The sequence below is a fragment of the Limanda limanda genome, chromosome 2, assembly GCF_963576545.1.
Source record: "Limanda limanda chromosome 2, fLimLim1.1, whole genome shotgun sequence".
NCBI lineage: Eukaryota > Metazoa > Chordata > Actinopteri > Pleuronectiformes > Pleuronectidae > Limanda > Limanda limanda.
The window spans coordinates 16241852-16375452 of NC_083637.1; the positions used below are offsets into that span (position 1 = coordinate 16241852).

General features: G+C 43.0%; 1 protein-coding gene across 1 annotated transcript; it reads right to left on the reverse strand.

Moving 5' to 3' along the window:
• Positions 1-7493: 7493 nt before the first annotated feature.
• adgrl3.1 (adhesion G protein-coupled receptor L3.1) lies at positions 7494-105960 on the reverse strand. Its single transcript, XM_061084795.1, has 25 exons — positions 105894-105960; positions 96918-97131; positions 79087-79196; positions 69695-69709; positions 67383-68171; positions 56906-56987; positions 52210-52538; positions 50434-50537; positions 48447-48632; positions 46274-46312; positions 39607-39790; positions 34934-35056; positions 34554-34759; positions 33035-33211; positions 30566-30775; positions 25273-25493; positions 21217-21283; positions 19779-19870; positions 16844-17012; positions 14842-14970; positions 14197-14290; positions 11087-11215; positions 10353-10370; positions 9425-9727; positions 7494-8524 (listed from the first exon to the last, which is right to left on the reverse strand). Exons 1-25 carry the CDS (start codon positions 105946-105948, stop codon positions 7923-7925), a joined length of 4647 nt encoding a protein of 1548 aa, XP_060940778.1. The 5' UTR covers positions 105949-105960; the 3' UTR covers positions 7494-7922.
• Positions 105961-133601: the final 27641 nt, after the last annotated feature.

Below are 133601 nucleotides of genomic sequence, written 5' to 3' on the forward strand. Positions count from 1 at the left end.
CCAGCTCTCCACAAAGCACACCGGGCATATCTGTCACACAATCTAATGACTAGCCCTCTCCCTCTCCATCCCAGCAATAATCTAAATGTCAGTGTTTTCTGGGCTCCCAATACGTTCCCAAAATAGTATCTCCATCGCTGAGCCTCCGCGCTCTGAAAAGACGCAGTGAGCGTGACTCAGAGCAGAGGCAGCAGAGACGCCATGCCACCCCAAAGCAAATAAAAAAAAACAGGCCAGTGGATCGACAGCCAGCCCCTCCCCTGTCACTCTTTTTGCCAACTACGTCTTTTCAGAGTGAATTATTCAGGGCGGTGTGTACCTGTTAAGTGTTTTTCTTCCAATGAGTGCGCTCAAAGAAAATTAAGGTGAGGAATCAATGAGCAAGTGTGCATATGCTGCAGCACACGGGCTGCCCAAGAGAATGAGCTGGCATCGAAATGCCTGCTCACACACACACACACACATGAGCTTACATCCACACATAGGTCAGCGGAGGAACCCCTGTGCATTTTGATGTGTTTCCAGAGGTCAGGGCGAGAAGAGCCATTCAGCTAATATGATGTGGCTCGGAGAAAGACTATTCAGCTCTCACTCACAGCGGGCTGCTAATCAACGAAGGAATGGTCACATTATGATGGATGAAATTCCCGGACAACACAATTAAAATGGTGTAAATTAATATAATAAATTCCAACGACTGGCCAGGAAACCTAGAATGCAAGGTCATGTGTTTCACTCCATTCAAATCCGTCAGCAGCTAGATTCCAGAATGGCTGGTAAATGTCCCTCATGTGTGTGGTAGTGCCCAACGGTGCAGAAGAAGGAAATGGGATGGAAATCTTCAAATGTCACACCGTGTATGGATAGGCTGATTTTTCATATTTAATCAAATTCAAACTCCGCTTTAAATGCCAGTGTTGCCTTAATTAACAGAGACCACAATGTAATATCAGTTTCACAATGGGGGCTGCTTGTTACCGAGCCGTTCATCCACACTCATCGCTGACACAGGATTCCACTGGCGAGTCAGGTCACATTCATCACATAATTTATAGGAAAAAACATACTGATTAGCTTTAGAGCCAAGTTAATAAATCTGTTAGGTACCTCTGAACGCTCAGGGTCAACATTAACTGGACATTAAAGGTAGGGTTGGTAAGTGGTTTCTGTAATAGTTTAGATTTTATTTGTTGAATCCACTTGACTGTGGTCATCAAACATAAAGAAAAAAGCCAGTGTCTGTGGCCTTTACAGAACTGTAATAAACACGACCATTCAACCAATTCAGACTGTTTGAAATGATTGGTCCATGGACCCGTGTTTCCTCACTGTGCACAGTCACAAGCTGGAGCGACAAACACAGATGAAGCAGAGTCGAAAGCTAAAAGTTAGCGAGCTGGTCGTGGAAAAGTCGGCTTGCAGCAGTTGTCAGGCAGTCCATGTGTTTTGAAGGCGTAGCTTTGATGAGAGGTTCGATCGGAGGGGGTTGGATGTATCGGTTGCATATTTTCAAAGTGTAGTCTCTTCTTGTTAGAGTTTCCAGGATTACCAACCCTAGCTTTAAGGGGACATATTATGAAAATTCTACTTTTCTAGTGTTTCTACACGTTAGCATGTCTAACGTCCCATAAACTCTGGAAAAAAACAACTCTCGCGATTTGTTGTGGTTCCTCTATGTCAGAAACGATACGCTAGATGGCGTGGAATGGGGTTACGAGCAGAAAATACGTCATAGTCTTGTTTCACAGCCCGGCTCCACCGGCTCGGTTAGCTCACAAGCTAACACTAGCCGGGGAGCCAGGCTCCCCCGGCACTCAAAACAGGTCAATCTGAGGAGGGCTGCTTTAGACAGGGTAAAAAGGCTGCTGTTTTAAATGATCCTTGTGGTATTTTGACCAAAATATGTTTCAGACATTTCATTAAGATCCCAATGAACCATATCAACTGCAGTAAAATGGGCATAATATTTCTCCTTTAAGGGATTACATGGCAGACAAGACCACACTGATCAGATTTAGAACAAATCGACCAATCAAACCAAATTTACAACAAGATGGGCAAACGTCATCCACCGATGAAAACTGAGATGCCTTTAAAAGCCTAAGAATAGAGCCATCAACTGGAGATTATCTGGAATTGTCAGTATCTCTCAGTCACTGACATGACATAACTGAATGTTTTATGCCGTCTGTAGGTGTGTCAATTTATGTTCAGTGACATCCAACATTTCTTGATTTTAATTTCTGTGCTGTTTCTCAGCACATTCCCTCAAATTGCAAAAATAATATTTCTGTGCATGAACCTTTTCTAAAACCTTTGAAGTATTTAAAGCCCAGAGTCCCTTTCCAGGAAGGATTTGTTACTTTACCCTCCCTGCTCTGTTTTGCTTTTTGTACCCCTTGTTTTAGAGTTTCCACATTTAGATTCCCCTCAGCTTGCCACCATCATTAATTAATCATGTACAATAAACAGATGTATTCCCTTTAATTTACACCCCTGCGCATCCTTGCAGTCTTCTGCCTTTGGTCTGCGAGCTGAGTCTGAGAGACGTGTCACCTTGTAAGACATACTGAATGCCTTCCCTTGAAGGAGGGAAACAGAGAGCGCGGGAAGATAACACAGCCAGGCAGCACTAACCGATCAGAGCACTCCAGCAGAGATATGACCCACATAGACCAGCGCTCGTTTAATCAGCCTGCTACTGGCAGTGGTGGAGGGAAGAGGGGAACAGGAGGGAAGGGGGGAGTAGAGGTGGCTCCAGTTACTTTTGGAGAAAACTAAAATACATTTATTTAAAAAGCTCCTTTTTTTTCCAACGCTTGCTTTTACTTAGCAATTCACTCCTTTTTGCTTTCCCACCTTTTAACCAGTCTCCCTGCCTTTTCTCATTATATTCTAACTCCACTTTCTCTATCATTTTATCTCCTTGGCTTTCCATGAACCAAATCTTCCATCAAAGCAGATAAGAAATATTGAAAGTCCTCAATATAACATAGATACTGTGCAGAGATTACATCCAACCGAGTCAAAAGAAGCGTTTGTGGGGGGCACTGCTGCAAATAAAATGGCATATTGCGATTTTCTCGAAGCTTTTGAAATTTATCCGAGACCAGATATATTTAATATTCGTTTGGAAAGTATATTGGAAATTCATTGTAGGTCAACACCTGATACCAACCGTCTGGGAAGTGTTAGCCAAACATTATTGTCCCCTTCAGTTTCACTTCCAGTGTCTAAATCTGCTAGAACAAATACATCCCAAGCCGCCATCAGAGAGAATATTTATATGCATGGGAGCAGGTTGCACTGCAATTAGGGCTAGTTGCTCTTTTACAGATATCTTTGTCATGTGCCAGCCTTGTCAGTTTCACAGACAGGATTTAGAAACATGAGCCCTGAACACCGAGCATTAAATGTGCAGTCTGGACACACATACCTCAAATTATCTCATACTCTATTTGTAAAAATTTACATTTTTAAATTGGATATTAAATTGATACTTTAGAGGGAACACTCTCTCCATTAAGTTGTACTGTGTGTTTGGGCGAGTGGGACAAACCAACAGCGAGGTCTTGGTGCATCCATGAAACTCCCAAAGTCTCAGAGCAGCCTTGAGCTAAACTAACAGTGGTGGAGGAAGAACACATTTTAAGTAAAACAATGTACTCAGTAAAAGTAAAAGTGAAATATTAACTTTTCAGATAACATGTCAAGTAATACCAATATGTAACGTAACTTTCATGTTACATTACACATCTACAGTGTATCTGAACATAGGAAGGGAATGTTTCCTTCCAACAAATTATGCTGTAAGGCCTTTCTTCGAAATAGGTAGTGATTCACACATGTGTTTGATGGTGGGTGTGTCCAATGGTGCAGTTGAGATCGTCACAACAATCATAATTTCATGCTTGGGAGACACTACAGTACTTCAAGCTAACGTGCCATGTTAGCTGTCAAAGCAATGTAGTAATGCACACACCAGGAATCATCTGCTGCCTCTACCTCCAATTTCGTGATTTGATGGCCCTCGATTAAAGTCACGCAAAATAACTCTCTAGAGCGGAGGTCTTCAACAGGGGGTCTGCGGAGGTACTGCAGGGGGGTTGCAAAATTTTTGGTTGATGAGACAATTTTATATTTTTAAAATGTAAAAAACTTTTTCGACAAATTTAAATTGTTTTAAATACACATTAACGTGAATCCAGCATATTGTAGCGAATGGATTAATGGAGGCAGAAGATGTCATCTTTCATTCAGCGACACACAATAATAAAAACATGGATATATGAACCTGTATATTATTTGAATAGCTTAGTATTGAATGCACAATAACAGGGTAGCTATGTTTATACATGGCACTAGGCCCAGTTTAATATAAAACACAATTTTTTACAATATATTTAGTAGGGGGTCCCTGCTCCATCTCTCCATCAGTTTGGGGTCCTTGAACTGAAAAACGTTGAAGACCCCTGCTCTAGAGGTAGCCTCTGTACTCGTAATTTCCGAAATAATTGTGGCTAGAATTCTTACTAGGAACCATTGAAAAAAGCCGGGTCATTTGGACTGTATATTAAAAAGATGTTAACAGTTCATTGCAACATCTCTTGTTGATGGTGTTCAAGGATCCTGCAACCTGTCCACCACTTACAGCTGCTATCTGCGTTGTAAGATAGCCAACAAGGTCACCCGTTTGCCTTTGTACTGACCATGTTGGCAGAGGCTGTGGAGGTTGAAGAATCAAAGCCATTTAAACTGTTATGTGCTGGAGAACAAACTGAGACCTGGAATGTGACGCTCTTTGTCATTGTCTCCTTTTCTAATATCTCTGTAAGTGTTGTTGCATCAAGCTCAGTAAACGTAGGAAACTGTTTCAGATGAAAGTCTGTAAAGCCTGGAATAAGACCTTAGTGACAAAGGCTCTCTTCTTACACAAATATGTCTATTACACACACCTCTCAACCCACACAGCTGATTTAATGGTGCACATAACCACTTCACAGGTGGTCTGTCGGGAAGTAATCTTCTCACCACCTCACTCTTGTAGGTCAGGTCCATACATATGGTATGTGTTAATGGGTGAACAGATAGTCTCTATATTGGATATCTGGTGCATGCATATATAGTGTGTGTACCGGGGAAACTGTGAAAAATCTTTCAAAATAAATTGCTTAATATCTATCCATCCATGTTTCATAATGCTTAATGTTTAAGGGTTGCAGGCTGGAGCCAATCCCAGATGACATTGGTCAAGGGGCAGTACACAGGTTACCAGCATATTCCAGGGCTGACATGTGGAGAAAAACAACCATTAACACTCACATTCACCAGCGGCAGCAACGGGCAATTTTATATTCTCCAATTAACCTAAGCTGCATGTCTTTTGGATTCAAAATGAAAGTGCCACAGACGTGCGACCCCCCACTATCTCTGGAGTTGGCTACAGACAAAGGATCTTTTTTTCAGCTGGTCTGCAAAAAATCCCTTACATGTCTAAGTGTTACGTATGGTGCTGTAAATTATCTTGCTGCAAGTGATGCTGGTCTGTTGTAATGACTTAAAATTGCTATTTCTAATAGTCAAAAGTAATATGTTCAGAGCCCCTCCTATACACCCAGCCAGGACACTGAGTTTTTACAGTTTTTATGGCAGGATTTCATCAGAGAGTGAAACACTAGTACAGAAATGCATGTAGCACATTGTCCATTGCTATATGCACACAGTATGTAATTCCTCTAATGAGCCAGAAATGCATATTTGAAGTGAAAACGCTGCGGCTCTTCAAACTTTTGTGTTTGCATTTAATTTGGCTGTAATGACTGATGGAGGCGGAAAACCACAAAGCTATGTCAGTAATTTATTTGTTGGCAAACAACTTTCACTGTTACAACAAATATTAGTTATGAGATCATTCAACTTGGAACCCATACAAAAAGAATAAATAACTAGCAATAATATTGTAATAATAATAATGATCATAATAATTTAAAAAAAGAAACAAAATTTAACCCAGTGCCACTTTATTTTCTCCTGTCTAAAGCCAGCTTCCTTTCGTCCAAGCTTGTTTTGCTAACTTTAAACCAATAAACAGATAAATAAATAATTTCTCTCTCGGGGACATGGCGCGGGGGCTTGTGGGATATATGTGCAAGCTAAACTTCATACACTTTTTAAAAAATGTTCTCCTAAATAAGTAAACATTGGCTCTCCACATTGGACAGTGCTGCTGTGTGCAGCTTTCACATCTTCAGTACACATATGGGGAGTCACTCATGGCATTTCACAGGTGAGAACCGCCTCAATTTCTCAATTTGTGGAAGCAGTGGAAATGTTCTCTCTTATTTCATTTTTGAGAAGGCCGCTTGTTATCTCAGCATCCTTTCACCTGCACAGTAAGAGCTCACCCAGCACAGCGAGTTAATGTCGATTTGTAGAACATTTGGCAAATAGATAGGATATGCTTCATAAACCGTTGTGTTCCTCCAAGTATCTGATATCTTATTTCCCCCAGACTCCTTCTTGTGCCTAAAGGGAGGAAACGCTTTCCTCGAGAACAAATCAGAAGACACTCACTTCCAGCAATTACTAAAACGTAGCATTTCCAAAGTAACTGTCTCCTCCATAAGCTATAAGCACTTCTTTTTCCCTTTACTTTCAAAACTACCCAGTGGTAAAGTATATAGTAACAGTTGATTTGCAGAATGTGAGTGACAGTGTTGCTATAAAAGGACCAGAATGAGGTGTGCGTGGGGTATATGCGTATTAATTAAGGAGTGCGTAACTGACTCTGTATTTATGAAAGAGTGACATGAGAGATAGTCCCTTGCTCGTTCTGTATAGTCTACACGTGAGAACATATCATGACTTCTCCGTTCCACAGACAAAAGGTTTGCAACCTAAAAATTGAAAAATAAAAGACTTGGTCATATGCAACATTTGTATCTGTATCTGTATTCTGTACAATACATAGAAACAGTTTGTGATTTCCTCGTAATCCATCTATAACTGAAAACTTTCACAGAAGAGAGGAGAAGAAATGGAACCCATACTTTCATTTTTTTTTCTTTTTAAATTCAGTCTGTTGTAATAGGATCTTCCTTCTTTGTTTTCAGTGGAATACACGGAACAGCCGCAGTCACTACAGCTCGAAGGAATGTTACACCAGCCCGGACAAAACTCCAGCTTAGCAGATACGCAGGAAGAAGAATTCAGTACATCAGCGTGATATGGTTACAGTTTCGGTTGTCCATTAAAATTGTTTTTGGGATGGTCACGAGTGAGAGCATATTATCGTACATCCTCCACTTGATTGGCAAGGAGTGGGGCAGTGCCTCTTTGGGGACCAGTTTGTCTATGCACACCGGAGCTGAATATCCTCCTCTGCCCTTTGGAGGGTTGGAAACGTCATCCCAGGACGTGTCTTTAAAAGTGAGACAGAGAGACAGACATACAGACAAAACAGACAAGCAGCTCCTTTGACCAGGGCTGGGGGGGGGGTCATGCCCCTGTAGTGGTGGTAGTGGAGACTATACGCTATGATCTGCTAGAGTTCCATATTGAGGAACTTGTAGGGCTACGGTCAATCCAAGATCCCAAATTAAAGTCACAGGTGGGGTAAAATTACAGAGCCCCCCCCACTTCCTTTCCAATTCTCGTCGATGTTCACAAAGTCTCTCAGAACCGCCCAGGCTCTCAGTGTGCTCCATTGATGACAATACATTCAGTCCCTGCTTTTGATATGACCAGCGATATCTCAACCGTATTGTCATGAACCATAGTTTTATGTCACACAAACACACAGTACGTCAATCCAGGGGCGGGCCAGCTCAGTCTGTCAGTCAACAACACAGAATGTTTTCATTGGGAGGTTGGAAATGTGAGTGGACTGGGGAGGGGGAAAAAAACAAGTCTCTTTATTGGCTCTATAGACTGGTTACCAGGTGGGAGGGGTCTACGGGCGGCTCCTCGGGTGATGAATCAGACTCCTCTTTGTTCCCGGACACCATGTATCCATCACTGCCACCGCGGCCCATGTGGTAGTAGGTCTGCAGCTCGTGAAGGTGATTCCTGGAGCCCAGGTTTGGCATGCTCTTATAGTAGACGTCATCCAGCTCGGGCGCCGTAGCACTCTTACAGGGCTGCAGCTCCCCCGAGCTCTCTTCCTCTCCGTCTGTAAGGCCGTTCATCTGCCCATCCGGGAGGTCCGTTAGCACCGGCATGCTGGTGTAGAGCGAGTCTCTGTGGTTGGGCGAGTGCGTCTGCTCATCGGTGTGCTCGTTGGTCAGTAGGGGGAAGAAGCTTTCGCTGGTTTCCTGGGGAATGCGCCGGGGCCTTGAGAAGCTGTGGGGGGGAGGCGGCGGTGGCGGGTGGCTGTCGGGCGGCGGGGGCCGTGGCGGCAGGAGAGGAGCGTTGAACTCCTCTCTGATAATCTCCAATCCCAGGTTCTCCTCGTGGGGGAAGGCTGCAGGGTTGTCCAGCACCATGGGCCCATTGTCCTCTTTACCGCTGCCCAAACAGCCACTGACTCCACTGCTGCTGCTGCTGCTGCTGCCGCCTGCCAGGCTCCCTGAGAGAAGAGAGCAGGACTAATGGTTATAGCATATCGCCGACAGTTAATGTTGAACACCGAGTAGCACCGCTTCCACATCGGTGATTTCAACTCATCAAGAACGTCATTTGAAGTGCAATCGATATTTTCATACACGGTGGATCAAATTACAATAGGAAAGGCGTTGCTCATGTTATCATCTGACTCGTTCACCTGCATTTCCCCAACACTTATACAAAGGGATATAATCTCACAGCTCTGGTTTTTAAGCTCGGCACTCGTCAGAGTCGATTGAAGTCACAGCAGGCCGCTCATTGAAACAGCTCTAAGAAGCCGGTGAACACCACCTGCCCAGCACAAAATGGCACTGAGCATTTAGCAGCTTTACAGCCACTTAAAGTATTTCTCTCAGGAGCAGCTAGAGATGAAAAACTGCCAACAGTAGAGTGATTACTGGACATGCCTTCAACAGGTGGCCTGACACATGAACGCAGATGAAGGCTGATCAGTCTTTGAGTCCATTGGTTATCGTCTGACGACAAATTAACATCTGAGGGCAATGTCCCACATTTAAGGTAAGGTAATCCTTTATTTGTCCCTATTGGGTGACACTTAAAGTAGCTGTCCAGATGCCATTTTGGATAATCTCTTTCCAGAGCTATTTTGCATAGGAATGCAGGTACATGAAAAAGCTGCTCCGATGTATTTCAGTCAATTTGGTTGGTCACCTCAAGGACTGTTGACCTGATGGCCACCAAAACCTGCTCAAATGTAATTGGTCTAACTAGAAACAGACACAAGACGGTTTATAAGATAGTTGTAGCAGTAGACAGGTGAGTGAGCACTAGCAAGTTTGAGGTGAAGCAAAACAGTCACCTCCGTTCGCCATGCTGCTGTTGACCAGCTTGTTCATCAGGTTGTGGTTGCGCTCGGTGGTGGACCTCTCGTGGTTATTGAGGTAGGACGGGATGTAGTTGGAGGTCAGCTCCTTGAGGATCTTCTTCTCCAGGGTCGTCTCCTTGTGGTTGCTGTGGGTGCCGTATCCACCGCTTCGGTCTAGAATCTGGACGCAGTCACTCAAGTATTCGCTGCTGGCCATGGTGTAGTTGTTGGCATGGTTACCGTTGAGAGGAAGTGTATCCATCACGCTGGAGTCTCTTGCGTTGTTCAGGATGCCCTCTGAGGAGCAAACAATGAAAAAAAATGTTTTGGTAATTATTAGGATCCTTAAAATAAACAAAGTGGATTTCTCAGAAGAAAGATTTTAATTATTGTTTGATATCGTAGCGTGTGCTGTGAATTGAGGATTTAAAAAGGTAGCAATGATCATTTCCTTGGAAGGAAAAATGCTTCAAGCGTCAATGATTCATTTAAGAGAAACCTCAGAAGTGCTTTCTTTTTCTTAATTACTGCCAGCACCACAGCAAAACTGAAGCAGTAGTTACACTCCAAATGCAAAATAAATGTTTTGAAATAACGCTTTAAGTTATTAGATTACAAATAATTTCCAAGAGCAAATATAACTCGAATTTCAATTTGCGCAATTTGCATCCACAATATTTCAATTCAATTAGTCAGTGCAAAAGCTTTATTTTTACTATAAATATAGTTCTCAAGAAATAGCATTTTTTTTAAACAGGAATCCAAAACTGTGTAACAAACCAAATAAGACAAGTGTATTACTGTGTGCACTGACTCATGATGTCTGAAAATAGACTGAAAATGTGCTTTGAGAGTGCTTTGGAGGCAGAGGGAGAGAGAAGTCAATGTTATTGAAGTAGGTGAGTATTAATTTAGTCCATACTTGTGTCCCGGTAAGGTGCTGATGGATAGCATGAGGGAGAAGAGAGAAAAGAGACACAGACGTGAGTTCTCACATAGAGAGACACAAATTTCAACAACAGTTGCACAGTAATTGGAGGCGTGAATGAAAAAAAAGAAAACCCTGTCAGATGCTTAAAATCCAGGTCTAGTTTTTCAGGGTCTCCTTTTTTACTATCTGATTTATTTATTTAACACAGAGAAAAAACATCGACACACACAAAAAACAAATTACATTTAAAACACAGCATATATATATATATATATATATAAATATTGTCCACATGCAGTATAAAGCAATACACAAATCCCAATTGATATGTGCAATGTGGCATTCAAAATGAAGCACGGTATAAAAGGTGAGCATTCACACAAAATAATACAAATATTTCATGGCTCCCGAGTAGCTTATAGATAATAGAGTGCATCTATTGCATAAAATAAGTAATGTTGTGGAGGTTTTTTACTGTTTGATACATTTATGTGCTGTGAGAACTGCCCAGTGGGTGTCCTTTGTGAGAGATCATTGCCGTGTGATTGATCGCCGTACTTGGGAGCCATAATCAGCCGAGATCGGATACGCAGCCAAAAATTGATCATGGTGGCAAACATTTCAAAATGAAATAACCATGCAAACGGAAATGCAATGTGGCGAACCAAAAACTCAAAGCGAACATTCCAAATATTAAATGTTGGTAATAGGAACATGATGCACACCTTGGGTGTTGTACATGCCCACGGCTGGGTTATTATAGACTGCCGAGTCCCCCAGGAGAGTGTTATAAGGATTGTTAGTACCATGGGGACGAAGGAGAGCATTAGTTATAAGATGATTAGCCATGGCTCCTGGTACAGGCAGATAGAAAGAGAGAGGGAGAGAGGGAGAGCGACAGCCAAGACAAGAGAGGAAGAGGAGAGGGAAAGCAACAGCCAAGTCAAGAGAGAAGCAGAGAGAGGCAATCGAGAGAAAAAAACAAAAGGCAGAGCAGAGATAGAGGTTAAAGGAGAAAGCGTGTAGACGTTGCAGAGTGGAAGTAAGTAAGAAGGGAAAAAAGGGAAGGGAGAGTGAGATGGAAAGGGAGTGTGTGGAAGAAAGAGGGAGAGAAGAGGACAAGTAAATCAAACAAGCAAACATAGTTTGAGGTGAAAGCCAAGAAAAAGCTTGACGAGTCATTCTTGCAGCCACTGCATACAGGCTGAGGGATGGGATGAGAGAGAGAGAGAGAGAGAGAGAGAGAGAGAGAGAGAGAGAGAGAGAGAGAGAGAGAGAGAGAGAGAGACACAGAGAGACAGACAGACAGAGAGACAGACAGACAGACAGAGGGAGAGACAAGGAGAACGTAGTAATGCTTGGAGAAGATTGTGCTGCAGTTCAATACGCTTGAGCAGAGAAGCATGACAGAAGACTACATGATAGTTAATGGACAAAGGGGCCACAAAAAAAGTGTTCCCAGAGCAGTTCTTCCCCAGGTGGGAGACGGATCATGTACACATTAAGACACTGCAGGAAAACAGAAGAGAAACGACCGTGACAGCTCCTGTACATTCTTCTTCCTCCTATCATCCTCACGCTACCGCTACCCCTATAAACACGGATGAATGTCATATAGCTTCAAAACACGAGCTAGAGGAGGGAAGAAAAGAAAGACACAAAACCCTCTCTGTGGTGTCGCTTTCTTTTTCTTCAGCTAAAAGAAAATACCACAATCCTTTAGAGCGTCTGTGTTTTCAGTTTGGAACGTCCAATCCCAAAACAACAAAAACTATGACAGAGTATTTGGGCCACATAATGTCACATAATGTCATATTAAGAGAATAGAGTCATAATTGATAAGAAAGTCGTTGTGTATGAGTAGAAAAAGTTGACAATTAACATAAATTTTGTTATTTTCAAGAAAAAAAATCATAATTCAATTAGAAAAAATTTGTTCATAACATTACAAGAATAAAGTTGTATCTAAATATCATGAGTTTAAAGTCGCAATTAATTGAGAAAAAAGTCATAATAGTATGAGAATAAAAACTTAACTTAGTGACAGAAAAAGAATAAAGTTGTATTTCATTAAATTTGAAAAATTAGAATAAGGAAAAATAAATTAAAAAAAAATAAGAAGAAAGGAGAATTACTTTATTCTTTGAAATCTTAAATTATATTTATTGTCTAAGTGGCCTTCATATTCAATCAAAAAAGACAAAGCCATAATCCTGAAGGTGAACACACACCTCCATTTTACTCTCTCCTAATTTCAACAAGTCAGTCCCCCATCACACTATCCAGTTTATTCCACTCCATCCTTAAGCCACAGTGTGTAGTCGTATGAGATCTACTGGCCAAGCACCTCTCGGGCTCCACACTTTAAAGTGTGAGGAGGAGGAGGAGGAGGAGGAGGAAGGGGTGTCTTAAGCCCTGCCTCACTAAGTGTGTGATAATTCAGGCGCTGACACACACCGTGTCTGCTTTAGCATCAATCTGTCATGCTAACAGCTTATTAGTGGCCTGAAGGAAGCGAGGGCCACACCTCGGCTTTGACGCTAACAAATGGTACTGTATGTGTGCAAGTTCCACTTTGTGTGTGTGTGTTTGTCTGAATGTGTGTGTCAAAATGTCTAGCCTTTTGGGTGTCTGTGTCCTCATTACCCCGGCCCTCAGACAGCCATACTCATGGGTTCCTTTTTCACAGACCATTACTGTGGCTTTACTCTGGAGGGACAGCAACAGACAGCTACGAATGTAGCGAGCTCAGCCTAATACTGATTTAAAATCTCAGTAATTACTGCAGCCTTCAGATAAGCTCGACTGAACACACAGGTGCTTAGGTGAAGAACCCTCTGCAAAACTTTGCTCTGCTGCAGCACTACCAAACATTACTTGTAATTTAGCTGGAAACTAACACACAGTCGGTCTGAAAGTGTTAATTCACCCAGAAAGTAAAGTTTTCGAGTGGAATTTGAATACCTGGGCTTCCAGACACTTGGATGACACCACCGGGGAGATATGGAAGCATTGGTTTTTTGGGCAGTTGCAATGTTCAACTCACTGTTATTCTGTCTTATTATTCTGGGGCTTACATGAGAAGTCCTTGTGTAAATTTTTTTAGTTTTTGTTCTCGTTTGTGTTACTGTTCTGTAGCAGATGTAGCGCTTTGGCCCAACACAAATATCCCCTTTTAACAATAAAGTATATTTGATTTGATATTATTTGTGTTTAAAGAGGTGGTCCCCAAGTTACTTCAATTGTTTTGGACTTGGCTGCAACGCTGTTTACTCTGGAAGTGTTTTCTGGACTCAAACATTTCACCCACACATCCATCCGCATAGTGGTGAGTAGATAATAGAGTTTTTTTTAGTGAAGCATCCCGTTATGCTCGTATCTTCGTCTGAAGAGACACGCTACTACATTCAGTTAATAACAAAGCTTTTATTAACTCTACATAATTTATAGTATAATAATAAAGGCTATAGACGTGTTCAACTAAATTATTTCTCACCCACTATGCATCAAAACAACACCATCCCAGGAAAAAGATGTACAGGAGCCATCAACACTGTGTTTCTATAGAACTCTGTAGATTTTTAATTAAACCAAAAACCGGTTTCAGTTTTGACTACAAACTTTTTTCCTGTAAAATCATCCTTTTGAAACATGATGATATTGGGATATTTACAACCTATTCAGCTTATCTGACTCTCTACAAGAACCATTATCAGAAGTTTGGACTCCCACCACTTTACTAAATGACAGCGTATGCTGTCTGGGCCTCCCGCTATTAATAAAGTAGATATGGTGACAGTGATGAGGATGCAAATGGTAGGTATCCCGTGGTTACCTCTGTTGAGCGTGGCAGAGCTGTTGATGTCTCCAGTGATGAAGGAGGACTCCTGTTTCCTCACAGTGTCATTCCACATCCGCCTGATACGACTCTATACATAGCAGAAAAAAAAGAAAGAGGCGAGAGAAATAGGTGGAGTGGGAGACGGAGGTAGAGAAGGTGTGGGTAAAGATGAAGCAGCAATGAAAAGGGCAGGAGGGAAGGAAGGGTGGGGGAAGTCAAGGTAGTGGAAGGCATGATGAGAAAAGAGGGAGAGAAATGCAGTAAGAAATATAAAAGGGGATGGTGTGCAAACGAAGGGCAAATTAGTTGCGGGAGGGAAAGTAAAGGAAAAAGTAAAGCAACGGCCAGCAAGAGAGAAACAGGTGGGGAGAAATAATTACCCATTAATGCCATTTATGCTTCATCTGCCTGTGTGTCGGCATCAAGGTGCAAGAGACGGTTTGGGCTATCTCACTTTCAACTCAGAATCCATTGATTTAAAGTCTGCCACGTCCACGTCAGACAGAGTTTCTTTTATGGCTACGATAAAAGTAGTTGAAAGCGAAAACAGCGATAACCCAAAACCCTCATGGCGTGCTCCGGCCTCACCTGAGAGTCTGCTGTGCTGTAGCGTCCGGGTGTGCAGGCAGGTAAGCTCACCTGTGAGCCTGTGGAGTAGCGGCCGGGGGTCCGCGAGGTGGTGGTCTTACTGGACGAGGAGATGGACGTCTCCACGCTCTTGCCGCTGCAGCAGTGAGTGCGCAGACATTTGCCGTACTCTTTACGCACCTGGTTAGGGGGGGGGGGGGTGAAAAGCAGGCATGAAGGACTGATGTTCCACTTTAAGCTTAGACTTTGAGGCATATTTTTTGAGATGACATACCAGAGAAAGAACAGCCTGCAGGGGCTTAACTTGATAAAGTATCTCTGTAAACTTTATTTTCTTGCTCAAAGTCTTTGTGCAAATACACACACACACACACACACACACACACACACACACACACACAAGCCTCCATACAAATGCAGACATTAAAGGATTAACTTCGCAAACTTAAACGTCAACAGGCAACCCAAATGTTGTTTCTGCCTCATAGCTCTCTGAAATGGACATGCTCCTTAGGGAGACACACAACGCACTTGCACACGCAAAACATCTGCATTTAGATCCCAATCAAGTTAGAGCAAATAGGGCCGTAATTGCTTTTTAACAAGCTCATTGGACTGGCAGACGTGTGTTGCCACGTGCTCTGTTTGAACAGCTGTGTGGCGAGTTGCTCCGTGCATCTTGGGAGAAACCATGTCGGGCCACATGCCAAAGACAACCTCAGCACTGTTCTGAGGACGTCTCTCAGGAAACGTGATCTTGTGGCCAAACACATACCTAAGTACAGTACATGATGACATCTGCACACGCACACACACACACACGCAGCACTTGTTTACCGCATACACACTTAGAACTAAAAACTCTCTGTGGGACGGCAGCCAGACGAGGGTATTAAGCATTTGATGAATTCTCTCTCTCCATATCCTACTCCTCCTCGGTACTCCCAGGCACTGACAGTGTGTGGGAGACTCTGTAAAAATATCGTAGAATGTGAAGGGTTTGCCTGGAAGCCACATATAATTCAAATTTAAAAAGTGGTACATATGTACTCGCAAGTGCCTCTAATCCTTAAGGCCAAACAAACCCAGAAACATATAAACATATAAATAGGTTGTCTTTTCAAAATGAAAGGGGCGTTAGAGGGGGAAGCTGCGTGTCAATGTGAAGGAGGTCAATGTATTAAATCACTGAAATCGCTGCCACTTAAGCCGTTTTTAGACATGAACTCAACATGGGAACAGAAATTTCCCAGAGGTTGCCTTTCACATTTTAAGAGCGCAGCAGGAGATTGACCAATTCTGACTCTCTCGCAACAACAGGAAAATGTCAGGGACATTCAGGCAAGGGGTGGTGCCCGGGGGGGGCAAGAAGGAGGCATTTTGTATCGTCAAAATCTCTTGAACTTTCCAAGCCTCTTCTACGTGAACGCCAAATCCAAAGATAATTTTTTTTTCAGTTTTTATTCAGTTTTGAGTCCGTTGTGTTGGAAATATCATCAACGCACAGAGTCACTCGCTGGTTTCAGCTATTTCCCGAAATTTTACCTGGGGCTTGCAGCAAAAGTTTGAAAAAAATAGCAACTGACTTGGAAATAGTTTTTTCTCTTAAAGCGCCCCTCCAAAAGCAGCAGTCCAAAAGCAGCTTTAGACACAAAAAACTGATACATTTCTTCTGTATGTGTACAAAAGTTTGGACAACTGGTGTTATCGAAAGTTCTGAAAAAATGCTATTTCCGGATTGATGACCCTGCCTGATGATGAAAAAACTGCCTTTTGCGTCGGGGGATGACAGAAACACTGTAAGACCGGCAGCTCCGTTTATTACCTGCTGTCAGACAGTGAAAAGTGAGCGAGAGAGTGAAAACACGAGAATCAAGCAGCCGGTGGTGTTACAGAATGACCAATCAAACCCCTGACAGCTCTGCAGATATTCTTGGTGTCCCCTGCTGATCGCTGCTCGCCATGTGTGTGTCTCTGTTTGTTTTGTATTTGTCTGCCTGTCAAGCTAACTCGTCTATTTCAGTCTATCTTGGTCTCTGTGTGTGTGCCTCACCTTCTTCTGCAGTATGCAGTGGAAGATGAAGATGAACATCCCCTGCAGCGAGTTGAAGATGGTGAAAAGGTAGGCCATGATCACGGTGCTCTCGTTGATGTACATTAGGCCGAACGCCCAGGTCAGGCCCAGCAGGCACAGCAGAGCTATGGCACCGATCACCCAGGACCTGTAAAAGATAGGCGGGAGAAATCACCCACTGGATATCCATGTCAATTTAAATTTGATTTAACATCTCATATTCTCAACAAGAGCTCTTTTAGCAATGTAACTTATATAATAAGTTTATTTTGCGGATGGCATTATAGGCAGCATAAAAAGCCTCCCTGGAAAGCTAAAGCTTTTCATCCAAGTTTGATGCATGTGGGATTTAAGGCAGGAGAAAGGGGTGAAGGAGGGTTCACTCAGCCCTGACACTGTGGGACTGGGATGGGGGGAACAGTGGGGGGGCTTTTGCCTAAAATAATTACACTCTTGCACAAATGGTAGAGACAAGAGAGAAAGGGGATTTGCTCATTTAGAAACCATCTCCAGAGACAGGCAGGGGAGGTTAGAAGCTGGCTGACGTCAGCCACTAGTAACGAGAAAGTCAAGCTCATAAGACCTTTTCCGAGAGAGATCCAAAATCTGTCATTCCTCAAAGTGCACGTCCGAGGGTAAAGAGTGTTTTCACAGGCAGAAGTGGGTCCTGAAGTCTGTTAGTGCAAAAGTGACGATAACCATTTAATGGAACCAAATTTCATAAAAGTTTTCCGAGGCTCCATTTCAAACAGAGCCTATGTAGAAATGAGTCATAAAGGTAAAATGTCAGAGAAATGGTCATGTCGAGGCATGTGTATGCATCGTAAGTCCTCGTCTGAGTGTGTGCACGTGAGAGTGAGTGTGTGTGTGGCCGTGGGAGTGGAATCGCTGGGCGTTAATAGACGGACACTACGGCCATTATAAAATGACATTTCCCAGTAAAGGTCATGGTGTCGGAGTCTGCCACAGCCACGATGACGGCTGTTAATTTGATTGGCTGACTGGGCAGTGATCACCTCTCATGTGAGACTTGAAGACAAAGAAAGGGGGTAAATAAAGAAAGGGGGAGGGCGGAGAGAGACAAAGACATAGGGCCTGATATTAGAAGAGTCAGGAGGAAGGAAGAGAGGAAGAAGAGAGTAAGTGAGTGAGACTGAGGTGATTGATTCGATGTTGCCCTCTGTGGCACCATTCAGGCGAGACAGAACCTCCAATAAAGCTCGTCTGACGACCCCCTTCAATAAAGGGTATACTCATTCCTCTCTTTTCCATCCCTCCATTCCACCTCTCCCTCCAGTGCTCCCCGAGTCATGGTTTCTCTCTCGGCTCGGCGTCCCCTTATTCACATCGCACCATTATAATATTTCAATAGCACTTTGGGTCTATAGGTCATAGGAGCTCAGAAATCACACCGAAACAAGTGATCCGTTTTACAAAGCAGGTTAATGGTTCATTAAGGGATAAGCACCGACTGTAGGAGGTTTCACAGACAAACAAGATGACAAACAGACCAATCACAATACAGCTAGGGAGGATGACAGGCATCTGATTGGAGGGAGGCCTTACCAGAGCCAGTCCTCAACAGAGACAACACATGATGGCTTGAAGTTAAAGAGACAAAGAAAAATGAAAAGATAAAAAATAATGAGATGATGATGATTAACATGTAAATGAAACACTAATGACGTAAAATGATCAAAATCAATTCAGCCTTTAGTGCGCTCAGAGAGGAAAAAGGGAAAAAAGGGTTGTATTTTAAATAATTATTTCATTTTATCTTTCATCTGCCTTTTTTGATCTCAATCCCCTGAACTGCGGCGGGGAAACGATTGGCTGCTTTCGTCTTTATGTCTGCAACGCTTCCCACTTGAAGTCCTACTTAAAACTGCTGTCATGAGAGATAAATTGGCAGTAATATTTAAACGATATATCAAATGAGTGAGCCATTTTGTCATTTATATTCTGAGCAGCCGGCGCATATTGTTTGAATTAGACTGAGCCTTTTGTCTCAGACGAAAAGACGAAGTCCTGATGAGTTAGCTCAGAGACCACGGCTTCATTGTTCTGTGAGAATTAAGTCTTATTCAGTGATATTCTCTGAAGGCGACGCAGGTAACGTGACAAGATGAATTCAGTGGGTGGTGTCTTGAAATAATGTCGAAAATAATGCTTGATGTGACATGCTTAGGTACAAAAAAAACTGATGGACAAAGATTTAAAAAAATATTTTTTGTCTAATGAGATGTTTAATCCCGCCTTTAGCTAAGCTAACCTGGCTCTGTTTAAAGGTAACTCAGTCACTATCCACACGTCATACTTCCAGGCTCAGACTTTAACTTGAACATTTTACACTCAGATGTGCTAGTATGCAGGTTTGTCTTTTTTCCCTCTGCTTCAATTATGCTAATAAACTGTATATAAAGATAGATGACATGTCCTTAAAAGTGAAGCCAAAACCCCCTGGTGGCTGGCCACAGTATTGGTCATAAATCCAGCCTTTTCCAAGTTAGCAAATGGGACATAGGCAAACTAAAAGTAAAATGTCATATTAATTACAACACATTTAAATGTGGTTTCAGTCATTTTAAGTAGTTATTATGAAACAGATATATGCAAGTGTTCATTTTGATTATGATTGACAGCTGAGACTCCTGATTGGTCAAGCGCATTTGTAATGGCGGGATCTTAGCCCCAGTTTTGTAAACAACTAAACAACTGCGTCTCATCCAGCTACATACTGTATTGTGGAGTGGAATCAGTCTATTTACCTTGACAAAAAATAGATAATAAGTATATTTTCCAAAATGTCAAACTATTCCTTGAACTTAACCTACACACACATGCATATTCCCACCCACTTTCACACCCATGAGCACTGGTGAGGCAGCAGACTGGTAAGCACACATGTACTTACTTGATGTTGTCCAGACATCCAGAGTCTGGTTTGAGAATGGCCGTATGGTGGAACATCTTATAAAGAGCGATACCGAGGAAGATTACGTTCAGCTGAAACACACAAACACACACACACACAAGTAAATATTCTGCAGTGATGAGCTTAATTAAAGACACATTGTCACCACCACAGTTCACTCACGTACAGTGCATATCATTTCATTTTCCCTTGCAGCAGTAATTGGCTTGGGGACAGTATCGGCCTATCAACAAACCTTTATGTTCTAAAAATACAGCAGCTGGAGCATCAGAGAAAACACAGCAGTCATTGTGACCATCAATGATCATTGCTGTAATAAAAAATCCAATTCTCACAGTTGCTGTCCAGTCTGCTGTCCTTACCCATTGCTTTGATAGGGTGGTTTAATAATAACTCAACTGGGCTGTTGTGTTAGGTCTCCAAGGCTGTGTATGTTAGCGATGGGTGTAGAGTCATAACAGAGCAGTCCCACCTGCACTGCTCCCACTTACAGCCCCAGTTAGATCAGTGATAGTCTGCCTGACATTTCTAAAATGAGCACAGAGCATCAGTGTACATGCTGACATTCACCTAATTGGGAACATCTCCCATTGCTTTAGTTGTACCTTTTTCACTATATATATAAATATAGTACATGCTTTTTCAAAGTAGGTAGGATGCTTGTGTCTGTGCCTCAAAAGAGTTAACCAACTCATCATAACTTATCATTTATTCAGTGAAAAAGAATAAATTAAAACAAACACACAAATGAATTATGTATTTTTTCCAAATAAAGTTAGCAATCATGTTCATTTACGTTACGAAGTTTTTTTAGCGGTGACTTTTCTCAATGCATCGATTATAAAAACGTTGCTTTCCTACAGTGCTATTCCTTTAAGAATCTTATATGGTTTACTTAGTAAATGTGTTTATACCAGATTTCTACCCTTCCTATGTTATGAAACTAAGAAAATAGTAAGATCAGACAATTTAGCATCTTTTCAGTGGGCAGGAGTGAAAATGAGTCATCCTCTACATTTGTGTTGTTATTATTCCAGGAGGATAAAGACAGTTTGAGAACACTTCAGAGACACTGGATGTTGGCTCTTCTGGCTCTATTATGTTTTTTTTCAAATATTTTTTCCGATTGACACACACATTTCTGCACTATTTTCTAATCGGAAAATGCTTTCAAAATCTCCCTTGGGTGGCATGGCCCAAACCCACTCAGGTTTGGACTAAGCCCCAAATCTATACAACTGTTGAATGATCAAACTGACACATGACGTTTCTCCAGCTTCCACTTACAAAACAAAGAGCTCAGCTAAACCTTAACGCAGCGAGTCGCTTCTGCACGAACATGTATCACCCGCTGCTCTCTGTAACCTACATGCAGCACTATGCCAAGTGGGTGAGCATGTGTGTGCGTGTCTCTCACCATGATGATGAGAGTAGCAGGGCCAATGAAACTCCAGATAAAGTATGTATCCAATCGCAGCCAGCACCTAGAGATGGGGAGAGAGAAGAGATAAACAGTGAGTACAAGGGAGAGAGAATAAGATATAGAGAGAGAGTGAGAGAGAGAGAGACAGAGAGAGACAGAGAGACAGAGAGAGAGAAAGAGAGAGACATCATGCATGAGAAACAGAGTGAAGAAGAACAGGAGAAAGGAAAGACGCAGAGGGATTAAAAACATGCCCCAGTCTCAGATGGATGTAGGGTAGCAAGGATTTACCATCAGAGGACAGGACATGCATCACAGTTACACACACACACACACACACACACACACACACACACACACACACACACACATACACACGCAAGGAGAAAAAGCCATACATTACATGCCACACAGTATATCAAACGCATCAGGTTAGAGGGAGGACAAAAAGAATTGGTGCAGATGAAAAAGTGAAAGAGACGGAGAGCAGTGGGAGAGGCGTCGCAGGACGGAGAAAAATACACCGCGGTCTATGCACCCCTCAAATATACATCACACACGGAGGGCGAGACAGCGAGGGATGAGCACCTGTGATAAATAAACCCTCAGTCCCCCCTTAGGGCACAGATATATGACACAGCCACATCCTGCAGTCGCAAAAATATGACATGACTGTGTTCATTTTAATCCTGAGTTATGGATGCAGCCCTCACGCCCGGCTATTTATGGAGTCTGGGAGTGGCGGCGGTGAGGTTAAAGGAGAGGGGGTACACACACACACACACACACACACACACACACACACACACACACACACACACACACACACACACACACACACACACACACACATACACACACACACCGATTTCTGACCACAAGGTTAGCGTTGATGGTAAAAGATAAACTGCTGTATGCTAAATTATACTAGCCCCAAACATTTTCACTCATCAATTGCAGTAAGCAGGAGAAGGGGAAAAAAAAAAAAAAAAGAAAGTGGCCCGCCTGCCCTCAGTTGAGGTCGGACCCAAAGGGCTGCAGGAAAAAAAAAAAAGGTACCTGAGTAAAAACCGCTGGAGCAAAATGGCCGACTGATTCACGACCAGCTGCTTCTGAATTATTAATCTTTCAATTTCCACCACATTAGAGAGCCCTCCATTACAGGTCCCTGACTGTGTCACTGTATCCTCCATTAGGGCTCCTCTGCTAAGTCATAGCCAGCTTCATTATGGGACGGGAGATAGACTCAGTGCCACTGGCTAATACAAGGGGGGGGGGAGAGAATGGCGGTGTGATGCGTGTCAAGGTGACACAGGGGGGGGTGCAGATGATATTTGCCGAGGTTTTTGTTTCAATGCGTTATGTCAAACACGAGGAGCAGCGCCATTTTCAAGGGCTGACTGATGAATGAGTCACTAGAGAGAGAGTTTTATGCTTTAAATGAAAATAGCTTTCCGTTTCTTCTCAAAGTCCACGAGGCACAGGGCCATTACAAGCATGAAAAGTGGTTGTTTGGGTGAAGGACAAGAATTCATTTTTGGGTGAAGTTAGTCTTCTACATCTTCACTGATTTCAATATCCCTCTTTATTAACAATATGCTCCCTCAACGTATTACTTGTTTTTTGGGGGTTTGCTGCCTTTAAACCGCAGCTATTGTGGACACCAGTCTGTTGGCTAATGGCATGCAGTCTGATTATTCATCCACAGCTTGGCATTCAGACACTCATGTTTTAACGATGGTCCCACGATGAAATATTGATCTAAGTGGTATACGGACTGGTGTGGCCCGACGCTTAAACACTGCTAAATTCAACCCTTTCCTCATCTTCCAGCCTCCGAGGTGACGTGAAGCTGCGAGGTCTGATCTACAGAAGACCCCCCCCGCCAGCAGCACAGGACGTGGGCATTTGAGCATGTGAATCATTTAACAGCCCTATAGTGTCCCGTCGTATTTCACTTTCTATATGGAGACGCTCATTTATTAGCAATTGAGGGAAGAGATTTTTTTACCAGATACAAGTTTTTTCAATGCACAGTTCCGCGTTGATAATGCCCTTTCTTACAGTTGGAGAGTGGAGGACAGGTCACGGACTTCCTAAGTGCACCGTGTACATTTATGCACATCCTGCACTTAATATGCATACGCACACGCATGAATAAAATGTGGGACTCTCGAAGTGTCTTCTCAGAGTCACAGCATGAATGGAGTGGACAGGTCAAGCGTGTGAGACTGTTGTTATTTTCACTCTGGTGTATTTGTGTGTGGCCTATTGTGCATAAACTTCATATGAATGAGATGCTGCCTGTCTTGGATTCACTCTGTGTTTCCAGTTGGACGAGTCCAGCGTGCGTGAATATGTTTCCATGGGCTCTTAATGTATGTCCTCATCCCACTCACTGTCCTTCCTCTGGGGAATCTTCCCTTTTGTTTGTTTACACACACCAGTGCAGAACAGTGTTGATGGGTGCACACTCTGACACACTGGCCCATCACTTCACTTTCTGTCTTTCCATCCTCACACTCAAATATTCAAATCCCTTCTTTTCTCCCTCAGGCTACATCCATACCACTACGTTTACGTGGGAGAGCAGCAAACTGAAATGATCTCTGTCCATACTAACTCACCTCAGAAAGCATATCACATGACCACTCACATACACTGGGCATGCTTGTGCTAGTTCAAACACGAGGGGTCAGATCTCACTGGACAAGGGAATAGTTGTAGATTGCCCCAAAAGGAGCTTGTCTCCTGATCATGTTAACAGTTGTTTCATTGTAAAATGCAGAATCTAACTGCATAACAGCTGTTAACAAAGACAACAGAGTCAGCAAGGCTTATAATTCCCCATGTTGTGAACTAAACTGGTAGCCGAGTAGCCTGGGTGCCAGACGAACCTAGCCCCGCCCACAACATTTTCGGTCGGGAAGTTCGATCTGGAGTCGCTCAGTTGGGGAGAAATTATCTCCGAACAGAAGCTGTTCGGACCAATCAAATTGTCAGGGCGGGCTTTATACAATGATGGACAGATGATCAACAGTAACGTAATCAACCACGTCATCAAAGAGCGCTTGGGTTGAATTAGTTTTTCAACAAACATGCCTGCCGCTGGAGAGCTGAGATGTGTCGATGCTGCCATTGAGTCTGTTTTAGGAGACATCGACAGCGCATTCATTTTGAAAGAGGAGCAGAGAAACGCGATCAAGGCATTTGTAGATCGAAAAGATGTTTTTGCCGTCCTCCTACGGGATTCATACGTCACATACTAGGTTGCTCTGATTGGTTGTAGGTCTATCCAACTGAGCGAAGAGGCATTTTTTTTCCTGGTTCGGTTGAAACACGCCCCATAATCACAGCCCAATGGAGCCGTCTCAGACTCATATTCTGACTAGAATCATGGGTATGACAACGTCAGGCTAGTAGCCGAGGCTAATGCCGGTTGTTTTCATCAGGAAGGGATGGATGTGATCGGGAGCCCGACGAATCAGAGAAGGTTACATCGTGACCGAAGCACCCAATCTACGACGTCATCAGTGGACATTTTTCAGGAGTTTTCCAACTAATAAGGGACCAGCAGTGATAAGAAAGGTCTGTGCTTTAGTGGCTCTAAACTCTGGAGTAGTGTGGACGCCAGGTGCATCTGTATCGGGTTGATATGGATGCTACCATGGATGAAGCCTCAGACTGCTCCACCATACTCCCCCCCCATCTTCCCACGAGTTAAATCCTTCCATATTCACACATTGTTGCTGCTGTGCTCATTCAGCCACTCTAACGTGCATCCTCCCCCCCCCCTGCTTGTACCCACACTTCCCCTCCCGTCTTGCATCCTTCTCTCCCTCTCTCCGCTCTCAACCTCGCTGAATTGACTCTTCAGAGGTGCCACAGCTTGGAGACTCCACTGTGGCAGACACAGCCAAAACGACATCAGGCACTTCAGACCCCCCTCCCCCCCTTTCCCTCTCTGCCCCCATCATCCATCCATCCATCCATCCTTCCTTCACGCTGAACGCTCCCTCTCACCCCCCCTCCCACCCCTTCTATCCTTACACTCGGTCAGTGCCGTAGCTCCTGTAGTCCACCGCGGCGGAGACAGCCACGATGATGGCAGGTACTCCGTATCCTGCCAGGTAGAAGTACTTAGTCCTGGAGTGTTCGCTCTCAAACACCTCCACCAGCATGATGTAGAGCTGCACCCCTTCCAGGAACATCCAAGTGAAGGCTGCCAAGAAGAAGAAATGGAGCAGGGCCGCGAAGACTGCACAGGCAATCTGGAGAGGGAAGGAAAAGACGGAGAGGATTTAGAAATACAGTAAAAACCACATGGAGCGGTGCTCGAGAAATATGTAACCCCGGGGGACAGTTGCGCTGATGAGATGGCGGGAGAGAGACACAAACACTTCAGGCGATAAGAGCGTGAGTAAGACTTTATTGTCGTCACACATAGGGCCGACAATTCTGGAATAGACAGGAGAGGGCGAGCACGAGGCAGGAAGCAACAGAGGGAGCTTCACAATCATAGTGTAGTATAACAGCAATTACAGGCGACAGAATGACTCTAAATCACTTCAAGATAGCAACATTAGTAGAGCCTCCTTCGCACTTTACTCCACGTCTACATCGACGAGTTATTTAAGAAGATAGATGGGAGAAGACGAGTGACAAGTCGGTGCTGCAGCCTGTGCTGATTGACCACATTTCAAACAGAAGCACTTTCAAAAGGGGGCTGAGAGAGAAGAGGAGGGAGGGGGTTATGGAGGAGGGCAAATTACTTGGCAGCACTGTAGAGAATACAATGTGATTTTTTTTTGTCAATGCCAAGGATGAACAGAAATAAGGAAAGAAAATGACTCAGCAACTTGGTGTGAAAGAGACAAAGCACCTATAAAAATTGACACATTTTAGAGCTCGTGGAAAAAGGCGGCAGTGACATCAGTTTAGAAACTGAATATCTGGAGGAAAGAAATCAGGTTTAATGCTTTAACTACAGGCGAACCGTGGATTTTCAATAAACTATATAATCAAACAACTGTGAATATTGTTTTGGTGTGGCAAGGGGGATGAAAATAACTAATGAGATTAGCAGAACGTGAGTAAATGGAGATTAAAACACATTGTTTGAATCATGTGAATAGAGATGAATGAAGGGGAGGAAGAGTTGAAGAGACCGGTGATAAAATGTTCTTTTCAGACATTAACTGCAGAAAATGTAGATTGGCTCTGACTTCAACCTAATCCGCACGTATGCTTGACTCATCCACCCATCACCTACCCAAAGGAATTATTTTCTCTATCTCAGAGACCTGCACCCACATGAATATTCCTAAAATACAATAGCGTCCACTGTGTGAGGATTTGAGCGACTCTGCCTCCTCTGAATGATGCGCCCGGCTGCAGTGATGAGCGCTCGCTTGCAGCAGGGATGCACAAGGTTTGTTTGCAAGGAGCTGCAGCCGTGGGAATGAGTTTCTCCCAAAAAGAAAGCAAATTGCCCTAAGATGACTCGTCCATTTCTCCTAACAGAGATGCCCTATTATCAGAAATGTTCATTCTTCTGACCCTACCCATCCGACCTGTGGATCTACGGCAAGTCTGCAGGTATAACTGCAACCTGCTCATCACTACTGCAGATATTTTCCTCTCACGTATAAAGAATCCATCTTCTGGGGCTACATGCTTACTACCACGTTTTTTTACTAGGTGGTTGTTAGTTACAGAAAAAACTAGGCTACAAACAAGAAGCAACAATAGAAAAAAGTAAGAGCAGAGATGTCCCTTCTTGGATCGATGACGGTTACTAAGGAGTATGAGGTGGCCACGGAGGTTTAGGTTTTCTTCTGGACTTAAACGCAGCCCCCGGAGTTTTCAAAATAAATTGGGTCCAGCAGCATTTCTGACATTTTGTTTGCTTTCTCACATATTCAGCCCCTCTGAGTAATTTGAGAAAAAGTGTTCGGACTTTATGTTTGAAAGAAGCTTTAAAAAATAAGCCTGACTCTCTCCTGAATGGAAAAAAAAAGGAAAATCCCAGCAGCAAAGGATGAGTAGTCGAAAAGTGAAAGAGGGTTATCAAAACTAAAAACAACATTAACAATTTCAGCAGGAGGAAAGGAAGAAAAGAGTGCTGCTTCAGGAGAGAGGACGAGGAAAGAACGAGCGGCGAGATTTGGCCCGCTACGTTCACGGCAATGTTCTGATCTAAAGAGTCTCTCCTCAATCCCTGAATGGGAGAGAGAGAGCAGTCAGACTTTTATAATGGAGGGGTTTTCAGCGAGAGACAATTACCTAATGTCTGAGAGACAATGAGTTTAGGGGGCGAGGGAGTCACTCATTTCCATTTCTAATGATCGCACAGTGTATTTTACACACACAGACACAGGCACACACACGCACACACAGTACACACACACACACACACACACACACACACACACAGGTAAAAAACAGGCTGATTATGCAAAGTCATTTACTTTTCCTGCTGGAATTACTGGCTTAACCGGCTGTGAGCTAAGTGACGCTGAAGATGTTAATGGGGGTCACAAATAGTCACCGGTAATTAACAGGAGGACGCCACACACACCGATACAGCGGCACACACACGCACAAAGGAACCCGATCCCTCCTACACAAACACACACACACCAAAGACAAATACACAAACCTCAATGTCAAAACGCATTATGTCAAATTTGCCTCGTCTCTTCATCCGCAATGAGATTGTTTTCTCATTGAACTCTCAGCAGGATGCAAACGCGTGAGGCTTTACTTTAATATGGGGGAGGTAAAGGATATACCCCAGGGTGCGTCCTCCCCCATAAACACACACTCCAATGATTAAATGATGATTAAACGAGTTAACAGAAGAAAAAGAAAACATGGGCTACCTTTACACTAAAGGTTTCATATACTATATAACACATACAAACAGATTGTCGTTCAATGAGCATAAAAGAAATGAAAGGACAATTTCACATCAGAGAATAATTCGATTTCCTTATAAATGATTTGCATATTAAATGCAGATCGTGCATGTTATATACAACACGCGCTGTGACTGAGGCTACATCCATACTGCTATGTTCTCGTGATCAGTTTGAATCCCTGTCCATACTAAAATGCAGGTGACCAATTATAAACAAGACATGCGCAATGGACATTTTGTTGTTAGTTGCAGATTGGGATATGCTAACTTGTCTCCTACACAATTTAACTGCAAAACATGTATTAGCAAAGTCCACAGAGTCAGCAACATTCCTATGTCATCGATTCCAAATGTCTCCTGTCCACTGAGTTTTTAAACAAAGAAGTGGACAGCAGCGTTCCACAACTGCCTTTTAGCAGCTCTTAAACTGCAGAGTAGTGTGGACACCAGGTTGTATCCGTAGTAGAGTTGATTACAAACAAAAAAGGTAGTAGTGCTGATTTAGCCTGGCACACGATTCACAATTGAGCCAGTCAACCTGATCCAGGACCTTGAGAGGACAGGCCATGACTAATAAACCTCTGTCGCCCACGGACATGTTGAAACGACCGCATTCATGCACAGCTTTTACAAGAATGCACCGGAATCATTGAACGCTGCTTGACACTTTGATGCACACAATGACATACAGCCGATACACACACTGAGCCGGGATAAAAACCCAAGGTTGTTCTGAATGTCAACATGCATTATTTGACCCCGGCTCGGGAGCTGTTTGCCATTCCAATTGATTTTGTGTAGAATTTCCATAAAATTATATTAAAAACCTTTTTATTTGATTCATTCCTCTATATTTTATCTCAAAATATAATTTCAAAAATAAATGGAACAGTTTTGTTCAGCACACAGGACAGCATTAACTCTCGGTAATTCTCCAGTACATTAGCAGGGATGTGTGGGGACTCCTGTGAAATTGCGTTAATATTGCTTAATATGAACAGTCAAACGCAGGTTGAACCCATATTTACAATCCTGCCTCGCATGAGATTTGTTTGTGATCTTTTTATTTACCACACAAACATCCTCCTCACAACCAGTGGGATTCCCTGCTACTGTTGCCTGAGGAGAAAATGACTAACAGATGCAAATGTTGACATGAACTCAGCTAAGATAATAAAAAGCTTTAATAGATAATCTACAATAGAGCCATTCATGAATCAGTGGTAATGGAGCAAAGACAAGCCAGAGTACGTATTTATTATATTTGTGTTACTTCTCAAGGACTCTACATATTTACTACCTTTACTAAGTAGGTTTTTCCGTGTGCATATATTACAGAAAATCTACTGGAAGGATTACCAGGAAACTTGGTGGAGGATGCAGTGTGGGTCCTGATCAGGGGGGTTAGTAGAGGAATTATATTTCAATTTCTTGTCAATTGTCATCAGTTTTAACAATTTTCCAAGATTTCTCAGAAAACAGATCTGACATGTTTAAAAGACTGATATTTATGAGTGTGTGATATTGATAAAAATCCAGATCTAGGGAATTAAATGCGGTTTCATAAGTGGACTGTTGGGCGAGTGCCCTGAAGTGTCATATAATATACATATTATAAGTATAATAAATATACCTCTTGAAAAGTAACCTAAATATTATACATATTTATAGTAAAATAACAAATTAGGTTCTGTTATAGATGTTATATCGGCTTTGCTTTAGTTGGCAATGCTTTCTCAACTATCAACAAACTGTAAAATGATTAATATGATTGTCGACCTCTTCCACTAAGTATAGTAGTGATGTCATGGAAAAATTAAACATGTGCAGTTAAAACAAATCCATTAATTCAGTGGTTGCCTTGCTGCTTTTTCCTTGTCACAATGAATGTGGAATATAAAAATAAAACATTACATAACTATTTGAATACGCAGATATTGTTTGTTTTAATAGCGACTCAGATGAATTCCAGCTTCTGATTCATTCTGGGAACGCTGCGTGTCACAAACCTGCTGTTTCTTATTCATGTGGTGGTAATGTGGTCAACCACTGACAGCAAGTTAGTAAACATTTCACAATTGACTCTGCCAACGTTGCAATATAATCAGTAGTATAATCATAGTCAGTGGACGATTATGCCGAGCCTGTGCCAGTGCAGCATGAATAAAAAAGCTGCTGTCAAATGAAGCCTGTGAACAGAAAGAGTCGTTTTTTATTTCTTTCTATATCTAGTTCACAATTTAATATTGATCATCTTGTCATAGCTTGTAGTTAAAATAATAAACACAGACTCTATCATCTATACACCCGGGCCTGGAGCCAATCCCAGGCGGGGGGGGGGGACACCCAGGACAGGTCCCTAGCGTATGGCACGGCCGTTCTACACAGATACACACTGAAAAGAAAATCCATTCTCCTTACCGGCTGGTCGGCCCTGTTGATCCCGACCAGGAACAGTGACTCGGCGATGAAGAGGCTGATGCAGAGGTTCTTGTGGATGGTGTTGCGGTCGCTCTGCAGCCCGCGGAAGAAGCAGAAGGTGAAGATGCAGATGAGCAAACAAACCAGCGACAGCAGGATCCCCACCCACGTGATCACGTCCAGGAGCAGGTCGTGCATGCTGTCCGCTTTCTGTGAGACGCACAAAAAACAGAGAAAGGCAAAAGCATGAGGGGTTTATTTGATACAAGTTAAGCTTTAGTTTATTAAAATCCATCTATCCCAGTTAAGAGCTTTTTTGAGAACTAACCTGGGCCCTGAAATGATTCTACCTGTGTTAACTAATGTGGAAAAAATGCTTCATGAGGGAAATGTGTGCAAATTTATTTCTAAAATGTACTCCATGTTGCTGAATGAGTGCCCAAAACCAGGATTACACAGATCCAGGGTGAGATGGGAATCAGACTTGAATATAGCAATCGATGAACAACTCTGGTCAGATTTGTGCCAGAATAGTCTGTCAGCAACGGTTAATGCCCGGTACAGACTTGTGCATTATAATTTTCTTCATCAACTGTACCTCACCCCACAGAAGCTACATAAATCCTAACCTGAATTGTCAGAAATGTGTTTTAGATGTGGTAGAGAGGTTGGCTCCTTCCTACACTGTACCTGGCTTTGCACAAAGGTGAGATCCTTTTGGTATGACTTTTGTTATGCCTTAACTCAGATCACAGGAGTTACCTTTCCATTGGATCCTGAGCTATGTTTACTGGGAAACTTTACAACTTTCAACGGGTCTTTAACGAAGCTCCAAATTAAATTTGCAGAAATTGCTTTATGTGTGGCCAGGAAATGTACAGCAATGACTTGGAAGTCTGATTCCCCGTCTCTCATAGACAGATGGTCTGTGGAAATGAACAGTTGTATTCCTCTTGAAAAGATTACATATAGTCTCAGAAAGAAATATAAGTTATTTTTGAAAATCTGGCAGCCTTATTTGGAGTACATGGATACACCACCAACGGTATCATAGGACTGTAACTATTTGGAGCTCTAAATTACATTATTTACTGTGTCATTGCGGTATTTCTCTGTGATGTGTCATCCTATGCACCATCTTTTATTTTTTTCTCTCTTTGTTTGGGGGGAATTAGTTACTTTATTTATTTAATTAGTTTTATTTCATCTCTGTGTGTATTTTTTTTAATTTTGTTATGTAATTTTCTGCGATGTTTAATGTAGAGTGTTCTGTATGCTCTGCATGTTCTCTTGAATTGTGAAATTATTTGGAAAAATAAAATTTTCTAACAAAAAAAATCCATCTATACACTATCTAGACCGCTTTATCCTTTGAGGGTCCCAGGGAGGGGTGGAGCCACCCAGCCAACTTTGGGCTAGAGGTGGGCTACACCCTGGTAAGCTTGCCTGGATGTGGCAGGCCCAACAGACAGAGACACACAACCAATTAAATCTTAGATACAGGGGCATTCAAACTTCATACAGTAAGGTCAACCCCGGCTATCGAACCAGGGACCCTCTGCTGTGAGGTGACAGCACTGTACCACTGTCCCGCCCTTCGCAGAAATGGTACAAGTCATATTGTTGTTACACACTAACAGACACACAGGCAGACCCCCCCTCCCCTCCCCTGACGGAGTCTGGCTGTGTGTCGCTGAGCGTTCAGGGCCGCAGCGTTACGCCGCGTTGCACAGGTGCTCTGGCTCTATCCATCAGTGTCCTGCAACCTGGCAGGCGGAGCAATGTTCAACATTGCACTGCTGTGATGGATCTACTGCTCAAACCCCTCACAGTGTGTTCAAAGGGGGGGGGGCTGCCGAGGCATAGCTCTGACCATGACCCCTTCAGAAGTAACACACATCCTCGGGCCCGGAGGGAGAAGCGAGGGTGTCGCGAGTTATCCGGAGTTACGGGAGCCGATTTGGGAAAAGGAACTTATCGTGACAAAAGATGGAGACAAAAGAAGGTGCTTATCCCACACACAGCGGGACAAAGGGGTTCTTATCCACTGCCCACTCTGACTCGTGGCTGTCAAAGTCATTTTTTTTTCTCGTCACTCTAGAAATGAAACTAATAGAATACAGTCTCGTGGAAGGTGAACTTAATTTGATCTTTTTCGCTGAATTAGTTTGAGGTGCATATTTTTTCTTCTGTCGTCTCAGATTCAACATCAGGCCAGATGGAACAACTGTAAAAAAAATCATCTGTGAATTCTCCCCTGCCAAGTTTGATTTCTCAGATCCAACGTCTCTGGAGAGTTCAAATCTATTTTCCTCCTCTTCCTTCCTTCCCTTCCCTCCCACTTTTTTTCCCCCAGGATGTGTTGACCAGCCTTTTTGCCAGCCACCACTAATCAAATGATGAACAGCTGACCCTTTGATATTGCCCCTCCCCGCCTCCTCTGGCAGGCTCGGCGGAACAAACGCCTACCTTGACCTCCACGTGGGCCATAAGCACCGCAAAGCTGGTGAGGTGTGTGCAGGAGCAGCTGGTGTGTGTGCGATTGGTGCCCAGCAGACGACAGTCCTGCGTCGACCAGATTCCCATCATGGTGCGTTTGGAGTAGCTCCAGAACGAACAGTTGGGATTGAAGTTTTCTTCCGAATGCTAAGGAGAGAGGGGGGAGAGAGAGTTAGACATGGAGAGAGAGAGACAGAAAGGAGGAGGGGTGGGAGAGCAAGGAGACAGAGAACAGATACTTAGTCATGGGGAGGTGGGAGGCAGAAGCATGAAAATGTTGGGAGAGCCAAAAAAAAAAGTGAGAAAAGTGGTGGGAGGACTTGGTGGAGAGGCGATGGAGAGGAAGAGACACAGAGAGGGAGTCACAACACACACACACACACACAACAACAACAACAAAACAACAAACAGAAGGGACAGAATGAGAGAGCGCAGCAACAAATAAACACAGAGTCATGGCAGGAGGTGGCGGTGCCGTGTCCGTGCGTGTAGGAGCTGCTCGTGTTGTGTAAACTGATGAACCTGTGTGTGTGTGTGTGTGTGTGTGTGTGTGTGTGTGTGTGTGTGTGTGTGTGTGTGTGTGTGTCTGCGTCTGTGTGTGAGATGCTTTAGGGAAGTGCTCTTAAAATGAGCAACTGTAAGTGTGGGGATTTTTCTCTTCTTGAGCCAACAAGCTGAAACACCAACTGGAGACGAATTAGCTTGTTGGTTAAGAAACTAAATACTCACCACAATGTGACTTTTAAAAGTCACATTAATCAATTGCAAATGTATTCAGTGTGTGATTATTGTTTTTACCAGAGTTGTTTTTTTAGGTCCACTGAGAAGATGTAAAATCAATTGGGACAAGTTAAGTTTTGTCAAAGCAAATGAGAAGTTTTCTGGTGCATACACAAAACTTTCTAGTTTGCAAACATATTGTTCTAGTGTGCATGCAAAAGTTTCTGGTAACTTAAAAAACAATAAAATAAAAAGCCCTCAGTGCTCCGTAGAATAATTCCCTGAAGCTGCGAGTCACTGTTTTTTGTTTTGTTTTTATAAATATTCCAATGGGGCAAAATTTCACATTATATTATTTGAAGCCTTCTTGACAAAGAAAATACTTGTTACAGTAAATAATATTTATTATTATTATTGGTTTTGGTGTCTCGTGGTTGTTTGATTCCATTTATCATGTTATTATTCCAGTTCTGTGTTTTCTTTGCCCCTAACTCCGATGTCCATTCAGATCCATCCTCACCCGTGTTGACACCTGTTGGCTGCTCCATATAATTATACTGTTAATAATTACTCTTTGAGTTATCAGACTGTTTTCATGTTTCTCAATCATCAGTGGCTCTGTTGTGCTTGTGGGCCTGGACTTTCAGAAAAGCTTCACATATCACCATCCTTTTCCTTTCACCTCTTTTTTCCCCTCCTCTTCCATTATCCAGCACGCTATTTCTTTTGAATGTTTACAAAGGGAGGTCACGACCCGCAGCTCACTTACCTGCAGGTGTTTGACAGTGAAGACCACGGGCTCAGACAGGTAAACCTTATTGCTCTCCTTGTTAATGGATGCCGTGATGACCGGGGAGTTGACGATCACAGAGTAATTAGGGTAGACCGCCTCACTGCTCAGCCTGACGCTGGCGTTCTCCGTCGACAGGTAGGCGCCCAAGTTCCTGTACAGGACAAACGCCATCCTGATCTCCCCTGTCGGAAAGACACACAGATACACATGAGGGGAGCTCGAGATAATTGTTGACTAACACCACGAGGACAGAAATAGACTGAGGGAGTGTCAGACGGAGCGAAGGAGAGAGACACGGTCGGCCACAGACTTCATTGTGAGAGAAGGAGGGAGAGAGTGTGTGATTTCTCCTCTACCGTTTCTGCCGTGCTGTTTGAGAGTGCTGGCTGACAGCTGGATGGAGTTTCCATGTAGCTCAGACTGAGGGAACGTCAGGTCTGCGAGGTTCCCCTCCGTGCTCAGCCTGGCCACTTCCAACTCTGAAAAACACACACACACACACACACATTAGACACACGTAGCATGAGGATTTGTTTAACAGCCCCGTAATAACCATGTTTTCTCACTAAGTGCAGCAGAACACAGGCATGAATCCTGAAGCGGTTTTTCTAGCTTTTCCCCAAACAAAGAAAAGGAAACAGCTGACACGCATCCGAGTGTTTTATACTAAAAAGGCAACAACGTCTTCAGGCAACTGGTCCAACACACGCGAGGTGGATAATCCAGCCTGTCTCTTCTACTGTGGGAATCTAATTTCCCCAATCGGGTTCGTTAGCACATTCCTGATTACGGCCGCGTAATGTATTCGATAAAAGTTTCTAATTAAGGACTAATTATACCTTTGGTGTATTGCTACCTTGTGCTTCTGAGCGATTTGGTGATTTAGACAATGCTTTTGGCGGTGAAAACAGCTCTCCCTGATCAAATAAACAACACAAGGACATCCTCGAAATGGAAATGAGAGTGGGAGAGGAGGAGGTGGAGTGGGAGAGGAGGAGGGGGAGAGGAAGGGAAGTTGAAGAGGTCAGAGAGAAGTGCTGGAAAGAGAGAAAAAAGGAAAAAGGAGGCTAGTCAGAGGGGAATAATGGATGAGATGAGCGAAGGGTGGCGTAGAGTGAAGAAGATTACTGTGGCTACAGACATTTCTACTACTGTATATTTTAGTTTGGGCATGAGTGGTCAAGTGATTTGCATTTTCAGGCCCGTCTCAGTTTCTGCTTGTCCAGACTGGAGCTTTTAAATCCAAACAGGGCCGGGAGCGTTTCCAAACTTCTCCATTTCAGATGGCTCTGAAACCCCGGAGTCGTGTGGACGTCGGGCGAATCCTGAGCAGGGGTGACGCCTTTCCAAATGAAAGCATAGTTAGGTGGATGTATATATAGTTATGTGTATGGACTATAGAGTAAAATATGAGGCCGAGAAGCGAGAGATAAAAGGTGTGGGAGAGAAGCAGAATGAGGCAGGCAGACGTAAACACAGACGCTGAGATGCAAATAAAGAAAGAGAAACACTGGTTAAGTGTCCCTCACTTTCACATGAGCCAAACTAAATATTCAAGATGTGCACACACACACACACACACACACACACACACACTCATCCACACCCATCCACAGCGGCGGGGTATCAAAACACACTGAGTCTAATCTAATTAAAGGATCCTTGTCATGACAATCCTCCTCCAAAGAAACACCCTTGTTCATTATCGTTATCACACACTCACGCTGTTACCGCTGTTACCTTCCAATCACTGATTTGGTTCTAATAATAACACTATTTATTCATCTTGATATGACTGCACTGCACAGTCGCTCACACTAAATCCAAAAGAATCACACAGCATAGCTGCAGTGGCTTCTTTCAAAGACGCGTCATTCAAATACTTTGTTCGTGTCACTCACTCTCCTCTGATGGCCTTGGAAAAGAAGGGAGGGGGCTTAAGACGTGCCAGGAAAAGAAGGGTAGAAAGAAAGGAAATGGAGAGAGAGAGAGAGAGAGAGAGAGAGAGAGAGAGAGAGAGAGAGAGAGAGAGAGAGAGAGAGAGAGAGAGAGAGAGAAAGAGAGATGAGAGGCGGTATCGGGCCAGTTATGAATAAAGAGGAGAGATAATCACGGTGGATCTGCCCACTGGATTAGCTGGAAGGGAAGATTAACGGCACAGAAAAGGAGACGAAAGCGGAGACAAAAAATGTTCCACTAAGAGATAATTTCCTGTTTTAAGTCCTTCAGAGATGTGGTAGCCTACATCTCCAAGGCTGTTTATGTAACTATGCTGTATTTATGAGGCGCGTTAAGGAGGAAAGAGAATTGGAGGAGATACAAGTCTGAAATTATGTAAGGTAAGATGGTGTAGGAGGCCGTTTGCTGCCTGGGAATGTTCTACTTCAACTCCAGCAGGAAGGAGACGGGGAAGTCACGTTGGAGGGATCCGACTGTCTGTCTCTGATAGGAGCCGGATGAAATGTTATCGCCGCGTTGTGCGACTTAAATAGCTGTGATTTCACTGCTTACTGATGTGAAAGTGAGCAAAAAAAAAAAACCCTCAGAGCGTCGTTTGACATTCCGCCGCCGCCGCTGACGCCCTCAAGCGTGCGCTCATCCGGCCGCGTCCTCACATCATCTTCTCCACTTCTCCCTCTCTTCCTCCTCCTTGCCTGCTCCTCCTCCTCCTCCTCCTCTCCACTTCATGTCTGATTGAGTGACGGAAGTCCAGCGAAGCCTCGTAACGGCGGAGTGATGTGTTGGGAAGTTTTGAAATATTAAATCAAAAAAAGTCGGGGGGTGGGGGGGGGAGTAAACAGCGGGATAATCAAGGGAAATGGATGCGAGCGGCGAGCAGATGAAATGATGGCTCAGATGTATGTCATCATCCAGAGGCATGAAAAGCACTGAGGCTGTTTTTTGCTCTCCAGCATTTCTGGGTCCATGGGCCCACTGATGAGAAGATCACTGGGAGGAGATGATGGAAGGAGGAGAAATAGAGAGCAGAGGAAGGGGGGTGCACGTACATTCATAATAACCAGCTTTGTTCTGTTCATTCAATTCCTCCTCCAAGTGGAGGGATGAAACAGAGACCAGAGAAATAAAGAAATACAAATTATTGTCTCCGGCAAACAATTCATGCCCGCCCTTAGAAGCCCCAAGGCCACTTCTTTCCCTGTATCCTGTTAGATTAGGTTGAGTCTCGGTGGATTTGTTCCTTCAAAGCCTCTCACACAACAACCTGCACCTCTTCATCGTGACCTTTCTGCACGTCCCTGCTCCTTGTGAGAGAGCAAATACGCAAAGCTGTAAATACACGTTGTACCAGAAATACATGTTTTTTTTGCAAACAGCATTTAATGAACTGATGCAATGCTAAAATGTATGATTAGGTTATTTAAATATCGTTTTGTTTCTTTTATTCAATTAAAAGGTCGTGTCTGGAACTTTGGGCGCTCGGGTTCTCTCAATTAAAACAACAACAAAAGGACGTAGTTTGATGACATCGTGAAGCAGCATGGGATCATGGGAGATGAGGCAATGTAATAAAGTAAATCATGAGTCCACTGGAGTGAACTATGTCGTTTGCCCTGGAAGTTACAGCAGCGAAGCAGATATGATGCAATAAAAAAAGCAAAAAAACTAAAACCTCCCGTTGTCTTGAGTAAAATTGGGGATTTTCTAGATTTTAACATTGCTGGAAACATTTGGAAATGATGTTAGCGCATAAATCAACTAAATTTGGATATATAATACATTTTTTTTCCAAACTATGTCTTGAACAGGTAATCAATGGAAATCTATTTGATATAATTTGAGATACAAAAATCTGCTGGAAATGTCTTCAGGCAGAATACTCAGTTTGATAATGATTTTGGATTGAGAAATGCAGAAATAATTCAGAATTTGGCCGTTTAACACGGTTCTCCTTTTAATCCCTTTAAAGTCTCATTAGACTCCAGAGGTTTTGTCAATTCATGCTCACAAATTATTAATTCGACAGAACGAATCGCTAAGTCTTGTCCTAAACTGATCAAACATTTACACCTGAAACATCTTGTCCTCTTAAAAGGTTCTCTTTAAAAGTTCTTCGGAGAAAAAACATAATGCTGCATTAAGTTACAACAGAGACACTTAATATGTTTATCCATTATGCAAAGTTCTCTCATGGTTTTCTGTTGCTTTCGACTTCATGGGCTTATTTTACATTTACCTTCCCGACCGATCGTCGATTTTTTTAATATTCTTCACACTCCCTGTAAAATATGAATTATAATTTATTCAGTGGTAAGATATCTCCGAGCTCACCTAGCTGCTCTGCTTCATGTGCAAAAAACCCTCACATATGGTTTCTCTCTTCAGCCTCTGTGCACTGAAACAACAGGATTATTCTGCCCCATTTCCATTCATGCCCACTCCACATGTCCGTTCACATGTGCAGTACGTGTCTGTGTGTGTGTGTGTGTATGTGTGTGTGTATGTGTGTGTGTGTATGTGTGTGTGTGTGTGTGTGTGTGTGATTGCACGCTTGATGGATGATGTTATTTTTTGAGCCACGATGAAGTTAGATATTATTTGTTGTTTCTCGTTTGTATGAAACATAGATCTGTGGTGGCGGCTTCCTGTTGTCATCTTTGCTTCTTACTATGATATTACATCATATGCTCAGATCTTGTAGTTATCCTGAGTGGGTTTAGATTGTTATTCGTAAAACAAAGAACAAAGAAAGAAAACTGGGAAATCGAATAACCGTATTTCTGCCAAAATGAGGGCACGACAGTAGTAAAGTCAACAAAGTAAAGTCAACAAAACCTGTACCAGTGATTTCCTCCTCACTCGGCCCTACCTCGCACTACTAAAAGTCAACTCCTGCCCAGTGCAGCCACAGCCTTCACCACTCGGACACGCTTCTGATCCACTGCAGCAAATAGAGGCTAATGCCTTGCTCAGGGGCATCTCAACAGGATCCCTGACACTTACAGGGTCAAGCTTAGTTTACAGAGCTGGAAGCTACCGACAAGAAAGAAAGCAAAAAAGCTGTACTCACGGATGTTGTCAGTGGTCTCCTGCACCGTGTCCGTCTTGAGGAGGTTGTCAGCCAACATGAAAGCGCCGGTCTCCACAGTGTCGAGGAGCAGAGTGGCCGAGTGCAGCTGCTCGCTGGTGGACAGCTCCCTCCACGCTGACTGGGCCCGTGGCTGCAGCAGATTATTCACCGTCTCCACCATGGCCTGGGGCAGCAGCAGAGACACACATGAGGTCACATCCAAGGAAGCTTTTATCACTTCCAGTCAATGATGCTGATGCGAGAATCAATGCAAATAGTACGAGTAACATAGCGGCACCATGGAGACTGCACACGGATGCAATAGTGATGATGTTTACACAGACAACAATATTCCAACTATTGACCTGATTCTGAACAAGACAGTACTTCGATAATGAGTTGATAGTAGAATATTCCTTTCATATTCCAGCTGACATGTTGCAGAGCAGACTCTGATCATGAAATGTACCTAGAGCATTTTATATTTCCATCAGGATCTAAAAACACAACCTGAAATACTTTAATGCATGAAGCTACTGTGTTTTCTTTTCAATTTTGCAAAAGCTTCAACTACTTCTTACCTTCAACTACCACTCATTGTTGGCACTTTTGGGTTTTGCTACAATTTTAAGGTCTGGACCTTAATATGTTATGTTTTGGGGGTTCAAATTGAATTGAATTGAATATGTCCCTAATATCCACTTATCTTTTATTTTTTATTCAGTTGTATTTTGGCCGTGGATTTTGTGAAGCAGTTTGTAACCTTGTTGAGAGAAGTGGTATAAAAATAATGTTATAAGTATTATCATCTTTTTCTCCACTCAAACCTGGGACAGGATTTGGTAACTGCTGTATGTTGATGTTGAAAACTACAATTGGACTTCACATTGCGATGAAGTCGTTTACATGTTAACTTATGTCTGAATGCTCAACATGTCTCATCGTTTATTCCTATAATGACCTTATTCAGGTTTTTCAGAAAATGCTGTTTACATGGCAGTGTCTTATTCAGACTATTATCTTAATCAGGTTCATATCAGAATAAGGGCATCCATGCACACATGTATAGTGAGAATGCGATGACCTTGTGTTTGTCATGTTGACGACATGACAACAAAATGTGATGCAAATGTAGCATTCCCATGCAGACATAACCACGCTCTGAAAGAAAAAGTTAAACTCCATCTGTAATGTTCATTTGCTCTGTTTTTTCTCACAAAAATCACTTTATAAAAAGAATGTTGTGATGGAAAATCCATCCCAGATGTTCTAAAAATCAAGCGAAGCTAATTAGCCGATTGGAATCTCCATGTGTGTACATCCCCAAACCTGCTTCAGTTATTTTTCTTTTTTTCTTTTAAAGCAACAGTCTTATCTTCGGAGTTGGGAAACTTGTGCTTGGGGGTCTGGGAAGAAATTAAGAGTTTTATCAGATAACGTCTGATGGGTCATATCCAGCTGTGCGGAGCCGTCTTGGATCCAAAAAGTATCACCAAACCAAACAGAGAGGAGCTGGCTCGTGCAGATGAGGCGCTCTCTGTGAAACAATACGTGTTTTGTCTCCGGCTCACATTCCTTTATGCTCCTAAGAATTCACCTCCTCATTTTCAGACATGAGCACCAGCACATATACGCAGATACACACATCTTAAGAGACCCAGGGAGAGGTAAAGAAAGCGAGAGAATAAAAGAGCCGCGGAGAGGTGGGAGGGAGAACAAGTGGCGAGCAGGGGAGAGCGATAAAACAGTCCAGAGAGTCCATTGTGACAGGCGTCCACTGGGAACAAGGGAGGCGAAAAAGCGAATACAGGTGCTATCAAACACACACATCTCACACTCCCTGCCTGTCTCTTTATTTTCTCTTTCTTTCGCTGTGACTGTGAACCACCCGAAAACTGCTCTCTTATCCTCCACATATGTTTCACTCTATTCCACGCTTATCTCTCTGGAGGAGGGCGGAGGGGGGGCGGGGGGAGGGAAATGGAACGCAGGTGCCATGAGGAACAGAGGGGTCTCCGGTCGGCGACGGCGAGGGCCAGGGGGAGGGAGAGCGAGCGTTCACACACATCAGCCATTTGACTTCCTCTCTGCCCTTTTCACTCAGGGTTAGGACGGAGTGGAAAGGCAGCGAGAGCGACTGTCAGGAAGTAAAGAGTGTGTGCTGTGTGTAGGGAGAGGACTCAGTGGATCAATGTTGACGTGCCGTCGTCCTCTGGAATTCTGTTTATTTTGGGGGTGTTGTATCCAAATGTAGATACAATAAACCGTACGCGCGAAACGGCTGCTTAGTCAACAAGCTAATATGATAATATTATGTCCCTTTTTAGCCCGAGCAGTTAATTAGCTGGAATGCATATCGGATGAGTTTGGGTGGGCTACATGTAAACAAAAACTAATTAATCCACTGCTTCGGCAAACAACACAAAATAAGCAGGAGCAGATATGGAGTGTACACATACACACACACACACACACAGGAATCGGTCTCTATCTCCATCGTTTCACTGACTGACAGAACACTCCCCAAGCTGTGATACACAGTAACAGGAAAACTCTGCTTTATTCCAGGTTTGGATTTTGGTCACATTTGGAGCCAGAGTCTGCTCAAAGGTGAGAAAGATTCGGATGTTTCACATCATTCTTAGAGCATCAAATAACCAATATAAACCAATTTCACCAAAACAATGGCGACTCGACCAAACATCAGTGTGATAACATGTACCTAAAATGACAGATATCCTCTTGGAGAAAAACGTATTTGACGTATGCTTTGACTTTTTAGTGCGGTTCATGTCTAATCCAGCAACATGGAGGAGATGGGATTTCTGACCTATACTGCAGCCAGCCACCAGGTGGCAATCGAGACGCTTTGGCCTTTGAAATCAGGTCTTAATGTGATGAGTACATTTGAGTGTACAAAATGTAAATGCACTGATGCAAATGCCATATACACAGTGAGCTGGTGCATTTGTTTAATGTGAAAGTGTGTGTGCTGCTGCAGAGTGTGGACGGGATGGGAGGAGTTTGTGCTCCTACAGTATGTGTGTGTGTGTGTGTGTGTGTGTGTGTGTGTGTGTGTAGTGTGCACAAGGGGCTGGGGGAAGCATTGCAGTGCATCATTCTGCTCCACTTGCTGTACAGTAACAGCCAAGGCAACAGAGAGAGAGAGACAGAGAGGACTCTGTGTTGTCTGACAGCAGAGGCACCGCTCGCTCACTCAGGCTCACTTCGACGCGTTCAGATAACCTCGCCTTTTCTACTCTCATTAAACTTTTCATTGCCTCTTATTGAACTTTTGATCATATTGCATTTTCAATTTCCTATGATTTTTTTTTTTTTCCCTCATTGAAATTTAATTCACGGGCGCAGAGATTGCATCTGTGCGGGAGAGAGATAGGTAAGGAGAAGAAGGGGTGAGGTTTCCTCCAGGTCCAGACATCTCGATATCAGAAAGTCAGAGATGGAATATACATGACGCAGGGTGTGTGTGTGTGTGTGTGTGTGTGTGTGTGTGTGTGTGTGTGTGTGTGTTTGTGTGTGTGTGTGTGTGTGTGCCTTTAAGCTCTGGTGCAGTTGGTGACATTTCTATCCGCACAAGTACCAGGACTTGAGGGCTAAAATGGAGACAGGTTTTTTTTATGGGCCTTCAAAGAGGGGAGAGACTCTGCAGAGACAGATAAGGGTGTCGTTTGTGTGTGTGTGTGTTTCTATGTATTACTGAGTAGGCATCTACATGTGTGCACATACACGCAGCGTGCGCATGAACACTCTCACACACACACACACACACACTCCAGTAAATGGGGCAGAAGTGAAATGCTTTGAAGCGTCTGGGTGATCCAGCGTAAAATGCAGCGGCAAGACAGACTAGAGCTGGGCCGCTCTACTACTCCCAGCAACACGGGGGAACACAGGCACACGCGCACGTGCATGGATGTACAGTGTGTGTACACTCACGCACAGTAGGACACGCTTCGCACAACGAAAGAGTTTGGATGTTGGAAGTACGGAAAAAGGGGCGAGAGGGGAGGAAAGAATGCTTCTTCTACTCGCCTGACTGAGCTCTGAGAAAGTGCATGTTTTGAAAATGTTTTCATCAGAGGAGCAGGCTTATCTGTCAGTTGTTGTCGGAGTTTGTCTTCCCTGACAGGATGAGTTTGCAGCTAAATCAGGCTTTAAATTCACAGCATGCCACGCTCTGACCCGCCATCCGTAAATAGAGGGCAAATTAGACATTGTCATTGAGCATCACTGTCTCCTCACTGCCCTCTTTATTGTTTTTTTTGTTCTCCTTCTCTCACATTCCATCCCCGCGACTCTTTTCTCTCCTCTCTCTCTCGTTTAATTCCAGCCAACCCCCCCACCTCTTCCTCAGTCTACCATGCAGAATCTACCTCTCTCCATCAATCCACCCTACAGCATCAAAGCCTCTCCACACCACCAACTTCATCATGAATAAATTGCCAATTTAGTGTACATGAAACGAGTCCCCAGCTCCCCAAGTGAAGTGATGGAGGAAGAGGAGGGATGAGAAAGAGGAGAGAGGGAGAGAGGAAAAAGAGAGAGGGAGAATTCAATTATTTTTGTCTCTATTAAGAACCCAAACCTCCTGCCCACTCTCCTCACTTGGCAATTAGTGCGGTAGATAATTAACGAGGAGAGGGCAGCACCACACCACATCGCTAATCACGCACATTTCTATCTGGCAGAGTAAGGGACTGTTGGTATAATTTTGTTTTCGCATTACTATGGCTAATTATTTAATCGATCACTCCCAGCCCCCTGCAGTAACCAAGGTGTGTGGTGGAACATTTTGATCCCGACCCGTAACAAGCATTCAGGAAGGAGAAAAAAAAAGCAAAATAAATAAATCAACAGCTACTCCTTGGAATGCACGCGGGCATTTATTGGATCAAGGCGACGCATTCACGTATCTGACGGTTGTGACGTGATGGCATAAGATCACCGGGGGAAAATATATGTATATATGTCTGCGTGCGTGTCAGCCTGCATACAGACCTAAGCCATGTTCTATGATGTGACATTGCTGACTGTTGCTGACGTTAAGACTTTTTCAGGGGAGAGAGGGGAAAAAAGCCTGCATCAGGAGAAAAATAGCTAGCCCATCAAGGGTGCGTGTCTGTGTGTGTGTGTGTGTGTGTGTGTGTGTGTGTGTGTGTGTGTGTGTGTGTGTGTGTGTCGGGGAGGGTGCAGAGAGAGAAAGAGCGACTCTGCAGTCGATGTACACCACATGGATGAGTACGGCGGGGTCCTTAGATGTTATGAATTATGAGTTTAGCTGACCAGAGAAATGCCTTAAAGATATTAGACATTTTTCTGTTCATCGTGTGAGGTGCGCGGCGTCAACACGGACACACATCAACACAAGCAGACCAACAAGGATGACAAATGAGCCGCACAAACACAAGCCGGTGTTATGCTTTTAAGGCACCGAGGCCGTGATCAAGCAATATGCAACAGGATATCCATCATCCTCTGTTCTCTCCCTCTGACACAGCAGCAGAGTGGACATTTCTTCCAATAGAGATGGATAGCGAGTCATTTGGGTCCAGGTAGGACTGATTACTATTCTGCAGACAGAACTGCAAAATAGATGAGCTATTATTGATATTGATCAGGGCCCCTAATCAGTACCATTGATTCTGAATGCACAAAAAAGAGAGAAAATGAAATGAAATTGAAAACAAAAGAATGTCAGCAAACCCTTTAAGGAGACTGAAGGCGTTGTCACACCAGAAAGTCTGGACCATGGTCCCGGCCAAGAGTCATGTCTTTGTTCTCGTGTTTACATTTGATCTGGTTAGTGTTGGTTTCACATTGTAATTTAGCGCACTTCAGATTTTTGTATGACAGAGTGTGCGTTCGTCCTGTCGTCAAGACCAACGTGAGCTGTGTCTTACTAAACTTTGACATTGATTGGTTTGTAGATGGCCGTGCATCTGACGTCAGAGCTTTGGCAATTTGGCTATTGTTTTTGATAACGTTTTTAAATGCGTTGAAAAAGTATTCTTTGTGTTTGAAGGGTTTACTTTGTTAATTTGGTTGCCAATGTAATAGCATTATGATTTCACAACCAGCAAAATGAACATCCTTGTTGATCAAACATTAAATCTTCAGAAGACTTCTTCTATTGTTTAATGCTGTCTCAACGAAGCAAAACGTTCTCACACTGCAACCGAACCAAACCATGGTTCAGTTTGATCTGGACCGGGACCGCCTCTTTAGGTCGTACTACTTTTTGGTCTGTTTGTCTAGACCCGGCTCTTACGCACATTTGTTATCTTGTTATTTTGCACAAAACTGAGAAGTCAAGACCATGGACATGAGAGTGCCTTCAAACTTTATTATCAGACATAAGTGGAGGGTCACCAGTGGCTCTGATGCACTTAGTGTATGCAGGGCCAGACTCCACCTCTTAAATGTAAGACTCCTCAAAGGGTTAGGATTCAAATCATAAAGCTGCTGTAGCATTAAATCAGGATTCTACTTAAGAGCGTTACAATGTGTGAGAGCACACACACACACACAGACAAAAGCTTTCTTTGCGAATTACATGCTGAGTGTGAGAAAAAAGAAAAGAAAAAGAGAAAACACGTCGGAACCATAGTGTGGCAAAGTAATCAACGATACCAGGAAGTGGAAATACCTGTGTGAAAAACCTGCAGGACCTTTCTCTCTTCTGAAGCTGCAAATTCAAACAATTCAACAGTTAGCGATGTAACACCTCTCAATCAGACACACACATGCACACACAGAGGCAGTCACACCCACTTCATTAACATTGCACAGAAAGACTTTGGTGGCTGAAGCATATTGTTATTCTGCTCCCTCGCCACCTTTTCTCTTCTCCCCTCACCGTCTTCCCTGCGTCCTTGTTCCACCCTCCCCTTTTCCTTTTTCCACTCATTTTCAGTTTCTACTGTCAACTGAATTGATGGCATTAATTACTACGTAACTCGTGCATGATTGGTCGTATTCGATTTCTTAATGAAAATTATCATAATAAGCCGGCATATTACTCAATAGGGTAAATATAATTGGGTCATTATTGAAATCAAGAGGAAAGCTTTTCCCCTTCTATTTCCCCCCTTACAAATTCAACCTTTAACAGGCCATTTGGTCAACAGCAAAACACAAATTAATTGATTCCACTTACACATGCTCCAATGTGTTCACATCTCACGTCACTGAATTACTGTGAGGGAGAAGCATGAAAAGCCATAATATCATGTAAGGTTGCATTTTCTTTGATTAGCTCAGTCTCTGACAGCACTAGTTCTACATTTTGTCTTACTAGTTGAACAACTATGTTAACTACTATACCTTTTCCAACTAGTGCCACTGCTTTTGAACTATTTTGCACACAGGCCGCACTACTAATGCCGGCCACAGCACTGGCAGCTGACAAATCTAACTGGTCTGCATTCTGATGCACTAGTGAAACGCTGTACAGAGCTACTAATGCTCAGAATGTCACTTGTTAAGAAGTGAGCTGTAAAAAGTTACAAGGAAACCACTGAGAGCCAAAAGGGCGTCTAGTTAATTAATAAGGACCAAATGCCATTTTTGGCCTTTCCTAGTAAACTATTAAGGGAAAAAGGCTTTGACTGATTAGACACTAGTAGATATTTTGGTAAATACTAATTAGCAAGCTAGATCAATCCTCCCCAGTGTCACTAGAAGACGACCTGTGTATGAACTAGTTGGACAAAAGTGGTAAAGGTTGCAGTATAAGATTGACTAAGCAAAGCCGAAGTAGTGAAACCAAGTCTCCAACTAGTGCTGACAAAGACTGAACTAGTTTAGGACAATGGCGCCTGATATCAAGGAGAAGGACTGAATACTCAAACAGCCTTCCATAGACAGAGGAGGTATAGTGACGGTGATAGTGAAACAAGGGGAGAAGGCAGAAGAGGAAGATGAAGCAGAGCGAGTCACAAAGAACAAAGCCAGTGACTGTATAAGAGGTGGCAGCAGCTGTCAGTCTGGCTGCTAAACCCCGCCCATCACTGTCGACCTCAGCAGAGATGATCAAGAAAGGGTCCGTCATCCACTCAGCCGGCCGATTAGCCAGCCAAGCCAGCCTTTCCCCAATGATTTAACTCTCTTTAATTGAATGCCTACATGGACAAAGTATAAAGCTGAATTCTTTCCTTGTCCGCCACTGTGGTAAAACACATCCTTTCCATGCTCTGGATCGAGTTTCCATTAATGTAATCTTGAAGAGAGCACTCTCGCCCGTCGACAGCATCTTCGCCACTGTAACTCAGAGACTGAAGTTCATTAAACAATGAGCTATGACGTAAAACGTGTCCCGAGCCTGTTTTCATCTCGAGCGCTGTGTTTTTTAATGAGGATAACTCCCAGGCCAGACAAGAGTTTTATTAAATTTCAGCTGGATCTGGAAAGAGTTGAGGAACCCTGCCAAAGGCTAAAAGCAGTTATCTATCACCCATAACGCAGAGCAAAACTTGTTACAAAGACTCACACGCAGAGGGAGGATAAAATAATGTCTAAAAGCAGCTATTTATCATGTGGAAATCTGCAGAGTAATGTGGGCTGCTTCTTCAAAGACTGCAAAAGAGTTTTCTAACCCCTGAAGAATGAGTGCAAGATAAAAACACTAACTATATGCTTCCCATCTAACCATTAGCTCAAAACTATCACTCAATCTATTCCTTGCTCTTTCTCTTTCGTCCTCCTTTATTTGTCTTCATCTCTCATCTACCTTGTATCCTCTCCCATACCAGTGTCTGCAAAAAAAAATCTCCCTCGGTTACTCACTGTACAATAACACAAACAGTTTCTTGAGGCAGTACCTTGGTGAGGCTGCGGGCTGCGCTGTCCTTGCCCCCGGGGGTGAGGTTCCTGAGCTGGACGTCAAGCAGTTCAACCAGCTGGGCCATGGCCCGCACCGTGGACGGCACGTCGCCCGGCCGCAGGAGCCCTTTGGTCTGCTCCGCCAACTCCCGGGCAACGATGGCAGCCGTCTCACCCGAACGAAGCTGCGAGCCAAACAGGGTGACAGTTAAGACTTTTTACCTTGTACCTCCTGCATGTGTTTTGTTATTCCATGTGTTTCATAGATATATATATATGAAGACTAGATGTCTCGTCTGCGTTGCCGGCCAACAGAGCCGGACGTCACCACATGGCGGCCATCTTGCCAGAGGTTGCTCGCTCACCCATAACATTGTGTTGGTAGTGGTAAATAACCATAACTTGCTCAATTTTCAACCGATTTTGAAACAGTCTGGTTTGTTATACACGTCAGAGATGCAGTTATGACACTGCATAAGTTATTTCATTTTTTAGAAAATAACATAATTATTCATAAGTATGCAGTTTCATATCTACATCTCTGACGTTTATAACAAACCAGACCTTTTAAAAATCGGTTGAAAATTGAGCAAGTTATGGTTATTTACCACTACCAACACAATGTTATGGATGAGCGAGCAAACTCTGGCAAGATGGCCGCCATGTGGTGACGTCCGGCTCCGTCGAACAAGACATCTAGTCTTTATATACATCTATGATGTGTTTCCCCCTGTTTATTTATGTTGTCATGTGCTTGTTGTGTTTATGTTGTCAGGCCATGTTTGTTCTTTTATTGTCCGGAGACTCCGCCCTCTGCTGCTTCCCGCTCTTTTTCCCCCTCACCTGTTCCCTATCATCACCCTGATTGTTTGCCTGATTTGTTCACCTGTGTCTTGTCTTTGTTCTCCCTTCTATATAAGCCCAGTCTTTCTGTTGTCCCCTGTCGGATTGTATCGTTTTTTTGCCTGTGAGAAGCCATGCCAGGAATCTGAGATTTTGAGGTCTGTTTATCTCGTATGATATTTGACATTCCGATTTTTAGTCCTCTTTGTCTTTTCCCTTTTTTGGAATTCTGTTTTGCCAACTATTGAATTGGATTTTTCTGTTTTAGGCTCCAGTCATTTTTGCCTTTTTGGATCCTTGGTTTTTCTTATTTTTGAAATAAATAAGTATTTTTGCATCTTGGTCTGCGATTGGGTCCTTACTCTGAGAAAGCCTAACAGTGACAGGAGCGGCGGGAGGGGTGGAGTAAAGAGGGAGAGAGAGAGAGATTGATGGGAGCGAAGACGTCAGATGAGGTTAGAAGGGAAGTAAGATTTGGGGAAAGAAGAAAAAGTTTGCGAGCAGACGAGGACAGTGGTAGAGGGGGTTTGGGATTAAAGCAGCGAGAGACAGATGGAGAAATGAAAGGAGAGGAAAGGAAGGGCAGAGAGGGAAAGAGTGGATTGAGTGAGAGAAGAAAAGGACAGGTGGGTAATGAGACAGACGAGGATGGTAGGTGCAGTAAGGAGGTGAGGAATAAGGAAGGGATAGAGGGGCACAAAGTGGGTTTAGGTTGAAGGGGAATCCAAGGGCTTAAAAAGTGTTTATGAAGACATTTTAAAAACACTTTACAGAAACAACTCCTAATTTAGCACCTCTGCTCCTATGACTGATTTCACAGGGATCATTTTCCATGTTTTGTCTTTCACAGAAACCCTCTAAAGCCTTTTCAGCTCATGTGAGAACACACTCGAAAGCCATAAATTGAAATTGCGGGAGAAGTTACAAGGCGAGCACTTCCCCCTGCAGCGATCTCAAATCTCCCAGATCTCAAACACGAGTTAGGGATAACAAATGAAGATGGATACATGGCCTAAATCTTTCCCTGTGGTCAGTGCATCTTCACGCGTGAGAAATTGCTCCGGGACTGTATCCATAATACATATCTTCAAACTGGGGCTCAGCCGCGGAGCCACGAGGGCCACCAGCAGCTTTCAGACTTACTTTCTGCATGATGTGGTTGACCCAGGGTGACGTGCAGTTGCTGAGGTCGGGGCCTTGGGGATCCCAGTAGCCCAAGTGGGCCAGGCACACGTATGTGGCCACACCTGCGAGAAACAAGCAAAACAAACAAGGTGAGACAGCGCTGACATTCACCAGGAGACATGAGGACTCTTGAGGTGACTGGGGTTCACGAAGCAGATTGTGCGTGCAACGTCTGTGAGTGTGTGTGTTTGTGTTTGTGTGTGTGTGTGTGTGTGTGTGTGTGTGGACGATGGCTGGAGGATTTGAGGAATCATCATTGTCAAGTGAGATAATTGATTAAAACCACAGAATGCTTTTCCTGAGGATGTGAGAGATCTTATACGACTGCTCCACCACATTTTCAGAAGGAAATATTGATATATATATATATATATGTTTTACTTTGTAACAGCCCCTTAAGACCCCCTTAGATCCTTCTCCTCTCCACTCCACTCACTATCACAATCAAAGGATGATCGAGCACGCTGTGTTGTGGATCCCTCACTGTCAGGTCTCCTCTATACACCTCCCCCCTTTTAAATCTCAAATGCAGGACTCAACTTTTTGGAGAGACAATAATATTTGGAAGTAAGTCACTTATTGTATTTTGTGTATTCGGCTATTTGTTTTCGGATAATTATCACACTGTCAAATAGCGTTAAGACAATACATTTTTAGAGCACATTACTGCAGCTGTGGAAATGTATTTTCCATCTTTATGTACAGTCTGTGGCATATTCATATGGTTTATAACATTTGATGCTTTATTTAAATAACTAGGCAACAGCATGTATATAAAACCCGAACTACAACATGAATGTACTGACAAGTTCAGGCTGGGGGTCACAGGGGGCTTGTTGTGATTTGCTCATCAACATCTGAGACACACACTTTTCTATTTAACTGCGGTATTGATATTTTGACTTGGGGAAACTGTTTCCATTTAGAGTTTTATGTTTTTTTAATGTTTTATGTTTATGTTTTCGGTTTAATTATCACACTGTCAAATAAAGTTAAGACAATACGTTTTTAGAGCACATTGATGCACTTCTGGAAATGTATTTTCCATCTTTATGTCAGTCTGTGTCAAATATATATGGTTTATAAAATGTGACTCTTTATTTAAATTACTAGTCAACAGGATGTATATAAAACCCGAACTACAACATGAATGTACTGACAGGTTCAGGCTGGGGGTCACAGGGGGCTTGTTGTGATTTGGTCATCAACATCTGAGACACACACTTTTCTGTTTAACTGCGGTATTGATATTTTGACTTGGGGAAACTGTTTCCATTTAGAGTTTTATGTTTTTTTATGTTTTAAGTTTAATTATCACACTGTCAAATAGCGTTAAGACAATACGTTTTTAGAGCACATTGGTGCACATGTGGAAATGTATTTTCCCTCTTTATGTACAGTCTGTGTCAAATATATATGGTTTATAAAATGTGACTCTTTATTTAAATTACTAGTCAACAGGATGTATATAAAACCCGAACTACTACATGAATGTACTGACAAGTTCAGGCTGGGGGTCACAGGGGGCTTGTTGTGATTTGCTCATCAACATCTGAGACACACACTTTCCTATTTAACTGCGGTATTGATATTTTGACTTGGGGAAACTGTTTCCACTTAGAGTTTTATGCAAAAGACTTCCAACGCGAGACTCAGGAGAGAATAATAAAGCAAAGAACAAAATACTAATCCTGGACAAAGCTTGCTCTCCGGCCCCCCCATGCGTCTCCTCACCCAGTGTCCCTACAGGGCAGGGCTGCTTGGCCATCTGGCCTTGCTGAGTCCGAGGCCACGATATGTCGGCTGTCAACCTTGGACTGCAGAAGTCTTGAGGAGGCAGGGCAGGAGGCTGGGGGGCTGCAGGAGGGACCTGCACCGCTGGATTGCGTCCGGCTTTCTGGTTGGTGTCAGGAATCTGGTTGGTGTCCGATGACGAGCCGCCGACAGGAACCAGGATGGGCTGGCGAATCGTTGTCGTGGTGCGGTACCGCTGGCCAGGGGAGGTGGTAAGGAGGGGCCTTGGGGTGGTGTAGTAGGGAGGAGAACGAGTGGTGGTGGTGCGGCTGGTGGACGAAGAGGAGGAGCCCCCACCACCACCACCAACTGGACCTCCTCCTCCTCCTCCTCCTCGGCTAGGGGGCATCATGGGAGGTGGGCGATAATCTACAGAGAAAAGACAGAGCAAAGGGTTTAAACTTGCACGAACACAACACCTGGGTTCTTAAACCTGGACCCACAGTCTGTTATGAAGCTTTTTTTTTTTTTGGAATATTTTTTAGATTAGATTAGATTAGATTTCTTTATTTATCCACACAACGGGGAAATTCACTTGTTACAGCAAAAAAGAGAAAAACAGAATTTAAATAACAGTGCCGAAGCAACAATAAAAAAGAAAGATCAAAATATATACACTACTAAACTACACATAATGAGAGTAAAAATATACAGAAAACAAAAACAAAAAAAAAAAAAAAAAAAAAAAAAAAAAAAAAAAAAACCTGCAAAACAGACACTGTGCAAAAGCAGGTACTGGGGAGAAAGTGGAGTGATGTAAGTGTTATTGTAATGAAAACAAAAGTATTATAAGTAATATTGCAACAGTAGTGACCATGATACAGAAAAAATAATTAAAAAGTAAGTGACCATAATATAAATAATACTACAAGATAGTATAAAGGAAAATATAAATATTGCAATGTAACCATTATAAGTGACCATGATATAAATATAGATGTAAAGTGTTGAATATTATTGTGCATAGTAGTGATCTGAGTAAAAAAATAAAAAATAAATAAGAAAAATAAAAATACAAATACAGCTATGGTGAGAGGTTGAGTGGAGATAAATAATAGACAGGGACTACAACATTATCAGGTGGTGCTGGTGTTGTAGAGCCTGACTGCAGCCGGGATGAAGGACCTGCGGAACCTCTCCTTCTTACACCGTGGGTGTAACAGTCTGCTGCTGAAGGAGCTGCTCAGGGACCCCACATTGTCATGTAGGGGGTGAGAGGTGTTGCCCATGATGGACGCCAGCTTGGCTAACATCCTTCTGTCCCCCACTTCCTCAATGGAGTCCAGAGGACAGTCCAGGACAGAGCTCGCTCTTCTTATCAGTCTGTTGAGCCTGCTCCTGTCTCTGTCCGTGCTACCCCCCCTCCAGCAGACCACAGCGTAGAAGATTGCTGAAGCCACCACAGAGTCATAAAAAGTCCTTTGTTTTTCCAAATATGTTTACAATGCAAGAGAACATGCAGAGCATACAGAGCCCTCTACATTAAACATTACAGAAAATTACATAACGAAATAAAAAAAATACACACATAGATGAAATAAAACTAATTAAATAAAGTAAATAATTCCCCCCAACCAAAGAGAGAAAAAAATAAAAGTTGGTGCATAGGATGACACATCACAGAGAAATACCGCAATGACACAGTACATAATGTAATTCAGAGCTCCAAATTGTTACAGTCCTATGGTACCGTTGGTGGTGTATCCATGTATTCCAAATAAGGCTGCCAGATTTTCAAAAATAACTTATATTTCTTTCTGAGACTATATGTAATCTTTTCAAGAGGAATACGTTAGAGGCTTTGTGGTTCACAACCGGTGGATGATTCTATGAGATCTGGATGCCAGAGCAAAATGTACTTCCATGAACGGAAGCAAAAGAACAACAGAATTAAATTAGCTGCGATCAAACCATCTGCACGGCCCCGCAAGCCTAAAGAAATATTACAGTAACAGACACCAACACGTTTGCAGGCATTCATTTACACAGCACTAAGTAGATCTGACAGGGAGGAGCTGATGTTTCTGATGACTTACAAATGTCAGTGTTTCATCGCTTGTCAGTGTTAACATATGCCAGATCATTTGCGTTTGCGTATGTGTGCGTTTTTTCTTATCAGTTGTTCCCAAATTTAGGAAATTATTCCAAACAACTCAGTCAACCACTATATCACCATATTGCTTAGTGAGATCACATACGTATAGCTGAAAGTAACATATGCTATTTTGCAGTAACTGAATAATGATCACTCCTGTAGAAATGTATATTTTGATTCAGATGGATCCACACCTAATTTTGCCTTTTTATAGTATTACCACTCTAAAGGGGTACAACAACTGCAGTAAGCAAAAAATCCAAAACCTCTTAGAAAGACCAGCATTGGCTTCATCCTGCAGGTTTCACACAAGGTTACCAGTCCTTCCTGTGGGACTTGTACAGTATTTGCTTCTCGCTGCTTAACCTGGCAGAAAAAAATCATTCTTTCCCTGTCATGCATGATTCATCACACGGTGACATCTGAAGATTCAGAAAGGTCACTTAAATGCACACGGCTCAGTCTTTTATTGTCAATATTTTATTGTAAAAAACAGAAGCTCAATTATTCACATTGACCTCAGACAGAAATACAGAAAGGATGGAGGACATGATGGAAAGAGAGAGGAGGAGAAGAGCACGTGTGTTTGTGAATCACTAGTGTCCTCTTGTGAAAATACTACATCGCCCATCCGTCTCTCTCCATCTGCTAACCTCTCTCTGCTCTCAGTGCAAATCAATATTGCATGATCGCAGGTTGAGTAGATGGAAATGATTATTTACACTTCTCCATCACGTTTCCGTTGAGATTTTTTTTCAGTTTCAAATCATTTAGAAGTCATTATGTGTAATATGCTGCTTACAGGTGGGGCCCATTTCCACAAGCCACATCTTCACTCAGAAACAAAGCAGTCGAAAGCTTTATCTGCCACTGCAAACAATTTAACATGTGTAAATAAAGGAAATACACTCAGGGACATATTTAGGAAATGTAATTACAGAAGAAAAAATAAATCTTATATCAAACCAAAACCTGCAGAGGTTTCAGATGCTAATTAAAAAACATTTGATTTTGTATATAGGTAACTGCCTCTTCTAGATAGAACTGTAAAGAAGTAAATTATATTAATATGCAGTATGCACAGTTAATCATGTAGTAGACCGTTGTATTAGGTAATAGGTCACAGTTGGCCAGTACTTTTATATCCTAATTCAAAAAGATACTTTTACTTGTGTATATTTTGGTCTATTTATTTGTACTTTTAAGTAAAATGTTTGCGTATTTTCTCCATCAGTGGCCCAATGCAGCTCGTAACGACAGTGTTAAGACTTCATCTTTCCCATGTGTATTCCCTGAACTACACATGAATGCAAGCTTGCAAACAGACACACAGAGGCAACCCCCCTCTCATATAACCAAGCTGCTCAAATATGGATTCTGATGACTTAATGTAATGCTACTTTAACAACTAAAAAGTCAGTTGTTTTAATATTCTTTATGTTGTATCATCTTAGGTTACTGACTGAAACTATTTCTTTCACATAGAGTAGAAGTGTGTTTCTCCATCTAAGGACTTGGTGCACCTCAGGCCATAATGTGTACTACATGCTGGTCACTGACACTAGGGGGTTGCAGGGCCATTTTTCAATCAGGCTACATATACGGTTCAGGAAAGGGGATTGTAGGATTACAATCAGTAGAATATAATCAGAGTGATAACTGCATTTTTGTGTAACTGCAACTGGTTTCTATGTCATTTTCTCCGTGTGGTCCATCGGGAATTAGGGAAGAGTGTGAGTGACGCAGGCTGAGGTGTGTGTGTGTGGGTGTGTGTGTGTGGGTGTTTATATTATTTAGTGTGAACTGAAGCCGTCCCCTTCCGTGGATTGTGAGTAATTAAAGCCACTGTACTTTCCTCTGTCTATCTCTGTCTCCCCCCTTTCTCTCCACCTCCTCTGTCTGTCCGTCTGTTTGACTGACAGCCGTGTAGAATCCCACTCCCTGTGTACGTTCTGTTCTCTTCCTCCACAATTCAATGGAGTGTTTCCATACCTAAACCGTGCTGCTCCCCGCTCCTGAATCACTGCTGCCCTGCCTCATGCATTCTCCACGGAACGTTGCCATCAATCATGCGTGGCAGCGGTGGCCTAGGGACTGGCTGTCAATCTGCGGGTGTGTGTGTGTGAGATTGTGTGTGTGTACTTACGAAACAGTGAGTAAGTGAGAGTGTGTGTGTGCCTATCTGCACTCAAACAGGAAGCTCCATTAGGGCCTCTGCCACAACAATATAAGAGTAATGGTGTGCATGTGCGTGCGTGTGTTTGTGTGTGTGTGTGAGGTTGATGTCTGCTGTCATTTGAGTACAGGGCAGAAAACACTGGCAGCTCAGGGTCAAGTAAGACAAAAGCCTGCCAGCATCATAGGAAAGGGGCCACAGCACTACACTACCCATGTATCTCTGCTCCCCTTCTCCGCTGTTCTCTTGACATCATCCACCTGATTTCATTACTCACTCCTGTTTTCTTTATTCTACCTGTTTTATCTTAAACCCATTCTCACATGTGCTTGCCTTTGTTTTAATTCCGTCCTCCCAGCGCTCACCCTTCTGCAACATTTAGATGATAAAAGGTCTTGTGATGTGATTCATTTATCACGGGCATCACCGAGGAGGCTGTGGAAGACGCTGTAGGGAGTGCACTACAGGAGGATGACATAACAGCTTCATGAAACATTTATAAAGAAAGAAAGGGCTCGAGGTTGTACTCAAGGGGACTGGCATATCTCCCCGCATTTTAGCTCTCGGAAGCTGTGAGTAAATGCTTTACGACAACCTTGTGATGTCAGCTAACCTAAACGTTGTACGCTTGGCATGGACCAATGCCACAAGAGCAGCTGTGTGACACAAATCTAGAAAAAAAACACAATCACAAACTGAGGAGAAGCTATGAACCGTTCTCAGGATTTTACACTATATATACGCCATGCACATGTTTGTAGGTGACGTATTTAGACAGAAAGCGAAACATCAGTTCATATATATGCATGACACTTCATGTACAAGTGATTGCATAAGATAAATGGCTCTAGCCACACTGCATGTAAGAAATCAGGTTTTACTCCCTGCACTGTTGCTGCACTGTATCCCACTCTGAGAACAAGGTCCTTCTATTGTATTAAGTGCTGCTTTTACAGGTTTGGAGGTTTTTTGCATTGGTAAATATTTGCAGGATCACATATAAATACTAAAATGACACCCAGTAGACTGCATGCCTCTGCCAAGACCCAACAGTACCCTTATATCCAATCAAGCTGCATCAAATTACACACACTCGTATTTCAGTCCTCTATATATGACTTTCATCAAGAGCCATAAATTATTCCCTAGGAAAACAGTGAAAAAGTCACAGAAAACGCCCTCTCATCTCTCAGTCTTAAAGAAAGTAGTAAAGAAAAATCCGTGGATCTGTCCTCTGATCTGGATTGGCTTCAAAATGTGACAGGAACATCCTTCAACCAAGTTTCAAGGGAATCCATCCTGCAGTTTTTGCGTTATCATGCTTTCAAACAAGCATACAAACCAACCAAGACACACAAGGCAAAGGGTGAAAACATAACCTCCTTAGAGGTTGTATACACACAACATTCAATAGCTAACGTTTTTCAGTTTTTAAGTACAAATTAACTGGACTTTGTTCATAAAACAATAGGAGCACATCATAATGATACCACACCACAAATGTCTGGTGAGCTCTAATTCTATTCTATCGGTCCAACTCTGTCCATCACAGAAGATAGTATGGAGGAAATGAAAAGCTTAGAAAATAAAAATGAATGGACCCTGTGTTGAGATTGTTTTGTTGTCTGCGGTTTCCAAAGTCAAGAATGAACTTTCGACCTCAAGTTTCAGCTAACAAGGACAATAAGTCACTGAAGTGGTCCGAAAAATGGAATTGCGACCATCTATTCTTACGTCACATCTGGGAAACCTCTGCGGAGGAAGATCTCAATCTCTGTAACAGCTATTAAAGTGATAATGAGTTTACATTGTTGACTATTCCATTGTATTGTATTCTATTGTTTTGTGTTGTGTTGTTTTTTTCCCCCTTTCCTGACCTGTAGCAGCTCGGTGGAAAGTGAGACAATGGCAGGCTGGCAGTAAACTTGTTCCTGGAGGTGCCTATCTGTCACTGCACTGGTGGGGCCATAGAGATACTGTCAGTCACCCTGAGACCCAAACACGTGATCATCTGAAACACAGACAGGCAGTGTGTGTGTGTGTGTGTGTTTGTGTGTGTCTGTGCCTGTGCACTTGCGTGGCAATGTTTTTCTGTGTGGGTAAGACTGTCTGTCTCTGCCTCCGCTCCTCTGCCGAGAATGCTCTTGTTGACTTCTCATACGGTAAACAGAGGGATCGTAAATCCACAGCACGAAAGGTAGGCAAGGAGGGGAGAGAGCGAGACGAGGGAAAAGAGAACTTCCCTTGGCAAGTTTCCCACATTGTCAGGAACGCAGCGGACAAACAGACTGAGGGAGGAGGAGTGAAGCAGAGGCAAAGAGGAGAGGGATTTGATGGAAGATAGAAGATGAGCAAAGCTGAGACGAAGTGTGAGATATTACTCGTCTATTATTCAAGATGACAACTTTATTTAGTCATTTATTTTAGTATTGGTGACTTTATTCGACCGTTTGCAGTTTGCAGACAGGAAATATCAAACTATTGAACCATCAACGTCACAATGTGATCATGCGCTGTAGCAATTTAGCCACTCATTATAGTTTCTTGCAGTTTGCGTAAAAGTTTCTGCCTCCTTGCCTCTAAATATACACACACACACAGAGAGACAGACACACACACACACACACACCATCCTGAACAGTAGGGAGGAATAGATCCAGAGGGGTATCAAGCAAAATGATAATCTGACTGGAGGGCAAGAAGCTTTCTAGGCTGCATAGTCGCACAGACGTGAATAGGGCTGCATACTGAGATAACACACTGGCCCCTATGGCTGGAGAGCTCGCACACAAACGTACACACACTCACTAACAGATACTGACTTCTCCCTCAGTTGCGCACCAAGCAACACACACACACACACACACACACATGCATGGTGCACACACAAACAGCCTGAACAGAAATGCTACTTTTACTTTCCATTCACTCAGTGCAGCTCAGACACACTGTGCTCGTGGCGAGCGACTCGGGCCTGCTGATAAGACAGAACGGAGCACTTCAAAGCAGCGATACTTGGGAGATAGAAAACAACCTCAACTAATAGAGTCTCCCTCAAAATGGCTGCCAGGCACCGGCGCCACGTTCCAGAGCAAATGTTTCACATACAGATGCATCGCCCGCTCAACCCTGCTGGCTTTACCAGTTGCATAATCACTCCATCCTTCTGCCGAGGTTGGAGACACCTGCAGCGAGTTTGCCGATTACATGCTTTGCCCATAATCAGGGGGAAGTTCCCTTGTACAAAGCAAAAGCTAATGCAAGAGACCAGTTTTATTCTCTTTAATAATGGAGAGGATCACCAGCTTTAAAGTGCAGTCTGTTGCCTGTGCTGTTCCAGACATGCATCAACTCTATGTCAATTCTGGGAGGACAAGTATGAATATATAGTAGGTCTCCAGCAAAATCCTATTACTGTCTCATAGTGGAAGCTGTAGCCTCTAGCAAGTGACCCTGTGGTGATTCAATATTTTGTTCCCCATAATTTATCATAATGGCCCATCATTTAGAGATTAAGATTGTATCAACTCTGTTTTGCCTCCTGTGAATGTTTTATATTCAAAAACTACAAAATCTGAAAAGACCACAGCCACGGCGGAACTCTCTGCTCGCCACTCTCGTCTGTATTTACTTCCTGCGAGGCCGTGGGTTTCCCCCTCCATCCTGTTCTCCTCGCTGGGCCAGCTTAATTTGGCATCTGCTGTTTGGCAGAGGCGAAGCAGTTCTGAGGCCAAATGCAAGCAGAGGGCCCGGCTGGGGCGATCCAATCGATAGGGACACACTGCAGGTAAGGAACAGGTGCGCCAGACTGTGTGAAGCAGAGTTCAGTCTCTGCTGGGAGACGGCTGTGTCGTAATCTATTTGGGAGGGAGGGACATAGGTAGGGAGGGAGCAGGTCTGGAGAGCAGGGATGGATGTGGGTGGAAAAAGAGGAAAGACGAGTGTCGACTAAGGTGTGAAGGATGCTACGTATTCATGTTGCCTTGTATAAAACCACTTGGAGGATTGTGGTGCCACAGTTTACGTCCATCCATTATCTATATTGCTTACCGTTTACAGCAGGGGAGCTAGAGCCTTATTCCCAGCTGACATTGGGTGAGAGGTGGGGTTCTCCCCTGACAGGTCGCCAGCGTATCACAGGGCCAACGTAGAGAGACAAACAACCGTTCACACCTACCATCAATTCAGACTCCCCACTGAACCTAAGCTGCATGTCTTGGCCGGACTACCTGTGGAGGAACCACCCAGACACGAGGAGAACATGCAAACTCCACACAGAAAAACCCTAGCTGAACTGGGATTCAAACTAAAATCTTTCTTGCTCGTAGTCGACAGTGCTTTCCACTGACATTTTATTTTAGAGCCTAAATGTCACTCAGGAGAAAGCATATCTTCGCCAAGGCCCAACTGTCCGCTTATGAAACCACATTTATAAATAAACACTCATAAATGTCAGACCAAACCCGCCTGGTTTTCTTTATCAGCTCCATGAATTATTCTCTGACAAATCAACGAAAATGTTGAAAAATGCCTGATCTCGCAATATAAAAAAAAAAAAATCCTGGATCCACAGCCTGATCTGGATCTGTATAAACATTGTATGCGTCCTTTCCTGACCCATCCCTCCACCAAGTTTAATGGTAATCAGTCCAGTAGATTTTGCGTAATCAATCTCCTTGTTGGAGGTAACGAGATCCAAGACACACAGGCGTACGAGCCGAACTGATTCTAATTGTTCTTTTGTTATTTTTTTGACATGCTATCCCACAATTGGGAGAATACCGAATTTTGATTCCCACTTTGTAAACAATCATAAGAACATACTAAGCAACCCCGCAATCAATCCTGCCAGAGCTAAATCATCTCAAGTGGCGCAAGCAGCTCAAGGCTTTCACACACACACACACACACAATGCACCCTCACAAACACAACCACACACACACAACATCTCAGTGTAAAAGCCAGGAATGTGCTGAGGGTCTGTCTAATCAGTGACCTGGTGAAAGAGGGGGCTCCACTTTAACCATTAACTTTGTTTTTCTCTCCGATTTGGGAAATGTTGCAGCAAACGTTTTTCCTGCACATCTTAGCCTCCTGCCGCTTGATTGCAATCTGGTGCCAAGGCGAGGGAGCGGAGAGGGAGTCGAGGGGGAGGATGGAGTAAAATCTCAGAGAGGAGTTAAAGACAATAGATGGCTCCATGCTTGACTTCCCCAGGAAATGGAATTTTGTGATTCTGGCCATTAAGAGTTCAAAGGGTGAAGCTTTAAATTTCCGTAAACTGACAGAGTGACAAGCAGAGGTCAGGTCTCAGTGTAACTGCGTATTTAATAGATTAGAAGACAATGAGGATTAAGATACTTTCAATATTTGATTGCAGCTTTTAGCGGTTTTGTTCCATAATACAGCAAAATACTTAAAAACTCATCATCAATTGTCTCCTCACTGCCGGCCGATGTGTTGGTCATTGGGTCACGCTAGAAGTCAAACACGGATCCTCTGTCTCCTTTAAAATTTGCCCCGTGGGTCGCTAGGTGCTTCATTTAGTTTGTCTTGTTCCTTCAAACATTTCCTGCACTTCCCGGTGTCAGAATCATTCATGTGAAGTACAACCGCACTTTCTACCATTAAGCTTCAGTCGTTTTGTTGTGTCGACTTGAGTTTGAGCTAACTATAGGCTATCGTTACCTTCTTCCAGAGCCACGTAGAGAATATCGCAAGAGAGTTAAGTGTAATGTTAACTAGTATTGATCTTGCCTGCCAGGACAACTATTCCAGGCAATTAAATTGGGAACCGATATCTGCATTGTGATCCAGTCCGGTAGGTACCGGCTGTGTAGGATTTCGGAACCTCAGCCTTTAAAATACGCCTCTAGGGATCCTCTATCCTGTCGAATATTTTCATATCTGATCGTCTCACCTTAACTAAAGAACTAAAATAGATCGTCACCTTGAATGGCTAAAGTGAAGCAGCACTGGAACATACCTGTACAACTCTGAGCATGTGAGATGTGAGTAAGCAAGGGAAAGTGAAAACAGAGAGGAAACGAGTGAAGCACTGATATGAAAAGCAGCGTTTATGGGATGTGATCTTCTCAGTTTGGCCATTTTGCCCCTCCCTTCCCAAAGATGCAGATAACATGAATAATTTTGCGACTTGGTGGGAAAAACTTTCTAAAGTGTGGCAAAGCAGACTGGAGGTGATAAATTATTCAAATGTTTCATCGGAGCCATGCCGCTTGCGTAGGGCAGGCATCTATAATATGCATGTAAGAAGACGTGATGAAACAACTCCATAAACAGTAGAGAGTGAGTGAGTGTTTGGGGAGAGCGCAATGGGACGAAAGGGTGACGCAGACAGAGACAAGGGACTTTGACTCTCTCTTTATGAAGGCATGCACCAGGCCTCTATAATACAGTATATACATCCGATTAAATAGGCCTGTGTGATGCGGTGAGGGGCTGAGAGCAGAGACAGGATGGCAGATTAAACAGGAGATAAGGACGACGCGCAGAAAAACAGGGAGAAACACGATGTAAAGGGGGAAGATATACGAGAAGGGGAAATATTGAGATTCCTGCCATTGTGAGAGACGTAGAGAAAGAATGGGGATTCAACAAACAATGAAGAAACGCAAGGAAGACATGTGAAACAATAAATGTACACAGGCACATCACTTCCATCTTAAGTACCGATGGAAAAAAAAAATGCATTAATCAATAAGATCATTCTCTGCCACGTGCTGCATCGACAGCGTGATGGAATACAAGGGAGGAAATCTTTATATCATCTGTTTGCCTAAGATGAACTAGAGCTTGATTTAATTTGTTTCATGCTCACAGGAAACCTCATGTGATACATTGGGTTGTGCTACAACTTGACATTTTTCAATAATATGGTCAATATGATACTTGTTACTATAACTTACACTAGAAGCTTCAACAGAAACACTATTCAATCACTTTAAATGGGGTCATGCCATGCATAGCCAAACTGCCTTGTGCCTCCACCGTGTTGCTTTACCTGCGCTGCGAAGGGTCAAAGGTGATCACAGCTACATTTTTCAGCAGCTCAGGCAGCAGCCAATCAAATTTTGTTGAAATCCTCAAGCACAAGCATTAAATAATCAGATCATGTTAAATCAAACGTCAAAAAGCGACTGGAAAGACGAGGCACAGGCAGCTGCTGAGCCTGGTGTGTGGAGTTGCTCTTTAGTTCTCATAAACATTGCAGTGCACGCAAGCAGGAAAGCCGATATAGTGAGAACATTAAATCGTGATCGTTGTTATGATCATGTTATGATGCTGGGCTTTCCCACCGTGAAGCGTTAATACAATGAGTCCTGTGTCAAACTTTGGGATATAATACATAAACGATTTTTTTTACTGCTGGTTTACTTAGTATGTTCCAATTTTTCATTTATTTTGAAAAATCAGGGAAATTTCTCACGCATCTCTAATCAAGTCTAGCACCAATATCACATCTGAATTGGTATATTTAGTACAGAATTGGAAAAGTTATAACTTGTAAAATGTCTCATCAAGATCTCAACTCTTCAGTACTTCAGATTCAGGTTTGATAATCTCCCCTATAATGTATATTATACTATATAGTAAATGGTCTGCATGCATGTTTTTTCACAGATTGGAGTGTGCTGAAATAACTGTCACATTCCGACACGTGTCCTAAAATATAAACCGTCTTGTCAGAAGACTGCAGATGACCCACAGTGACCTCCCCTGAACCGACCAATGAGCTGCCTGCACTTTCCCAGCTGGACAGACACAACGCAGTAATGGAGCTCTCGCTGCTCTACTCCAATTATACACAGTGCTCCGTACCCTACCTCGGCCTTCTCTGACTCCACGGCCCATTTCCTGTCTCATTTTATGCCTTTAAGAAGTCCACATGAGCTGAAACAAAAGCAGGGCGAGCATTAAGCCACATCAGTAATGAGTGGAAACCCTCAGATGGCCCCTTTCCTTGGCCTGTTTCCTGAACTGGTGAAAGAAAAGAAAAGGAAAAACAAAAAAACTAAACAGGACTGTTTGACCACTGCTAAATATACTCAGTTAATCCAAACAGAAAAACACATCTGTGTGTTTGGAAAGAAAGATGGTGCCGAAAATCGGGTCCAGCTTCAGCGACAAAATCAAACTTCAATGAATCGACTCATCACCCCATTTTCCTACGAATGGGAGAATCATGCAGTTGAGGAAGTTAATTTATTCCTTGTCTTCATTGAGTGGAAGGACCGGGGCGAGGAAGCAGCGTAAGGAGAGAGGCAGCATTGATTGTATGTGTTTATCTCTGACTGGTCAGCAGTCTGGCTTGATGCTGTGCACTGGAGGTCATTGTCCACATTGAATCCCAATTGATCTCATCTTTAAAGCCTCCCGAGACGCCCAGAGCTCCATTATGAGAGTGATCACACTCTAAAGTGTGTACACCAATAAGCTCATGAATAGAGAAACACAAACTCACACTGTAATTACACACACCACAGTAGCTTATAGGCGTGGGCATTGTTATGCATGCATTAACTCACAGTATAACTTTTTTTACAGCATGATCTCCTTTCACACACACACAGACACACACACACATGCACACACACACACACACTGATCGGTAGAAACCAAGTTTAAGGCCGCCTCACTCTATAATTCCTTGTACTGCCTACTAACTGCATGTAAGAGCATGCGTTGATTCAGACATCATTTAATAAGACACGAAGCCAGACTGCCTTGACCACTCCATAGAAAGGTGCTGAAAGGCAATTATGCTGGGCAAATAGCCCTTCAGGCTCTAGGGGCCTAAGCCCTTTCATCCAAAGGAGGGAATGAGGAGGAGGGCGGACTTTACCCCGGAGTTGGACGAGAGTCATTCTGGGACAGACGGTGGTTTGGTACTGACGCGGCAACACCCGGCACCAGGATTCATGACCCCAACAGTTTCATGTCACTGTCAGTTCATCCTAATGTCTCGTCTTTTCATGTGGAAAGTTTTGGCTTCTGTTCGATTTCTGCTACCAACCCAATATAGAGATGGTCGCAATTGTTGTGGTGTTGCTCAAATGATTTCATAGCTAGCTTAAGTTAGAACAACAAGATCATAAATTTATGCCATTTTGACATGTTATCACTTACAGTATATGAACGCCAGAACAATGTTCAATCTCCTTTTAGCTTTGTTTTCATCTCCGCCTCCTTAGTGTTAGTTTTAAATCTCTAAAGTTAATCTGTACGAATGAACCAAACCAGGAAAGTTAGTTGGAGTTAAGTGATAATTATCTCCGACAAAGACAGAAGTATCACAGGTTCGTTGGTTTGTTTGTTTGTCAGCCGGATTATGACAACATTTACTGAATACATTTCTATGAAAATTGATGGAAAGGTGTAATATGAAACAAGAAAGCTGGATCTGGACAAAGGGGAAGATCTAGTTTTGTTTTGGATTTGACTTTCTTTAGAGTGTCTTCACCAATTTGCCAGGGGATAATTTGTGGGCCTAAGTGTTGGGCCTTGCACGAGGAATGCACACCCACACGCATCCTTCCTGTAATCTGCAGTATTAAGTATTTTTCAGAAATCTTACTCTGGGTTATGTATTGTGTCTTCTTGTGTGATCTATTGTATAATTGTGTGTGCCTTACACCAGTGAAAGACATGAAACTTCCATTTGTGCCTGCATTGGACATTGGACAATAAAGTTTTGAATCTTGATTTTTCTAGTTCCATGGGGGTTCACTACCACAAGCAGCTCTTTTCACAGTACATAAATTAATTTGACTCTTTTTACATTTTTTACAGTTTTCATCCACCAATTACATAATTATCGCAGGTTAGTCTGTTTGTTACATTATATTTAAATGCAGACAACTACTGCCACTCTGCACACTTGTCTCCTGTACATATTATATATGTCATCGCTTGTTTATAGGCTTATTCTTCATTCTATTATATTTGAGTACTTGACAGTTTCTTCTCGTTCTTTATTATGTATCATTTACTGAGGGGGTATGTATAGTTGTATTACATTTTATGTTTATTACATTGTATTTTGAGCTATTTAATTCTTGTTTTAAAATAAGACACAAAAAAAGCTGTCAAACACAAGCATCTTCAGATTGTCCTCTTATTTGGATATCCTCTATGAAAGTGCTTTCAGCTCCTCTTCCTCCCCGAAGACTCTCGGCTCCATTGTGGAGGAATGTTTTATCATCTGTTATCCAGCTGGGGGAAACTAAAGAGAAGGCTGGCAAGTGGTACAGTAAAATGCAAGAGGCATTTACAGTAAGACTCAGCATAACATCAGATAGAGGTAGAGATCAAGGTAGTCTGTATGACGTCTTTGTGAATTATCCTTTTGCTTGTCTAGAAAAGCTGAACAATTTCCGCAAATAGCATCTCCGCTGACATCTGTAATTTCACAGACAAGGCTATATCCACGACCAGCTCTTAAAGTCATCCTGTTTTCTTGATGTCTGAAAAACATGCAGAAACCATGAGGGGGGGTGAGGCGGTGCGGGAGTAGTCACATTTGTGAACGGTGACAGCACAGATGGTGCTTTTTCCTTTTGTTCCTTTTTAAGTCATTTAGCAGAATTATTTATTAGATGGAGATTAGGGGCTGTAAGTATCCCTTATGTCACAACAAAAAGCATTTATCATTAATAGAATTATTAAAAGCATCACAAATATGCCAGGGCATTTCATGTGACGATAAAAAATTTGTAAAAAAGGATCATACTGACTGTCCAGTTTTGGGGGAAAAACGAATGTGGAAAAAGACATTAAGAAGGGCATGGGGAGGAGGAGGAGGAAGAGGAGGGACTTACCGTTGTTGCCGAAGTCCAGCGAGTACTTGACCACATGGTAGTTATTCCACACGTACAGCAGGTTGTCTCTCGGGTTGTAATCCACTGCAGCAATGTACTGGTAGGAGTTGGGAAAGGGTATGTTAACGGTCATCTCCTTGCTCTTGTCGGTGTTGTACATGTAGTCTATCTTGTTCCCGGTCCCCTCGTTGTCGTCGTCTTCGTAGACGGTCTTGACGACGTACAGGACTCCGCAGATCATGAAGGCGTTGGAGGCGGAGCGTTTGTCGTAGGTGGTGTCCCAGGAGCCTTCGATACGCAGCGTGTAGGGGTTGAGCTGGCTCACCACGATGCGCCCGTTGTTCTGCTCCGTTGCGTAGATGACCCACAGTCCGTTCTCGTCCACGGCGAGGTCGATGTCCGACTTGCCGCCCCAGCGGTAGGGCGAGGTGTCGTGGTAGTTGGCATTGGCGATTATAGCCTCACCGCTCTTGATGCGCGTACGCAAGTCAAACTTTACAATGTTACGTGTGCGCTCCTTGTTGAAGAAGAGCGCGCCATCGTACACCACGAAGCCAGTCCCGTCCACGCGATGTGGGAGTTTGTAGGTGGTGGTGGGACGGCCTGCGATGAAGTCCTCTTTCGACGAGTACTCTGTCAGCGTGTCTGTGCGGTATGGTGTCCAGGGCATGTAGTAGATCTTGTCTGAGGCCTGTAACGGGTCTTTGCACCACGCACCGGACTGGTGGTCGGACTCGAAGAGATGTTCGCTTTGGTACACCCCTCGCAGAATGCCAGGACACAGAAATACTGAGGAACAAAGAATATGAATACATTAGAGTAGAAGTGTTAATGCAGTTGTGGTTGTGAGCTCCGATCACTCAAACCACATTTGAAAGGTTGAGTGTGACCTCGTTATTTTTGCAATGTGAACACAAATGAGACCTGAGGCACAATTGAAGAACTGCCTAGCTAACATCTCTGACTCGCTACAGTTTAAATTGGTTCTGACGCTTCTCAATGTCCGCACATTCATTTGTTTTTTAGGCACCACCACAATATCAACACTGATAACTAGATGATTGATACTTTAAATAAATGAGAAGAATCCTCCGTAACAGCTGTACGCATTGCTACTATTGGCCCCTCTAGATGCCACTCGCCTTCTTCTATCATCTGACATATCTTTAAAATCATACCGGTTAAAATAACCTATCCCAATTGGTTCAAGTGACTCACTTAATGCTGTTTATTCATGATTGGATCTCTCAAGACAGATGTTACAGTAATACCAGGTCCTAACAGGGCCAACAATTTCCTGAGAGTGCATGTGAAATGAATCCCTCTTTTCATTAAGGTTGCAGTGTGTTTGAACTTAGCCGTAACCACCGCTGATGATAAGCTTGCTGTGTTGTGGTTTGGCTGTTGTGTAGTCACTGTCATTCTTAAGCACAGCAACAACAGCAGACCTCCTATTCAACAGATAATACCCTGCTCTCACAGCTAAGAGAAAATGAGAAAATGGCACATTTTGTTCTACTTCCCCCCTTTCCCTCAATTCCCATTTCTCCCTCCCTCCCTCCCTGGCTCCTCATTAGCTCTCTCCTCCTTTCTCTCCTTTCTATTTCTGTCAGGATCGACCAACTGTAGAACCAAACATGTCTTTTATAGCCTGCTGTTTCTGCAATTGTTACAGTAATTCATTCCCCACTCCGTGCTTGGTATTCCCATCCTGGAATACTGGGGTTATGTTTTATGAGTGATGTGGGAGATGTAGTAAATTCTGGGAAGCCAGTGCGACCAGAGTTGTAGGGACCTTTGTAATTTAACTGGAATGCTGTCACATATATGCACGCACACACGGCAGACACACACAAACACGCCAGATGTGCATTGTGGTTCTCCCATTCTTCTCAGTAATATAATTCCTGATCCCACGCGGAGGCCTGGGAATATTGATTGAATTTTCATTGGCTATTCAAAGCGGCGGCATAATTTTCACATCATTTGAAATATTAAATGTCAATGCAATTCTCTGTTCATAGGCCCATCATAAAAAAGTGTGCTCCACCCGTGGAGAGTTTGTTAAGTGACATTCTACACGATACCGTGGAATAATATGGGCCTAGAGTGTGAACCAGTGTTTCTAAATTGCCTCTATATGCTGAGATCAAGCTCTCTTAATATAGCTGCAGCGACTTTGAAAGAGATGTCATTCTGCCACGAGGTACAAAGCGCTTCAGGCACTGGCATCAAAAAAGTGAGGCCCAGCCCCGGATTTTGAGCATGTGTACATGTGTGTGAGCGAGAGGGCCTGCACGTTTCCGACTCACCTTTTTGTTCCACTTCTGCACGAGCCACGGGCGAAACATTTGAAGAGGAAAGCGTGAAAGAGGGAGAGATGGAGACAAAAGACAAAAATAGATTAATGATGCAATAATAAGGAAATCGTGATAATACAATCTCAGATCTCCATAATCGTTCTCATATTTCATCCTAACCATGTGAGAGTGCCAGGATGCTCTCCATGTGCGATTGGTAATAACATTACGTAAGCGTCTGAGGAGACTGCGCTGCACCGGGGAGGCGATCTGACAGTAATGCATCTCGCATATGTCACACATGGAGACACATGGGGGAACCGACACCAACGTGCCCGTGCAGACAGAGACAGAGGGAGACGGGCACCGGGAGCCAAAGCACAAGACCACAGGACCACATGAAACAGCACACTCGTATTCATAGTATCCGTGGTGGTCCCTATTCTGAGTGCAGAACACAAAATACAGCAATAGAAAATGACCTGATATAATGAGTTCTTTAATGTTTGCTAAAAGCAACGGAGTGATGAAAAGCACAAAACGATTTGATTACTGGGTCTGCATTTCAGTAGAGCAGCCAAACCTGCCACATTATAATGCTTCCTGATGCACAGTGGGTGAGCTAATGCTTTGTGTGTGTCACCTACTTGTGTGTGGTAGTGTACAAACATCTGTGTGTGTGTGTGTGTGTGTGTGTGTGTGTGTGTGTGTGTGTGTATTGAAGTGGAGGCATTCTGAATGCACTGGTTCTCTTCAACCAAAACATCAAAAAATCCTGCTCTCTTATATTCAAAGCGTTATCCTCAGAGCTTCAGAGGTGGGTTGCTCATGTCGCCTCCCACTGAAGTGTGCACACTTGCTTAGAGCATCTCAAACAGATGAATTCCATTCCACCTTGCTCCCTGGGGGAATAAGTGGAATGTGAACACGGCAGAAACCTAATCCTGCAGGCCCACAGGCGGCCTGAAGCATCTGGGGGCCCGTTTCAGGAACTAAAGTGGGGCCCTACACTCCCATAAAAATATGTGCAAGGATTGGTTTGCATCAATCAAGGTAGATTTTCAGACTTCATCTTAAACGCATTATGTGGTTTTTCAGCATTACCGATGGCTCAACAATTCCCTTAATTAAAAAAAACTGAATTAGGAAGAAGCCTAACCTTTCTCTGCATTTAATAAATGATTTGTATCAGCTGGCTTTAAAAAATTCCCTCAAGTAACAACAAACGCCATACTGGGCTGTAAAGTGTATCCTCCCCCAGTCCCTACAGTCCAAATGGGCTTTGCCACCATATCTACAGTATTAAAGGTGTAAGTCGTAAAGGTCAATCCGATCAGCCGTGAAGGAGACACTGTCAGAGTTAACAGGTTGGCTCTATGTTTGCTGTAGCCTAGTTTAGACAGCTTCATACGAACAGATGCACTGTTTATTGTGTTGATGTTAGTTCTCCATTAAACCATTTAAATTTAAACAGTCATTTACAGTCGATGTTAGACTCACATATGAAAAACGACGGAGTCTTCAGTGCAGGTGAGATTACCATGAGACACAAAGAAGAAATTTCAACAATGGTGAGCTGGTAATGTCGTCTAGGACAGTGGTCCCCAACCTTTTTTGCGCTACGGACCGGTTGGATGTCAGACAATATTCTCACGGACCGGCCTTTAAGGTGTGGCTACGGAGCCTCACTACGGAGGCCCTCTGGTAGGCTACGGCCTCTGGTGACATCGGCAGTTTTTTTTTATTTAACGAAATTAACGAATTGTTAATAAGCGGCCTCAAATTAATTATTGCGTGGGAAGTTACCAGCAAGACGGACGGATACCAAAGCTCCATTACACACGCTTTGGAGAGGTTGTTTTGTTATTTAAAATAAAAAATTAAATTGTTAATTCAAAAAAAATTCACCGATGTCACAACAGATATGATGTCAGAAATGGCAACAGAGTTTTTAGTGCTGTTGTGGCGATCTCAGGGTGTTCTGCCGTGACTTTAATCCAGGACACCGGCAGAGTTGTTTTCTCAAACATAATTTTAGGGCCGCCGTCATTTGCGATCTGCAGCAGCTGATCTCCTTTTTGCACAAACATGCTGGATTTACCTGGTTTGTTGACAAATGGGTTCAACAAATACCGTGTGGGTTTGTGTTCAGCGAAAAAGTCACGTGACCAAACAAGCGTCTTGACATCCGTAAAGCATGAGTCATAACGGAGAGGATCCGGTCATTTTTCAAAACACTGTTCAGGATCAGATAGTAAATAAAAAGGAAATAATGTAAGTTGTTTATTCTTTCTGTGCGGCCCAGTACCAAATGACCCCTTTTCGGCCGCACATAGGCTGTCGCCGCAGATTCAAAAGCCAATAGCAAGACTGACGATGCTGAATCACTGGTGTATCTGATTGTGTAGACTGTGATCAACAGGAAGGCTACAAGACGAATGAGGGGAAACAACCCAGTAGTGTCAGCATTAGATGAGAGGGACACCACTGTGTGCCCCGCGGCTTTGGTGTCAGGTGAAGAAGAGCCCAGAGTGCCCCCCGCGGTGCTATCATCAGGTGAGGGAGAGAGCAGAGCCGTGTGAGCCCCCTGCAGCTCCAACACCAGATTATGAGTGTTCAAAAGTATGTTTCCTTACTGTGAAATAAAAAAAATGCCACTCGTCTGTGCTGTAGTGGTTTGTTTCCAATAAGTGTCGGCCTATATGGTTTTGAAGTGAATTATTAAATTCTTGCAAGTAAGTCAAGGGCCCTTTGGAGGTCTCTTTCAATAGAGAGGTGACACATTGCTATAAGGCCGCTTATGTGTAGGCCATGGCCTTGTGTGTCAAGACTGTTAGAGAGCTGCTGAATGGAGCTGGTCCCTGGAGAGCAAGGAAGAGGAGAGGAAGAGGAGAGGAGAGGAGAGGAGAGGAGAGGAGAGGAGAGGAGAGGAGAGGAGAGGAGAGGAGAGGAGAGGAGAGGAGAGGAGAGGAGAGGAGAGGAGAGGAGAGGAGAGGAAGAGGAGAGGAGAGGAAGAGGAGAGGAGAGGAGACAGGCAGAGTCCTCAAAGGGAAAGTGTTCAGAGAGACTTCCGACCGGTACATGTTTATATATAGCACAAGTGCACTACATATTGCACAGTACATGCATAAATTCTTTAACACCTTAAAGCCTAATCTCATCACCGACCACACGACGTACACAAACACATGTGACACACAGAAACACACGCACACACACACACACCACCATTAAATCCTAGGCTCATGAAAAATGCATGGTAACTGGTGCGGCTTAGCACAACTCCCGATAAATAAGCAATCTGTGCAAGGAGATCGTGTTCAACCTAAAACAAGAGTGAACAAGCGTGTGTGTCACTCGTGCTGTTCCGAGTTAAGATAGGTAACGCTTCGCCACGAGCAAGCAGTTCACTCGTGAGAAAAATCTCAGGGAAAGAAAAAGGAAAAACAGACAGTGTGTCTAAACAGATGTGTTTGTGCGACAGACGCACGCACACATACTGTCACACACACGTATAAACAATACAGAGACACATCGCGGTGGAGACGACAGGGATTAATGACACCCGGCAACGAGGAGGCGGCTTCACCTGAGGCTCCCACAGAACCTCGGCGACGCAAAAAGGAAAACATGCAGAGTTCAAGGTTGCCGGAGACTAATAGATTTCAAATGAAAAAAAGTGTGGCAGCAACAAGTACACCAAATGGCACGCCAAATGTCAAACAAATGTCATTCAATTTGTGCGGCTGCCTCTGTTGCTGAGCTCATCGCAGGTTTTTTTTTCATTTTTTGTGAGGCATCTGTTTTTAATCTCTATGACAAGGGTAAGAAATGAGAGTTTTTTTCCCACAAATCGCAGTCATTCATCTCTCAGCGCACACATGGACTTGACAGAGTGAAAGTAGGTTGCCGAGACATTTGTTGAAACCTCAAGGTTCTGTCAAGGTTAGCTGGAGCGGCGCTGCGATAGATGAGAAGTCTTTTGTGCTAATTCAGTAGCTGTGAGAATAGGGAGGGAAAATACGGAGTGAAGCAACTCGCCGAAAAAATGGCTCCTACAAAAACGTCAACAAGAAAGCATCTTCTCTCTATCTTTTTACGTGGTTGTTTCCCCATAATTGAAACCTGTACACGTGCGGCACGTTTTCATCGGTCCGGTATCTTTGACTGATCATTTGCGAAACCACTTAGGCTGGACATTGAATGGTTACTTCTGCAGCTACAGAGGAAAACATTATTTTGTCCATTTACTCCTAGCGAGGCTGAGTGAACGATTATTAGGAAGCAATAGCGGAACAATAACACCGACAGCCACGCGCCTGTTTAGTTTCATTAAAAACCATCTAAATATTCATTAATATCTGCAATGGTATCTTGAACGTCTGTAATCACATGAGCGGCTCTGACTCTGCCTTCACCTCGTTCCTTCCATTTTTCCATTTCTCACACACGTCCCGCGACCCAGTGTTAATCTGAATGTGCTGCGGTGTAAAGATAATTAGCATTTTTATTGAAAACGTATGGTTTATTAAGGATGTATTCGTCGTGGAGGAAAAGGCTCATGAGTGTGTGTTAACGTGTGCACGGGTGGGGGGGGGCACAGAAGCGCTTGTGAGCCTGCAGACAACGAGTGGCGACAGCAGCCTCACCACTATTATCTCTGATCTCCAATCAGCTCAGCCGGCAGCAGCCCAAGGTCATTTGCGGACACGGAGGTTTTTCATCTTTTCCCCCGTCCATTATCCTCTTCTTTCTCTCCTCCTCACCTGCCGTCCCCTTTCATCGCTCTCACACCGCGCCTCTCTCCTCGTCCACTCGCTCTGTTATGTCCCCTGCATTTTCTACCACTTCACCCAAACCCAGAACCCTGTCCACCCCTTTAACTGTGTCTTTTTTATCAGTTAATTCATTCTCCCTGTTCCTCGTCTGCTGGCCTCGTCTAACCCATTTCTCTCTATCTCTGTTTCAGCTGAGGCTGGCGCTCCCCCGCTCCGTCTCTCTCCTTCTGTCTTTTTGGTTCCCTTCCATCTCTCTCTCGCTCTCTCTGGGAGACACGCAAAAAAATGCCGCCCGCATATGCGTGCGCTCACAAGTAGTGTCCATGCAGAGAGACACACACCAACAAAAGTGCCCACACACACAAGGATAGAACTCTGCCAGGGAAGAGTTGTTTCCACGACAACATTTGCATACACACACACACACACACACACACACACACACACACACACACACACACACACAAAGCTGTTCTCATGTCATCATGATGAAGTTATTCCAAGGGTCCAATCTGACAGAAGTCTTTAATTGGACAGACAAGAAGGTGATTTTATCTTTTAATTAGCTTTCCTGTGGAGCCAACGTCTATTGTCCAAAATAGACCGCGTGGGTATGGCATAACATATCACTGGTTGTCTCTGTTTAATACACTTAATGTGGTAGTAGGCTAATTGCTTCATAACGGTAGTTGAGAACCAGGGGTCTGAAGATTAGAGAATGGACAGACATAATCGAAAGATTCCATTTTTTTGTTATAAATGGACGAACATGAATGAAACAATGCATCTCGTCACTTTCTTGTGTGGCATACAGCATACTTGCAGAGATTAAACGTATCCATGGACAAGAGCGTCACCTCCGAGGGAGCAGTCTGCTCGGCGATGTGCTAATGTATGGATATTTATAGTTCGCCCGCAGCGCTATGAGGAGGTATACACATGTGGCTAATTACTGCCAAAGCTAGCCGGCTAGTTTGGCACCCGACTGCCACACACTCACACCACCGAGAGCCGCGGAGAGAGAGAGAGAACTCCAGATTCTTGGAAAAGGGCCAATAAACCTGCAGTTCAGGGAGGAGACGTGAAGAGTTAGAGCGAGCGAGCCAAAAAATCCTCAAGAAGAAAAAAAAGAAGAACAGGTGAGGGGAGGGGAAGGGACACATTTCCACGGAAAAACGGAGCCGTGCATAATTGAATTACCTGTTCTACAACCCACAGATTTGTTTACAATATCCATGTAGAGGGAAACACAACCAGCTCAACCTGAACGTCGGCGCTCAGGAGACGCACCGGGCCGAGGCCGCGGTCTCCACGGAGCGCCACTCACTTTCCTTTCCTGCGCAATGGGTTGGGTGGGTGGGGGTCGGGTGCTTACGCTCAACGACCGGCGCCACCAGGGACACCCTTCTAAGTAATGGCTGTCCCCCGATGTTACAGTCATTTGAGCCCTCGCATGTAGATGCGATGATTTGTTGGTCGTCGTCGCTCGGCGTGGTTTTAGGAATGCGACAGTTTGAGTAGGCTGTCGCATATTTCATAAAACAAGCCTCTTTTATCGATCCCTCTTGATTTACGGCGACATTATGGAGATATTTCACCGCTTAATGTCTCGCAAAATGTATCTTTCACAACAATGCGGCGCGGCGGCATTGATTTGCTACGTCAAGCACGTCAGCTTGATTGTAGACGGCTGGATCTCCGGGGCCTGAATGTCAGCGAACAGGCGGCAGAGGATCTTGTTCAGAGGTTCGGACATTACTGTGGCTTTTAAAAGAAAATTGATTTTATAAATATTCGAGGGGTTGAAACCGAGGGGTCGGGCGGAGGACAGCCTTTGTGTATTCTCAGGCAAAACAATGTAAAGTGTGGAGTGGCAGTATCCGAGGCCTTGTTTCACCTCCACACAACACATTTTTTTTCCCCCCCTGCAACATTTCTCAAGGCTAAACACACCCACAGGAGCCAGGTAGTGTATCACAGCAGCGCTACCTGATCCAGCCTGAACACTTAGTCAGTACACAGAAACTGCTAATGTACTGTCAAAGTCTCTCCCTCTCTTTCTCTCCAGTGCTTTATCTCTCTCTTTCTCTCTCTCTCTCTCTCTCTCTCTCTCTCTCTCTCTCTCTCTCTCTCTCTCTCTCTCTCTACCTTCCTCCATCTGTTAACCGAGCTCTCCGATGACTTTGGTTTCGGATGCTGTCTATTTTTACGGGTCGAAACGTTACCCCCCCCCCCCCGACCGGCCCTTTGTTTATCAGATCACCAAAACGCACCTCGTCTCCCTGGTCTCGCTCATTTTCCACCACAGCTGCTCTTCACAGTGATGAATCTATGAAACAAGTTTTCATTTTCACACGTGCATTTCTATCGGAGGTAAAGAGCGAGCACCCAGACAGGTTTCAAAATGAAAGGACGAGACACGAGCGAAAACACAAACTGACAAACACTCAATGCTTCGATGCTTCCACTTGTGTGTGTGTGTGCGTGTGTGTGTGTGCGTGCACGCGCCTGGTGGGGCATTAAGCAGGTATCAGGTTGTGTTTCCATCTGCTCCAGAGAGGGCTCTGATAGTCCTATTATTTAATCTGCTGGTCATTCTAGACGCCAGGCAAGAGCCGTTTAGCCAGACATAATTGAATGCTTCAGTGTGGGAGATCACCTTGGCCGCCTGAATGGACCGTGGAGCCAAGATTCGACACTCAGACAGTGTTGGACATATTAGAAATAATCTAAATACATAACTGTGATTTATGCGCTACCTTAAGGAGGAGACATGCATACAAACTGCCAAACATTTATTCCAATCAAAGTTTGTATCCGAGCTTCGAATCTGAGTCTTCTTTTTCAGTTTTATTTATTTTGGCAAACATCAGAATTACGGGCAGGATTAATAGCCTTTTTTTTTGCTTTAAATAAATCGTACATATACCTCCACTCCACCCGTAGATGTCCTCCTGTCATTCATGACTTATAACTGTTCCAGCACGGAGCCGTTTATAGCCAACAAAATATGTCAAGAGTAAGATACAGTGCTGTGTGTCCAAAAATTCACACGTGTTCATTTCTCAACATACACACATCCTGAATCTACATTCATGTGAGCGTACATAGGAGGACGTGTATCAAGGTCATGTTATATGGAACAGTTATTCAGTTCAAGTTTATATTTAAAACTAAAAAAGGATTTTCAAGTCTTATATTTGAGCGGCAGGTCTGAAAGAGTTGTCTCTACTTTGCTGTCTATGTTCCTCATATAACTATTCAATGCGATTTTTAAGTATTATAATTTTGAGAAGAACATTTTGAGATATTCCGACACCAATACGATGGTGAAATGCTGCTTTAATGTGCATTTGTGTATCAATCCGATTCCAAGATATTAGTTTTATCCAGATGAAACTGCACTTAAATTATTTCAGGTAGTGTAGAATTTGTCAGAGCTAGTTAAGGTGTCACCCTGGAAGTGCACGTAACCAGCTATTCAAAGAGGGAAATCGTTCTATATTTCTATATTTATCTATTAGTGTTCTTTTTCAGTTATATCTGTCACACTAGATAATACAAATGCCTTGTATGTGGGTTTTTTCAGACAACACCAAGTGGAAGCGTACAAGCTCTCGGTATCGGTATCGCGAAGGGAAAAACAGTATCAGAGAATCTCTAATTCTTCATCTTTTTTTTTCTCCTCAATTCGAATTTGAGTTTCCAGTTACTTGGTTGTCGTCTCTGAGGTTTTTCCATCCTGATAAGGTGGTGGGGGGGGGGAATTGAACTTAATTTCCTTGTGAACAAAGTAGTTTTCATCGCTATGATGTGAAAATAACTAGAGGAAACACGAGGGACATCGTTTGAGTTTAAACTTTTTCAAAGACCAGACGCAGCAGCTGCATTATAGTTTTGCCTTTAGACAAATCCTCCAGGCTGGAAAGTAGTGGGAGACAAACATCAATGACAAATAGATGTCTTTAATCCACATCTCCAACCTGAACCCTTATGTATTCATTATGCAGAAAGCGATAACCTAGATTTTCGGGGGGGAAACTATATTAGTAAAAAGAAAAAAGTTTTGTTTTACAGCAATGGCCCAATGATGTTTCGCTTCAGTAGACACAACCTCCCCCACTGTGTTATCACAAGGTCAAAGGTCAGATCGGCATCTGTCGTCATTTGAGCCGATCCATCTTTGTCATCCATCAAACCTCTGACTTTTGGAGAGAGCCGTGTCATCACAGATTTCCACATGGATTTAATCTACCAGTCAAATTACTGGTGTTAATTTTTCATTAAAACTATAAAAAAATAAGTCAAAATGGAGTAAAGGATTACTTGCAGCCTTCGGCAAGAATGTTCAATGTGTGCATTCGAACTAGTGTCAAGTACTGCGCCTGAAGTGGTAAGCAAATGTAACAAATACATTAATCTTGATTTAGACCTTAGTGATGATAACAACTCCAATGTTTAGCCAGAGAAAACCCATGCAAACAGTGGGAGAACATGCAAACTCCACATAGAAAGACCCGGCCCAACTGGGATTCAGTGATAACCACTGCAAACCATTAAAAATGAGACAAATATACACACGAGATCATAAAATGCTGCTATAGTAGAAAACAGAAGATCACTTACTGTAAGGGACACACTCATACTGGACCTCCAGGTATTTGTATGTGCCGGGGCAGGGGTCCGGGAAGACATCAGGCCCAGCCACCACGGCACACTGGGTGCGGTTGTTGCATCTGCACGGGGAAGATGAGTGAAGAGGCAGATATGAACACGAGCAGGAGCAAGAATATATTCCCACAACAAACAACTGAAAGTGTGTTTCTAAGGCTGAGACCCTTTAGTAAAGACCCTGACATTTACAGTAGGTGATGTACAATGAGATGGATTATATCCTCTCATATAATTCACTATCCACCTCAACAGTCAAGAGTCATCTGTGTTGAAGGACCCTTCAGACTGACAAGAGAACACACACTGGTACACCTGCCACTGAACATTACACACTAATACAATCATTGTGTTCAGCTCTACACAAGGGGATCCATAGTGGCTACTGCAAGGAATGTGCAAGGACACTTCAGGCGTATGTGTGTGTGTGTGTGCGTGTGTGTGTGTGTGTGTGTGTGTGTGCAGTGAGAACAACAACCTATGCCTTTAAGAGTATCCTGCCCCCAGTCTTTGGATAATTAATTCTAATTATCAGAGGGGCTCGCTCTCATCTGACACACAAAAAGTAAGTATTTCTCACTCGTATTAACACTCGTATTAACACAGGTTACCTAAGGCACCGCACTCTGTGTGTGTACTACGTGCCTCCGGGGGGGTTTGTGTGACCGCGCGTGTGCGTCTGCAGTCATAAATGCGTAAAAATACACACATGACATTTATGTGTGAATTAAACATGCAGAGACCGCTCCGCAGCACAACCGTGGATGATTTGTTGGGGGGGCAGTTGGAGCCCATACATTACCATGATAGATACATGTAATAACATTGGATGCCAGCCCACCTAGAAGAACCAATTTATCTCAGTGTAACGTGAAGATATTTCAATATATTGAGGAAGGAAAGGGACGAAGGGCTCGGGATGGGGATAGATTTACTTTTAAGTGAAAACAGAAAACTTTTCCCGTCTTGGTTTTACATGTGGTAATACCATTAGAACATGGCTACCAATCACAGCCTTTCTACTGTCCAATGCAAGGGGGAAATAGTGCAGCTAAAACCGTGCAGTGAATACCCATCCAAGGTTCACTTATGTTTGCTGTTATTTTTTATATAACTCTCCCTCTTGGTCATCTTTACCTCCTTTGCCTCCTTCTTAATATCAATAGAGTTTACACAGTTGCTCGGAGGTTTCACTGTCCGGATAAGATCAAATGAGACTTTATTAATCCCAAAGGAAATTGTTGTGCCAGCTTTCCCCATTGCAGTATCAACAATATAGAAAAGAAGAGAATAGAATACAGTAAATAAAAAAAGAGTATCAAGTCTAAAAATATAAATGAAAAACGATAAAAGTATAAAGTGTGTTTTAAATGAAATATACCTATAAAGTGTACACAGAGTAATGCAGAATCATCTCCTAATAAAAATATGAGACTAAAATATGAGACTAAAATAAGCTAAGGAAGTTACCTGACACAGTAAAACCGATATTAAACAAAGAGCTAGTATGTAGCATTGGTAAAAGGAGTAAGTAATATGGGATATTGCACATGATATTGAGATATGATGAAAATCTATTACACACATAGAAATAGTTAGAGCTACTGATTGAAACAAGGGGAAAAACAATCCTGTATCCTCTCTCTCCTCTTGTTGCACATGTTCTTCCTTTATGCCTTAGATCAATTTTCCATGTGGCAGAATCGCAGAGTACAAACAAGACTCACAGCTAAAAAAGTATTTGTGTCGTTGTTTGTCAGCCATCACATTGGACAATGAGCTTTTAGTTTATATCCATAAGTTACAGCAAAATAAATGTATCTATAGCCAATTTAATCGGGCTGATGAGCGATTTCCCCTCTCGTCCCAATATTTCCTTTCAATTAGTACCACTGTGTGCCACAAGTACCACTCTCTCTCTCTCTCTTCGCCTCTCCGCACACCTGTCAAACAGGCGACATTTATATTAAAAACATTCCCATTCTTCCGCTGAGATACTTTTTAATGAGCATGCCAAACCCCTCAAGTCTCCCTTCTTTCAGAATCACATTCAACCATTTGCATAATGAAATATGCATGAGAGATAATTTAATTTTTATTCAATAGTCGGATGTAACACGTGGAACGCAATGTAGGGGAAATAGAACCACGCGCCGTGTATAACGGGATCTATTTGTTGACCAGTGTGTCCCAGGTCAGGGGGGGGGGGGGTCTGGAGTTTAAAAGGTTTCAAACTCGATGTGTTTGGACGTCTGTCATATTCTAATAACAATAACCAGCCAGTCTTCTCTACCCTCGTCCTCCCTTCGCTTTTCTCGCCTCCGTGCTTTTTAATTTCTTGCCCCGGTGCCTTCATCATCGGTCACCTGTCATCAGTGCAAAGTTGTGGACTGGGGGGGGGGGGCACAAAACTGACAACTTTCTTCACAACACCCACCAATGGACACGACTGGCACGATCACATGGATTTCCGTGATCGGCATCACCAGCTCGTCCCACCCTTACAGCTGTCGCCTAGCAACAGAGCTGCAGTTGGACATGACGAGTAGGTTTTAATGCCCCTTGGTTTATTTAACGTGTGTACCATTAGCTGTTCCGTCGTGTTGAGGCGTAATACTCCTGGACATCTTGTCGTTTGCCATGACAACAACGAAAAATCGTTCGTCAAAAAGTGCAATGAATCCTGGGATATGTTGGAATGAGATACAAGGACACATTTGTCGGCGGCATTTGGAGGAGCCTGTGAAATGGGTCAGTCTCTTGCTCCAATGGGAAGAAATTGGCCTGTGAAGGATGCGACCCCGAATTGAGACACAGCTTTAAAACTCACATGTAATGCCAAAGGTGCAAATGTAGGATTGATCATTTCCAGATGAACACTTGCAAAAAAGGGATTCTGCAGGAAAGTATGGAAAAAACTGAACAGTCCTACTGGAGGAAGCAGATCTGTGCCAAAGCTGTTCCCTTTGTGTTTCTTCTTCGCATTTGTATTTTTCTCAGCGGTGACACCTATCGTTTGGGAGACAGACCCCAAGCAGGAGTGTGAAAGAAAGAGGCGTTCAGTCGACATCACAGTTGGTGTGTGTGTGTGATGACCAATCCATCAAGCCTACTGAAGGGAAAGAAACTCTGGTTTCACTGTGAATCCCAAAGGACTTTAAAAAAATGTTTTCCTGCAGACAAAGGAGAAAAACTCCACTAGACGCAAAAAAAACCTCATATGCATCGAAAAAGTCACTATACAGAGTCAAGATATGCATAAATAACTACGATGCAGGGAGAAATAAAAGATGCAAATGTGTTCAAAGAGAGCAAAAGGGGGAAAATGTGATTGTGTGTGTGTATTCCTGCTTTATGATAGTGCAAGATACAGCCCCTGTTCTCAGAACATTCACGGCTGAGTCATAAAACACTGAAGGTTATTGACTGGTGTTTTAAATACAGCGCATAGAGCAAAGATTCAACGTTATCCTCAGCACGCTCTATCTCTCTGCTATCACTCCTGCTATTTTTGTCTGCACAAACTTTCTCTTTCCTTTTTTTCCCTCCTTCCTTTTCTTAAGCCAAGATAATAAAGCAATTTCTTTTTCAGCTCTTCTTCATCCCTCCAACCAAGGAATTATTCCACTCTGCTCCTCTTTCTTTGTCTCTCGTTTCCACTGTCTGTTCTTTTTTTTGCTGTCTGTTTATCTATCTTAAACCCACTTAGCTGCAGTTTCTGAAGTCACACCCAGATATACGTGGTAGGCCTCTTATTGCCGGCTTCCTTCTCCCTCTGCCGTCTCCCTCCTTAATATCTTTCTCATCCCTGCCTCCCTCAGGGCGTCATCTCTAGCCTCCCTGTTTCTCCCTCAATCCCTCCATCCTCAGTAAAGCCTGTGCTGACGTCACCATTCTGTCTGAGCCAGTCGTCTGAGTCAGATCCAAAAAAGACTCCCTTACGTCCCCAGTACCTCCAGCTCCTTCTCCGCTTGTTTCCTCTCTGCTCCTCTGCCAATGTGTTTATCCATGAGCCCAAAAAACATAAAAACATCGGCAATAAAATCCCCCATTTCCGACCTTGCGTCCAGTAACACGTGCACACGTACGACATGCGCACGTGGCCCCTGCACACACCTTTGCAACCTTTTACACATACCAAAACGGCTCTGTATTTTTCATGTGTTTTTCACAGTGTTGGCAGAAATGCTTCTTTTTAATTAGCATGGCCACATCAAAACAAGGCAGTGGCCTGGATACCGCCTTGCCTACTGGCTGTCTTCCCTGCAATGTGTAACTCTCACACACACACACACACAACCACACACACACACACACACACACACACGCACACACACACACACACACACGCGCACACACGCGCACACAAACAAACTGTTCACTAACAAAGCCGAGCTGTGGCAGGCAGGCAGAGAGAAAGCTGATGCTGCTGCAGTGGGTGATGCTGTTGTTATATTCTCTGATGTTTTTTCACTTTGTTTGGCAGACCCCCCCCCCTTCACTCCGTCTCTGTCTCTCCGTCTCCATCCCTCATATGAACATAACTGACTGCCTGATGATTTGATGAGGCTGACGCTGGCTGAGAGTGTGTGTGTGTGTGGGTACGTGTGTGTGTTTGTGTGCCCAATGTGTGCCAGCGCTCGCCTGCGTCTGTCAGCAGATGCGAAAGGGAATCGGTATTTTGTGAGAGCGCGCGCACATGTGCCTGCATGTGCTTGTGTGCAGATGTGTAGAAAGAGCCATATAATTACAGAGCGAGTGAGAGCTGGGAACTAATCCTCATGAGCCGAAGGAGGTGTCTGAGAGTGAGTGACACACAAAGCCCCGGCAAAGTCAACATTCGGATGCTGTCAGACAATCCGACAATGCTGCGTGTGTCATCTCCAACCCAGCAGGAGCACGCTCGACACATATAGACTTCCTGGAGTGTATGTTAAACATACTGTACACATACAAACACTTATAGACACTGTGCCGCCTGAAATCGGGGAAAAAATAAACATACAAACACTTCTTTTACACATTCTAGAACGCTGCGGGAACATTTCAGACCTGGAGGCTAACACCCTATATACCCTTTCACCCATTTCTAACCTTTCTAACAGACACACAAACAGCAACATAACTTCCTTGGCAGATTTAATTACTACTTTTCAATAATACAATTACAATTCATTCATATCAAACTGTGAATGTATCAAATGAAAAACTGCACTATATGAAAAAATAAGTGACGTGGTTCCATCATTATTCGTTAGAGCAATTTGGGGTTTAAGATGTTGCTCATGGACACTTTCACATGTGGACAGGAAGCGTCAGGGGTTGAACCACTAACTCCACAATTTATGACCAACTTGCCCGTCCCCTCCAAGCTCATGTGAACCAACTGAACCAAGCCAGAGGAGATTCTTTTTGTCGATGAGGACTGTGAGATGTGGTTGAAAGCTCCAGGGGAAGCTAGTATGTGAACCTTTAACTCAACTCCACTAACTGGGGCTAGTAAAGGATTATCTTATCCTATCTTAATCTTCGCAGGTATTATTTTTGGAGAGATTTTAGTATTTATCTTCACGGGTAATTCCGAGATTGGAATTGTTCGCAGTCATGGTGTTAACTCGGCGCAATCAGCCTTTCAGCATTTCTCAAATCTGTCTTATCCGGAGCTAATTCCTGAGCTTTACTTTCCCCCATTCTGACAAAACTGCATCCACTGAGGCACCTGCCACTTCATACTTTTGAAACACCTTCTTAGGCAAAGAAGAAAATTACTTTTACCAGTGAAAATCTACAATGATGGGTTATGATGTTATCGTCGCCTGATTTTATCATTATCCATAAAGCTCACTACAGCTCTATGTTCAAGCTATTTCCCCGATGTTTGGCCTAGAGATCACGTGAAAAGAGATTCATTCAAGCCAGCTAAGAAGACACACAAATATCCAATAAACAATAAGATAGGAGAAATATGGACAGTCTTTTTTGCTGTTGTAACTGTTACTGTCTGGTTTTCCTGCTTTGTTTGTTTGGACCCTATTCCATTCTTGCACCTGCTCGTGGCTGGACGAGGTTTCCACACTCCTGATCGCCCGCCAATCCTCCTCCACACCTGTGCTCCGACCCCTTATCAACAGCTCTAGACGATCAGGATGAGCTCTTCCAACGAGACTCTGCCAGATCGTCATTCAGCTGGCAGCAGAAATGCTTCGGCCGACTTCTCTGATTTTTTTACGATACCTTTTCGACTTAATCTGACCATTGTTATTTTTGCCTGCACCCCAGATCCTCTACCACGCGCTCACTCCTGCACACTTCCACGAGTGGATTTGGCCGTGATGGATCTAGGATTTTTCTTAAACTTTGGCCATGAATACATTTTCACTGTGGGGGGGATTTTATAGGTCCAACATCCCCGCAAAATTCCTGATTCAGTAAGGTGCACATTCCTAGTTCGAGCTCTTTGTTTTCTTCAGAAAAGCTTAGCAAGATTTTAAAATGTTTTAATATTTAGTTTTGCTATTGTTAAGCATGTGCAGATTTAAAAAAAGACTGCTGACAGGACAGGGGCACTTCAGTAGCCAATCACATTTCAGATGTGGCCAGTGCCCCTCTGGCCATCCCTGGATCCGCCCCTGCTGGGATTCAGGTTCTCAGGAGATGTTTTTTTGGAATCTCGAACAAATAATAAGCAGAGTTTGTTTCTTTACTCTCTTCATAATCTTGTAGGCTGCATGAAACCTTTTAAACCCACTCCTGTCTCTGGTCCTGTGATCTGCTATTAGAGTCCAGCCATTAGCTTCCATCCTACATCCTTATCTTGTTGCATGAAGCCACAGGATATACAGCTGATGAAGGCTTTGCAATAAGGCCATATTTTTCTTGCTATTCCTGCTGTATTGAATATCAGAGGGATTTTAAATGACATTGCCTTTCAAGCAGAATCCTGAGTTTCTACTTCCCTTAAATTCTACAGTAAGATGATGGCTGATCATTTAAATCCTCTTTATTATCATCATAACTCTTATTATGATCATTATCAAAAAACACTGCATAAAGGGAATGTTGAAGAACAATAGAGCGCCGTCTGAAAAATCCCAAACGCATTTATCAAACAAACAAGCTGTGTCTGAAATCTCTCTATTTACCAGTGCACTATATTTAGCTAATTAACTAATTAGCAACAACAAATACGTTTTGGAGGAAACATAATGAAGGCATAAGTAAAATGTTCACAAACAAAGTATTTGTATCCAAACTTGCAGTGACTAAATCATAACTAAACTATTTTCTGGTTGTGCTGAGGCGTTCACAGCACATGAAAGTTAGGGAAAGATCAGGGGAAAAAAACCATGATGACTTCAAACGCAACATGTTTACTTGCATTTAACCAAAAACCACAATCTCTCCTCAATCTAACCACAGGCATCCTGTGGGTGTGAAGCCCATTCCATTCACTAAAAACATTGTTGTCTCTGAACACCATCCAGCCAGCGATCACACTGCCACCACGGAGAAATTGAGAAAACACAGTTTAGCTGTCTATGAATGTTATTTCGAGGAAATTTATGTTTCTTAAAGTGCCTCATAAATTTACACTTTTAACACAGAAGTAGCGCTCATGGCCTGCACGCAACTGCCTGCTAACAATCCAACATTGCAATGTATCACATTTAAAAATGCAAAAATGTGGACTCTCTCAGTGAGGATGCAAAATTATAAAGAATTATTAGTGTCTAAATTACAATTTACTCTTAAGAAGATGCAGAATGGGACGGGAGGGAGGCCATTCAATTTAGGTGCAGATAATTCAGGTGGTTGATCTAGATTTTTCCCTCCCTTTCTTTTACATTGTGATCTTTTTTTACAGGCATATTTAGGGAACCATTTTTCTGTAAGTGGTAGCTTTAAATTTTAAGGGGCATGTTGGGCTTGGCAGATGTATGTGCTGCGCTCTTGTAGTGATAATTTCAAAAGTGCAAAACTAGGTATTCAAGAACAGATATTACGCCCCTTCACTTTGTTGCAACATCTTTTATAAGTGTGCTACTGAGCATCTTGGAGCTTCTATTTTCACACCAGCAGGAACATCGATGGTACACAATACTGACACATCTCTTATCAGAGCTCCCTCTGAGAGATGTGCAGTGGTGGGAACATGCAATATAGACTCAGGGTGTGCATAACTTCAACATCTTGTTTTTTTTCTCACAAACTGTGGGGTAGCTGGCGGAGAAGAATATTTTTTTGAATAATATATTCTGCATTTGACAGCTGGACAACAGAAACACGGACTGATGTAGATTAGAGGGGGGGCCGTGGGGAGTTAAGCACATATTGAAATTACCTGCAAGGAAAAAGGAGTTGAGGGTAAAGGAGTTTTTATCATAGAGACATTCAGTTATGTGTTACATAAACATGGTCGACTTTTCTTTTATCAAAAATATATTTTGTCCGTTCTCAGTGGTGTCTAAAATGTAATGTCTATCAATCCCCTGTTTCCTCCATTATTTGCTGTTCTTTCAATTTTTGCCGCAGTTTGATAGGAAATTAAAAAAAGTTGGTTTAGCCAACATCTATTTCTTCAAACAATCACAGTAAACCCTGATGATGACAAGAATCACGACTGCCTATTACCACTATAAATTTCACTACACCAGTAGTCCAAATTATCCATAAAAACACAAAATGACTCAGTTTGTATAAAAAAAATGCTTCTTTCATCAGCGTGAAAATGTGTCCCATGGTGAAAAACATGTCAGATTTTATAAGCTTGTAAAACATTCTGAAAAAGAAATTAAATTGAAATCCCCAAACTGGGGGAAATTAAGCAGAGGGAGTCGGGCAGTTGGAAAAACATAAAATAACAAAAGGACGGGGAGAGAGATGAATTTCAGCAGGACTCTTTATGTCCTGCGGGAGTTCAGGAAACCCATTTGACAGCAGACAGAGCGTAGTTACTGTATCCCGCTACAGGATAAAAAGCTGTTAGGCCGGCCATATACTCTCTCTCTCCCTCTCTCTTTCTCTCTCTCTCTCACACACACACACACACACGCACTCACCACATATGAGATTCTCCTGCTACTGGCCTCGTTTCAGCTTTATTAGCTCCCTGATGTCGTTACACACACATATATAGTGCGCTGTTTGGAGATGGACAAATGGAGTGACGGGAATGGATGTTGAATGGGAGGAATAAAACGTGGGGAGGTTGGTGTGTGTGTGTGTGTGTGTGTGTGAGCGTGTGTGTGTGTGTGTGTGTGTGGAGGGATTCATGGGGAACTTGGATGTAGTAAGTAAATGAAGAGCGATGCAGGGAATCGCGATTGACAGAGTTCGGAGAAGCGGAGCGAGACATGCTGACGTCTGTGTGTGTTTGTGTGAGTAAGCTGTGTGTGCGTCTATGGGGTATAGTGAGGCAGACGCATCACATCCTGTGCCAGCACCACCATACCACAATTGGAATAAAAAATGACAGATCTGTCTCTCTCTTTCTCCCACACACACACACATATATATATATATTTATATATAGCCTCACGCACACATATATATATGTGGGTGTCTGTGTGAATACAGTTCTCTGCAGTCCCTGCATGTCTGTCAGCTCTCGAGCAGCCTGTCAGACAGGCCACAGGTAATATAATGTTGTTTTCCCTACTGGGAAAAAAGCTTTGAAATGTGTTGCATTATTAATATTTGGCTGGAGGATGTCACTCCACCTATTTTCTCACATTCTGTCTGAGCATGTCTTGTACACTCCAATATGTAGCTTCTGTCAAACAAAGTGTTCAACGGATATTCTCATGCATGCACTTTGGGATTTTAGCCTGAAAGATGTCAATGATAGAAAATGACGACTGACAACTCACAGTCGAGTCAATAAAATCGCCCACTTGTGCTGTCACATTTTCGTGAAGAGATGAAAGCTGTTTAAAGAATCAGGAAGTTGTAAACTCTGGATACAGCGGAGCATTTGTATGCAAATGGGAAACAGTGGAGACATTTCTGCAACGACATTGTTAAGAAAGCATAAATGTGACAAAAATTTGCATTGATTTTCACATTCAATGCAAATTTTTGAGTGAAGAAGGTTGTCAACAGCAAAATTAATTTGCTGAGAAAAGAATGATACCACTTCAACATGGCTGCTAGAGATGTTTATCTAAGATTAAATGACTGTAAATGCTACTTGGATTGAAACTGGATATATGATGCTTCTTAATTAAACCTTTGTAGCTGTAAATGTATTTTCACAGGATATTGTCTTGGTATACTTAATTCTTTTGCAAAAAACAATCTGCTTAAAAATAATTTTGCATCTTCTTGTGCAGTGGCAAACAAGACAGCCAAGCAGCTACAGTTTTTAAACTCCGCCATCTCTCCTCTCCTGTGCTCTCCTCTTCCAATGGTAACCATAGCAACTTCCAAGTCGTCCGATTCCAGGACACACTCAGGGAGTCTTTCTACTGATTCCACCTAGCAACATTCCTCTGCTGGTCTCCCTGTGTTTCTCTCAGCCATACATCCGTGTGTGCATGTGTGTGGGTTTCTCCGTGTGACACCTCTTTCTCCAGAATTTAATCCAAGACCACCTGCTTGCACAAACTCTGAAATCCTTCTAAAAGCTAAAAGACGAGTAGCATTTCAGACAGCTGGGCTGTCTCTCCTGGTTGTTGAAAAGCAGAGGAGCGTGTAAGACACCAAAGCCGTCAAGACGATGGAGCAACGCCAAACAGAGAAGCTGTCTCGCAGGATTTAGCCTGCCTCGCATCATAATGCAAAAGAGATGCATGCTGTTGTGTGTATGCATGTACTGCATGTGCATGTGCATGAGACAGAGGGATGAGTTTTGTGTCCTGGTCTGGTTTTGCACTTCAATGTCAATGTCAAAGTATCGAGTCAGTCACTTCCTACATGCCAGCACGTCGGAGGCACTGACTCACATGTTTGTCTCTGAATGTGTCAGACTTGGTGTGTGTATGTGGGAGCAGGAGAATGAAATAGAGAGGTTGTGTGTGGTGTCTAGACCGTTCTCAAACTATTCTCAGCCAGCCACATAGCTTAGGTGCTCGGTGAAGCATGGTAACTAAGGTTAGCAGAGGTGTCGCGACAGCAGAAAAGGGTCAGACCTCGGAGACTCTGACATGTGGAAATACAGAGGATTTGGAAGAACAACAGTTGTCAGTCGGGCGGATGTATCTCAGTGTGTGAGGGGGGATACAGAGGATAATGAGGGTGAGCAAAGGGCAGCAATATAATGTGATGAACCTTTGCTCTCATTGCCATCACATATAAAAATTTCTACGTAGTGTGCTTCAGGAACAACTGTGTGTCAGGATCCGTCTTTTTTAAATATATCTTCCCTTCTTAGTTTTCTCTCAATATGCCTACATCTGCACATGTGTGTGTGTGTGTGTGTGTGTGTGTGTGTACATATGCATGCACAGCATGCATGTGTGTAGGGCCTAATTACCGCACTGAGCTTGGGTGACAGTCGGGCCCCTAGGGTGCCGCAGGGCATCTCCTGTAACCATGGCGACTATAAGGGTGGCAGCACAAGCTCATACATGCACGCGTACACCAAACACACAAGCACACACACACACATTAAGTAGGACATTTCCAGATATGACCTCATTCAGTGGGAAGCAGGAGAGTTAATGGAGGGAAAAGACAAGTGAACAGATATAAACAGATGCAAATCTGTGATAAATAATATAACAAGATATAATTGTTGATATCATGGTGAGTCCACCTCCGCAAGACCCACACAAAACACACAGCACGCACCGCCTCAGCTGCCTCAGTGCAAACTCTCAACAGATAATATTGTTGTCGTAGCGACACAGGGCTGGAGTAATGATAAAGTAGATTCATAGGATTTATGTAAGTCGAGTGCATTAATTTATCTGTGTCTCAGTCATTATGTGTTCTGCCTCTCTTCTCTTCTCCTCCTCTGTTTACTGAGATGAATCAGCCTCAAACGGAGAAGACAGATGAAGTGCAGGTATGCCTGTATGATTTCATACTTCACTGCTTACACATTCCTGGACTGTAGGACATGGCTAGCACCGGATCACAGTCTATGAATCAAGTGTTTTTTTTATAATTCAGAGTCAAAAGGAAAAAAAAACTTCAGAGGTTTCTTTCCATTCTCCCGTGTGAATGGTTCAAACATGCGTGTGCACACTCGCTAACACATACAAAACACACACCACGGCAGCTACACACTAGCCGGGCGCTTTGAAGGCTGAGACTCAGTTCTGAAGAGACAGGCTGCCAGAAGAAGTTGACCGAGCCTTGGATGTGATGAGCAACTCTCTCAGTTTCTCTCTGAGTGTGTCTTTCTGTGCACGGGCAAGAGAGTTTCTGTGAGCATGAATGCATGAGCAAGCTTGCATGTTCATGCATGCATGCATGGGTAATTATTTGTGTGTGTGCACACAGGGCTGGTGAATATATGTGTTTACAATGATGTGCACCTTGGATCCCTGGAGCCATCAAAGGGTTTAATACAGAGGATGCTTCTACAGCCTTCAGCCAATGATCAGGGGTCTTAAAATACAGACAACGTGCTGCATCACATAAGCTTCTGCCTTTAAGTCTGAACTTCACCTTTCCTCTGAGCAATGGAAAGTGGAAAAAAAAGTTGAATGACAAAAACAGGAAACGGCGATGAAAACTAAAACAGATGGCGAGGGAGAAAGGAAAAGTGACAGTGTGGGTGGGAGGTAGGGGGTGAGAGGCAATTTGAGAAATGAGAGGAGTGAGGAAAAACTGGAAATGGATTGACAGAAATTGAGATATCATAAGGGGGAGAGAGAGAGAGAGAGTGAGACAGGGAACTGATAAATAAAGCATGTTGTTATTCAACACTTCCAAAAGCAAGGGGGAGAAGGGGAGCAGAAAAAAATGTGTGTGGGGGGGGTACTACTCCTTACCCTTGTCTTTCTTGTCAAAGTGATTTCCCTTTGTGTTGAGGGACTTCTTCAAGAGGGAAGGAGAAGAAAAGTGGAGAGCAACAGAGAAGGGGGGGGACAGACGGGAGGGAGAGAAGGGCAAACAAGGTGACAAGGTGGGAGAGGCTGAGCAGTGTCAGGGGAAAGTCAGTTTGAAGTCCAGAAGTAATTTTCTAACATGGAAGCTGTGGCAGGGGCAGCAAGTGTGTGCAGTGCCTACACATTCTGCCGAGTGTCCACACTTACGGCCTCAAGTGTCGGAATACCTGTGTGTGTGTGCAGTGCGCATGGAGTGTGTGAGTGTGTGAGAGAGGGAATCAGTGCCCAAAGAGAGTGCGCGCTGAAAGGTACTCGGTTCATGAAGCACTCAAGTATCAGTGAGGGACAAGGAGTGCATTGAGAAGCATCTCCGTGGAAGCCATCAAGTCACTTTTATGTCAGTAGATCACTGTGACTTGCAGCCGTTCCACCATTTTGGCTGGCAGCTCTCTCCCTGTGCAGAACTGAACAACCCAAATTTTAAAAAATGCTTCTGCTTCCCTGATATAACTCTCACCCAGGGCCAGTTTACATTGTACACTCAACCTTACCACGACCTGGCCGAGCCAACATGGCTTTAGAGTATTTCAATATAAAGGGCCCATTCTAGGGTAAAGATAACAACAATTCCTACAATTTAGATGTAACACAAAATTCAATTTTTAGGGTTAGGGTAAAAATTGAATTTTGTGTTACAACCCTAACCCTAACCCTAACCCTAAACCTAAAATTATTTTTTAATTTTTTTTTAGAATAGAATCAGGTTTTATTGGCCAAGTAAGTTTGCACAAACAAAGAATTTGACTTGGTAAAGTGGCTCTCAGTGTGCTACACAGAAAAAACATCACAACACAAAACAATACAAACAGTGCGACGGTCTAAGAAAAGAAAGAAAAGAAGTGCAGGGATAAATATTAAAAGGTATGAGTATTACGGTTATACAGTAAGGGTGAAATAAATACATATAATTAAATATAATTATAATATAATATAACTTCCGGAGTAATTGTACAGGGATTATTATAAATAGATAGATCCATTTCACATAAATATTACACACTTGAACTTTAAAGCCGGTCACCTTTGTAATGTCCAGTAAATAAACAACACATAAGAGGGTTAGAAGATACGAGATATACTGTGAAATGGAGTGTTCAGCAGGCAGGATTTTTACGTGCACTAATATTGAGACTCAATAACTGCTATACTAACACAGTGATAAGAACATGGCTCATATGGACAATTTCTTATTGAGATAATACAATTAAAACCTAAAAGGAACAGAAGTTAAAACAAAGAAAGCTTGGTAGCCACTTTGAAATAAGTGCTGCAGCTCAAGACCTGATAAAGCCGAGTGAGCCATTGAACTGAGGCCAGTCTATCGCTATAACAGATTAAGCGTAACTTTCATGGCCGCAGCTTCGTTTCCCCTTCAACCCAGTGTATCCCAGTGGGGAGATAATCTGGGAAATGCAGCGATATCAGGTCCTCTCTAGGTTGCCTGAGAAGCCTTGTGAGACCCTCTGGAGATATGAAGCTTTGATATCAAGACCAATTATGTGGTACGGGCACACACACACACATCCACACACACACAAGCATATGCACTGACAAAGACAAACGCACACCCACCCACACACACACACACACACCCTGGCCTTGGAGAGAGGTAGAGAGGAAAACAAAAAGAGAATGTGATACTGAGGAAACACTGGGCAGGCGGAACATGCTCTGATTTTATCAGCCCGTTGAGCCGGGCTTGAAAGCCAAAGACGATACAGACGTAGAGGGAATGAGAGAGTGGAAACTCGACAGGCTGAAACAGACTGAAGAGGAGGGATGTGTGAGAATATGGGAAGGAGCGAAATTCACACACACATGCACAAATGAACCCCGCTGCAATTCACTACAAAAGCCCCAGATAAAGCCTTCAAAACACACTAATGAGTTCACAAACACGCATTAGACGTGTGCAACACTCATGATTCATTGTGTGCGTCTACCTGAAACACCCTTACTGGGTTCATGACTACATCTGAGCTTGTGTCATTCACAGCCTTTTGCGGCAATCACACACACACACAAACATACAAACACACGCTGAAAATATACTGTAAGTGATAAACAGTTGTTTCCTGTCTGAGTCACCTCCGCAGAGGATCCCTCCAGATTAAGTTTGGCCTCTGGCTTCGCTAATTGGAGCTTAAAGTCTGGTGTAGCCCCTGGGCAGCGTATGCGGTGTGTGGCACATGCTGCGTGGATCTGCGTGTGTATAAATTATGGATATGAGGGCCTGTAGGAGAGTGGCCACACACGCTGCAGCTGCTTGACGCGAGTGGGGGAGACTGGGCCAAGCCAAAGCAATCGCAATCAGAGCACCGGCACATGACAGAGACAGGTGCTATGATATGTACATATATATGTGTGCGTGTGTGTGTGTGTGTGTGTGTCTGTACAGGGCCTTTTTCACAGCAGACATTTTGACATTTCACAGCAGGGAAATCACAGACAAATAATGAAATAAACTAACTGATGGCTGAATTCCATTAGGTGGGACTCATGAATTTCATTACTGTGATGTTTCTACTGTAACATGTCAAAATGTCTGCTCGGTAAAACTCGGCTCATAAAATGATGATACCTAACCCGCATCTATGAAGTCTCAATTAAGCGGCTTCCTGACATGCACTGAACTCCAGATAATCTCCTGAAATTATCCAGCAGGGCCGTTTGGGAGAAACTCCAGACTGATCTGCAGGGTTCTCCTGTCAGCCGCCTGGTAAAAATTCAAGATATTACCCGAAGAAGTCACCACGATCTAGTCGAAAAAATCAAAGACTGAAAATGACACACGTAGAAGACACAGACAAAGATGTCAACTTGGAAAGACAACGAGTTTCGAGAACTTTTGGTGATGACGGCCAACACCGGTGTCGATGTGCTGTACACAAAAACGTGTTATCTTGTTATTTCCTCTCCCCTGAAACTGACAGTTTTCCGTTGTTGGGAACACATCTGATTGAAGAATCTCCTGCTGCGTCCTTCACATGTGAAAGACAAACTCCCACTGTACCAACCTTTTTCCGGAGTTCATGTCAACAGCTTTAGTGATACACATGATTTAATGGTCTTACTGGCATCAGTGAACATTAAAAAGATTGTCATAGAATAAACTAGACTAAAATAGACATTGTAATTTCTATTGAAAGAGAAACTTGAAGCAGATTTCCTGTGTTTTCTACCATGTATGAAATATGACTCATTAATTCATCCTTGTCTGTGTCCTCATGTGTTCTGCCTCTCTTCCCTCCTCCTCCTCTGAGATGAATCAAACAGAGAAGACAGATGAAGTGCAGGTATGCCTGTACAGCTTCATACTTCACCGCTCACACATTCCTGGACTGCAGGACACGGCTAGCACCGGATCATAGTCTGTGAATCAAGTCTTTTTTCCATAATTCAGAGTCAAAGGAAAAAAAGAGCTTCAGAGGTTCCTCTCCAGTTTCCTGTGTGGTTCAAACATGCGTGTGCACACTCGCTAACACACACACACACACACACACACACACACACACTACTGGTACTGTTCAGCTTGCCAGGAGAGGAGGCGGTCACACTGTCCAGCTGTACAGGAAGTGTTACCCGAGTAATACCATTGTCTGATAAGGTTCTGCGGTGGTTTGGCATTGTACTGTATGTACAGGAAGTGAGAGAGGCAGAAATGTGGGGGGCGAGGGGGTGCAGGTTACACTGGGTTTCAATAGATTTCCCATCACCTCTCTTCTAATTTTCCCATTACACACAAGTCGGACAGGGCTGTGGTGTCTCACAATGTTGCTGGTCAACTTTGTGAAAGTGGGTTAAAACGTGAGTAATGATGGACTCGTCATTCATTTTCTCCTTCTGTTTATGAATTAATCTCCATTCCCGCAACTTTTACTTTACAAAATGTCTCTGTCCAGAGGAGAACACACAAAAAAACACCCTCAAGCATTCGAACAAGCATTCCTGGCCAGTGGCTGGTGATGAAGTCCACATCAATGAAGAATTTGTGGAAGTAATAATGAGCGAGCCAGATGTCTGTGAATGACGATAATGTGCTGCACTGAGCGCTACATTTGGCTGCAAACTTGTAACTGGAGCTAGCAGCGCTCACCAAATGTAGAGAAACTGGTACATAGCCGCCATTGTTGTCATTGTATCTGGCACACGAACACACAAAGTTGCAGTTGGCATGCGCAAAGAAAGTTGTGACTTAAAACGCTCTGGGTTTGTGTGTGTGTGTGTGTGTGTGTGTGTGTGTGTGTGTGTGCGTGTGTGTGTGTGTGTGTGTGTGTGTGTGTGTGTGTGTGTGTGAGTGTGGACCCAAACACAGAGGGAAAATGTGGTTTTGCAAATTCTCCCCATTAGTGTGGACAGAGCGTCTGATGAATCTCAAGGATGAATAGTCACCGAACAGCTGAAACTGAACATTTACTGTGGTTATAGGGTCTCTGGGACTGAGAGAAATCTGTCCCCTCCTCTCTTCAAATAACTAAAACAATTCAGAGTGTTGCTATTTTGGCCGAAGCTCTTTACGCTGTGAGTCAACCTTGCACATTCTGCAGTAAAGCCTGCCATGGGACACATTCAATTTCCAAAGCAACACACAGCCTTAATTATTTTCACTGTGGTCCAATTTAGTTCCGCAGTCCTCTCCCAAAGTAAGACCTGAGGTAAACTTTCGACACACAAGCGCTGCGGAGTTTCACCCTCACATGCTTTTGTGCTTCGTGCGTACACACTGACCTGAGAGACATGATCTTGTACGCGTCGGGCAGGTAGCACCGCGTGTTCTCCATCTGCGCCGGGTCGGAGTCGCAGATCTTGTCATCGGTGCGGCCGTAGTTGGCGCTCTCGATCATGATGACGTCGGTGCCGGGGCAGCGCAGCTCGATGGGGTAGGACTCACAGGACAGCTCCCTGCGCACCACTGCCATGGGGACGGGGGCGCGGCCATGGACTGGACACACAAACACACACGTTAGCCCGATGACAGTGCGTGATATACTGATCTGTCTCTCCTACCCATTGAAATATGTGATACAACTGATTTGTAAGCTTTTCTTTCAAATGTGGAGGTCTGAATTGTTCAAGCACACGCTGTACAAACTGTATTTGTATTTGTACCCTTGTCATATAGACTAATTATCCACACTGAAGGAAAACAATAGATCACAGGAGTTTTCATAAGCACATGTCCTCCGTTGCAAGTAAACTGCCTTGATAATTGCTGTTTTGTAGTTAGCAGCTCGAGACATGTAGAGGTAGAAAGTAAATTGCCCAGCAGTTTCAACAGGCATTTAGTTCCTTGGAAATTATTCAAAGACTGAAATGCCTAATTATTCTCAGAGGCTGCAAATGGGATGCATACATCCACCCTTACTGTACTGAAAAAGGAAATATGTCATTAATTCCAATGAGTTTGAAGCCACTGATGTGTCCCAGATCTTTTTTGAGCTGTTTTGTTGCTTCGCTCCCTGACTTAATAATGAGTGGAACTGATGAAGCGTCTCGCATGATGAAACATCTGTCGGGCCAAACGGCATCGGCAAGTTGCCTCTGACTTCTCAACTCTGGATATCCAATGGCATGTAACTGGAAGTTTTTAATAATAGGAAACAGCAGAAGCTTCTGAAACAAAATCCTCCAAAAATATAGAAATCCAAAACAACACATGTTGCGAGCTAAAATATGTGCTGCTTTGACAGGAAATGATCTACATCGGCAGTTATGCGAGCAAAATAAGATGTTAGGTCAAACTAATCCAGATGTGACTGGTTTTACAGACAGTGGATACCTTATTACTTTATTTGGATGATTATGGCACTCTGAGTGCAAATAATATGTTGATTAATTGCAGAAACAAATCTCATTTCATATGAATATCAATTAATAAGTGAATGAATTTGAGAAACTGATTTGAGATCATCTATATTTAGATTATATGCAACAATTCCTATCGCTAAGATAAAATCAAACTAAATAATCCCAGTCTCACAATGGGAAAGATAACAGTCCAAATAGAAACATCAGTGTAAAAAATAATTAAACAAACAATATAAACATAAGAGAATATAAACAAACATATCAAATATGATACAAAGGATTTATAATAATAATAATAATACATTTTATTTGGAGGCGCCTTTCAGATCACCCAAGGTCACCTTACATAAAAATAATACAAGATAAAAAGATAAAAGCATAAAAGATAGAAACAACATTAAAACAGAACTTAAAAAGTGCACAGGGTCCAGTTATAGAGAGTATGCCAGTTTGAACAGGTGAGTTTTTAGTTGGGACTTGAATGATGTGATGGAGTCTGATTGTCTTATGTGTGGGGGGAGGGAGTACATTTATTACATTTATATATTGCATATATCATATCACAGTTTAATACGGAGTCAACCCTAAATTAAAATGTTGGTATTATATCTAATACGTTGAGTACTGGTATTGTACTAATAGACCCATTCAACCAAACTGTCATTTCAAACAAACTTGAAACAAATAATGTTACCCAAAGACAAACAAAAACTGCTCCTTTTTGTTTAAATTAGGGCTGTCAGTTTAACGCGTTATTAACGGCGTTAACGCAAACCCATTTTAACGCCGTCAATTTTTTTAACTCGAGTTAAAGCAGAGCTGCAGCTGCATCTTCAGTATCTGTGTTCGCCTCCAGTCTGACCTGCTCTCGCTTTTTGTTGTAATATTTCGCCACCTAAAATATATATTTTAAAGCTATTGTAGCGTCCCACAGGACATGGAACTTCTTCGTGGTTTAGTAACTGGTATTTTCCTCTACACGAACATGTGCACCTCTCGCTGTTACTCCGTCACTCGCAGACATCAACACTACACTTCCTCATTGATCCCCGATCCCCCGATCCTATTGGTCCAAACAGTCACATGTCCCACCCAGACCCCTTCACTGACCGTCAGACATCAGAGCGCTCCTTCAACAGTGTTTTACTGAGCATACGTCAAAACCAAACATAAACATAAACCCAGTCCGTTACACTATTAGGCTGCAGCTATATGTTTTTATTTATTTAAAAATAGGATACTTCTTATTTCATAAATTTTCCACAAATAAGGGGAGGACTCAAATAGCCCTACAAAGTTCTGTGTTTCATTTATTTCAAAGTAGGCCGACACCTGCCTGTGTATTTTGTTTGTTTGTTATTTGTTGCTTGTCTGTTTGAGTAGCTAGCTTAAAGCAAAGAAGTAGTAGGCTTACCTTTTATTGGTAACCTAACTGTTATGGTTCATTGTTTCTGAAATAAGAGGACTGACTGCTATGTTCACAGCAGACTTGAAAAAAAGAAAATATTAAGCCATGGTTTAACTGCACTATAGGCTGAGTCCTTGTTTACCTGAAATGTGCACTTTATAATTTTATTTTGTACTGCCCTGTTTGGCAATGTTGTTTTTCAATAATATAAAACATTTGCATAAAGCAAGCCAATCCACTTTTCCATGTTGATAAGAGCATTAAAACGAAAGTAAAATTATGGAAAAATAATAAATGAAGGAACATTCAGAATAGATACAAATTTGCGATTAATTGCGATTAATCGCGAGTTAACTATGACAAAATGCGATTAATCGCGATTAAATATTTTAATCGTTTGACAGCTCTAGTTTAAATATATGTTTTTAACCACAGCACCTACATATTGTCTAGTGATAGAGACGGTGCTGTGACATGAATGTTTTTTGGGGCCGGATGTTGCCACGGACTCTGGTTGTTGTTGTGGTGGAGCGTGGATGTTGTTATTCTCTTTTGCTCCGAGCAGCTGTCCCTCTGAGCATCGGCTATCATCCCTTGATACTGTGGGTTATCATGAGGTTTTCACATGTGTTGTTCAGCTCTGCCAATATCTCCTGGCTGGAGCGTGACTGCAATGTCGAATTTATTGTGCTTAATTTTACATGGCTTCATATTGTGCAGCTGCCCGTGGAGCACATCTGAGAATTGGAGCCATAATTGATTCCATGTGCATAATATGCGTTGTCCCAACTGAACAAAGAAATAAAACACAGTATATTAAATCTGAGCAAAAACTAGTTCAGTAAATGTCTTTTTCTTTTCTTTTCCTTCTGCTATTGTATTTATTGTTTTGTTTTAGTTTTTTTATTGAAGAATCCTGCCAAAGCCTTTCCAAACTATTTCTGAAAGCAAACACACACACACACACACACGTGCACTATGGAGACACACGGCGAACAGACCCTTCAAACGCAGGCCTGCCACATCCCTGAGAGGTGAGGCGCAGCACCACCTTCCTCGCTCTCCTTGTCGCCGTGACCATAGCAACCCTGTCCTCCCTCCCCCTGGCTCCATCACTGGCTGGAGGAGCGTCATGGTTACACGCATGCCGCAAAGAATCTGAATGAGCTCAATGACACTCTGCCCGGGCTCAACTTAATACTGCCCTTCACTCCATCACACACACAAACAGACACACGGATACACACACGCATACAAATGCTCGCGGTGTTGGCATGTGGAGGAGGAAATATTCACCGGCTACCCAGTCGCTGTCGGTATGGTGGTGGTAGTTAAGGGCACGCTATTGATAATGGCAGACCCTAGCTTAGAGATAAGACTGATATATAAGTGACATTTAATGAAAATGTCTTCCCTAATGAACACACACACACACACACACACACACACACACATACACACACACGCACCACCCCAGGCTGTGATTAGACCTTAAACACATATTCAGATAGAAAGTGCGGCTTGGTAGCGGTTGAGTATTTGAGGGACCTCGTGGGTTTTAGTGTGTGTGTGTGTGTGTGTGTGTGTGTGTGTGTGTGTGTCTGTACCAGGCGAGTGCTCAGGGCAGTGGGTCATTCCTGCGGTAATATGAGTGTTAGTTTACAAACTTTTCAATGGCTGCATCATGTCCGCCTTTGCGAGCGTGAATGTAAATTTTGAAGAGAGGGTTAATTGAAGCGTACTGGGATCAATACACAGTATTGTGAGGCAGCTGTCTAGACTGGCTTTAGATCAGATGTCTTAAGAGTGTTGCCTCACAGGATCCCTGCTGGGTATAAAGACGACATTTATGACACACACACACACACACACACACACACACACACCACACACAAACACGCACGCACACACACACACAGTCCAAATGAGCGTTCTGTTTCCCAATTAAAAGCCACTCTGCCTTCACGAGGGGCAGTAAATGCTCCGGCTCTCGCACACCATCCTGTCTTGTTTGTCACCTTTTAATTTATCTGTTTACATCAGCAGCCTCCTCTATAAAACTGCACTGTGGTTAAGCTGCATGCAAAACCTCCACTAGCATGTTTTCGGTCAAACAGACACACGATACACACACACTTACGCACACAAGCCAATATTAGGCCCGCTTGTCTTTGCACACGTGCAGTAAAGTGTGAGCTAGCAAGTGCATGTTAATGTGTCTGTCATTAGTTGTGTAAGTGGTGACAGGAACTTGGCAACCGCGGACAGTACAGACAGTCTTATTCAGACTCTCTCATTGCCTCGGGGGGGCTGAAACAAAAGGATATCGATTTATACATTTGGGCCAAGAACAAGAGAGTGGCGAAAGAGGTGGATGGACGGAAGGAAGGAGAGGGAGAGGGTGAGAGGATAGAGGGGAGAGATTTAAAAGGTGATCTCTCACTTGAACTGCCAATGTGTTTGGCTGTAGCGCACGGCGTCTGAAATGTGGGTCTTCTGAGAGAAAAATCAAATAAAAAACTAACCCTAACCGCGACCTTAACCTACACTTACCCAGGTCTTACAAACTCGTAGATGGTACCAATCGAATGGACAAACCCACATTAGAGGGGGTAAAGCCTACTCCCACGTCTCTACGACATTCACCAAAACACTTAGACCAGAATATCTCCACAGAGTTTTTCACAGATTAGGATGTTTCCCTTCTGAAGGTCTTAAAAGCTCGAGAATGGTACCATTCGATCAGGCGTACCATTATTAGTGTTGATGAAACCACTTTCCAAGTCTCTACCACCCTCAGAAAAAAAGTTATTCAAGAATATCTCCCCTAGCTATGTGCTATTACTAAAAAAATTGTAAAATTACTCCAGAATACGTATATTTTCACCACTTTCTAATTTTCTGCAAACTTTGGTAACAATTTGAACCCCTCATGAAGACAATACATTTGCCTGAAACATTTTTTTTCTGAAACAATTTCAATAGGGCCTCCCACTGTTCGGTGCTCAGGCCCTAAAAAAAACAATAACACATTTTTTAAAGAGCAAAAGAGAATAAAGCAAATTATATTCTTTGTTTTCCTTCTTGTCGATATATATATATCTCATGAAAAGATCAAAAACAACAGAGAATTAAATCTTCGGAACAAGTATGGCCTCTGTAGCCAGGTCCTGATACACTGCAGCTCTTTATCTCAGTGCTTTCATTGTTATATATAAAAAAAAAAAAAAAAATATATATATATATATATATATATATATATATATATATATATATATATATACGTCAAATATAAATCATTTCACAGCAAACCGAGGCTTGTGGAGGCGCTGGAGCTGGGACTCAGTGTGTGATAGGAAAACCATCTGCACGACCAAGCCTTTTTTTATTGGTTAGAGAACCTCTTCCCTCGGGATGCTTAAAAAAGGTCCCTGACTAAGAAGTGGCCTCAATAAATGAATCTCGCACAGATCGAAGTGTGCAGATGTTTTTCACATATTGCCCAGAGAACTGCTACAATAGGTATTGTACTTTCTTTTGAAATGTATTATTCCGTGGCTGAAAATAGTCTCTATTCTCCTCTTTGAGGTTAAGAAATCGAAATGGCCAACAGTTTATAAGATGCTGTGAATGATTTGATTTTATCTACCTACAACAAATATCGGTCTGTCTGTATGTAGAACGCATTTCTTACAAACCATTCATCTTGTCAATTTCACACTTAGCCTATTTTTAATGGTCTGAGGGAGTGCAGTGTACAATTTAGTTTAATTTGTTGATTAGTTCAATATTAATACAATTTGAATAAACAGGCGACTAGCACTCTGTAGCAGTACAGAGTGGGGGGGGGCAGTGTGCCGTCAGTATACGGACGGAAGTTAAACATGTCTTCTTCCATGTCTTTCAATAGACTACAGCAGTGGGCAGGAACTGGGCCAAACTGGGGTTATCACTTCCTCTTTAGCAAATAGTCTTCAAAGTAAAAACACAACATATTTGTTTTGCAGCAATGCTTTATAAAAACCTGAATTACAGAGCTTTTAATTTGAAGATTCTGTCGATTGCTTACAAGACCTGTGAAGTAGCCAACCTGCAATGTATGGAAAAATAACACCAGTAAGCACCAGTTAACAGTAATGAAGCTAATTCTGTTTAAATCTATATAAAACCTTAACTAGAAAATCTTTATTGCAGATGAACCAGGTAGGAACTTTAACCTGCACAGAACTGTTTGAGGAGGAGCATTAATTAATGACACGGAATAATTCTGAGGAAGCTCCAGAGCATTAACACAGGTCAAGCAAACATGCAGGCAAACATGCACTTGTTTAAATTAAATTATAAATTTATAATCTGGATTTATTCTTGAAGACTAAAGGTAGCCAGAGGTAAAGATAATGGATGGTGTTGTCTTTTCATGGTATTTGTTGACAAGGAAAACAGAGACAATCCGCAGCTTTTTCCTCTAACACGATCAAATGTCCTCATATTTGCCAGAGTTTGTTTGTCCTCTGCACTGATGTGTTCATGGTGTGATTGCATCAGTTCCTCAGATTTCTTACAGCAGCACATTCAACAAGTCCCCTGTACGTCCGGTTTAACAGCCTCCATGCCAGAAACACACACTAAACCCCAGCAAAGATTTTTTTTAAACACACATTCCTGTGATTTTTGTTCAAAGATTCATGCTCCCCTATTCTCTTTTATATGTCTCCACATAACCCTTAAATAATGACAAGACGCGGCTCGGTGGAGAAGATCGAGCGCTTGCTGCTGCGAGTGTCCTCCAGCTAAACTGTCTTTGTTTCAACTAATCCCTGCTAAGTATAAACAGCGCAATTTGCATATGTCGACTTATTCTTTAGACATTGATGCAAATACCTTTGACTGAAACTCATCTCCTGGTGCTGAAGCAAAGCCCCTTGGGGTTTGTGTCTGAGTGGCTGCCTGTGCAGCACTGCCTGTTTTTTTTTGCTGAAGTGTGTTTATGCGTTTAAGGAGGATCTCTGTCCATGTGGGTGTACAGCATTTCAGTAAATCATCCCTCTGTGCATGCACGGCAACAGCAGTCAAGTGAGCAGGTACATGCATGTGTGTGTGTGTGTGTGTTTAGTGTGTGTCTGCATGTGTGCAGCAGTTTCTCCCCACAACACTGTGATTGACAGCAGCTATTAATAGGATTAAGTCCAAGTGGGCCTGAGCTCCCTCCAGGAGCTATAGGGCTACGTCTGCACTGTGTGTGTGTGTGTCTGTGTGTGTTTGTGTGTGCGTGTGTGTGTGTGTGTCTGTGACAGTAAGAGAGAGAGTGGACGAGAGAGAGAGAAATAGTGCATGAAAGTCACAGGCAGATGCATATAAATGAATGAGTAGTAAGTTAAGGGTTTCTTACAAATGCTTGGAGTGTGTGGGTGGTTGTGTTATACAGTTACTGCTTTAATTAGCAGTTGTGATGGGATAAATATCATGCCCTATTCTGAAAAAAAAGGCTTTGAAAGGTTAAAACTCTTGTTCCCGCCTCCAGGATCCTGACTTTTATTTTCAGATCGGTTTCAGAGTTTCTAAGCATCAGAAGTGCAGCTAAACACTGCTAAATATCATAAATCAAATATAACATTTGGGCAAATCTCCTCTCAAAAGTGCGTGTCTTAAACTCCACTCTGAAATAACAGACCGCATTTAGAGTGCAAGTGTATATCTGAAAAGTACCAAGATAAAGATTTGCCCTTTTAAAAGCTGTAGTATCAAAGTCTCTGAAACTTTTTCCAATGTAGCAGCAGTTCTAAAATGTACCTGATGCACTGGGGGAACAGGGACAGATTTGAAAGTCAAAATGTGTTGGAGAAACACTGTAAGAGGACTGCTGCAGTTTCAAAGAAGGAAAACTCAGAGAGTAAATCATGTTTGTTTAAAAAAAAAATTCCAGCCTATTAAAAAAATTATGCAAGGCTTCAGAATCAAGTTGCAATCATGAAAAATTGTCCTCATTAGGATTCAAGCTTTCAAACGCGAGTTTGAAACAACATTTCAAGTCATTTTGGATGTGGAATGATATTTTAACCCATGAGTCGTGGGCAATTTACTGCAATTTATATTCCATCTCTTTTCAGTGCAAACCTACTACAATAGGCCTTTGTCTCAACGTACATTTAGATTTGTCATAGTATGAGTGGAACAGGTGTTAGTAATAATATTCTCTGCTGTTTGAAGTCCCAGTGCAGCAGTGACAGTGAGTGATGCCTTGGAACTGAGGCAGCTCATTGGAATTCCGCCATCACTCATTTATTATTCCCACCTGTGCTTCTCCTACGGTGACACGTGAGAAATTAGGTGAACTCTGTGCAGCTTCACAGCGAGCATGCTACGCTGGCTGTTAATGGTCAGTGAATAAACCTGAAAAGCTACGGCTGGCTGTATTTCCAGCCTCTGTGACACAAAACTCAAAAAAAGAGAAAAACAGGTTTCTGGTTATTAAAAGTATGTAAAGCTGCATATCTTACCGGAGGCGAGCAAAGTGGCGACGCAGAGCAGGCATCTGATCCACATGACGTCTGAGGGTGACCTGGGAGTTGACATGGGAGTTCTTCCTGCTGAGCCCAGACGCTCGTGTGGTGAGCTGTTTCTCTCACAGCTCAGTGTTGCTGACACCATACAGGCCTGCGAAGTAACACACAGGGAGGAGATGCTCAATTGGGTGCCACATCAAAAACAAGTCGAAATGCTTTATGTATGAAGACACACTATCCAGTATTACACACGTCCATAAACAAATTATTCACGTTTTGGATGCAAGTAGAGAGCATTAGAAACCGTGAGCCCTTCAAAATAAAATATTAAAAAAACACAGTTCACAATAAAAGGGAACAAACGGCAGCATTTTCCCCCCCAAAACTGCTTCTGGTATTTGATAAATATTTTCCCTCAGATCAACCTTCAGATGATCACTGATAAACTGCTCCGACAACAAAGTGCTCCCACTCCTGCAAAGTTTATGCAGCGAGGGAAAAGAAAGTCCCCCCCCCCCCCCGACGCTCTATTACTCTGTTTGCTTATGGCGGATTGATGTTTTAACAAACAGCACTTTACTAAGGTCAATGCAGCTTCCCGTAGATATATGTCACAGAGGACCAGACGCTAATCAATAATCATCTTAAACGATGCTGAGAGAAGTAGAGGGAGCGTGGCATGATTAAGAGCCACAACAGTAACTCGTGGATGATACTAGAGCCCGATAACAGCTGGAGCCTGACGCAACATGATTTTTTTTTTTTTCAGAATATGAAGAACGTGTAGAGTAGAGCAAGACCACTATGTCTCTAACCAGATACTACTTTCTAATATGAGACAAAGTGGTATTGGCTTTTACCGATATGCACCAGTTAAAGTGTAAAATATCGATTACATTGTCATAAGTGGTTGATGAAATCGCTGAAACAATCTAAAAAAAGAAAATGTGTGATATGTATATCTGCTAATATATTGGTATCAGATATGATTTGCTTCAAAATGTTTGCATTAGTGTAAGCCCTGAAAAATCCATATATTCAGGCTGTAGTGTTGAATGATGTTGATGAATAGACCCCACATGTAAAAACAATATTTAGTGTACTCTGTATGAATAGACATGGCAATCAATGAAATGTACAGTGAAATAAAGGCAATAATAGTCAGACTGATCCTTTAAAAATATATATATATATATATACAAACTCTTCACAATATCATTTCTGGCCATATCCTCCAGCAAGAATCAAGAGTCGTTCCGACTTCTCTATCAATCACAGCTCTGATACAGTTGGAATAATATAAGCTGATGATATACGGAAAAAATAACTGGAAACTTATGCACAAATAAATATTTCACGAGTCACCAGATCATATGCCAGATAATCCATTTACACAAAATGTAGGACTGAATTCTAAATGCTGCCACCGAAGAAATAAAACACTGAAAACCACATTATAATGCTGCCTAATGTTTGCATAATGATGCGGCTGTCGGTGTCAGGATTCACTTCACTCGGTGTCGCACATCAGCATCAAAGTGTGAAATCTATTGATGTTCTAATCTAATTGTTCATTTCATGGTCTATCTGCGATAAACAATTAATAATCTGAGATTAGTAACAGTAAGTGACAGACTGGTAAACATCATCTCTCTCCCTCTCTTTTTTTCTGAACTGATTAAGCTGACCAACGCTCGCCCACTGGCTCATCCATCAACTATTTCAAATCACTTTCTTCAAATCCTACATTGCCAGATTCATCCTTATTTAATCATGAACAAATTGAAATGTTTACACAGCTCTTGCATGTTGTTCAAGTCTGGAAGGTCATTGCATCATTGAGTTATCATGCAATCATCCTAGTTTGTGTCTAAGAAACATCATTTTTCAAAAAGTAGTAGTTCAAAAGGTAACAGCTGCTTTATTTTGGGCCTAAATGTCCACTGATCTCAAGGGAAACCCAACCACGCCCCAAATAAACAGCCATGTGGAGTCTGTGGATGTGTGTGTGTGTGTGTGTGTGTGTGTGTGTGTGTGTGTGTGTGTGTGTGTGTGTGTGTGTGTGTGTGTGTGTGTGTGTGTGTGTGTGTGTGTGTGTGTGTGTGTGTGTGTGTGTGTGTGTGTGTGTGTGTGTGTGTGTGTGTGTGTGTGTGTGTGTGTGTGTGTGTGTGTGTGTGACCGAGAGAGGCTGCAGAGATTTGCCACAGTAGATGGAGTGAAGCCGACAGGCAGAGCCATGGGAAATATTTCATGTGTAACAGAGACTATTGATCAGTGTGACCATAACCATTTTAGGCCCAGCAGAGACCAAGACAATAGTCAGCGACCTTAAGCCAAGCTGTGAAGGCAAATAGCTGTTTTTGGCCCATTCTCTCCCTTAGACATTAACAAGGACAGTAGGATATTTTTGGTCCCCAACAAAAGCTGTCAGAATGACACAGACCTTTCTGTAACCACCGGAGACGTACAACATATGCATAATGCATCCTTTGAAAATCTACAGTGGCAATAAGCCTCCTGCTGCAAACAGGGCCGATAGACAGAAACACCCAGAGGCCCCAGTCCACTGCATAATCTGTATCTGTGGGAACAGACCCACACCAGAGACCAACAGCACAATCTTGTCAGGTTGTCAAAGAAAATCACTGAAATTGAAAATCCCGTTCAAATTACTGTGATAAAAACAAAGCTGTGTACTGATATCACCGACCTTTAATTGGAGAAGAAAATTGTATTCGCGTTGTGATAAAAATAATCTACACTGTTTCCTACAGACAGTACATTATTCATCAACCGTTTATTTCCCCTGCAGCCCTTATCTATTATCACCTGATGTTCACATCTCTTTATGGGTTTAAAATCTCACAACAATGACCTGTGAAATATCATGAAGGTGTTACACAGCTTTAGAATCAGTCTTCTTTGTTTTTCAGGAGAGTTCTACTTATCTAGTTATTTAAAGTCATTATAATGACAAACTCACTCAGAATAATGAGTTAATATCTCAAAACACTGACTTAGTATCTCAAAATAACAGCTTAACAACTAAGAAAATGAGTTATTATGTAAATTTAATGACTAGTGTCTCATAGTGTCTTAATAAAGACTTTCTGTCTCATAATGTTGATTTAACGTCTCGTAATATCGACTTACTGTGTCATAATTTTGACTTTTCAATCTCATCATTTTGATTGAGCTTTCATCTTGTTTTTCTGGCAGAAATTGGCTTCCATAAACCAGGCCGGGCTCTGGATGCGATGTGTCTCTTGATGTTTTGTTCAATTAAAACGCCGATCACACCGTTGGCCAACTTTTGAACCAACAGAGATTTTTGCGTCTCTTAATATCGGGCAGTGCAGCTGATTCCATCGGAGAGGGATTCCCAATCCGCCAACGATCGCTGACAAAACCCCCTATTGGCACCAAAGTGATAGAATCACAATAGACTCCCATGCATTATTCCTGCCCCTGCTTAAACAACTCAACCAGCTGCCCCCATTTTGATTGATTGGTCCCTAACTCGGTTGAACACGGGCAATCTGACCAGCTGTCCTCGGCGAGACACGGGAGGCATACACTGACATATGGCCGGACGCCACCAGCCACAGCATTCCACTGTTCCATAATTCAAAGGCTATTCCATCACATACATGCTCCAACTCCCCCCTCCCCCCCCGCCCTAACCTCAGCCATCCGTTAATTAACCCTCTCATCTCCGCCACCCTCACGATGCCTTCACAGGACAATAGTTGCGTGGCAGCCTCGAGCGGGATCCATCTGAACTCAAATCACTCCACTTGTGTTCATAATTCAGCAGGGCCGCATCCTCCCATATGTTCCGATAATGACATAAAAAACACGTTCCATCGACAATGCATAGACAATTGGCCCACAGCAACCCTCACCCCCTCGTTTCTATATAATGTTTAGTCTCATTATCTTAATGTGTTGATTGGTTAATGCATTATGAATAAACAGGCAGTAATGGTGTTAATTATCAGAACATATGTGCCGTGTTTACACCCCGTCTTCGCCAGTTGATCGCGCACATAAGATTTGGCAAACATCGTACGCCCCATCTGAATCCACTCACTGTTCCAAATGAGGAAATAATCAAGTGGTATATATTTGAAATGAACTCCGCACTTCCCACCGTGAGATGGTTTGTATCTCAGCGGAGACCCCGGCTGGCGGAGAAGCAGCATCTGCATCGAAACTGAGCAAAACAGCAGCTAATAAGCAGGATCAGACCAAAAACAAATAGCCGTCCCCGGATCCGAGCGCTTTGATTTACCTGCTGTTTCCACCCGTCTCTGCCCCAGTTCTATCTGCTCAGGAGACACCGAGTAATTATTCCGGAAATATAAAAACATACACTTCTTTTTTGATGCTGTTGTTTTCAGGTTATTTGGCCACCAGAGTTTAGGATATAAAGTTTACAATATATGTGACAAAAAGAGTTCTGATTTGAATAAGAATAGTGTGATCTTATTAAATTTACCAGCTTCTCTATAGGAACCCACTGTTTACTGAGCCACTGAGACAATCTGCTCCCAATAGAGCTGCATGCAGAACTGACTCGGTTTCCATGTCCTTTATTTTCCTGCCCTGAATCTCTATTTCCTACAGGGTCAGATTTAACAGAGATGTTGCCAGGGCCACTACACTCACAGACTTTACTGCATGCATCCATGAACTAATTGATGTTGGGCTGATTCTGTGCACTGAGGCAGCCTGACCCTATGACTCTGTGTGTGTCTGTGTGTGTGTGGGTGTGTGCGCGTGTGTGTGTGTGTGTGTTTGCGCGGGTGTACAGTCCCTTAACGAGAGTCCTGACTGTCACAGCAGTCCTCATTTGGGGATCCTGTCTTTCACTAATGAGTGCTGACCAGACTGGGCTACCTTGTCAATGCATGTCACGCGCAGGCACACACACACATACAAACATGCACGCGCATGTCACACACAAAAACACACACATACACATGCTCATCACTAGGAGACCAGATGCCCTACTCCCTCAGCCTACAGGCAGAGAGTGTCAAATGCATCCATGTTTGGCAGGCGAGTGTGTGTGCGTGTGCATGTGTGTGTTACAGCTGTCAACATAGTCGATTGCAGTGTAGCTAAAAAAATAAAAAACATAAAAAGGAAAAGTGAGTATTTTGTGGTCCATCTACATGTTCTCCCTAATTAGAGTGGAAGCAAACCAAGAGTGATGGTGCAGTTTTGACAGTTTTGAAAGGAAACACGCTCATCGTTAGTAAAACCCTCAATCTGAGGAAATTATTGGTTCAAATATTTGTTGACAAAACATAGTCATAGGAGGGATTTGATGTGTCCGTCTAAAAATAATAATAACACATTGACACATAACTTCCACAAGTGTTCTGCTGTGCAAATACTATACATTTAGTGGTACCGATCCATTGAATCAGAGGAAGCTTGGCAGCGTATACATTCTTCTTCTCCCTCTCCCCCATTTCCTTCATTTAGTTTTTCTTCCCCTTTTCCTTTTTTTCCCTTCTCCCTCGTCTCTTCACTTGTTCGTTCTTTGCTCTGCTGGAGAGAAGTCTGAGCGGAACAAAGCTCAGGGGGCCATGCACCATGTTCAGTAAAATGGCATGTGTCTGCCAAGCTACGGTAAATTACCTCCAGTTGGCTTGCTAGGTTAGGTTTAACCACCATGGACCATTCCTGTGTGTGTGTGTGTGTGTGTGTGTGTGTGTGTGTGTGTGTGTGTGTTTGTGTGTGTGTGCATATGCGCGAATGTGTGAGTTAGTGGTTGTGTTTGTGAAGGAGAAGTTTGAGACCAGGTTGTGTGAGTGACAGAGTGAGTGGGTTAAGGTGGCGTGGCACAGGTAGATAGGCTGGGAGAATTCTGATTAGCGTGACAACACACACACACACACACTTTCAGGAAGCTAATTTGGCCGTGTAGAGCTGGAGAGATGGCTTATCAGGACAGGACCTGGTGGGAGTCAGGACTATGGCTTATAACGAGAGACATATAGATGCACATGCAGACACGCACAACGAAAAATCACAGCGACTATGCACAATTCAAATAAAGACACACACATGAAACATGCAAACACACACTCAAACCACCATGAGTGATATAGAAAAGAAAGCCCACCCTGCTAATTTCCCTGTGCTGATGAGGCCTAAGATACTGATGAGCTGTGAGTGGGCCCTCGGTGTGGCCGGGGGGGCTCAGGGAAAACATACTGTCGGCTCACAGCAATGTTATTGTCTTGACATGTCGGCTACAACATGGATCCGTGCTGTTGCATGTGCCGGGTGTTTTGGGGAAAGCTTCACATACAAGCCCGCTCGGACCAGATTAAAATCACAATTAATACTGAGTCAATGTCACATGTTTGTTCTTGGCCAAACCTTAACTCAACAAGACAAACAGTCATGTCAGCTTGTGTCTCTCATTTTCAGTCTATACATTTGGCTGGTGTAGCCAGATGTAGCAGGGCTCCCACTGGCTGTTTCTAACATGTGCCGTACATACGCACAGGCGAGTGCACACACATGTGTGTGGGAGTAGGTGGGTGAGGGGCTGCTTCCCTGTAGGAATGTGCACAATTGTCATTGTGCCTTGAAGACGAGTGGCCTGGCAGGCAATTTATTTCATACAGGGCTGGTTGTAAATCCTTTGTGTGGCTTCACGGCAAATAACTGCAGAGTGCCGGAGTGTAGCCTTAAAGGTATAGGTCACCCCCACATGTGACATGCTTTGGTCATTGTGCTTTCAATTTGAAGTCATCTGAAAAATAATTGCATTAGCAATATCTACCCACACTGTAATGGTTAATCTATATAATCCAACTCGTTTTTTCTTTTCTTTTTTTTTACTCATGTGACACTCATTTGAGATTTATTCAAAGTCTTCATTCTGTTAACATGTTAAATCCACATGATAATGTTTTCCCTCCTTTGCATGAAGAACCTCCTGCACATTTTCATTTTAAAAAAGATCTGTCTCTTAAAAATCATTTAAACTCAAACTAGTTCGAAGCTCTGGGCTAAGAACCTCGTCCTCCCCCTACATGTTAGACATTCTATGCCCGTAAGAAAATTGTGTCTGGGGAGGCTCCGGCTTTGACCGGACCACTGCAGTTTCCGCATGGCTGCCTCCGGTTGCTCTGAGGACGCTCCCAGAAATCCAATGCACTGAAACCACCCTGAAAATCCACCGCCGCCGACCTCGTCTGTACGGCACCGCTGTTCTGAGTCCTCATCGCCCAGACTAGACACTGCGCACTGTTCTGCTCTGAACTTTCTAATGCTCCAGTCTAATCAACTCTTCCCCCCCTCCGCCCTCATGAGACCAGACGGGCTGAGGCGGAGTTTTGTGCGAGTAAGAATGGCGCAGGGGGAGAAGTAAAGGAGAGGGAATGGGCGAGGAGTGAAAAGATGAGGGATAAGGGAGGGAGGGAGGAGGAAGATAAAGGACAAGATACATAGATTAGGTCAGGAAGGGAAAAGGGCTGATGAGGATAGAGATGGAAAGATGGGATAAAGGAGGAGTGACAGAAGGATGGGGGCAGAGAGGATGGCAGGAGGCAGCGAGAGAGGCAGTGCCAAAAGCAATCAGAGTGAGTTGAGGAGAATCTCAAAGCAAGTTAATAACCTAAGGCATTTATCTTTTCCATCCCTGTTCATCTGCAGTACATAATGTTTGGACAAAGATTCATAAATCAAAAAAACTACAGAGTCATGAAACAAGGACATTAAAAAAATCAACTGTTGCACGTGACAGGACAAATATGTACGACATTAAAACAGCACAGCTCATTGGCCTACGTGGTCTCAACTGTACCGTGCTACGTATCTGGTCAGAATTTAGCTAGATTACCAGAATCAGACTTTCTAGCTTTATAAATATAAAGCTAATTTCCAGACATTTTCTGTCCTATTTGTTTCCTTTCACTGAAAACTATGTAGCTCCAAAATTGTAATATCTGGTTTTATTATAAGTTTTTATAACATATATATTGTCGATATTGCAGCAGCTAAATGTAATCACAAGGGAGAAACGCATCCTGCTTCATGCTAACTACCCTCTGCTAAATTATCCAAACATAGAGAACAGTATCTAATTTTAATTGACTGCTAAAGCTAAATCTAGTTTACTGACATTTACGTCGCACAATTAGCATGAAGCTATTTTTTTTTCTTTTAACACATAAATAAGACAGTATCAGATTGGGGAAAATACAAAGAGACGGACTAGTCCTGCTGAAAAGCAACTAGCCTAGCAAAGATATTCTTTGGATTGTCCAAAGATGGAGGACAGTATCTCATTTTTACAGCTTAAGGTTAAGCTAGTTACAGATTAAATCCAGAGTCAATTGGCATGCTTAGTGATTGGCTTTGCTTGAACACAAACATTAAAGGTAAAAGATAATGATATTACTACTCCTGCTAAAAGGTTACTAGCCTCACCTTAATATTCTTAATTCGTCCAACCAGCGTGAATCCCATTTCAAGTCCGAACAACAACTCGGAAAGTCTGAGTGTTGGTACGTTGATGTCATATCACTTATAAACCTTTTTATAATCAGCTCTAATTAATGTCAAATGTTACAATGCATGTCCTTCTCTCATCAGTGTCTAAAGCCTGTGACCTTTGAGCCACTAGACATTTTCAAGATTAACATGCACACATTTGAAATTATTTAAATACCTGTCCCAACTGATCCTATTTCTTCCATCTTGGTCCCTATGCAAATATTGGAAACAAATGAATACAAAACATATTCTGTTTCCAGTGTCACAGGGCTGTCCATGGAGCATGTGAATACAGTTCCTAACATTATGATTTTTTTATCATTAACTTCAAACTTTACAGACATTTGCTGAACCTGCCGTGTTTTCTGTTTTAATATTTTATTGTTTTGATATGTTATACAACATGAATATAGATCATTGTATTCATTATGATTGTTATAATCATGAAGAACTAAATCATTATTATGTAGAGTTATTTTATAGATGATTTTGTAGTTGTTGCACAACTTGAACTTGAAACTCTGTTGTGCTTAACCTCCCTGGATCTGTAATGATTGTTGTCACACTTTGTAATGCAGTGTAGCAAACAGCCAATTTCCCTGTAGCTAATTTCTCACCAGTCCTCGCGCCTGGCCAATATTTTCTCTTCTACCTACTACGGTAGGTTGATTCATTCACTCTATCCTTGGCTTGCGACGAAGCAAGAAAAACACAAATAAACAAATGAATGCACGAGCAACTTTGACATGCAAATAAACAAACAAGCATACACTCATCCCTTTGCTACAAGCATGTGCAGCCCGTCAATACATGTCAGTAACCCATACGGGGAAGTTAATGGTTTACAAAACTGCCTCTGAAACAATCAATTATGTCAACTGCAGATGCAGTGATGTTGATTCCACTGCCACTGCTGTTGTTTCCTCCCCTTTGATTCATCCGTCTTCTCCTTCATACCACCCTCTCCCTCCTCCCCCCCATCGCCATCTCCCTCTCTTCCTCTCTGTCACCGTGCTCTAAACCCAGTACTGTCACAATGGATCCGTCAGAGCCGAGCCTTAAAGCCAGAGGTGGAGAGACGCACATTTTGTGTGTGTGTGTGCGAGTGTGATTGTGATTGTGAGAGAAGAAGAGAGAGAGAAAAGAGAGAAAGTTGTGCAGTACAGTACAGAGAACAGCCACCTCAGCAGTGAATGATGCTGCATTAAAGAGGAGGCAGACAAACCGGCTGGATATTGCACTCATGGCCTAGATTTAAAATCCTCGTGAAAGGGCCAGGCTCGAGAAGCAGGAGAACACACACCAATCTTCAAATGAGCTCTTGTTTTTTTGAACTTCCTTCCTGCGTTTATCAATTATTTTTTCCAGCCCTGATCACGTCCTCCCACTTATTTTCATCCCATTTTGTTATCCTCCTTCCGGTCTTGTTTACTTCTGCTTTTAACCTCTCTTCCCTCTCGATGGCTCTTTCTACGACTCTCTCTTCTCTCGTACGGTGCTTCCTCTGGTCCCTCTGTCGTGCACACTGTCAATCCACCTCCCTCTGTTACTCCGTAAAAGACGATTAAAAATGTGTTTCCATCTTAAGGTCCTCAAAGCCCATTGTTCTCCATTTCAAAATAACCCCACATGAAAGACTTCTAAAGATTCCCAGGGCCTAAATAATTAGATGCCTACTCTAAGGCAGTAGCTTTTTTATTCATTCTCTGCAAATGCTAGATCCCAGAAATACACACACAAATATATTTGTTTGAAATCAGCACATTAAAGTAAAAAACTCGTAATGTAGATTCACTGATTCAGTTCAGGTATTTTCTGCATAAGACATTAGAACATCTGCCTCTTGCATTACAGAGCAGATATGAACTGGGTATATCAGAGTCTTGAAAAATTTATTCAAAAAGGCCTTTCTGGGGCGCTTACTGGGCCCTGTTCATAATTTAATAATGCATAAGTACCAACACTGGTATATAAATATAAAAGGAGGCACTTAGTGCTGGATTGGACTGCTGAGAAAATGGCATCGGAAATACAGAGAGATCTAACCGACGGGAGAGTACATTCATTTGCAGCCTGTCACCTTGGCTCCTGCGTAAGAAAAAACGCTCGTGGACACAAAAGAAATATTTCCTTTTACAGTTATAGAATAATAACAGAATAAAAACCGTGAGTCACTTTGACGTCTGCGCTGCTCAGAGCAGCGATGTGTGTAAGATGTGTCACGACAGATGTCCACAGATATATGGGAGAATTTGTCAGCAAACACTTTTCATTAGATGTTCCATTTTCACTTCTCTCCGTAAACAAAATAAAAAAAAAACGAAAGTGAAGAAGAGATCTTCTTCAAAGTTTGTCGGGATTAAAGAGGCACAGCAGTGGTTACTCGGTGGAAGAAATGTACCTGAGACATTACTACATCAAAATAAAGACTTATTACCGCTCCCTGCTGGGCTGTGGCTTCGCTTTAGTTTTTAGGAACAAATGCTTCCACATATCATGAGATTTATGTTCAAACCCTCATCGCTCTCTCTGAGAAAGCTGTAAACATCACTGCTTTTTTTATCAAATATATGTTAAAGACCTTTTTTCATAGTAATTCCACCTCTGTATGCATTGCATCCAAGATCTTTGTAATCATATTCAATGGTGTTTGAAATGCAAGCATGTAAGAACCACTGCCCTGTGATTGCAAGGTAATGTGCTTGTTTCCTGCAGCTCGGGCCAAGACTGTAACATTTCCCAGACGTATCCATCACTTTTCTGAAATAGCATAAAAAGTGATGACACAATGGGCTCCAGCAGGATGTATGGGCGGTGATTCTGAGGCAATCAATGGAGACAGCAAAGGTAAACACAGTGCTAAATGTCAGCTTCAGTGATTGCGCCGCCACAATATCACCCGGGTGCGGGAGACCCAAATAACCCAAATCAATAATCTAATCATTTCATATTCAAATCATGCAGGCTAGAGGTCCGGATCTTATTGCAGTTTCATATCCCTGGTGTGCTGATGTATTCCAATCAACAAACCAGTGCGGCAAGATGCATTGAGAATCCAGTAATTCAAAGGAGCAGTGGGTGGACCACAACCATTACTGAGCATCACACATTCTGTAATAGATTCTTGAATGTTTATCAGTTTCTGCATGTGATGGTGAGGTATGAGATTTATGCCATATTTATCAACAGTGGGTTATTGTTTCTTTATGTAATGCTAATGTTAAACTACCAATAAGGAAAAATCTTTACTGTAGTATATATATATATTTAACGCTTTGCACAATTCAATGTGCTTCAAATGTTTTTTTAATACAATAGTGAGAAAATTGTCCAAATAAAAGAAAACTAGGGTGAGCAAAAATGTTACACCACTTGTTTCATCAATGCTTAATTGTGACAGTGAGAAATATTTAATCAAGGCTGTGTCTCATCCTCCTCAGATCTAATATTTAGGTTGTAGCTCCAGATCTTTAACATTGATTCCTTTTCAAAATTGTAGTAAATCTGTATTGATTCAAGTTCTGAGGACATCGGCTGAATTTGAGGGTTACACACGGATGCCTGTGAGGTCTCCATCTTCCTTTCCTACTTCTGAAATACATAAAGGGAGCATATTTATATTAACTTCTCTCTGATAATGGAAAGAAGAGAAGAGATTCATTTATTCATATGTTTCTTTACAGAACATTTTAAGGGGGCACAGCAGAACGCATGCTGTTAAAATATTGTTTTTACCAGAACAAATAGATTTAAATATTTTGATTAAGTCAGAGATATTTTAAAGTACATGTTGCATAATACAACACAGTGAAATAATTTTCATCTAAATGTACATTATGTAACTTCAGGCACTAGAGGTCCAAAGATGTGGTTTGATGACGTCGTGAAACAGCATGGGATCATGGGAGTTGTTGTCTCCACCACCGTTGCCGATGGAACCTAACGCAAATCATGCTCACGGATGAGGTAACGTGTCAAAGTTTAATTCATGTTACGCAGCAAACGCAGATGAATAATCTTGATCCATTACGAGTGACCAGTTGAAACCGTGGGAGGAGAAAGCAGCCGACTGGCTAACTGGCTAGCAGTGTGTTTTTCCTTAGTCATACGCCATCGGCCCGGGAGTTACAGCAGAGACAGACAAAGCCAAGGGTAAAGCAGATATGACGTAATTACAAAGAGACCAATATGAAATGTACCGTTACCTTGAATAAAATTGTGGATTTCTCTGGGTTTGAACCTTGTTGGAAAGATTTGGATAATGTAAGTAAACAAGTCCAAAAAAAGTATAACTAGTCGTTCTTAATCTTTAAATTTAGACATTTTGTTCATATTTCTAATGTTTTCCTCTCTGCCTTCAAAACGCCAGTGAGACTGTAGTTTACACGTGCCTGTAATTCTTCACTAACTAGTGTTTTTGTTGGAATCGAGATTGAAGCATCCAAATAGAACAACAAATCTCCGCAGTGTGCGACAGGGACAACCGAACTGGTAAACAGACACATGGAGGGAAAACATCTGTCTGTGCATCTGCTGATAATCTGACCGAGCCCATTGGAAATCTACGCTCACAATACAGTCAGCTGTGCCATTTAGCACCGGTTCATGAGCAGAACGCCACAAACAGGAGACGACGCAGTGGGGAAGAGAGAGAGTGATAGTAACTGCCATAACTTGTTTTCGCACAAATAAGATTGCTTATCCTTCCAGGAATACAGGGGCCCTAAATAGCTGCTTTCTTCCAAGTTGTTGACAAAGAGCATCTCTGTGGGCTATTCCCTGCTGTACAGTGCAAAGTGTGTGTGAGTGTGAGTGTGTGTGCGTGTGCGCTAGCGATACACTCAGGTGGCAGTGTCTTTGTGTTAATAGGAGGTGTACGTGTGAGTCCAGGCTGATGCGTTCACGTCACTGTGCGTGTGTGTGACAAGGTGTGTGAGTGTGTGTGTTTGTGTGTGTGTTTGTGTGTGAGTGCTCCCTTGGTGCCCCGTCTCAATCTTAGGAGGGGGAAAACAAAAGCATAAGGGACAGACAGTTGTCCTGGGTGCAGTCAACAGGATACTGAGCCACCAGGCAGCAGACGTGGACACAAATCATCCGTTAGCAATAAACAGCGACGGCTCGGATCAACAGAATTCTTCCGGACTGCCACTGATGCACTTCACCGAATTAGCAACTGAGCGATAACAGAAAATGCCACGTGTTTGTAAACCATCAGGTCATCCACTCGCGAAGAGGAAGGGAGGCCGGACGGACCCCATCCCTACATTAACACAGTCACACCTGGGAGCTGTGTGGCACGGCCTCACAGTCTCACACTTTTGGGCGCCGAGCCGCTCCACTGGAACATTTAAAGGTTAAGTGCCCACAGGTCAAGGCCCTGACGGCGGTTGTTGAGGGATTTAAACTGCCAGGATTTTTCACAGCTACTGTACGACTCCGATTTTAAACCATGACCTTTCAGTCACAAGCTCATTTCCTCTGAGCCTATCTGTTACTGCAGGTCAATACATGAGAGCCGCGGCTAAATGTGAGGATGGTGCACTGGGATAGTCCCCGTCTTTCACCTCTGTTTATCAGGAGTGGACGGATGGATGGATGGATGGATGGATGGATGGATGGATGGATGGATGGATGGATGGATGGATGGATGGATGGATGGATGGATGGATGGATGGATGGGTGGATGGATGGATGGAAGGAAGGAAGGGAGGGAGGAAGGAAGGAAGGAATGAAGGAAGGAAGGAAGGAAGGAAGGAAGGAAGGAAGGAAGGAAGGAAGGAAGGAAGGATGGATGGATGGATGGATGGAAGGAAGGAAGGAAAGGAAGGAAGGAAGGAAGGAATATTTATATTATTGGTTCATCACCTTCATCAGCTTTACCAGATGAATAAAAGTTTGAGTGATGTTAAATGGCTGCCCTGGCAACTCTTTTCTCTTCCCTCAGTTTCCGCCTCCATTACAGTATCTGTCAGGTCTAGAGTTTCAGAGACATCTGCTTCATGCCCGGCCCAGGGTGTGTTTGTGTATGCATGCATGTGGCTGAGTGGGTTTCTGTGTGTGTCTGTCTGAGTGTGTATGTGTGTGTGTGAGTGTGTATGTGTGTGTGCACACGTACATGTGTGCCCATAAAGGGAAGGAGGCTGAGTCTAATTGCACAGGCCCATCTGCTGATTCTGGGAAACAGACTTGCAGACAAAAACAGTACAGACAAAAATACGCACACACACACACTGACACACACTGACACACACAGGCCACAAGTGCCTGCCTCAAAGCCGTCAAGTTGGACCCTGGACAATCTGCACCCGTGCTCTAGCAGCTGTGTGGACGACATTGACTGGCATGGTTTACAATATGGACTCTATTGTCTCAGGACAAAGGCCTCTCGGCTCAAGGCAAAGGTCACAGTATCAGACAATACGCTTGTATTCATTGGAGGTGGTGACAGGGGACCAAAGGAGGGATTGTTTGTGTTTGTGTACATGCATGTGTGTGAACGTGTGTGTGTGTGTGTGTGTGTGTGTGTGTGTGTGTGTGTGTGTGTGTGTGTGTGTGCGTGCTGCCGAAGCTGTACTATTTATTATTTTAATATTTTAATATTAAAAAGTGTTTTGTAATTATTTTTTAAACCTCTCTTTTAAAATATGTTTCTTGTTACTTGTTAATTAAATCTTTTTTACTTAATTTGGTTTAACACCTAGTTTCTAGGTTTATTTCTAATGAATGCACCGGGTCCACATTTGTGTTTATCAGCTCATCTCTCCATACAAACGTAGGTGACTAATTAGCTCCACCAAGGAGGTTATGTTTTAACCCGTGTTTGCTGTTTGTTTGTTTGTTTGTTTTTAGGAGGAAAACACAATAACTACTTTACCCATTGCCACCAAATGGGTTTAGGGGCGGGGCCTGGGAAAAACCCAGCAAATGTTGGCGTGGGAGCAGATTACAGGGCAGATCCAGGATTTAGTTTTCTCTTTTTTTAACTATGTTTTATGACAATAAATAATTTAGGAGCATCCGACCGCTTCCTTTTTTCTCATACTTGATTCTCATTTGTAAGACTGTTCGGCCTTGACAGAGGTTTGTGTTCTAATGAGTCATTGTTTAGCCAGTGAAACTGATAAATACAAATACAACTATTTATACTAATTATTGTATTTCTGCATCCTCATTAGTAGGGTGGTAAATGAGGGTTGCGTGTTTGTGCATGCAGAGCAGGAAACACCTGTTTCAGGGAGAGAAAAAGAAACTATCACATCCCCCCACATGAGGAATGATATGTCCCCTTTCCTGTTGTTCTTTCCATACAGTCATTGTTTCAGAGAAATAAAGACGAAACGCAGCCTTGATCTCACAGAATCCGATTTCAAAACAAGCTCCCAGAGTCATATGAGAGACGAGGAAGGAAAGCATGCAGGGTGACACACACACACAGGACAGGAAGTGCAATAAAAGAAACACACACACACACAAACACACACTTATGAAAAAGTACACATGAAAAATAAAACTATGCATATCTCCAAACTAGTAGATCTTTTCAAACAGCTGATATTTTAACATTTCTTGTCCAACACTTTATGTACACAGACTTTTACTCGAGAGGTACAACACTTGAGTAAAATGACCTTGGGCAATACAAAAATTTAAACTTAACTAGCTACATAGAAAACAGCCACACAGAAAAGGAGAAAGAGCGAATGAAAGAGAGAGAAAGAGAGATAGAGCACCTTCTTTCACATTAATCTCCACCAATGCGATCGATAAAGAATAGGATCCCGTGAAAACATGGCCTCAGGGTTTCATTCAGCAAAGATGCAACACATTTCTCCTCTTAGTGGAAAACTGATGTCTGCCGGGATACTTTGACTAGCTGTCAATATACGAGTACTGCACCCTCTTCCGTCGTCAATAAACTGAATGTGCAATTCATCAGGCCGACTCTAGGAGCCAGTGTTTCTAATTAAAAAGGAGCTCGTAAATTCGACATTTTACAGGCCCGACTCAGCTTGTAAATACACTGTAAGTAAGTTGCAGTGAGTGGCTCCATGGGCTGATGAAGGTCTGGAGTTTGTGGTTAAACTCCCGTTGATGCCTTCAAGGAACAGGCAAGGGAATTGCAATTAATTGAATAGATGTTCACACACTATTCTATTCTATTCTAATCTATGTCTTGTTGTTTTCACTGCATTTTGCATTCTGGTCGTTTTTATTTTTTTTCTTTGAAGCTCGATGGGTCATATCTGATTGGATTAGCGGTTTGAGAGGACACATTTGTCGGGCCAATTAGAGCACTTCCTGGCACAGATGGAACCCTGAGATCTCCGGGGAGAGCGCAGGCTCTTATTTGGGTTCCAAAAAAGCATAAAGCATAATGTAGAGTCAGTGAAAACAACACACCAGGTGTGTGTCTACGTTTGCGTGACTATCCCCCAGGCCCTAAATAAGTGTGCTATAAATAAAAAAAGCATCCCTGGTTAAATTTCTCCAAAATTACGAGGCAAGACAAAGTCTGTTCACACACAAACACACACAAAAACAAACACACACACATTCTTACCTGTTGTAATTTTCTTTTCTCTCTTTAAGTGAAATGAAGCCCCAGAGAATCACATCTCAATGGCAGCTGGACGTCCTAGTCCTGGAGGGACAGACAGAAAGAGAGGGAGACAGAGAGAGAGGGGGGGGGGATACAGAGGAAGAGAGGGGAGGGGGTTATTCAAGCTCAGTGAACTCCAATCCCTGTCATTTTTTTCACAATAGAGACAGATAGCCATAATATGCAGTGAACGTAGGGTGCCATGTGAATAATGGCCCCCTCCAGATTGCGTGAATGGACATAACCCACTCCAACACAAGAACCAGACAGTTCACAAGCCATTCTCGCTCATGATTGCTAGTTCAGTGTTTGTGCGTGTGTGTGAGTGTGTGTCTGTGTGTGAATGTGTGTGCATGTGTGTGTTCTGCTATATAATGACCTCTAAAGTGTCAGTGTATTAAAGTCTATAATAGTCTATATCTGTGCTCACTGGCAGTTAACAGCTAAAAAGCTCTTTCAAGCCATGATAACTGGTTTATATGTGCGGCATTTCACTGCCAAATGCCGGAGACGTTTTCAGAAAGGGAAATTGTTAGCTCTGTCACTAGAATGCAGAGTGGCAGATATTCACACTAAAAAAGTGTCTCATATTGTTTTCTATCTATGCCTCGACCTATTTTCCTTTCTCTCTCACCATCTTCCCCTGTTTTCCTACCTTTGAAATTGTATTTCCCTCAATCTCTATCTCCGGCTCTCTTTTGGAAAAAGCCTCCATGTCTCTCTCTTTCTCTCTTCATCTCTCTCTCTCTTCACCTCTCTCTCCCCTTATCCTCCTCCTCCCCAACCTACATCTCTTGAGGGTAAACTTTTGAGCCTCGTCTCACCAGGGTCAAACTCAATGTGATTATCTGTATTGTTACTGACATTGCACGTGCGCTTGTGTGTGTGTGTGTGTGTGTGTGTGTGTGTGCGTGTGTGTGCGTGTGTGTGTGTGTGTGTGTGTGTGTGTGTGTGTGTATGTGTGATTGTGTGTGTGTGTGCATCTCTTGGCATGCAAACTGTAGTTGTGTGCATCGTGACTGTGTGTGTTAGAGGGCAGAGAAAACGGCATTTATCTGATTGGCCTTGAGTTTTTCTGTTCTGACACATACACGTACACACACACACAGACACACAAACACACACACACACACACACACACACACACACACACACACACACACATGTCCGTACAGAGTGTCAGAGCCGGGACCTTTTTGAAGCTCTCAGGCAGTGCTGCTCAGTAATTGGGTCCATTAGCCAGTACAGGAGACTGTGAGCAATATCTCCATGGTTGGGTGGGCAGAGACTGCAACAAATGATGGATTCACTGTCCTGTGTTTTTGTACATGAAAGTGTTTCCATCCACATTTTTGCGCGTAAGTAGTAAATATATACCCCCAATGCTATGTGAGTGTATGCATGCACCACAATTGCCGGAGGCAGCCGAGCACATGAGGCACTAAGCTCCCCCACCTATACAGCGCCTTTATTCAAGTCCCACTCGCTTGTCTCAGGACCCAGTATACATTATTCACATGGGGCTGGTGGACGATGGAGGGATCATTGGATGAGGAATGGAGGAAGAGAGGTGGAGAAGGAACAGGTTTGGATGCAGAAGGCAAGGCGCTTAAGGAACACGTTTGTATAAGGGGTGGAACCGGGGGGCGGAACGAGATTTCTCATCCGCACTCTTTTATGTGAACATGTGGAAAAAAGGGGGACAGATAAGATTAAAGATGCAGCCCATCGCAGAAGTTCATGCATACATCAGTGGTGCACCGACGCTTTGTTCTACACTCTGAGAGGGAATTGAATCCTAATATCTGGCAACTGGATGAAAAATAATATTAGGCACCTCGGATCGGTACTCCAACAAATTGCATTCATATTTGACAATTCCATTTTTCATGATTTACAGTGTGGGTGGAGCAAACATCCAGTGCAGACGGCAGGGTGCCCTTTACCGGCAGGGAAAGATGTGGAGGTCGAGTGTCTACATGCATGCAGATATCTTAATTTAATTTGCCATAAATACACATCTTTTCTTTATGCTAAATCAGTAAATGCCATGTATACATACATGAATGAATATATATACATATTTATCTCCGCCAAGGAGATTATGGAAAAAAAATGTCACATCCTTTGGAATTTGCTGTCATTTTTCAGAGAAAGATTTACGGATCTCCATGAAAAAAGCTTCTTTAGGGGACTGGTATTTTTGACCAATTTCTGAGATTTGGTGTAGATCTAAATAAAAGTCCAGATCTAGTGAATCTTAATGTCGTTTCATAAGGGGTATAATATTGGAACTTAACATCACAAACATAATTCCATTGAAATGAATCATGGCTTCTTCAGAATCATCCGTGTTCTTTGTGTGGCAACAGGATTGGGAGAGGAAGAACTACAGTGATAAAGTTAGCAGAACACTGTAAAAACTAAAAGTAGTTGTTTGGCTGCGGTGTATGCTGTTGTTTACCGTTTCATTAAACACATCAAGTAATGATTTGCTGCATGTGTATATTGATATCAACAGATATCTTCATTTCCACTGAATCCGGTGCATCTGTGGGCCAGCAGCATAATTTACTATTACTAACTTTACTAATTATTACATAACTATAATTCTTTCCAGCGTACAAGTTCTTTGACAAACATTCTGCGAGCAGGCGGGTTAAGATTTAGACACATGAGAGCAGAAAGAGGGAAGATCTTTTTGATGGCGTGAAGAAGAGAGGGCTCCTCAGAGAGCAACCAGCAGAGGAGCAGAGAAGAAGTCAGCAGACAGCCAGAGAGATTTCGATGGGGAAAAAAGGGCGAACGCTTACAGCCTTCACAAAGAGCTGAGGAGGGGCTCCGCTCGGGTTTTCAGCCTGAGCCCGACTGAACAATGGTTGGACGTGATGAGGAGCAGGAAGATCCCCGGGCTCTGTGTCTCTCCGAAAAAAATAAATGGACTGGATCTCACTTGATAGATGCTGACCATTTTCTCACAGTAAAACAATGGTGTTTTCTATTATAAGAGGCAGTGGTTGTATTGATGTTCTGTGTCAACCCCATTAATCATAAGCCCGCTGTATGTAATTAGGATGACTCCACAGTATGCTTTCATGATGGGTTTTCATGTATTACCATTTGTAATTATGCTTTAGACATCAGATTGCGCCATGAGACACCAGAAATTGCGTTGACGCCTGCTGGTGGAGATTTATGGCGTTTCCAAATGACGCAATGTGAGGGTGCGGTGCCCATATATGTTCATTTTAAAACCACATTTTCTTCCCCCCCTGGGCTTCAGCAGATTCCATATGAGCATAAAGAATATGCAGCAGTGGTGTGTATGGTGTATCTGGGCGTAAAATTTAAGACCCTTGTCAGTTTGACCCACATAAATCTTTGAAAAAGGGAGAGAGAAAGACGGGATGGGAATGAGGAGGGGAGGTGTGCGTAATGAAACAAAAAAGAACTGGTTGATTTGTCCAGTTATTGTGAACCGTTGAACTGTAATAAACTGTGCTCAGCCTCGGACAATGAGATGTTTCGCTACATGGGTGCACATGTACACGCAGGAGCACACACAAAGAGAAAGTCACACGTCAAGATATATCATTCTAATCATAAGAAATTGCTTGCAGTAATTGCCTGAGAGTTGTATTACACAAAGATTGGTTTTAAAATACCCAATATCATTTATCAGGGGCCTGCGCCTGCTCTTAAACACAAGCCCTGGAACATCGCCCTCTCATCTCGGTCCGTGTGATGGATGCCGTCTCATCTATCACACACACTCCTTCTAAGCGAGCGCCGATCCGAGGGTTCAAAACGCACGTGAGCACACCGCGGGAGAAGGCGCATACAATTTCTCACATGGTTAGAAAACAGACACGTGGTCCGTGTAAGTTATTGCCGCAGGCCCACAGGCCAGTGTGGTACTCATCTGTCTTGGAGTGACAGTATCAGGCTCCGTTGCAAAACACAGGGGGTGGTAAAATGGTTTTATTGCAAAATAAGAAAGATATGTCACAGGGCAAATTGACAGGTGCTGATTCATGCCAAAGGGTCATGGGGCTTTTATCTTAGAATGAGTTGTAATGTCCTCGGCGGGAAACGAACCACGCCAGCTTGTTTTCAGACGTCACACGTCGTGAATGGGCTACAAGAAGCCTCCTCGCGCCAAATTATTCACCAGCCAGTCAACAGGGATTTAACCTGAGGCAGCTTGAGGTGCTATATTTACACTTGAGATGAGGCCAGTCAGCTCGATAACACAGCGGGGGGGACACACACACACACACAAAAGAGCGAAGATGATGTAAACATGCATTATCAAGCCATCGATCACCGCTATATCTGTTAATATCTTTGTTCCATCAGGCATGACCATCTAGTCATCCTTGCCCTCCTTCAGCCTATCATACTGCACCATCAACAAAGCTCCGGATCAATACGCTCTGGCACATATTCTCACTCTCAAAGACTTGGAATGAAAACGCGATTCGATATCAATCACGATCACAGCTGTGCCACTGAACAGGCATAACAAATGACAATATCTTTTCTTTTTTTTCCTCCCTTTTTTAATCCGCCCTCAAACGACCAGTCGCACCACAGCTTGGAGTCGGATCTTTCTCCCTGGTTTATGCTGAAAGGAACCAGATGAACTAGGGAGTGGAAGATGTATGTAATGCAGTTAAAGTAAAAGCCCAGTAAGCAGGAAATTTAAGAGGGGCCTGGGGATGATGGTATTACAGCAGACGCTGATTGTGGACAATCTGCTGCAGAAGGAAAGAGATATGGAAAATATCATTGGCTGCAGGATGGTGGGTGCAAAGAGGCGAAAGAAACACTCGAGAAGCACCAGGATATGGCGACATCTCGACAATTTAACAATCTACCAACAATCTGGATGAAGTAAGCACTGCTTTGACAAACACAATGTCGCTGCAATGAGGCCAGAATTCCCCTCACATTGTCTCAGCCACTGAAGTCAACCAACACAGGCTTTTATTTGCAGCACTGAATGTGTCTTTTAAGACAATACTGTATTTTGCAAACCCCCGCTGCAGTTTCCTCCATTGATAAGAAATGTTGTGTTATGCCAGGGCACTGAGAGATTTGTGCCCGCAGCCCTGCGATGACCTCATTGTTCATCGCCCCATAATTCAAATCTGCTCCGCTGTGTTGCATCACATTGTGTATGACTCATTTCCAAGCACCCCATTCTCTAAACAAGCACGGCCTCCTCAGCACGCCATCGTCGGCCCGCGCAAACAACACTGCAAAGAATTTCCCTATCAATACTGTGGTGACTGCCTTAAGACTCGCATATACACAGCGGGCACACACACACACACACACACACTCACTGTTTGAAAGGGTTGAGCTAGGAAGTAGGGGAGGAGGTGGGTAAGTGCTATTGTAAATGATTTCCTGCAGAGACCAAAATAATCGGCAGACCTTTGAGTGAGTGTCTTACAATCACTCCGGCCTTGTACACTGATTCTCCATTCAGCTCCCTAATGGCACCGTGTGTGTCACTAAATATACGGCTGCAGGCCATGTCTATGGGTGTGCTCGCTCTGACCTGTGCGCTCTAGCACTGAAGTGCGAACGTGTGTGAGAGTGGCTGTAATTGACGTGTATCACACTGTAACTGTGGGAAGAAACGCATGCATGTGTGTGTGTGTGTGTGTGTGTGTGTGTGTGTTTGTTCCTATTGAGTGGTGACAACTTTGAGTGGGGTGCAGGGAGTTGAAGGGCAGAGAGGAGCAGTGCGGGCAGGAGATGTGTTGACTGGAAAGACGAGTGTGTTTTTCTTCCTTTGTACGAGTTCCGAGTGAGAGGTTTTGTAAGAATGGACCGTGGCTGCAGTGGCTAATGCAGAACGCAGCTACTTAAACATGCAGTTCAGACACAAATGAACAGATAAATAGTATTTCACAGCTCAGATTTTGAGTAGCAACAATTGCAAGGTTACTGTAGACTGTGGATGCCTCGGTCAAAGTGAGGATCAGACAGGTTAAGATTCTGTTTTGTTACGCAGAGCCATCTTCCTCAGATTATTACTCATGGTATTTATATGAAAATGACATAACAGCTCCTTTTCACAACCTCTCTACTTCAGAGCAGCCTTATGATAACCGTTATCTTCCCTTCACTCAGCCCTCTTCAAAAAGGTATTACATGGTGTTTTGCAAGCAATAAAAGCACAATAAATAAGAGTCAATGATAGCGAAACATAAAAGCCGGACATTCAAATTCACAGCTGCTGCCAAAGAAAATTTACCGTAAGTGTAATAACTTGGGAGACAAAAACAAATAAAAGCCTGTCTTAAGAAATGAAAACCTTGACATTGATTTTACCAGAGGAGAGACGATGAGATGGTGAAGTTCCGCTCATCTATACACAGAGTGGATAATTCCTTTAAAATGTATCTTTAAAATCTGTTCTCTTCAGAATTCTAATCATAGCAAAGTTAGAAATAGAAAGTAGGAAAGAGGCAAAATACATTATTCCATCGCCATGATTTTAATATCCAAATTAATGTCTGTGGGGTAATTTCACAATTGATTTATGCCGATTGATTATTCAATCATTGTTATCCCATGTGAGACACATCACAACCTAAGGTCATTACGCTTGTTTAATTTGACTCTTACAAAACTTTGATTAAAACAAGATGCAATCAAACCTTTGAGGAGTTTCAAACGTATTCAACAGCTTCACTTCTGCTCGTCCGCTTATATGTAACTACAACAACAGATTCTTCTTATTATTATTATTATTATTATCGGTTGTTGTAGTAGTTTTAAGAGTTGATATTATTAGATGGCATGTTTAGTTCAATCAACTCTCCAATATTATTTAAATGAAATACTAATTATAATTTACAGTGAATTATCAATTTGAAATTATTTATCTTGATAAATTTTCTTTTCATATCATCCAGCACTACCCCAAACCTGAAAATATTGAATTAACTATCAAATGATAAAGCTGTCGCAATTTGACAAGGTTGACATTTCTCTTTAAAAAATTGCTTCACAAATGATTTACTTAACTTTATTCACTTTATTTCTAATTTCACAACACCCCACTGCTCAATTTATCGTTTCAACTCTAACTACATTATATTTAATACCATGCCAGTGGGTTTTTTAATTTTAACCCACACTCCACAACCACCTCCCCATCATAGCCCTTAATAGTATGATTACAACATACTGCTAAACCATCCAGTAACCTGTGAGCAGGATTACAGCCTGTATCACTTTCAGCACTACACACCAACAGCCCTGTGCAGCGAGGGTAGAAACATACATTTCCTCCAATCGGCCCCACAGTAAAGACAGATAATCGGCCGCGGTGGTTTGAGCCGAAAGCCTTGCAACTGTTCCATATTTAGGTAGAGTAAGACATCTATCTCTGGAGGGCTATTCTGGTCGAGGCCATAGGAGCAATGAGTCAGTGAATAGCCCGAGACACGGCAGCCAGTCGTCTGCTGCTGGTTTTCCCCTTCCCCAAGCATATCTCTAATCGGGTAGCAAAGTAACTGCGCAGTAGTCCTCTCGCATGAACTGAACCTCTAATAGGGTTGAATGATATGGGAGGCGAGTTTCACACATTAGGAGAGGTGAACTGAGCTGATATCTCCAGTCGATGGTGGAAAATGCAGGGTTATTCTTTGAGGGAAGGGAAGGGGCAGGAGTAGGAGGAAGGATGTGTTAACACATGACCGAGTGCTTTAGGTGGATGAGGAAGACGGGCTAGGATCTGGCCTCATTATTTCAATACGGGAGAGAGATGTCTGGGGCAGGAAAAGGCTTTTGAATTAGGTTAAACTCAGCAGCCAAAGTGGGGTTAAGACTTGGAACGTGAATCATCACCACATTAGGAAATAGGCCGGTGAAGTCCGAAAGCATCCTTTCAATAAAATTTAATAATATCATTACTGAGCCATTGAGAATTGGTTCAGTTTTTTCCCCTGCTTGAGATACAAGTGAGTATTTATGCATGGAGGTGGGTTGTCACTATGAGCACAATACATACCTACTCCTGTTTATCTACAAGGCTTTCTGACACAAACCTTTACCTTGCCATGCATAAATTAACCTAATAGAAGACTGCGAGTCCAGAATTGCTAATTCTTTAGAAAACACTCTTTAAAAGGATCCATGGGCCCGGTCAACACAATTAATAGCATGAGTGAGACTGGACTCTCTAATCTCTCTTGACATTGGAATTTAGAAACTTCGACACAGCGTAGTTGCACTTGTTGCGAATCTGATTTTATGCCTGCCTGTCCTAATATTGACATGTCTGTTATTGTTTGCCTGACACCGATCCTGCTGTCTGCCACGGTTCATTATTTTATCTTGAGGTTTTAATGTGAGCTTGAGATATTTAATATTGACAGGGGTGGATGCAGGGGCAGGAGCAGGGGGGCACTGACCCAAGCTGAACTGGTCACTTACCAACAATCTAGATGACAACTTGTTAAGATCTTTTTGTCTTCTAACCTTTACTAAAGTACAACTTAAGACAACACACAAAGATATATAAGGTATATTAGAATAGATGGTGTGTGTCTTTGCTCAAAGCTACAGAGCTAGTAGTCGCAGAATTGACTTTAATTTGCACCTTGCAGCCCCAATTTCAAATGCTTCTAGATCCACTGCTTACGGAATCCCTTATTTCATCGTCCAAGGATTACCTGTTCTTACTGGAGCCATCCAGATCCAAACCAAATATTGTGTTACGTTAACAGCTCTGAACAAAGGAGATCAGGCCTCCGTTAATCAAGCAGAACAATCCGAATTAGCACAGCCATCCTAATTTGCACCCTGTTTCTCCTCACCAGGGCGCATTGTCTTTTCTTCTGCATCACAACAAGTGAAATGAATCAGTGACCCAATTAAAGGAGGACAGATAGACCCGCAGTCAGCAGATTGCCTTGATTGCTGCTGTTGCACATTATACAGCTTCAGGTGCCTCAGTGACATCAGTGCCGTGATGGGTGTCATTACCGAGTGTGACACAACACAGAGGGACACAACATGCACTCTGAGACACCAGGCAATCAGGATGGGATGTCTCCTAAGCATCCTGCTGGTATCAGTCAGACAACTAGATGTTTGGTATATAGGTTTGGGAAGGATGAGACAAATATTAGTGAGGCTACACACCTCTACACTGTTTAAAGCAGATATATAACATTTACGTGAGGACAGATTTTTAGGGTCTACATCTTTAGGACAAATTTTAAAACGCAGCCACGTGACTATAGGATCACTGGGAGCTAAACTAATGCACAGATGACAGACGACAAAGTGGTATTCATACATAATCATCTCCTCGGAGACCGGGCCTGTGCTTTTAACAGATGCTACCAAAATGGCAGCCAAAGAAACCTACTGTATGTAAAAAGAAAAAAAAAAAATCTCCGAACATCGACAGACAGACAAACTGCCAACACTGACTATTTTTCCCACCTGCTCAGTGGATTCCTCCGAGACACTTTCTCTCTTAGCTGCGGCTCTGACAGATGAGTCAACACAGTGTCAGCCACTCCACCCAACAGAGCCTATACCCACGATTTGTGTCATAGAGAGCTGCACAAGGAGTTTGTCCCACAATATCTTTGTTGAGAGTCATTTGGATGTTGAGTGTAGTGATTCAAAAGGGTGGAAGGGGGGGCACTCCGGAGCCACCCAGGCAGACACACAACAAATGCCCACTCTGAGAGCTGCTTTGTCTAATTCAGACACCTTTTGCAGTTAGGCTCGATGACTTTCTTTAATTGGCATATATATATAGTTCACCATCACAAATCAATCAGGCTGGCCGATTTTCAAGGAGGACACTGAATATCTCTGGTCACACACACACACACACACATCAGAAACCGGCTGCTCCTCTCAGATTAGGTCCAGATCGAAGCATGGCACAACCTTCAGGAGTTTCCAGTTGCACATCAAGGTCAACTGCGAGCGCCTCTTCTGTAAATAAGAGCCACAGCTTTCACTCATGGAGCCGCAGGATTGATGGATCCCGGGGTGCACTGGCCTGCTGGATACTCCTTTTCCTCCTTTTCCTCCCACAGTGGCTGGATTTACTCTGGATTTTTTTTTTTACACTGCGGCTAACAAAACCATCAGCACATCCCAACCCCCCCACCCCGAATGGACTCCTATAGCACACCTGCATTCCCACGTCTACTGACACAATGACAGCCCCCACTAGAATGAACCCGAGGAGGTGAACAACACATGGGGTCTATCTGTCATCCATCACGCCGAAGCATGCGATTTGACATTGCGCGCTGCAACCAGGCAGATACATGCGGCTACGGATTCATAATTACGCGTCAGATTCGGACGAGAAGCCGTCATGAGAGAATGTGAATGAGCATTTTTTTTTTTTGCAGGAGGTATAAGAGGTTCCTCATCACTTCGCCCTATAGCGACGTCTCCTAGCCTCTCCGAGCGACGCCCATGCATCCAGCCGCAAGCCGCCCGGACCCTCATCCTCCACACGGACCCCCGAGAACCACACCGCATATCTGCCTCTCGTCCATTAGGGA

Excerpts from the sequence above, each read along its gene's own strand:
- adgrl3.1 (XM_061084795.1), bottom strand. The coding sequence starts at position 105,948 with ATGTGGATCAGATGCCTGCTCTGCGTCGCCACTTTGCTCGCCTCCGGT. Across the intron at positions 39,791-46,273 it reads CCTGCAGGTTTTTCACACAG|GCCATGGTGGAGACGGTGAA; the intron begins GTATTTCCACTT and ends CTGCTGCCCCAG. Across the intron at positions 14,971-16,843 it reads ACTGCATACTGCAGAAGAAG|GTGCGTAAAGAGTACGGCAA; the intron begins GTGAGGCACACA and ends CCCCCTAACCAG.